The sequence below is a fragment of the Sabethes cyaneus genome, chromosome 3 (genome assembly GCF_943734655.1).
Source record: "Sabethes cyaneus chromosome 3, idSabCyanKW18_F2, whole genome shotgun sequence".
Taxonomy (NCBI): domain Eukaryota; kingdom Metazoa; phylum Arthropoda; class Insecta; order Diptera; family Culicidae; genus Sabethes; species Sabethes cyaneus.
In genome coordinates this window covers 149,055,640-149,185,632 of record NC_071355.1, presented here as the reverse complement: position 1 = coordinate 149,185,632, position 129,993 = coordinate 149,055,640, and the positions used below count along the sequence as shown (strand labels likewise).

The 129,993-nt window shown below is 40.3% G+C and overlaps 5 protein-coding genes across 7 annotated transcripts; 3 read left to right on the top strand and 2 right to left on the bottom strand.

Moving 5' to 3' along the window:
* Positions 1–9,506: 9,506 nt before the first annotated feature.
* Positions 9,507–11,547, bottom strand: LOC128742860 (cylicin-1). The gene is made up of 2 exons (XM_053839344.1): positions 11,064–11,547; positions 9,507–10,605 (listed from the first exon to the last, which is right to left on the bottom strand). The coding sequence occupies exons 1-2, from the start codon at positions 11,374–11,376 to the stop codon at positions 9,875–9,877; spliced, it is 1,044 nt and encodes a 347-aa protein (XP_053695319.1). The 5' UTR covers positions 11,377–11,547; the 3' UTR covers positions 9,507–9,874.
* An 8,948-nt stretch (positions 11,548–20,495) lies between these two features.
* On the top strand, positions 20,496–21,388 carry LOC128743229 (deoxyuridine 5'-triphosphate nucleotidohydrolase). Its single transcript, XM_053839769.1, has 2 exons — positions 20,496–20,904; positions 20,968–21,388. Exons 1-2 carry the CDS (start codon positions 20,801–20,803, stop codon positions 21,305–21,307), a joined length of 444 nt encoding a protein of 147 aa, XP_053695744.1. The 5' UTR covers positions 20,496–20,800; the 3' UTR covers positions 21,308–21,388.
* Positions 21,389–35,912: 14,524 nt separating this feature from the next.
* On the bottom strand, positions 35,913–70,757 carry LOC128739417 (unconventional myosin ID). Of its 3 annotated transcripts, none has more exons than XM_053834902.1 (9): positions 70,567–70,757; positions 64,000–64,697; positions 52,483–52,785; positions 42,585–42,804; positions 42,058–42,283; positions 39,204–39,667; positions 37,745–39,139; positions 37,527–37,684; positions 35,913–36,607 (listed from the first exon to the last, which is right to left on the bottom strand). In XM_053834902.1, exons 2-9 carry the CDS (start codon positions 64,095–64,097, stop codon positions 36,433–36,435), a joined length of 3,039 nt encoding a protein of 1,012 aa, XP_053690877.1. In that variant the 5' UTR covers positions 64,098–64,697; positions 70,567–70,757; the 3' UTR covers positions 35,913–36,432. The 3 variants fall into 3 exon arrangements, with proteins under 3 accessions (XP_053690877.1, XP_053690878.1, XP_053690879.1); XM_053834903.1 differs by having other exon boundaries at positions 70,578–70,757; XM_053834904.1 differs by lacking the exon at positions 70,567–70,757 and having other exon boundaries at positions 64,000–64,700.
* Positions 70,758–86,133: 15,376 nt separating this feature from the next.
* LOC128740254 (glutamine-rich protein 2-like) lies at positions 86,134–98,787 on the top strand. The gene is made up of 2 exons (XM_053835788.1): positions 86,134–86,771; positions 97,914–98,787. Exons 1-2 carry the CDS (start codon positions 86,134–86,136, stop codon positions 98,785–98,787), a joined length of 1,512 nt encoding a protein of 503 aa, XP_053691763.1.
* A 16,968-nt stretch (positions 98,788–115,755) lies between these two features.
* On the top strand, positions 115,756–121,059 carry LOC128740253 (uncharacterized). Its single transcript, XM_053835787.1, has one exon. The coding sequence runs from the start codon at positions 115,756–115,758 to the stop codon at positions 121,057–121,059; it is 5,304 nt and encodes a 1,767-aa protein (XP_053691762.1).
* Positions 121,060–129,993: the final 8,934 nt, after the last annotated feature.

Below are 129,993 nucleotides of genomic sequence, written 5' to 3'. Positions count from 1 at the left end.
ATCTGCAAAGCCTAGAGTTGGCTACTCTTGGTAAAAATCGTACCTCTCGTTTCGATGCCCGCTCGTCGGATCACCCCCTCAAGAGCGATGTTGAACAGCATGCAGGATAGACCGTCACCTTGTCTCAACCCTCGTCGCGTCTCGAAGGGACTCGAGAGTGTCCCAGAGATGCGTACGAAACACATCACTCGATCCAATGTAGCTCTGATCAGTCGCGTCAGTTTGTCCGGAAAACCGTATTCGTGCATTATCTGCCATAGCTTGTCTCGATCGACTGTATCGTATGCTGCTTTGAAATCGATAAAGATGTGATGCGTGGGCACGTTGTATTCCCGACATTTCTGCAAGATCTGTCGGATAGTAAACATTTGGTCCGTAGTTGCGCGAGCCCCCATGAAACCCGCCTGATAATTCCCTACGAAACCTTGTGCTATCGGTGACAGCCGGCGTAACAGGATCTGGGAGAGTACCTTGTAGGCGGCGTTTACCAGCGTAATACCACGATAGTTGCAGCAGTCTAGCCGATCACCCTTTTTGTAGATGGGACAAACCACTCCTTCCATCCATTCCTCCGGTAGCTTTTCCTCCTCCCAAATCCTCGAAATAACCCAGTGTAGAGCCTTTGCTAGCGTTTCCCCGCCATGTTTATAAAGCTCTGCCGGTAGGCGGTCCTTCCCAGCGACTTTATTGGTCTTCAGCAGCCTGATTTCTCGTTTGACTTCTTGGAGATCAGGTGCTAGGATATCACTATCTTCCATGGGCGCTCCTAGGTTAATTTCCGTTCCGCCTCCTTCTGCGACTTCGCCATTGAGGTGTTCATCGAAGAACTGCTTCCACCTGTCGACCACCTCGCGCTCGTTTGTAATTAGATTCCCTCCCTCGTCCCTACACATGTCAGGTTTCGGTGTGTAGCCCTTCCGAGTTTGGTTCACCTTCTCATAAAACTTGCGCGTGTCATTAGCTCGGAATAGTTGCTCTAATTCTTCACGATCTCTGTCCTCCTTTTGGCGCTTTTTTCTCCTCAGGATCGTGGTCAACTTGTTCCTAGCTCGTCGGTACTTGGCCAGGTTCTCTCTAGTGGCAATACTTAGATAATTTTTCCAAGCATTTTTTTTTCTCCTCCACCGCTTGTTGGCATTCCCCATCAAACCAATCATTTTGTGTACTCCGAGGCTCAATACCTAGTGCCGCGGTAGCGGCCTCTCCGATGGCCGAGCGTATTCTGCCCCAACCGTCTTCGAGGTTTAAAGCACCTAACTCCTCGGAAGAAGGCAGTGCCTCATTCAGTACTCGCGCGTAGTTCTCGGCAGCTTGTGGGTTATCTAGCTGCCTGATGTTCAGCCGAGGAGGGCGGCTTTGACGTGTCCGGTATACGGTGGACAGCTTTGAGCGCACATGTACTGCTACTAGGTAATGGTCAGAATCGATATCCGCACCCCGACGGGAGCGTACGTTCGTGATGTTAGAGAAGAACCGGCCCTCTATAAGAACGTGGTCAATTTGGTTCATTGTACGTTGGTCAGGTGATCTCCAGGTGGCTTTGTGGATATCCTTGCGCGGGAAAAAGGTGCTTCGGATCACCAGGCCTCGGGAAGCTGCGAAGTTTATACATCGTTGGCCGTTATCGTTTGTGTCGGTGTGCAGGCTATGGGGTCCTACCACCGGTCTATACATTTCTTCCCTACCGACCTGGGCGTTCATATCCCCGATGACGATCTTGATGTCCCGTGACGAGCAGCTGTCGTACGTTGCCTCCAGCCTCGCGTAGAACGCTTCTTTCTCATCGTCGGGTCTACCTTCGTGCGGGCAGTGCACGTTAATGATGCTATAATTGAAGAAACGACCCTTTATCCTCAATACACACATTCTCTCGTTGATCGCCTTCCAATCTATCACGCGATCCTGCATTCCGCCCAGCACTACAAAGCCCGTTCCCAGTTCGTTGGTAGCGTCACCGCTCTGGTAAAACTGGGCCTTTCCGCCACGTATCTTCCATACCTTCTCTCCTTTGCGACAGATTTCCTGCAGAGCTACGATGCCGAGTTTGCGGGGTTCCAGCTGTTCAATCAGCACCCGCTTGCAACCTGCGAAATTTAGCGATCTGCAGTTCCAAGTCCCGAGTCTCCATTCGTCGTCCTTATTCCGTCGCCTAGGTCGATGCCGAATATTCCGCTCCGAATATGTTTAAGTTTATTTAGGTGTGTAGCCGTACTGGGGCAACACTACCGAGTCTCGCGATGGGGCTGCCATCTTATAGTGCCGAGACTCACTACCTCCTTCCGGGTTAGTATACGACCTTAGTTTCCGCCGGGGTTGGTTACTCGATCTCCGCTAAGGTTGCTCGTATTCCGGCTGGTACCACGAGGAGGTCGGGATCGGAGTTGCTGGATAAGAGGCTAACGACCACTATGAGGTCTATATTCCGCATTATCCGGCCGTTTACCAACCTTAGGGGCACTTTTAGGGGGATTAATCAAAATTTAAATTGCACCAGACGATAGAACTTTTAATTTCAAGAAATTCTTCCGAAGGTTCCATAAACCTAAAACCAAGTTTTCCAAGTCAAAATTCTAGTGCGCATGACTTTTTGGCTTTGGGCCATTGTGCGCGCGAGTAACCGTATTACAAAAGTTGGCGCGAGTGTTGGAGGGTTAATATCTTTTGATCGGCAAAACAGATTCTTCTGAAATTTTGCAGATATATTTGCAGTATTAAAATCTCTAATTTGATGCCAAAATAATTCAAACTAGATAAATCAGCTTGGATGAAATCGTTATAAATTATTGTAAATTTTAATGTGTTGTATTGAATTGCTCATAACTTTCAAATTAAACGTCCAATAAAAAAAATCAATAGTGATCTATTCGGTTATGTTACCTTTCAAATGAGACTAATAGCACCTAAATCGGTTTAGTCATCTCTAAGAAACAGGCGATAATTATTACCTTGTCAAAACAGGTTTTTTAAGCACCCACTTGTTTGTTTTCAATAAAATTTAGCGTTAACAAGAGCTTTTATTTGATACCAAGATCGTTGAAATAGGTCATTAGGGTCCGGAGAAAATCGTGTCACGTAATTTTCACTTTTTTACTTATAACTTTTAAACGAAATGTCGGACCTCAAAACAATCAATAGTGATATACTAGGCAATAATACCTTTCAAACAAAAGTAATAGCGAACAAATCGGTTCAGCCATCTCCGAGAAACAGGCAATAGAAAAGTTGCGCCCCGCACATACACATACACACACACGCACACACGCACACACGCACACACGCACACACGCACACACGCACACGCACACGCACACGCACACGCACACGCACACGCGCACGCACACGCACACGCGCACGCACACACACACACACACACACACACACACACACACACACACACACACACACACACACACACACACACAGACACACACACACACACACACACACTGCTCAGTTCGTCGAACCCTGCCGATTGGTATATGTGGCTCGGCCCGCCGGGCCTCGGAACAATTTCGTGTTTTTCGACCAATTCCTAAACCTTTGTTATAGTATAACAAAGGTAATTATAGTAAAAGGTAAAGCATTTGTATAGCTGAATATAATCCACAATTCTGCTGAATAGAGTCATGCATTATTTTTCCATTTGTAATAGAAACGGCTTAAGCCTTGCTATATAAATAGAACGTTTGTTTGCGCTAAGGATAAAGTTACAATACTCTTACCGCGTAAATACAAAAAATAATGGAGTACTCAAATCAGAAAGATTGTAGATTGCATTCAGCTCTACAAATGTTTCATGCATGACTTTTATCGAATTTGCTTCTATAAGGCAATACAGTTGACTGAGCGCAATTGGGTGTATTTAAGCGCACCAAATCTGCTTTAAAACAATATTGTCCATAGTTTCTCCACAGACAAACAGACATAACACTCGTTTTCCATTCATCGTACCGATTAAACCGTCTTTTCAAATTTGGGCTTAGTAGGGAATGTCTCCGTTTTGGTCAAAGTGGCGCTTTTTGACGAAGGAGGGGGAATTCCCCATAAAAAATACTTGCTTCTTCGAGGGATACCCGTGTTGCTATTTGATATTTGGGAATGTCGATCATAGATGGTGCTAGTGTTCAGGCTAAATATGAGGTACGATAATTTTTGTTGATTTTTCTTCCAAGAGTTATGTCTGTTTGTCTGTGGTTTCTCCATCGTATCGATTTTCTTCCAAAACATGGAAGAGTTTACATTAATAAATACAATTCTGGTGTAAAAATTAATTGTTTAATGTAAATTATATCCGGGACATTCCTGCTGCTTAATATCTAAAACCAACTTTCAAGATTATTCAACGAGTATTGCGTGAAAACGTAACATGATGGACAATTTGTATTACCGTGAACGTACCATATTCTGCGCAGTTAAGACATTTTTATGATTCCTCCGCTATTATAAGTATTCTAGAGTTAAATTGATAACGTTGATAGCAGCAACATGTAGTGCTACGGTCTATAATATATGGTAAAAAACATGGGAATTAAAAGTCGACCAACAATTGAGTATATCTTTCGTTTTGTAAACTTATCCACGGTGCCTAATTCTGCGCACTCTCTTGCCCATGTTCCTAATTCTGCGCATGTTTGCTCCTAATTCTGCGCACCTAAAAAGTAACAATAAACATTCATACCATGTAGTTTATGTCTTTATACGCTGAAAGCACATCAAAAATCCGACATTAGCCATTACCATGATTAAATCCATGATCTGGCCTTCTTGTGCTGTCCAGGTGGCACAGGAACATTATTATCATTTGGATTGGCTTATTTTAAATATTTTATTGTCGATAACGTCAAGGGCGAGTTCATTCGGGTTTTCTCTATACTGAACATTATACTTTAGACTAATATTAACAATTGTGTTTTCATATAGAAACCACTTCCCCACTCCCTGACAGCTCAATGAAGTTCGACTGTCAAAAAAAATCAGAAGACATGGTTCCATGAATTGGCGTTCGTAGGTTCGGACCCCGAGCCGTAACGCAGGATTCCAATCAATGCAAGTTAAAGGTTCTACTTGAATTTCTATGCCTCTATACCTCAGCCATTTGGGAGAAGTTGCGTATTTTTTCGCGATTTCTTCATAGGATACATTACTGCGCAGAATTTGGAACATGAATAAAAAATCTGTGCCTAAATCTGCGCACTACTGCATCGCATTTTTCCAACGAAAACAAGGCATGCAATCACTCTTTTTGCCTAAAACATGACTAAAACTAATTATTCTTTCTAATTATGCTGGGTAATTTGATCATTGCAAAGAATTTCGATCATTATTTTGTTAATTTTCTAGAAGGACAGTTTTAGCGTTGGCGCTAACGACGTTGTTTTCTGATATATAAAATACTTTCAGTTTCACTTTAATTTATTTCGCTGTCAAATATTATGGCCCTTTTGTGAATAATGGCGTAATATTCAACAGAGATTTATAAAAAAATAACACAATGGCCATAGTTATGCACAATGTTGAAAAATACATATATAAAGAAAAATGCGCAGAATTAGGAGCTGCGCAGAATATGGTACGTTCACGGTACTTACTTTACTTACTTTAGTGGCAACGGTGCGTTACCGATCCTGCTCCGAACGAATTATGGTCCTCCAGTACCGTCGTTCCTGGGTTGCTGTTCTCCAATCGCCACGAATGTGCATCGTCTTCGACAACACACACCCACCGGGTGCGGAGTCTGCCTCGGAGTCTACGGCCTCTTCCTGGTTCTCTGCTGAAAATAGATTTGGCTACTCTCTCGTCGGGCATTCTGGCCATGTGTCCAGCCCACCGCAGCTTGCCACATTGCACTACCTTCACTATATCAGCATATTTGTATACTTGGTACAGCTCGTGATCCATGCGTCTGCGCCACACTCCATTTTCCATTTTGCCACCAAGTATAGATCGCACAATTTTACGCTCAAAAACCCCAAGCACTCGTCGATCAGCTTCCTTTAGCGCCCATGATTCGTGTCCGTAAAGGGCCACCAGGAGGATTATTATTCTGTAGAGCGCCAGTATTGTGCGAATTTGCGAACTACGGGACTTCAGCCGGCTACGTAATCCGTAGAAAGCCCGATTCGCAGCTGCAACTCGTCGTTTCACTTCGCGGCTTACATCGTTATCACATGTCACGAGTGTGTAGCTTAATAATAAGAAGTGATATAAGAAGGTATGTAGCTTAAACTTTATTGACCCGGAATTCTCTCTAAACTTACAATTTTACTACTAAAAACTGTCCGTAAAACGGAACGAACGAACAACTCCCCCTTTCTACATTTTGAATCTGAATCTCTCTTGCTCGTGGCGTTGCCGCCTGTATTTATAACAGCTTTTAATTGTTCGTAGTAAGAAGTACTAGAACAGCTGCTGAGAAAAACAGAGAGAGAGTAGAGCGGATCTTTACTTTAGTTCTATGAGAGTTTCAGGTGGCGCGCGAAATCTCTCACACATGTACTAAGCTAACTCACATCAAATTCAAATTCCTCCACTACTTCATATCGTTCCCCATCTAACTCCACCTCGGCACCAACACCACTTGGGCTCCCACGTTCCCTACCAGCAAGCTCCCTACTTCATTTTGGCGATGTTAATGGTAAGTCCCAATCTCGCCGCTTCCCTTTTAAAAGGCCTGAAGCCCTCTTCCACTGCTCTACGGTTGATTCCGATGATTTCGACGTCATCCGCAAGACCAAGAAGCATGTGAGATTTCGTGATGATAGTTCCATTTCTTTCCATGCTTGCCCTTCGTAATGTACCTTCCAAGGCAATATTGAATAGCAGGTTAGAGAGTGCATCCCCTTGCTTCAGTCCATCCAATGTCACGAAAGCAGCTGAGGCCTCACCCACTATTCTAACGCATGATTTGTATCCGTCTAGCGTCGCACGAATCAGCGTAACTAGTTTCGTCGGAAAACCATGTTCTAGCATTATCTGCCACAGCTCGTTTCATTTAACTGAATCGTACGCCGCTTTAAAGTCCACAAACATATGGTGTGTCTGCAAGTTCCACTCCTGGAACTTGTCTAGCAACTGACGCAGGGTAAAAATCTGATCCGTCGTGGAGCGACCCTCACGAAAACCAGCTTGGTACACGCCGACGAAGGATTCCGCTAACGGTCTCAGTCTGCAGAACAGGATACGGGAAAGCAATGTAATTCCTCGATAATTTTTACACTCCAGTCGATGTCCCGTTTTGAAAATTGGGCAAATGAAGCCATCCAACCACTCCTCCGGCATTTGTTCTTCCTCCCAGATCCTGACAATGATCCGGTGGATTGCTTCGTACAGCCGCTCGCTCCCCGCTTTTAGAAGTTCAGCCGGGATACCGTCCTTCCCAGCAGCCTTACCGTTTTTCAGCTCACTGAGTGCCTTTTTAACCTCCTCCTGTGTTGGTGGCTCCACAGCTTGACCATCGCTTACAATTCCAATCCTGTCCCTGTTGATCTCCGCGTTTACCTCTCCATTCAAAAGGCTCCTTCCACCTGGCTGCTACCGCCGTTTTGTCGGTGAACAGGTTACCAGCACTATCATTGCACATCACAGGCATGGCAAAATTCCTGCATCTCACCGTTTTATAGAAACTCCGTGTCATTACTGGCGTATCGCCGCGTCTTTTTAGACGATGGATTCTTTTTTCCGCAGCTCTAGTCTCTCAGTACTTCTCTCTGTTTTGACGCGTTGCCGAAGTGAGCATGCGACTCCTGGCCTGGTTCTTTTCATCTGTCACTCTCTGGTATTCGGCATCAAACCAGCTGTTACGCTGTCTTCCACGCGTCGTGCCTACCACCTCTCTCGCAGCTGTTTCGATGGCACCATGGATGTTCCTCCACAGTCCATTTATATCTTCTTCTTCTAGCTGCTGTTCTGCGATTCTTTGGTCAAGCTTCCTGGCGTACTCCGCTGCTACGCCGTCTACCGTTAATCGTTGGATGTTGAAACGTGGCGTCCTCTCAGTGCGAGCTTTCGCCGTGTTCGATAGCCTTGTGCGTTATCTTACTCACTACCCAGCTAGCATTTTCATATGTATAAAAAAGGTAAAAATCAGCATTACGTACAGATATACATGCTAAATAAATCGTATTTCATGCGCGAAATTGGCATATCCGTACTAATTTGGAGGCGATATACGTGATTACAAATAATTTTGAGCGTTACGACTATATAAGTATTTATATACGATAATATCCGATTAAGCGCGAGTCGCTCCGTACTACTCTACGATTTTGTGCTGAAAATCGTATGTATGTCAGTAATTATCATTATATACGACAGAAAATCAACTTGATCCCACTTTATCCAGCTTTAGTTACGATTTTGAGTTTGTTAGGAGATATTTACGATAGTTTTCGTACGTTGATATACGAGTTGGTGCTAGCTGGGTACGAGATGGTGGTCAGAGTCGATATTTGGTCCCCGAAAAGACCGTACATCGATGTTATTCAAGTTTTTAGTTTTGACCTTGAAATGCAGTCATACATATATATTAATTTTTTTTGAAACGATGGTTCTACAATTGATGAAGGGACGGTAGGGGAAAGAAATGAAAATTTTTGGTGAAGGAGGGGAAGATCGGAAAGGAAGGAGGGGATATTGGTAGCTACGCTTGACAAGTAGTCATTTTGACTCCTTCCTAGCTATAGCTATGAGTTCGAATCCGGTTATAATCTCAGATTATAGCTTGGTTCGACTCATGCACCTTCCAGCATTGGACAAAAGGTAGGAGTCAAAATGACTACTTGTCAAGCGTAGCTGCCAATATCCCCCCCCCCCCCCCCCTTCCTTTCCGCTCTTCCCCTCCTTCGCCAACAATTTTCATTTCTTTCCCCTACCGTCCCTTCATCAACCAACCAGAACCATCGTTACAAAAACAATATTAATATATATGTATGACCGCATTTCAAGGTCAAGACTAAAAACTTGAGATTAGTCTTTCACTTTTTCAAATTTTGCGTCGCTGAGGTGATATTGAAGATCAATAAGCAAAATCAACGCATTAAGAGCAGGACAGCCCTGGCACTAAGTTAAAATAAACGGAAGAGTTTATCTACGAAACATTTTTTAATGAAAATGTATCTACAAGCTAAAATGTATGGTAATATAGTATGCTTCAATTGTTACAATAAATTACTGTCAAAGGTCACCCAATAGAGAAAACTCGTTTGTAACCATGTTCAAAAATATGATTTTCTCTTAATGTATCATAATTTAAACATTCTACAAACGAATTCCGCGCTGAGCTGAAACATAAATGTATAATTGGCAAGGCTGACACAACCCGACCTAGCGGCGCATTACCTGCTATAAACATCATTACAGTAACATTCTATTTCACGGATCAGAAACTGCACAGCTAATTATTAAGTCGCTGAATCCGTGAGCAAAGAACTTTCCCATCGCTTTACCAGATGATGTCAACTTCGCTTTCTGAACCGATGAAAACATACCAAGTCATTCAGTTGCTTAGTTGTAGTGAAGTTTATTATAATTATAAGACTTATAATTATTACAAGTGTAGTGTTCACGCCAAATACATTGGTTTAATGTTTTCTTACTTCTTTATATTTTGTTTGATAGTTTCCTCTACTTGCTAAGCCAAACATTATATTGACGAAAATAAAATCAGAGACTTGAAAAATAAACAGAAGAGAATGGTCGTTTCTGTCAATCCTAAAACATTACGCATCTAGGAGATGAAATCAAATCCTCTTTTTGACTTGCGACGCAAAAAATCAAATTCGATTTGACTTTTTTGGCTATGTATCATTACATCAATAAAATGTACCATCGACGTGGTGTTCCTGCTACCATAGGTAATTCTTCGATCGCACTATTTTTACTCTCCATCGTAGTAAGTAACCCGGGTTCTGGCAGCATTGCGGCGTGAGTTTTTGCGGCCGCCCAGAGACAAAGCTAGCCGCTCAGTAGGTTTTCGTGAGACACGTAACTCCTTGACACTAGCGTTTTTAGATTTGTCCAATTTTTCGTTGAACTTCTCGATTAAATGAGCACAATTCAAATTGTCAGCTGGTTCCCAGGTATCGTCCTTTGAAGAAAAACCCTTCCATCTGACCAGATACTCACGTTTTCCATCTCTCTTAAAGTGGACGTCAATAATCTTCTCCACCTCATACTCTTTCCCGTCATCTTCTTCGTCATCTTCATCGTCGTCAGCCTTAGCCACTTTAGCAGGTTTCTTAGGAGTTGGCTTTTTGACACCCTTTTTTGCTGAGCCTTTCTTCGGAGCTGGCTTTGCCTTCTTTGCTGGAGTTGTTTCTTCCTTTCCCATCTTGGCTTTATATTTTTTGATTATATCTGGACAAGAAAGGGTATCTTCCGGTTCCCAAGTGTCGTCACTTTCGCCGTAGTTTTTCCAACGAATGCGATAAAGGATTTTTCCTCCGCGCTCCTTACGGTGATCGACGATGTCCTGCACTTCGTATTCCTCTTCTTCATCGTCATCTTTTTCATCTTCTTGCTTGTCGTTCTCTTCAGCTTTTGCTTTCTTGGCTGCCTTGGTCTTCACAGCGGTTTTGGCTGCCTTAGCCGGTTTTTTACCCCGTTTGCCTGTAAATAATTGAAGGTATTATACATTGGTTGAGCAAATTTTGAAATAAATTCTGGAAAATATTTTCGAGGACAAACCATGGACTTAACCGGTAAAAGCTGTCAGACGTTGGATTGATGCAAGCGAGATTTTTGCTTGCATCGGCCCGATGTATGATGTATAGGATGTACACTCAAATCGCTTTTTACGCGAGTGATTCGTTCCGCGTAAATCAAAACCGCCTAAAAAACCGCGTAAATTTCGAAATTTGCGTAATAGTCGCGTAAAAACAAACCGCGTAGAAAGCGACTTTAGTGTGCATAATTTATCGGAAGAATACTTTTAGAACAGTTCAAGGTCACAATGACATAAGTTTGGCGCTCCACACAATATAAACAGTGCAAACATTTTAAATTATTCTTAGGGACACCCTATTAAACAAGCTTTCATACTAGCGTTTGTGCTGAAAACTACTTACCAGAAGCATCGGACTTTTTAGATTTTTTAGCCAATGGTTCGGAATCAGCGTCCTCGTCCTTGTCCTCACCATTGTCATCACCATTTTCATTAGTATCGTCCTTTTGATTTTCGTCACCATCTTTATCGCCGGTTTCGGCATCTTCGAAGTCGTCATCAGAAGCAGACCCCTTTTTGGAGTCACCATTTTCTTTACCATTTGTGGTTGTCTCTTGCTCGTCGTCCTGTTTTTCCACATCTGTTGTCGACGCATCATTTTCTTCATTTTCGCCACCATTCTCGGTTCCCTTGCGTTTCAGATTTTCCTTTCTCATTTTCGACGAGTTTGTTTGCTTTGAGCTTGGGTAATTTTTCACTTGAACAAAAATTTGACCGGGAAAAACACTCGCAATGCAAATTGAACACGGATGCGAAAAAGGAGCGTCGCTTCGAAACTGTTTTTTCTTTTCTGTTTATGACAGACCGTATTTAAAACGGCGCTACTTCTTTGGGCGGAAGAGCTCAACGAGTGCGAAAAGAACAAAAGAAGCAACTCATAAAATTAACCGGGTTCAGACCGATGCACACTAGACGTCAAAACAAGGGGCTGGACGTGAGCAATTCTCGCGTGACTTTTCAAAAGGACCTAATTAACATTGAGAGACGACATAAATGAATTTCAATATTGTCAATTGCAAGGAAAATTGTACCATCCAAAGTGCGATATCGCTCATAAAAGTGCTATTTTGCATTAAATCGTTTCGGTATCTTCGGCGCACTTTTTCGTTATCTTCCAAGCAATAAGTGCGCCGAAGATACCGAAACGATTTAATGCAAAATAGCACTTTTATGAGCGATATCGCACTTTGGATGGTACAATTTTCCTTGCAATTGACAATAAAAGTTTTCTTGATGATTAGGTAGGTAGTGACACCAGCAACCGATTTATGCTAGGCTGATGATTTAAAGTGCATTTGCATCGGCGTCACAGAGAACAGACATTCATGTTGATCTCCCAGGGTGTGTAAAGATCAGCCGCCATTTTGAAAGTATGTGGTAATGCTTCCGTTGTGTGGCGCTCACATCACTGAAAGGCATTGCTGATCAAAGCACTCGTCACGTATTCTATAAAGCATTCAACAGTTGCTACAGCAACTAACATATTGTTTACTCAATCTATCAAATCAAACCTGAAATAAAAGTAAACAACATTTATCACATTGTTGATTGCTGAATGATTAAATGATTCCTTTTTAACCCTTTCGACAAACTTTTTTTTATGAATAAACGGTTTTCTGCATTTTCAGAAAATGAAGGTAGATGGAGGAAGCAAAATTGCTTGCACATGATTCTCGCCAATGAATCGAATTTAATACTGGTTCTTAGACCGAAAAATCAGAGGGGTTGTGTACAAGACACGACCGCATATATAGGTGACGCAGGACTACGTAAGTGTCTTTGTAGTGATAGTAGCATGTATTCATGCTTGTAATCATTCGATTCGTCATGTATACATGCTATATGCAACATATATACATGCTACATGCGTTGTATGTAACATTTATCAAAGTAGTAACATTGCATACGTTCAATTCTCAAAAGATTGTACATTTGAAAACAATTTAACAAAATCAAAAACACAAACTATTGCTTTCCTGCTACCTTACTGAAATTAAAGATTGTTTTTGTTACCCATGGTTCCCCACGTTGAAGGGATTTTACCAATTCAATCCTATTTTATCAACAGCACATCTTTTCACTACACTTCTAATGGAACGGCAAGCATGCGCATTCATACAGAGTCGTATTATAACCGAACATTACAGCTGTAGTACATTTTTCCAACACAGATATCAAATTCGCCGAGGTTTAATCGTCTCGCAGTAAAGAATTTGCGATCTCTTGGGACAATGAACTTCTGTCATTTTTTCTGGCACACTTCCCTAACACAGACATCAAATTGGACTAGGTTTAATCGCGTTCGTAAGAAATTTGTTGGTACGAGGCGGCTTTGTCACTCTTTCTGGCATACTTCCCAAGCAAGGACATCAAAATGGTCTAGGTTTAACCGCGGTGTGAAGAAATCTTGTTGAAATGAGGAAACTTTGTCACTTGTTTTGGCTTACTTCCCAAGCACAGATATCAAAATGGTATCCAGCTTTCCACGAGCGATAATGGCGGTTATTGAGCACAAGTGGGCACAATCTTTTGACATTCATTGGAGGAGCGTCGAGTTCGCCCTGACGGAGTTACTATGGAAACATCCATGATTGTTTGTTGTTCGAATCAAGGTTCGAATGTAAAAATGTAAACATTGTTCAATTTTGCAGATCAAAATTGATTTTGCTAAAGAGGAACATAATTGAACGGACAAGTTTTATGAATTGTGGCTTCGCAGTTTTCGGATATTTCAGGGAGAATGGCCAAATACGCAGCGGAAAGTTTCTATCAAAACGAGACGCTGTTCGAGAGCAAACTTGGCAACGGTTCGACTAATATGAAGTTCAATGTTCACGTTTGCCTCTGAGTGCATTCGAATGTTCAATTCGCACGATTGTAGAAAGTATCGTGAGCCGGTGCTTTCAGGAAATTGTGGCCACAAACCACTACAAAAGTTTGAATCCGTTCAATTATGTTCCACTTCAGCTGATCTGCAAAATGAAACAATGTTTATATTTTTACACTCGAACAACAAACAATCATGGATGTTTCCATAGTAACTCCGTCAGGGCGAACTCGACGCTCCTCCAATGAATGTCAAAAGATTGTGCCCATTTGTGCTCAATAACCGCCATTATCGCTCGTGGAAAGCTGGATAGGTTTAGATCATCGTAAAGAATCTTCCGACCAATCGCAAAACGAGAATTCTGGTAAAACATAGGTTCATTATTTTCAATTTTTCAATAGTTCAACATCAAGAATCCATACTTTTCTTCATTTGGGTCAATTCTTAGAAGATTTTCCGATCGATTGGTGTAAGAATATTGAAAATCGATCGGAAAACCGCTGAGCTATTAGCGCTCAAAACCTTTCATTTTTCGTGACGCTCGCATTTTTCGATTTTTTGGAATGACACCCTATCTCAAAACTTGCCGTAAGACGTAGTCCTACGTCAAAACAGCGTTAAATGGTAAATTCCATACCCGTTCGCCCTCGCCAAGGGTGATTGCGGTTACGAATTTTGCCTCAAGAGTCATTGCTGTACACTGTACAAACTGAGAAAATGCCGTGAATAAAGCGATTGCCAGCTCCGAGATATGAATGAATAAATCCAAAGGCTGCAGCACCGGACATCGACGAAGCAAAGTCATAAACTTTTCTGGAAGTTTTCTGGAAGGTGCTCAGAGAAAGCTACTGCAAGTGCTGCTTCGGGGGCGTTAGACGGTGTTAACAAAAGAATGGAACGATGCAATGCGGAATTATCACGTTCACGTTATCGGAATAAAAAAAAATTAAAACGCTATTTGGCTTTTTTTAACAATCTTTAGCCGAGTTCAACAAATAATAACATAAACAAAGTCGAGCAACGCAACAACCGTTACTACGGTAACTGACGTTAGAGTTGCTAGTATTTCGAATATGTAATATATAACAAGAAAATATATAAAATTTGGCAACGCGGATGTTGCACGACTGGTGCACCGTAAGAGAGATGTCGCTAGTGTCTTATTCAAAAGTTTACACACCATTTGAGCAAAATTTTATATGAGGATGAATGTCTGTTCTCTGTGTCGGCGTGGCAGCCGAAAGAGAAGAGGCACAAAGAGAATCTCTCATTGTTACTTAGGTCCTTTTGCGCGAGAATTCACTCACCGTTCCTTCACAAGCATTCATTTCTTTCACTCGTTGCTAGAGTTGTAAGTTCATCCTAAATAGCAACGAAAAACAGCAGCTTTTCGTTGTGACACAGCGAAAAAAATTTCGTATTGCTCTTTGCATTAAAAGTTGGATTTTGAACACACTTGTTCAGTCCAGGGGTGTGAAATTGTCAAAATTTTGTGGACTAAACATCCATGGACGGCGACAACTTGGAACCAGCCAGTAGTAGTAGTAGTAGTAGTAGTAGTAGTAGTAGTAGTAGTAGTAGTAGTAGTAGTAGTAGTAGTAGTAGTAGTAGGAGAAAGCCACCATCATTTCTAGGGCTTGCCATTGTATGTGGGTAGAATTACAGTAGATCCAAATTTGATTATCAAATGAATTTCACACTAATGCCGTTACAGAAGGGCCAAAAGGGATTGGGCGAACCCACAAGCAGAGGCACTTGTACGCATTCCGGGGTTATAAGAGTCGCCTTCCAGCATTAGGATCCTTCCATGTAATAATCAATTTCGCTGTACCAACTTTAACCCACGTGATGATTTGTTTGTTTTGAATTGAGTAGTACCATATTTGCTTCAGACCTTAAGGATTCAGGTTGGCAATCCACTCCATCATCCAGCCTTCCACATTTATGATTTCAATAATAATACTGTTAATAATATGATATTAAGATGAAATGTGGTATCTATAGGTAAAAATAGAACAATCTCACCAGCAGTCCTTCGTATGAAATAAAGTAGCGTCCTTTGAGGTTCCATAAGTGCTTCTAATAGTTAATTTAATTTTTCATTCTGGTATCCATGTGCAGTATTAAAACTCGTTTTGGCCAAAGCTTTACTGTATAGCAGTAGATGCTTCATTAGCTAAAACGAAAAAAATAATTAGAATAACTCATTAGGCTTACCAATTAGCTAGGCCGTGTGGTTCCGCCGTCTGCCCAAAACCTCGGTTTTGAAGTCAGGCAGCCGGAAAAGTATAATCAATATATATAGAATGCCAGTGTCGCTGCAGTGCGCGTGGTAAACATCACACATGTTCAGATAATGTATTTACATTATATATGCATATGTGTGTGTGCCTGAGATTCATCAAAAGGGGAATCTCATTGTCAAACTTTGACAACCAGCTTAAAATTTCAAGTATGGCTACCAAGTAATGTGATTGGATACTTCTCTTGCTTTAAATTTTTGAAAAAATTGGTGCAAAAGGGCGCACTTGTGGGATTCAATTCATCCGGACGAAAAGAAAATGAGCGTTTAAAAACAATTCACTGGCATGAAAGAACAGCGATGAGCGCTCTAACGACAGCACCAACCAGCGCACAGATAAATAACAATGAGCAACTTTGACAATGAAGTTCCCGATTCACAGACTTGATACAGATTGTTAGCATCATGTTTACCACAATAAGTCCTATAGAAAAACAGCGACACTGGCATTCTATACATCCAGCTTTTTACGCGCTATAATGGCGGACGCTATAAATTGTGTTCGTAATATGTGAACAATCTTTTTGACAACTCTGCATACATCAAAACTGGGCACTCTTCTCCTGTACGGCAGTGTTGCTCTTTCTTTCGTTTACGCAAAAGAAGGAAGGCAATAGTTTTGTTTACATTTCGCACAGTTTTGCTTTCCTTCTTTGACGTAAACGAAAGAAAGAGAACGGTAGTGTTGCAAGAGAAGAGTGCCAGATTTGATGTATGCAGAGTAGTCAAAAATATTGTTCGCATATTACGAACACTATTTATAGCGGCCACCATTATAGCGCGTAAAAAGCTGGATATATATTGCTTCTACTGCCGGAAACCACCCAGCATCGCACCTCCTAGCTTGGCTACTCAATAGAGCATTGCCAGGTATGGCCACGTGGAGGCGCTAGGTAGGGGCTTGGGATGGCTAGATTGCTAGGGGCTTGGGCTATATTGGACGCTCCTCATTTGCCTTCCCCATTTCATACCCTTTACAACTTGGAATCAGCCAGTATACCGAAAATAACAGCTAATATTAGCTAAAAGGCTGCGTTTGACTGCTTTCTAATTAGTTTCAGTAGTCTTAAAATGAATAAACCTTTAAGTAGGCACCAGAACCAAAAGTACCAAAACCAATGAGTGGGACATGGACAATGTATGTAGTTTGACAGCCACACCACCCCGCTGGTTCAGTCACATTTATAGGTGAGAAAAGTTGCCAAAATTTCGTGGGAAAAAACCCAAGAATCTTGGGTTAATTCCTATTTGAATTTTAATTCTTACATAGAGTTGTTATCGACGCTAAGAATAATATAAAAATAGTTTCTAATTACATACCCAAGTAACAATTTCAGGCTGATCAAACGCTTTTATAGCTGATTTTATTCAACCTGTGACTGAATTATGGTTTAGGTTTAGAAATAAAAACCTTTCTTCAGCCCCTAAACATCTAAATCTGGTGATTTTATCAAGCTTCAGACTTGTTAAAAGCCGCTTTCGAAGCTGCGATGAAGCTTAATAGAGTTTTTTGCGCGCTTTTAAATAGCCAATTTGCGCAATGCTGTCAATTCTATTTTTAGAACGAGAAATAGTTTTGCAACATGCTCTTCCAGCCGCTTAATCAACGTTTCATCAACTTTTATGCAGCCAAAAAAAAATCTATTTTTAAATTTAAAAAAATGGAACGCGTCATTTTTATTTTGCCGTGAACATTGTCGAGCGCGATATTTTTAATTTCGAATAACTTTAATTCGTTTAAGTAAGCTAACTAATTAAAAATGCATGTCTTTTTTCCGGGAATTGAACCCGCCATCTTTTGATCCATAAGCACTCACCGTATGATCCGCCCCATTTGCATCTGCAGAACAGACAGTGAAAATATCTTTACACCTGAAGCCTAGCCCGCCTAGCGTGGAGCAGTCGATAATGTCGATAACTGACAAACTTTTGCTGTCAGCCGAATTGCGAAATACTATGATCTGACAGTATGTGTGCTGTGAGCCGAAAGAAAACTTGGTAGAAGTTTATAAAGCCACTTTAACATCCTTAAGCAGCCTTCAAGTAGTTTGAAAGCTGCGAGTCTAATGAAAGCTCCCACTCTACACTTTAACACCTTTAAGCAGCCGTAAAACGGTTTGATGTTTATGGCTGTTTAGAAGCAGATTGTTTAGTAAAAAAAATCCGCTATTAAGCTTTTTTATCAGCTTTTGAGAGCGAACTGGTTTGAAAAACTTAAAGTAGCTTGCACATCGCTTATTTAAACACCATTTGAGCGCTTACTTTATGCAGCTTTGATCGCTTTAAACCAACCCGTAAACAGCCATTGCTCTTGCAATTCAGCTATCATTGTTACTTGGGTAACTCATAACTTGAACACATATGCAGCATATATGATATAAATGAAAAATTAAATACTATTTGCTTTTCCAACAACTGGTACCGGCGCCACTGCCAAATCAAATGTCAGCTCAGATGTGAGAGTTGTAATGATGGGAAATGCCGATCAAAATCTATAACGATTATTGATAAAGTTTTCTTATCGTTATTAATTAATAACGATAATATGACAGTATAAGCAAAAACAGAACAAAAATGTTAAGATAATATTGCGGAGTTTTCACCTATTTAGAGTCCCACACAAAAATTATTAGCGTGGTTATTTTCTGCGTTTACCACGCATGTTTGCTATTTAGCGATTTGAACTATCAGTTTTTTGTTATTGCCTCCCCACTGCATCCTCCTTGCTTGACAAGCATAATTTCAGTGTATTTAGTAAGTACAGGATAATTATTATTAAAAAACGAATTTACGTAGGACTCGTAAAATTGCTGCAAGGTACAATAACAAGACAAGAAAAAGATTTCACTTTAAACCTACAGTGACTATATACAGAGTGGCGACAAGTTATCCCAAATGTATGCAATGCGGTTTTCCCAACGTTTTTCTTTCTCTTTCCTGCATACGCGTTGGATACGTCGTCTGCTCGATTGGAATGACACTGACAGATAATTATCATTCCAATAGAGGTTTTCCGTCAAAAATTTTTTTTTCACTAAATGTTCGGTTTTGACTCTTAGAAATGATACCCATATAAAACTTTCTTTATTAAAGCCTCTAACTACTGTAAAAATGAAAAACTAAAATACGTATATTTCAACCGGTCACTTCACGGATGTCTTACATGCCTTTTTGTACCAGTGTCCTCTATTTTCACCACTTCGAAACCATTTGTGCCACTCTTTACTCTTGTGGCAAGCAACAAACGAAATGAAAAAGAAGGTAATCATTAGCTTTTCATTCGTTTTATCCTTTTCACTCTACCGCTGATACACATATGTCAAAAACTGTTATGCAATGCTGCCAGAAAATCTGAAAATTTTGATAAACAGTGCAGCCGAAACGAATTTTTTAAAACTCAACATTCGTGATTTGGTGAAAAGAAACTCAACATTCTTGCAATTTGCATTGTTTAAAAAATCGTAGTAAATTCTAGAGTCAACGAAAAAAATATATTTTTGCACCATTGTCACTCGTATTGGGAGTACTTTTGAGAAAAAATAAGAAAAGGAGGGGTATGATCTGACGGAAAACCTCTATTTTGACAATGTCGCCACTCTGTATATAGTCACTCTATTTAAACCCTCCTACACGGTAAAAAATTGTTACGTTGAAGCGAAGTGATTTACCGTTGGATTAGCACTACTTGCCAAACATTACGATTCGAAATGAAAATTTATTGAAAATGAATCAATACAAAGCATGATGAAATCAACAGAAAATCACTTTAATTTCGAGTGTGCTTTCTTTTCAACTTTTGAGCTGTCAATTGAATAGAAAAGATTGTTCGTAAAGATGCTTTATTTATTACTCATAATTATACAATTACATAAATAAACATAATATAAATAAAACCTCAATCGCTGATAGTGAAACCGGATTGCTGTTTTTAATACTGGGATATCTAAATAAGGTTGATCTCAGGTTGATTGCTGCTATCATATCGGGTGCCGTGTGTTCAATTTCATAGCCTGAAAACAGATAGCAATTTATTGATTACGATCACAGGTATAAATTCGCTATACTTACACTCTAGAATAGCAATAGTTTGGTGCGAAAACGTATTTTCTCCATTTGGGGTTGTATTTTTCTTCCGATTACAGCAAGCTGTCTCCATGTTTCGCGAGTTTTTGACACTTGTGAATTACGAAAAAAATTTAGTGCAAATTCTATAGATATGCACTACAACTCGATGGCGACATCCATTAAATAATTTTCAATAGATGGCATTTTCTTTAAAAAATGGAAACCCTTCAAAAATCAATACTAAATCACTTCAATTTATAGTGCTGCATAATAATTCGATTCAAGTGCAAGAACACTTGAGATGGACGTGATAATTTTTTACCGTGTAATGTTTGGCAAGTAGTGCTAATCCAACGGTAAATCACTTCGCTTCAACTAGAGTGACTATATACAGAGAGGCGCCAAATCATCCCAAATGTATGCAATGCGGTTTATCCTAGGTTTTTCTTTCTCTTTCCTGCATACGCGTTGGATAGGTCGTCTGCTCGATTGGAATGACACTGACAGATAATTATCATTCCAATTTTGACATTGTCGCCACTCTGTATATAGTCACTCTAGCTTCAACGTAACAATTTTTTACCGTGGTGTTTAGGGCTTTATTTTCCGATTTTCCTCGTTTTCTGGTAAAACTTAACAAAGGTACTTTTGTATGGCTTTGTAGTGTAACACTTTTTTGCAAAATCTGGCATCTCTGGAATAAAAATTAAAGTTTGGCGCGAGTTCGGAGTTGGATTTGGAGTTTTGACTTTTCAGTTTCATTCGTTGTGCGATTGCGTTTAATATAGTTACATTAGCTTGCAGATATTCGAAGCAGTTTTGTTTTTTGTCTTATCGCTAATAGGATTTAACTCTAAAAGTCGTCCGAGTTCGTTTAATATTAACCATGAAGCCCGAAACGAAATGCGTTCTACGTTTTGCTAAGCTATCTGCCAACGCCTTCGCGCCAACTAAAGGTTCAGAGAAGGCTGCTGGATTCGATCTTAAAAGGTAATTAACGTTTATTGTTCCTTCTAGTAACATTTATAATTCATTCCTACTATTTACTGATAGCGCTTACGACTGTGTTGTCCCGGCACGTGGAAAGGCACTTGTTATGACCGATATCCAAGTTCAACTACCGGAAGGATGTTACGGTCGGGTAGCGCCTCGTTCAGGGCTGGCGGTTAAAAATTTCATCGATGTCGGGGCGGGAGTGGTTGACGAAGACTACCGCGGTAATCTTGGTGTTGTGCTGTTCAACCACTCCGACGCAGAATTTAAGGTGACCCGTGGTGATCGCATTGCACAGTTCATCTGTGAAAGAATTTTCTATCCAGAACTGGAAGAGGTAACTAGCTTGACCGAAACCGAACGCGGAGCAGGTGGTTTCGGTTCAACCGGAACACAGTAAAAGGGAGCGTTTAAATGTAATGTTAGAATAAGTTCTTTTTTCCTTTATAAGATTTCCAGCCTTGGGCTGGTTCGTTTCAACTAGAATAAGTTTCTCAACGTTTGTTGTATTTGGTTTTGTTAATAAACATTCAGTTTAAAGATTAACATGTTTTAACATCAAATTAACTAATGTTTATTTGAGCGTCTTAGTAGAATACCTGAAGAAATGTTTTAACATTTCAAAAGCAAAACTAAAAGTGACCTAGGAACCAGAAGTTCGTTTTGTGAGAACGCAACTTTTAGACTACTAATTTTTGATTTCGAACGCCATTATGTTCGTTTGGTATCCTGACTCAGGTTAATAAACGAACAAAGCACGGATTTAGGCTGATTTAAAAGGATGAACGCTTATTTTTGCGAAAAAAATCCAAACAAATGCTCGCTCTCAGGATAGAATATTCTCTGCTTTATGGAGAATGACGTGCATAATTCTATTTCACAATTCCAGATACCTCCATGCCACAATTCGATTCCCAACTATTGAAGTATATCCACACTATACTGCCTTAGTAATGTATTGGAAAAATTGATCCACAACACTGCAAGGTACTGTACTTGGCCCTTTCATCTTAGTAATTTACTAGCTGATTATCCGATCTTATTCGGGGCCTCTTTGTCTCTCAGTTACTTGTACACCTTGTGCATCTATTGTAACAAAAATTCCTATAATGCAACAAACAAATACCCTTTTTCTGCGTTTGAATGTGTCTACTACCTTTTCAGTTCGTTCAGTTCCCCTTCTGTTGTTCCCCAGCCATTTGTAAATCTGTCTTCTCGGTAATCCCTAAAAATTGACACAAAGCTTTTTTACGTTTTCGAACCTCCCCCTTTGTTGTATCGGTGGTCAAGAGTAGGAATTTCGGTGGTGAAGACATAAAATACCCGAGAAACCGTAATTTACTTTACGACGTATATAGACGTATTTCTGGTCTGAATTTTGAATAGGTCATAACTGCAAATGAGAGATTCTCTTTGCGTCGCCTCTCTTACGTGTATTACGGGTGCATGAAAACTTTTCAATGCAATTTTTCTTAACGATTAGCTAGCATTATATAACGCCAAGAATCCTATCGTGCGTAAAAGAGGCCGTCAAGTGTATTTGCACCCTGCGCTAAGTCTTATGAGTCTTATGTTATATTCGACATTTGATGAAGGACCGTCCAGACGTTCTGGAGTTATGGCGGAACATCAGGCTTGGCATACACTTTTCGCTTTGATTTTGCTCTTTTGATAACTGCTCCTCAGCCAAGCAGAATTTCAGAAAGTGATATATGGGGCATTTGTAGAGCTAGTAATCTTTCTTATATATAAAAATGGAAGTGAAAAAGTTCGACCGCGCATCACTTGAGAACGGAGCGCCCGATTTGAGCCGTCTTTTCTTTATTGTGTTCGTTTCCACCACCGCTATGTTTTTACGGCGAGAAAAGTTGAAAAATTTACTCGGAAGATAGGAAAACTCGAAAAATTAGTTTTCCATATAAAACCCGCAACGCATTGTATGCGCCATGTCGTTGGCTGCTATGATCATCGTACGGTTTTTTGCAGCACCGTTGTCGTATTCAAACAAACACGTGGTTACCTTCATTGGAATCGCCACATCTAACAATGCTATTAAATATTTTGGGGGTTTACAATTTCAGAAAATAACCAATCAATAGGTCCAACTTATTAATCAACCTAAACTCAAGCCTAAAGTGTCAGCAATAAAATTCGTTAATTTCATTCATTCGTTCATTCATTTACCAAATTTATGATACAAACACGAATCATTTTTATTCCTTTTTACATCGGATGCGTATCCAGAAGATCCAGTGCAGGTTAACAAAAGGTTTAAGCACTAAATTCACTAAATTGCCACTTCCCAATCGTCAAATGAAGAATACATTTTGCATATGTTAACGGATTATGAGCATATTCGGTTTAACTGAATATCAAGCTAATAAATCAACAGTAAGAGCATATGATTTAGAATTTTTAAAAAAATAGTGAACGAAGCAACTATTATACAGCGTATTTAAGGGATCAGTCCCGGCGTAGTGGTTAGCATTCACGCCTTTCACGCCGAGGACCCGGGTTCAAATCCCAACCCCGCAGAAGCCACGAATGACCCAAGCTGGTTAAAGTGACTATAATCAAAACAAAAAACAATCGTATTTAACTTTCAGTCGATTTCATTTCGTATTAGACTCTTTAGAAGTGTAAAAAGGTTTATAAAATGACGCTTTTATGTTAAATTGTTTTAGTGCGTGAATTACCAAAGGAACAATACAGCGATCAATTGATTTTGTGGAATAATAAAATTTAGTTTGTTTTGAGAATTGAGAATAACAGTTATCGAGATTCAGCAATGCAATTCCTTTGGGTAATTAAAAAAAAATAAAAATCTGATGACTATTGATATTGAATACATATCAGAATATGAAATTGGCCCTTAAATTTTCGAGAAATTCCAAAGTTGCAGCAGACAATATTAGCAGTCGTACCAAATCTTACAACAAATATATTAACATCCAGTATTACTATTTTTAACCAGCAGAGTTTATAAAACAAGACTCAATCCAACTACCACAAACACGGCTGTTGATATTGCGGGGATTGGCAAACCAACTTTTATACCGATATGCATTTCTTGCTAATGACTTAATACAGTTGTTAAATTTAGACATTCTCTGAAATCCCAGCGTTTAATAAACCAAACGCAGAACTCCTTAGACAACGGCAAAACTTGACTTATACTTAGAAAATATCCCTTTTTCTAAAACGCAGCGGGAGTTCATCTGAAGCAGGGTGTCGATTACCTGGAAAATCAGGGAAAACCTGGAAATGTCAGGGAAATTCGTTTCAACCTGGAAAAGTCAGGGAATGTCAGGGAATTTCATTTGAAGTCAGGGATTTTTGACATGGGAAGAAAATATACCGGAAAAGTTAAGACTTCGCAAGAATAACATTTAGGTACTAAATATCTGGCACCTTTTCACTCAAGGCCTTCGCGTATATCTTAATCAAATATAATACGAGACGTTATTTCTACTCACGTGCTGTGTTCAAATTTGCGAGTTTCGAAATTTCGAATTTCATGAATGTGCGACCTGGTTTAAACCTCAACAACGGTTGAACCGATTTGATCGATTCTGGTTTCAAAGGGAAGTGCTCACAACCTAATCGATCATTATCAATATCTTTAGGATTCTTTGATATTAATTGGATATTTAGATCAACACTCAAAATAATTTTCACGTTGAAATTACGGGAAAAGTTATGTGAATTTTTTCCACCCTACTTTTCCCGTACTATTTACGTGAATTTAATTTAGTTTGCATTAGTATGCGTGCATTTACGTGGAAATCAGATACATAGATGTTATTGTATTTTCCTATAATGTTCAATTGAAAGTCACGTAACTCCCTGTAGAGAAATTTACGTGATTTTTCATATGGAAAGGACGTGTGGATTATTCTGCGTGAAAAATTCTGGATAGAAAATTTGCTTATTTTGTACGGAAAGTGGCATAAAAAGGCCATACCAGCAAATTTTGCGTCTAGATAATTCAAGACTTCCGCACCGAGATCGGACTGTTACTGGAACGAGGACTAATCAAACTGAACCAAGATCAGCCTTTGAAAATTTACTACGTTGTTCAACCTGAACGGGCCAGAACCCGGCCTTTAGTTTTTATTCTCATGTCGATCATTAGTGAAAACCTACGCTTAATGCGTATTCGAATGAAAGACCATATCAGCTTCAAAATTCTGATTTAGTCTAACAAATCAGTCATATCTTCGAAATTCCACTGCGAGCAGAGGATCGATAGAGTCGCAAACCCGAAGTTTTCTTGAATATCAGAAGCTGGCTGGAAGTAGGTCGAATAAAAGATCGAAGGTCAGGTTCTAAATAATACGATGATGCTGCGATGTTCGATGAGTCGTTTGGCCTCGAAAGTTTTTATATTTATGACGAAGTGTTTCCTCAAATTTTGATAACAAATCGAAATAGCTGCTCAGACAAATCGGACTTTGTGTCAGAAAATATCTTCAAATTATTTTCTAAACTAAAGACCAACCTTTATGTTTATTGTTTTGCATAGTTAAATGTTTGAAGCGGATATATACCCATTCATTACATGTAATCTAACAGGCAAGACGGCTCATCCCACATCCCTTTGGCAACCAGCCAAACCAGATAAACCAGCAGACTATTTCTTTTTTTTTCGAAAAGATATCTTGCAAATGTTATTTAGCTTGATTCTTTAATTTCGATGTGCGAAATTTTGCAAAAAAGGTGAATTTGAATCAAAAAGAAAAATTGAATTCATTAGGAAATGATAATTCAAGAGTAAACAACCAATTAAACCAAACAAACCCTTTGATACGTGAAATTAAGGAGATATTTTGCGTCTGGAATTTTTCGAAATACACCTGGAAAAACCTGGAAAAGTCAGGGAATTTTATTTTCGCTAGATAATCGACACCCTGTGAAGTTTACATATCGTATATTTAGCCCAATTTGTGGCAGTACGAAGTTTGCCGGGTCTTCTAGTTATCTATAATAATGCTGAAGAAAGTGAAGTTGTATCTTTAGTATTTACGGCGCTGTAAGGCAGCAATGCCGTTGGTAGCAAAAAGAGCGCTCTTTTTGCTACCAAGAGGGTAGCAGCCTTATAGCGCCATAAATACAAAATGCACAGTAATGCTTGCTTCAGCAATATTGAAGATAATAACAAATTCTACAAATGCCCCATACATCACTTTTTCAAATTTTGCTTGGCTGAGATGCAGTAATCAAAAGAGCAAAATCGAGGCGAAAAGTGTATGCCAAGCCTGGCGGAACATACTTCCCCCCTGTCGGCTCCTTTCCAGTCAGTTCTGCCCTCTGTTACGTAGCTAATTATACATCGGTTTGCTCTATGAAAATCCCTTTATGGAAACGAAACAGGTTTTTGACGTAGGACTACGTCTTTCAGGTAATTCCAAAAAATCTCGAAATGTGGTCAGGTTTGGAACGCTAATAGTTTAGTGGTTTCCCGATCGATTTTCAATATTTGAAATTGAACTTGTGGGCAAGCATGGAAAAATTCATTCACTCACATTATTTTTGGTGAATATATTGCTTGCTTCGAAGTATTGCTTCCAATCATTCTCCCTCGCATGCAAGCTCTCGAATAGAACCCTACAGAGTTAATTCACCGATGAATCGCCGACCTACAGCAGGAAGAATGCGAATGATTCAAACAAGATCGGAACTTTTGTATCGGGGTTCATTTAGAATCATTTGAATCAAAAGATTGTGTTGGAAAGAATCATCTGCGAACTATGATTGCGAATCCAAATGAATGCGTTCAACGATCTTCTTACTGAACGAAATAGAAGAATGTTTGCTGTTGGTAAAGCGCAAACCGCGCAATACGTAGCTATGCAAGGAACATTCAATGCAGTTTTTCAACTAAGGCACTAACTGAAACTTATATTTTAGCAGATTTTGTAATGGTATTGACGGAATAATCCTGCCATTTTTGTTTTATGTTTTAAGTATCGCTCATCATTAACAGGCTAAATAAAAATGAAATGATGCAAATTAGTCGTGCGGGCTTTGTGTGACCAATCTAAAAATTAAATTATTTTATTTCATGTTATCATATTATCGATCGATGTTTTTCACGTATGGCATCAAGTAAAACAATTTTAAAGTGATTTTTGCTGGATAGCTGTGACGGTTAGAGGTACAGTAGACTCTCGGTAAAGTTAATCGATTGGGGATCGGGTCGATAAACTTTTTCGAAACACAGTAGGATTTCGAATTCGGTATGGTTCGATTTTGACATCAAAAGTATCCGTTTTTGGCAACACAAAATATTTCCCTAACAAAATATGGTTAAATATTAGTCAGTTTTTACGTACATGCTTTAAATGACGCAAAAATGATACCCTCAGTGTGTTCATGAAAAAAAGTTAGCTGTTATAGTTATAGAATGTTTCGAACAATAATATTTATATTGCCGTAGGACTACGTCTTACCGCAGGTTATCAAAAACTTACTTACACCGAACGGATAGCTCTTGGCAGACTTTTCAAGCATAAAATGATTGCAATCGTTGATTAATAATATTCACTCAATTTCTAACGCATTTACATTCAATTTTTTCATATCAAAAAAGGGTCTCGATTTTGACACGGTTTCGATTTTGGCAACATAGGCGACAGACATTTGTTGCCAAATTTTAAATCCAACTGTATTAATTATTTTTAGCAGTACAATGTCCGAAAACCGGAAATAATACTGCCGGTGTAGATAAGATAACAGACTCTAAATAAAATTAGCGGTTGCAAAAATTCGACTTTAAGATGCACAGAATATTCAATACACTATTCTCCATGCCTTTGTAACAAAATTGCCAGACACCCAAAATCTTCTCTCTGAATCTATCATCGTAGGACAGACTGTACACAAGGTATCGTAAAGCATATAGTCAAATACTTGTTCTTCAAATCTTTGTTTCGAAGTACAGTAGGATTTCGAATTTGGCAACAAATGCGTGTTGCCTATGTTGCCAAAATTGAAACCGTGCCAAAATCGAGACCCTTTTTGACGAGAAAAAATTGAATGTAAATGCTTTAGAAATTGACAAAAAGTCCGCCAAGAGCTATCCGTCCGGTACAAATAAGTTATTGACACTCTGCGGTAAGACGTAGTTCTACGGCAATAAAAATTTTATTGTTATGTTTTTTTTTCATGAACATACTAAGGGCATCATTTTTCGTCATTTAAGGGATGTATGCGGAAACTGATTGATATTCAAGCATATTTTTGGAAGTGAAATATCTTGTATTGCCAAAAACGAATACTTTTGTTGCCAAAATCGAGGCATGCCAAAATCGAACCATGCCAAAATCAAAATCCAACTGTAAGTGAATTCATATGACCTATTTTTTTGGAATACGGGCCTAATCGAGTCCCTTCAAGCTGCCACTGCCTTGTGCTTCTGCAGGCCTTTCAAATTTTTCCTTCAGTTCTACTCGCATAACCAACGCTCGGCGGAGCCTTACCAACGATTTCGCCAATCTCGTTATATTGTTTTATTAAAACATTCCGCGCAGTTTCCAAAATTTGCAAAAATTATTACTCGTCTTTGGTTTTGTGGACGAATGTTAGAAAAATTGCATCATTGGTCGGTACCGAAACAACCTGTATTCTCCCGTGCCAGTACCGGTATTTCGGTATTGAAAAATCAGCCGATACTACCGGTTTTCCCGGTTCCGGTACGCCCGGTATCTCAACCCTATCCAGAACCGAATGACATATAATCACAATCTGTAGCGATTATGAAGAGAAAATTTCCAAATTTGGTGAAACAATATTGGAAAACACTAAAAATTACGATTATTTCATTTAATTTTGCGGGGCTTAAAAATGATGCCGACCGCATAGAGGGGTTAATAAATAACGAACGCACAAGAAACATTCGAACGATCGCGGAAGAAACATTCGAACGAATTTTTTTTGAACGATTCTTTGCGACTCAGTGAATGCATTCAAAAGTGAATCTTTTCCCAAGCGTTCGTAGTATAATGAACACACCACACGAAAGATCCATCGCGTGAACAAAACCACCAACGAACGCTGTCGCATATTTTCCTTTGCTTTGCTTGTTCTGCTTCGTTCGTATGAGTGCGTAATTTTGTACAGAGATGGTCAGTGCGATTGAAACCTTACGATGAGTAGGTTCGTCGATGATTTCAAAATGAATGCTGTTTGATGTGATTTTTTCCATGCTTGCTTGTGGGCCGCTGATCTTTCCTGCGATAAGAATCTTAAAGGAGATCTGCTCGATTCCTGGTTGAAACTTCGAGATACACTACCGCAAATGAGTGCAATGGCAATTCCTCGATGTGTTATTTTTTTAACCGTCATTGCTATGGAGATGCATGGATTTTCGGATGCCTCGATTTCCAGTTATGGACCGGTTTTATATGTTCGTGCCAGACCAACAAAGGTTAGCCAGCAAATGGGAAACCTACCTTCTTGTCGCATGACACCTGCTTATCCATTTGAAGTGACTGGAGTAGATTATACGGGCCCCGTATACGTCAAGAAAGGCCAACTAAAGCCAATTTTAGAGACGGCATACATTGCCGTATTCGTGTGCATGGTTACCCGAGCTGTGCACTTGGTACTTGTGTCGAACATGACCACTGATGCATTTATTGGTGCATTGCATCGATTTACCAGCAGAACAGGGCAGCCCCGTGAAATGCACTCTGATAATGGCTCCAATTTTCAGGGTGCTAAAGTGGAACTGAACGAGTTGTACAAAATGTTTCGAACTCAATATAGTGTTGATACAATCGAGGGGCTTTGTCAACCAAAGGAGATAGCTTGGTTTTTTATTCTGCCTGAGGCACCGAATTTTGGTGGCCTTTGGGAGGCGGCCGTAGTGAGTGCGAAATACCATCTAAAGCGCACTTTGAAAGACTCTCATTTGATTTTCGAGGAATATATGACAGTGTTGACACAGGTAGAGGCTGTGTTAAACTCTCGACCGCTTTATGCTACATCACCTGATGCTGATGACCCCGAAGTATTTACACCTGGGCACATTTTAATTGGACGAGCGATTACTGCCATCCCGGAACCAAGTTACCAGAATATTCCTGTCAACCGTCTCGGTCGTTGGCAGTTTCTGCAAAGATTACGAGACGAATTTTGGAAAAAAATGGAAGAATAACTATTTGCAAACTTTGCAACAACGTACCAAGGATCAAACACGTAAGAATAATCTACAGCCAGAAATGGTAGTGCTTCTGGAAGACCAAAACTTGCCACCAATGAGCTGGAAATTGGGAAGGATTATGCGAACCTATCCAGGATCAGATGGATTGTTTCATACAGTCGACGTCATGGTGGAAAAAACCTTTTACAAGCGATCAGCAATAAGGATTGCAGCGCTTCCCATCAAGGACAACATTCAACTATTCGAGCATTGTTCCGAGAATGCTTCTCAACCCGGGGGTTTCGTGTGAGACGAGCAGCAGCGGCAGCAACGAAGAAGAAGAAGATTTCATGCTATATAAGAAGCGCGCGCATTGCGCGATCATTCAGTGTTCCAGTGTTTTTCCACGTCTTAACTTAAGCTTGAAAAGCAAATAAATGGAGTAGTTTTTAGTTTGAATCTAGTGCTTCCGTCTCATCCTCTGAAGACGTCCTGGGAAGTAGCTGATGTATATACAGTCCACTCCACTGGCTGGCTTAGTGTTGCTGCAGCAGGCTCGCGGACCAAATCGACCTTATCTAAGGTTTTCTCTACACTGCACAGTGGTTCAAACAGCGAAATACGTGATCGTGTGTAATTGTGCCGAAACGTGAAGTTTTTCGTATGTAGTGTCTTTAGGAACATTTCTCGGTATAACAGGCCCCTTCTTGTGAGAGAAATCTTTGGGTGATTAATTCCCTTAAAAGTGAGATACGAAATTTATTTTCCCGTATATTCGAGATACAGGTGTGGTACTTTCGGCAAAGTTGTAGTAAATATTATTACAAACAACTTTGTCAAAGACACCATACTTGTATCTCTTCATGGAAATTATCTATTAAGCGTTATTCGTGGACAAACCCTTTAAAACAGTTTTTAATCCCCAACTTATTCTGGTCAATTTTTACGTGTTCATAGTGTTATAGAAAGTTGTTTATCTTGCTAAAATCAACGTTTCTGTAGAACATTATTATATGTTATTTTCCAAAGTTTCGGAGATTTTGAGCTTTTTTGGTGAAAAATAGCACTTCTTTGAGCTTAAATATTTCCCAAGGTGGCAAATGGTGGCAGATCAAACAACTCCTACCTAAAAGTACAACAAAAAACCTATAAAAGCAAGTGTCAACTGACTGTATCTGTTTGTATCCGAAAAAGTTATAGTTGTTTTAAAAATCCATCTCAGTCATGTTTACAGAACAATTAAACTGTACTTCGGATGCAATAAACGCCATTTTGTTTACGTTGACAATCTCTTTCTAACAAGTTAAGTTACCAGCAATTTTTTCGCCTATTTTCGAGTTGAAAATGAATGTAGACTTAAAATTGACGCAATTAATAAGAGAAAAGCTTCCAAATAACTAACTTAAGTCTATTTTGTTCAATTTTGCATTGCTCTCTCCTTCCGCATTTTTCCAAAACAACATTTGATGATGAGTTATCTCACCTACACCTTTATTTAACATAATTAACTATATATGACGTACTGCTTACTTAGTCATTCTGAGAAAAGTCGGTTTACTATATATGACGTACTGCTTACTTAGTCATTCTGAGAAAAGTTTGTTTACGTTGACAATCTCTTTCTAACAAGTTAAGTTACCAGCCATTTTTTCGCCTATTTTCGAGTCGAAAATGAATGTAGACTTAAAATTATTTAACGCAATTAATAAGAGAAAAGCTTCCAAATAACTTACTTATGCCTATTTTGTTTAATTCCTTCGATTGATGTCTTTTCAAAAGAACACACTCTGGCTGGTACCGAATGGCCGAAACATAAATGGTCGAATCACGAATGGCTGAAATCCAAATGACCAACTTTCAACAACAGTCAAGAAAGACTGTTGTTGAAAGTTGGTCATTTGGATTTCAGCCATTCGTGATTCGACCATTTATGTTTCGGCCATTCGGTACCAGCCAGAGTGTGTTCTTTTGAAAAGACATCAATCGAAGGAATTAAACAAAATAGGCATAAGTAAGTTATTTGGAAGCTTTTCTCTTATTAATTGCGTTAAATAATTTTAAGTCTACATTCATTTTCGACTCGAAAATAGGCGAAAAAATGGCTGGTAACTTAACTTGTTAGAAAGAGATTGTCAACGTAAACAAACTTTTCTCAGAATGACTAAGTAAGCAGTACGTCATATATAGTAAACCGACTTTTCTCAGAATGACTAAGTAAGCAGTACGTCATATATAGTTAATTATGTTAAATAAAGGTGTAGGTGAGATAACTCATCATCAAATGTTGTTTTGGAAAAATGCGGAAGGAGAGAGCAATGCAAAATTGAACAAAATAGACTTAAGTTAGTTATTTGGAAGCTTTTCTCTTATTAATTGCGTCAATTTTAAGTCTACATTCATTTTCAACTCGAAAATAGGCGAAAAAATTGCTGGTAACTTAACTTGTTAGAAAGAGATTGTCAACGTAAACAAAATGGCGTTTATTGCATCCGAAGTACAGTTTAATTGTTCTGTAAACATGACTGAGATGGATTTTTAAAACAACTATAACTTTTTCGGATACAAACAGATACAGTCAGTTGACACTTGCTTTTATAGGTTTTTTGTTGTACTTTTAGGTAGGAGTTGTTTGATCTGCCACCATTTGCCACCTTGGGAAATATTTAAGCTCAAAGAAGTGCTATTTTTCACCAAAAAAGCTCAAAATCTCCGAAACTTTGGAAAATAACATATAATAATGTTCTACAGAAACGTTGATTTTAGCAAGATAAACAACTTTCTATAACACTATGAACACGTAAAAATTGACCAGAATAAGTTGGGGATTAAAAACTGTTTTAAAGGGTTTGTCCACGAATAACGCTTAATAGATAATTTCCATGAAGAGATACAAGTATGGTGTCTTTGACAAAGTTGTTTGTAATAATATTTACTACAACTTTGCCGAAAGTACCACACCTGTATCTCGAATATACGGGAAAATAAATTTCGTATCTCACTTTTAAGGGAATTAATCACCCAAAGATTTCTCTCACAAGAAGGGGCCTGTTATACCGAGAAATGTTCCTAAAGACACTACATACGAAAAACTTCACGTTTCGGCACAATTACACACGATCACGTATTTCGCTGTTTGAACCACTGTGCACTGTTATCCGCCAGTGCCCAAGCACTGGTTGAGTGCTTGCTGTCGACGGACTTGCGGACCAAACCCGTCCTTTTAAAGTTTTGAATGAAGAGTGAAATTGTTATCCGCAAGTGCCTGAACAGAACACTCTTTTCCGATGGCTTCTAGCTTGAGCGGCACCATTCCTGTTCGGTCTTGTTAAGACATATTTGCTTATGCCGCAACAAGGCTAGGAAATTATTTCGTTCCACCCCGAGGAGTCTGGCACGGCTTCGACAGTACAGTACAGTCTCAACGACTCTTCAAAAATTGATAAGCGTTCAAGTGTGTCGCAAATACTGGGAAGCTTTGCGGAAATCGACAAGCCAATAATCAATTGTGTCACTAGTTCGAATTAAAAGTCTATACTAATTTTCTAGTGTCTACGTGTCTAAAATTAAACAGCAAAAAGTGCAAAGTATCCTGTAGCTGCTGCAATACTGTGTCGGATTGTCTGGAACGTGTCAAACACTATCCACGATTTAGGTTTTACAGTCGACTCCAAGCTGAACACTGCTTTAGATGAATAAAATACACGGTTTTAAACTAGAAGACCAGTTGATGGTCAGCGAAACTTAAATCAGTAAAAGTAATAGACCAAATCAAGGTGACGTCATCTGGCAAATACTGGCGCCCTTGTTTACAAACAGACCGTAGAATCCAAAAAAGTTTCAGCTGTTTAAACGGCAAGTTTGTTGTTTAAGTCGAGTTTAAACAGCATTGGGACTAAATTTAAAAGCCATTATGCCTGTAAAATGTTAAAATACACGCTACATTCCCTATAAACGGAAAAGAAAGTTTTCCAAAATGTAAACAAGGGCGCCACTATCTGTCAGTTGACGGTATGATGATTTGGTCTATAGACCAAATCAAGGTGACGTCATCTGGCAGATACTGGCGCCCTTGTTTACAAACAGACCGTAGAATCCAAAAAAGTTTCAGCTGTTTAAACGGTAAGTTTGTTGTTTAAGTCGAGTTTAAACAGCATTGGGACTAAATTTAAAAGCCATTATGCCTGTAAAATGTTAAAATACACGCTACATTCCCTATAAACGGAAAAGAAAGTTTTCCAAAATGTAAACAAGGGCGCCACTATCTGTCAATTGACGGTATGATGATTTGGTCTATAGACCAAATCATCATACCGTCAATTGACAGATACTGGCGCCCTTGTTTACATTTTGGAAAACTTTCTTTTCCGTTTATAGCGAATGTAGCTTGTGTTTTAACATTTTACAGGCATAATAGCTTTTAAATTTAGTCCTATTGCTGTTTAAACTCGGTTTAAACAACAAACTTGCCGTTTAAACAGCTGAAACTTTTTTGGACTCTGCGGTCTGTTTGTAAACAAGGGCGCCAGTATCTGCCAGATGACGTCACCTTGATTTGGTCTATAGACCAAATCATCATACCGTCAATTGACAGATACTGGCGCCCTTGTTTACGTTTTGGAAAATTTTCCTTTTCGTTTATAGCGAATGTAGCGTGTGTTTTAACAGTTTACAGGCATATTGGCTTTTAAATTTAGTCCTAATGCTGGTTAAACTCGGTTTAAACAACAAACTTGCCGTTTAAACAGGTGAAACTTTTTTGGACTCTGAGGTCTGTTTGTAAACAAGGGCGCCAGTATCTGCCAGATGACGTCACCTTGATTTGGTCTATACAATAAGCTAGCGGAAGGAGCTCTTCTAAAACTCGAACCACTCTCTCATGCTTCTCTACATCTCTCAAACATTTGAAAAGCGACTGGATGAATGGATAGGATAGGACTTTTGAACAAACACAAAGAAACAAAAGATGAAAGTACACCTAACGTGGAGGGTAATTACTAAGAAAAATCAGCTGTAATAGAAGTTCGTAAAAACATGGATATTAAGAGTATAATCAATATATATAGAATGCCAGTGTCGCTGGTGTTTCATGGATATTTTGGTGGCAAACATGTTGCTGGTTCGTGTCTTGGATACGGGAACTACATTGTCAAATTGCCCAATAGAAAATTTTCCTGCCGACGAAATACCCCAAAATGACCAAATCGGGTGATTTATCCTACGTGATTTACGGAAAAGCAGAAGGATTTTTTATTGGGTTGCCTTTTTAGTTTGACAATCAGATTCCCGTTTCGAATCGATCACTCACACATAAGCGCATACAGTGTAAATACGTAATTTTCAAATGTGTGATGTTTACCACGAGCACTGCAGCGACACTGGCATTCTATATATATTGATTCTACTATATTAAGACGAACTACTAAAGTAGTGATACGCGCTCATTTTGGTAAAAATATACTTTACAAACGACCATTTTAGCAAATATTGGAGCTTACAAAACAAACAGTTTAACGAAGATTACCAAAACAGCTGGGCGAATGAAGAAATTCTGTAAAATATTCTGCAAAATGTTTGTTTCCCTGAAGGATCATCTAATGAATTGGTAAGTAATTATGTATTCGATGGAGGAAGCTACGATTTCTTCGATCTGACAAACTTGTATTCTTCAAAGCACCGATCGAAGCGGAATTTCAATGACGGTATGGCATGATATAGCGAAGAATTAAACTACGTTGAAAGCTGTCACAAAATATATTTTCAGAAAAATATTGCTCAGCTTTCGTTATCTAACACTCGAAATCATACGTAGAATAAAATGAAAAGTTGTAATAGTGAATGTCAAATGATCGTAAAAGGCACAATCTGCAAATTTTTATTCACAAAAAATGTTTTATACATTATAAATGCTTTTATAACCTGAATATTTTATTTCTATAAAATCGATGAATAATAATTAATATGCATGTGTAAAAGCAAATTAAAAAAACTCGATGACTAACACTTTTTTCGTAGTACTCTGCCAATACGCTCTGGTTTAAAATTTATCACACCTGAAACATTACGGATCTTTTTTTTTGTCTCACGTTTTTATATACGAATTATAATACAATGGCACTCAGTACGAATCTAGTTGTTTGATTTTGATAAGTTACCTACATCTTACCAATAGTAAATACTAACCTGGCTTAAACAGAGTAAAAAATAAGGCGCACCGATAAATTGCATTTAATGGTCAATAAGATTAACTAACCTATTAAACTTTTTAAGCACTTCTGGTAAAATCAAGTGGATTGCATCCACAGAACAAAGTAAGTACAGTTTATGATGACGGCTTCTAGTACGTTTTCTGGCCAAACAGAACAAACACGCTAAAGTGCGCCCTAGATAGCGCTGCCGTAAGCGGATGGAACCTTCAGCACGATTACAGCGCGGGAATGTTCGAAGGCAGGCATCTCGACACCGGCCACTGCTTCGACGCTGAGAGTTCGCACTTTTTTACCCAGACACAGTTGAATGGTAGGCGATACGTTAACCGGCAGGTCCTGATTACATAAGCTGTAATTTAAACAAAAATTTAGGTGTCAGATGTATGATTTCAAATGAAAAATTAACTAAAGAGTTTAAATTATTGAAACAGTGAGCTGAACAATGGTTCGGAAGATGAATAATTTGGGTTTGATGGCGAGTCTGACTTTTAAGGTTTTGAGATAAACGAAGCTCCAGTCAAAGTTTGACGATCGGCAAGATCGAACGCAGGTGTTCCACCAGAAAGGTTCAAAAGTTCACAAATAATTGGCGTCGCTGCAGCAGCGGTTTGCGAACTCAGGAGTGCTAAGGGACATCACACCAAAAAAGGTAAGTAAGTCCACTGGTGATTAAAAGTAGCTACAACGGCCACTTAGTGCACCCGTTTGCAGATGTACTTGATAACCAACATGAAAAAATGAGCCATAATTTCCTTCACTCGTTAAAAGCATCCTTGCATTGGCAGTACAAGATTGACAATTGAGCAATAGAAAAAGTCCCAATTTTGAAATATCTAGGAATTTTGCTCACACAATTGTCGGGTAAGGAGCGTTACTCATACTTTAAATCAATGGCCAGGAACAGTTGCCAGATATAAGGTCTCACAAATGAGAACTTATGTATCTCCACTCCAAAATGCCAGGTATTCACAGACGTAAAAAGCAAAGCAAGGCCGAAGTGCTACGTTCCGTTTCAAAAAACTTGACCTGTTTTTTTATACGACAGACTTTGCAGCTAACTGTTAGCGCGCAGGACAATTGCAGGGCCAGTTGCTACGATCCTATTGACTCTAACAGCCTCTCCCAGCCGAGATTCGAACATACGACTACTGGCTTATTAGTCAAGCATCATACCTCGACGCCATGTACAATAAGTAAAAGTACACCCAATTCCATTAAAATTACTGTTATCCTGATAAAACAAATGCCAATAAAAAATAAAAACTTACTCATAGTAGCGCTTGCAGACGTGGGCCACAATTTCCCCAACGCGATCTTCTTTCAGTGGCTGGTGCTCTCCCTGCAGCACCACCACTAGATCGTTGTTGTGGTGAGAGTGAAAAACTACCAGCTGATCCCTTCCAGGACTCACACTGATCGATGTGATCTAAAACGAATACAATAGTTACCTAACTCATTCATTTAGCTAAGCCCATAAACCAGCTACCTCTCTGATGGATACAGTTCGCTTCATATTGCGAAATTTATTGTTAGCGCCGTCCAGCTTGTAAATGGCACCGTCGGTAACGATAATCGCCCGGTCAGCCGATTTGTTGCACTTGTTGAACTTTTTCACGAAAGCCGAAAACAGTACCGCCCGGAAGTTGTCGGCGTTCTTAATGTTATTAATACTGGCGTTGTACGAAGAGTAGTTGGAGTTTTCTGCTGTTATCGACAAGTAGTTACCCAACCAACGATGATCGTGGCCCCAAAATTTGCGCCGTTTGCGGAACGCACTGGCGGCGATAATCTGCAGCCGCAACTGAGGCCACTCTTCTCGGGGATATTTCCGCAGAATCATACTGGCACGCCATCGAGAAAATAGCATCCGCAGTTGCTTTTCCGCTTCTCGACCCACTAGTGGTGGCTGAGGCCATTGAATTCCTTTGCCATAGTCTCGTAGTTGACGAGCGTTTCGGAAGCGCACCGCTAAATCTTGCACGTAGCTCTTGAGTTTGTACTTTCGATAATGACGCATAATAATGATGGCAGCCTTCATCTTCTTGTACTGTTGTCGGCAAATCCAACCACGGACTTGTTTTTGAAGCAGAGTCACAATGTGCGGAATCATTTCATTACGTTGTTTCTCTAGTGAAAACAGGGTCTGCGGTGAACGGATAAAAATTTTCGTTTTGCCATACTTGACATCATGGCTAAAGTTCTTTTCGTTCAGCAGGACCTTAACGCCATCTCGATCGGAGCCCGCACGGAAGTTTGGCCATGTATACTGGGATATCATTTTGTACCGCAGCAGGAACTTATCGTAGCGTTGACGGTGGACGAAACCAGCACGACGAACTCTAACGTTTTCCAGCAGTCCCAAATAACGAACTTGATGTTCTACTCTAACGTCGTCGAATACGGAAGCACTCTTGATGTCGTTGGGCTTAATACATCGTACGTAGAACGGCTCCTTCTTCAGTAGCGTAGCTACTAGATCCGACATCGACCGCTGGAACAATGTGCCTGCAGTCAATGGTCGTTTTGTAGTCTTGGAAATGTCCTGAGCGCCCTCTGGCCACATAGAACTGATTAAACGATCATTGGAGTGGTACAGTAGTCGCTTGAAATCTTGGAAAAGCGTATCCCGGTTTTTCTCTATAAAACCATTGATGCAATAAATAACATCGCCTGCGTAGTGGGTAATTCTAAAGTCTTGTCGATGCTTCAGTTCCTTATCCATCGGCTTTAACTGGCGGCTACTGTAATGCGGATGATGTGACAGCTTCTTATCCATCGCATCCAGTAGCATTTCGTCAGTAATTTTACCCACGTTCAGGCAGGCTTCGTCCATGATGGAGATGACACCTTTGTGCTGCTGCTCCACTAATTCGCAAATTATCTGAAGAATAATGCATACATTATTATAGCGTTTTTCGAAAAACTGCTTGAAGGCTGTAACTTACCTGATTGTTAAAGTATTCTATATTCGTCCACTCGATACCCTCCCTCCGGTATTCCTCTTGCTCCTGTTTCAAGACCAGTTCGATAAACAATTGCTGCAGTTTCTCATTGCAATAGTTGATACAGAACTGTTCAAAACTGTTCTGATCGAATATCTCAAATCCGTAAATGTCCAACACTCCGATTACGCGATTGTAACGCTTCTGCGTGTTCGAACCAGGCACCAGAATAGCTTTATTGATACGATCGATAATCCAAGTGAACAGCCGATCGTAGATGGCCTTGGCCAGTGCATCCCGTCCGTATTCAGCTTGCACGATGTCATGTGTTTTGGTCATAATTTCTCCCCGAGCCGCAATCACACGCTCCGTCAGCGAACGAATCATCTCATCTTCGGTAACATGCAACAACTTAGCAACGGCGGAAAGCTGCTTGCGGTTCGCTATCTGGATTTGGTCATCTTGGGCTGAAAAGACAGATAAGTAACATCGGATTAGTGTGAGTTCGTTAGACATTCAATAAGGACTTTCGATATCAGTTTGTTTTCTTTTTTTTAAATAAATTGGGTATCTTAACTCGGAAAGGTTTCTGCTCCGAACTAGATTTTGGGACACAGACACAGATTTAAGTGAAGTTGCAAGTTCACCAAAATCGTAACCGACAAATTTTCTAATTGAACGAGGATATTTCTGCTCGAATTACTTGAATCTAGCTCATCGCTATTTTGGCTATTCCCGTCAAGTCCTACTCTACAGAGCTTATTATTAGCTTATAGGAGAGGAGCTCTCCTTAAAGTAAGTCCGATTCACTTCCACCGACTTTCCTGAGTTTCTATTGCTGTCGGCCATGACATCGACAATGGAGTTCCACGTTAGATATCCAGTGGTCAGGCTACCAGGTAAGCCACGGTGATTATATACCTGCAATTTTGCGTTATCGTGCATCGGAGGAGATGCACCACATTAATACAGATGCAAGCGTACATTAATACAAATTTATTATTTGAGTTGCAAAGGCACACCTGGTCTATCTGATCCGTGTGGATTTACAGTGTTAGTACCAGCATCTGGCGTTGTCTGGCTACCAACATATACGTCGTTATCGTCAACAGCCTAAAACCGTTATGGCTCGTGCTGTTTCGAGTAGTCGTCTCTATTCAATTCGATCTTGGGTTACTCGTCGCCAATTTCCCAGTCACTTTTGATCTGGCCGAGTCATCTTGCACGTTGAGTTCCTGTACCTAAGTGCAAGTGGCATTGCTGAAGAGAACTATTTTCATCGCACTGTCGTCCGGCATCCTTACGACGTGTCTGGCCCACCATAGCCTTCCGGCTTTCGCCAGACGTAAGCTGGGAATCTCTTCAAGCAATGCCTGTAGCTCATGGTTCATACGCCTTCGTCACTCTCCGCTTGTAGTTTGTATTCCACCAAATATCGTGCGCTGTACCTTCCGCTCGAACACGGCAAGGGTGCGCAAGTCCTCCGTGAGTAGCGTAACGCCTGCAAGTCTATAAAGAACTACCTGACCTGTTGGCACGCTGCTGTAAATTTGAATGGATTGGCAATGTTCACTACCAAATACTTACTATATTACCAGTAAACCCTATTGCTTGAAGGCCCTCAGAGAAGCCATCTAGTTTGCTTTGCATATCGACTCGGCCTTGAACGAGTAAGGCAAAGGGCCCTATTCTCACAGTCACCTCACTCATCTCATTCCTCTCATGGGCCTTATTCTTACACTCACCCTAACCTCACCTTACAGCTCCCCTTTAGGTGACTCTGAGGACCTCAGAACTCACAGGATTATAAATTGTGGTCTCACCTAAAGAATTTAGGCGAGGTGACTTTGAGACTTTGAGACCTACTGTAGAAACCACCGACCGAGAAGTTTAATCTAACTTTGTGTTTTACTGGCGGGACGACGACACTATGCAGGCCCTTGCTACTTACAAGGTACTGCGTGTGAACGCTGTTCGTCTGCCAGCGTGTTAGCCGCGGTTCTCAGCGCGAGGGTTCGGGGGAAGGCCCCGTTCCTGCGAAAATCGACCAAACCTCGTGATTTTAGTCAGGACCTTGAAATACAATGCAGTAGGTGGAGGAAGAGGCACAATTTGTGTCTAAAAATAGCCCAACCCATGTCTCGCTACATTAATAAGGGGGGTTGTGCAGACTCATTTTGTCCAGTGCCTCTATGGTTCAAAGATACACGGGTATCAGCGAGCCACATGCCCTGGCGGGTGTTGTGGGTTCGAATTCAGTTATAATCTCAAATTATAGCTTGGTTCGACCCATGCACCTTCCAGCATTGGACAAAAGGTAGGAGTCACAACGACAACTTGTTAAGCGTAGCTACCTATTACCCCCTTCCTTTCCCCTCTTTCTCATCCATTCCCAAAAAATCCTTCTTCATTATTTTTCCTTACCGTCCCTTCATCAATTGTAGAACCATCGTTTCATAAAAATATTAATGCTTGACCGCATTTCAAGGTCATGACTAAAATCACGAGGTTTGGTCCAGCTCCATCTTGTTGAAAGCACTAATAATCTTCACCATACATTCCCCGACCGTAAGGTATCACATTTTGTTCTAAAATTATTTCTAGATAGTATTTTGGAATAACTTTCACACCCTTGTCAATATATACAAGAGGAAGTTAGCCTTTCTTTAAAATGCCTCCCCATACCATGACCGCTGATGAACTTTGGTACCGTGATACATTCCGTTTGTGCTTTGAAACGTCGATGATCGAAACAGACCACAACCGATCATTTTAAGCATGATGCGGGCTTTGAAGAACGAACAACTTTTCATCCGAAAAGATCACTTCGGAATCCACTATTACCAAAAATACTCACTTTTAAAATCAATATTGCCGAGATGTAGCACCGAAGCTACGGTTCGCCAAACCATGGAAAGTTCGTCGCTGGAGAATCCAAGTGCCTTCAAACCACCGGAGGTCGCCCGGTAATCGGTCTTTTCGGACAGCACTTCAACGCTACCTTGGTTTGTGTAGTGATACTGGTTCGGATCTCGCTGCAGTTGATACTGTCTGAGTTCCGCGTCGGACGCACCGCGTAACAGCTGCCACAGAAACGGGAGGATAAATCGAAAATAATTTCATTAATGTTTCGCACTACATTTCCAAAATTATTTGCTAAATGTTTAATAAACTTTTGCTGCGATGAAAATTTATTTAGAAAAATGCATGCCAATTTCTAATTGTAATAGAGAAAAATTAGCTCTCGAAGACAAGAAAAATTTGAACTGGAACTGGTTTTGTCAGGTGTAGCAAACGAAGTTTCATTTTACGCAATGTGACTAATTGTAAAGTATGCAGAATTAGATAAAGTATGACGTTAGTAAAGGGACATCAAAAGCATACCTGATAGAAGCAGTGAAAATTGCGTTCTCCGGTTTGTTGCTGGATGACTCGGGATTTTTCCAGCAAATAGTTTGTTATGACACCACCCACTGGATCGCCTTTGTAGTCGAACTCAATGTCCATATATTTACCGAAACGGCTGCTGTTATCGTTGCGATTCGTTTTTGCATTACCGAAGCACTCCAGGATGGCATTACTCTGGATGAGAACATTTTTAACTCTGTTAACGGGAATAAAAAGAAATAAACGTATAAGAGTAGGGGAAATGTGTATAATGTGCCCCCCCTAAGAATAAATGGATATATCTCCGTTATCCTTCCCAAAATTAACGTTACAACTACGTGTATATGTTGGTATTTAAGCTGACAACCAATTACAATTGTTTATTTCATTTAGTATTGTGGAATAAACATGCTAGAAATTATTTAATAAAAGCACCTAAATGTTGTGTTTCTCGTCTGCGCGGGGTAAAATGCCCCACCTGCGGTATAATATGCCCAATGCGGTAATTTGAGTATTTCTACCAGTGACAGACCAACTCTATTTTGTAGAAAGTAAAACTATTTCCTTTGTTTTGCAAAATATCGTTATTTTATGTAAAATAAACCTAGTTTCGGCCTTCTGGTGCACTTTTCCTTTTCTGCATGGGGCACATTATACTGCAGCTGTGACGTTTTGTACCGGGTAGTTGAATTACCTAGAATTTGGACGTTGGTAATAAATTATTCCCACCACGGTTGCTCTACAATACTAATTGAATTAAATAATGGCAATTGGCTTCAACTTAGGTCTGTTTACCTATGTTTATAGCCACATTTGCAAGGGGGGCAAATTGCACCACCGCAAGTGGGGCATATTGGCCTGCTTTTACTTATTTGAAAAAATATTAAATGCTAAAGCAAATCAAGCGTTTCATACCGTTATTTTTGGCAGGGATGTCTTTTTGAAGTTCACTTTACGCAATCGAATCGCAACAACCGGTTATTTACAGATTTTGACAAGAAAATAGCTTACGGAAATGACGCCAAAAGTTACATCGGAAGCTGCTCAAAAACAAATTTATTTTTGTTTTGTTTTTACAGCATGTGACAACTGTCATACTTGCATAGTAGGCTAGTTCCATCAAATACTATGGTTTCTGGGTGGTTTTGCATTTTGATTTCGCTTGTTTAGCGAAAAACGAAGGGGGGGCACATTGGCCAGGGGGGGGCACGTTATACACAATTCCCCTATGTAAGGCTAAGGGTAAGTAAGGGAAGACTGCACTGAACGCACCAGCGGGGTAGAAAGGCCCGTGCTATTATTTGTTTAAAATCGCGATGACTATTTTATAAAATTATGAATACTCATTTATTTTTGGTGTAAAATAAGCTAATGGCTGCGATCATATTCCATAATATGCAAATTTTTTAAATTTATTTATTTATTTGATTAACTATTGACGTAAGACATTCGGGTATGAAACGGGGAAAGCAACTAGGAAAAAGCGCCCAACATAGCTTTAGCCATCCCAAGCTTCTGCCTATCGCCTCCTCGTGGTCATATCTGGAAATACTTTAATTTGTATTATTGAGTAGCCAAGCTGGGAAGTGCGGGGTCGTGTGATTTTCAGTTCCTAACCTTACAACTGTAGTTTTAGGCAACCATTGCACCACACGACTTTATTTTCAAGTTGTTATATTATTTAATCTGATATTTTTAGTTGACTAATCTACTTTCAGAGAGCGAAATAAGGTGCTATATCCTTGGCCAATTGCAGCCTGGCTTCTGGTCTAAATGCCATTAGTTCATCCCTAAGGGTCCGGAGTATCACTTAACCTTTATTAGCAAAGATACTCCTACTGACTGCAAATATATCATTATCTATATGGGAAGCGTTTAGTACGGGAGGTCCACGCTTTCTTCCTTCCTCTTGGTTTAAACGAGTTTAATGGAATTAGGTATTATTTCTGGTTCCACTTTATTCCTAGGAATTCTCTCTGCGGTACATGCTGCAGAGTTGACCTGGCCGTTTTTTTTCCTTGTTGGGGACCTTGGGCTGGCCCAGGGGCGGACTGGCCAGTAAAAATTTCGCCGTTACACAAAATGAGATTTTCCAAAATTTTTATTTCAGTTAAACTCTTTCTGCAACTCACGAATGTTTAATTGCTGGGGCCCCATGATTCATGAATTCATATAAGTTGAGCTGTTGGGGTCCAAGCTCCGAAAATATTACCAGCTTCAATTCTGAGTATTTAAAAGTAGAATTAGTATTTCATCCGCAGTTATTTGACTACTTATAAATATTGAACTGTCGGCTTGAGCTCCATACTCAGTTTACTTCAGTGACGAAGGTCCGTTATCGATCCTGCGCCGAATGAATTATGGTCCTACCTTTCTTCAAACCCCTCGAACACCAGTTGAACGTGCATCATCCTCGATAGAGCACATCTATCAGTGCGATGTCTACTCTGAAGTCTACGGCCTCTTCTTGATTGTCTGCTTAAAATAATTTTGGCTACTCTTCGTCGGGCATTCTTGACACGTGACCAGCCCTGCGCAGACTACCACACTGTACTATCTTCATTACAGCATATTTGCATTCTTAATACAGCTCGTGGTTCATGCGTCTGCGCTACACTCCATTTTGGAATTTGCAAAATTTTACGCTAAAACCCCAAGCATTCGTCGATCAGCTTCTTTTAGCGTCCATGATCCATGTGCGTAAAAGGCCACCGAGAGGATTTAGTGTTCTCTAGAGCGTCAGTTTTATGCGAATTTGCAAGCTACGTGACTTCACCTAAAAAATGTAATGCCTGCGTAAAGGCCAATTAGGTTCTTCTTCGACACCAACACCATTTGGATTTCCACGCCATGTACTTCGTTTTGGCGGTGTTAATGGTAAGTCCCCATTTCTCAATAAATGACCTAAAGGCTTCTTTCGCTGCTCTACTGTTGATTTCGGTGATATCGACGTCATCCGCAAAATCAAAAAGCACGTGAGGTCTCATCTGCTATTCTGACTCATAATTTTTACTCATCCAGCGTTACACAAATCAACGTAACTGGTTCTGTGGAAAAACCATGTCCTAGCGTTAACTGTCACTGCTCATTTCGTTTGACTGAATCGTATGCCGCCTTGAAATCCATAAAAATATGATGAGTCTGCAAGTTGTACTCCCGGAACTCGTCAGTTACTAGACGCAGGGTAAATATCTAATCCATAGTGAAGCGACCCTCATGAAAACCAGCATGATACTCGCCGACGTAGAACTCAGCTAACGGATTCAGTCCAAAACACAGGTTAGGGAGAGCACCTTATAGGCAAAATTGAGCAACGTAATACCTCGATAGTTTTTACTGTCAAGTCGATGTCCGTTTTTAAAATGATGGAAAATGAGGCCAGTCAACCACCCCTCCGATATTTATTTTCCTCCCATATTCTGTTCCTGACAATGAGGTGGCGAATTGTTTCGTACAGCTGCTCGCTCTCCGCTTTTAGGAGTTCAGCCAGGATACCAACCTTTACAGCAATCTTACCGTTTTTCAGCTCACTGATTGCTCTTTTGACCTCCTCCGGTATTGGTGGCTCCACAGTTTGGCCGTCGCTCAAAATTTTTATCCTGAGCCTGCTGATCTTCGTGTTTACTTCTCTATTCAACAGCGTCTGGAAATACTCTTCCACCTGGCTGCTACCGTCGTTTTGTCAGTAAGCAGGTTGCCAGCACTATCATTGCACATCACAGGCATGGCAAAATTCTTGCACCTGACCGTTTTGTAGAAACACCGTGTGTCGTTGCTGGCGAACCTCTCCTCTGGACTGGCGAGCACGTGGTCTTCGTACTGGCGTTTTTACACGGTGGGTTCTTTTTCCGCAGCTCTACCAGGACGAACCAAAAAGATTCGCACAGAGTCTCGGGCATTCCTCACATTGAAATCGTGTGAAGAAATTCTGCAGAGGATTCGCACAGAATACCTTGCTTATAGTAGCAGAATTCTTATAGGAGAATCCAAGAGTTTAATTCCAGGGATAGCTATAACTCGGCACGGGAATCACCTGCATTATGAACTGTTCTGTTCTGACGTGTAGACGCAGTAAGCTACTCATGTATATTGAACTGTTGACATCCTATCATTTATAAAATCAGCTTACCTATTTGATACTTGCCATTTTGCATATCATTAACCCTATAACTTAAAATCTGCAGAAATATAAATGGGTGATAGAGGAGGAAAACGGCGCATTGCTGGCAAAGATGCACAGTGGCACTCATCAGAATGTGGAAAGTTCCCTTCCGGATTCGCTGAAGGACGGTCAGTAAAGAATCAAATATTCACGCTGCGGCAGATCCTCCAAAAAGTCCATGAATACAGAATCCAACGCACAATTATTTCATTGATTTCAAAGTTGCGTATGTTACCATCGACCGTAAAATCATGGCCATTCTAACATCGCAGGGGACTTTATCAACGTGATGGTCCCTTATGTGGGCTGTTCAACATGCCGTTACAGGACGTTATGAAAGAAGCAACACACAGGCACAATCTTCAGCAAATCTAGTTAGTTGGTCTGCTTTGCCAATGAAATGGATATTGTCGATAGAACAACATCTGTGGTGGTGGCTGAACAAACTAAAATTCAAAGTAACGAAGATTGGATTGAAGAAAAATGCGTCCAAACTAAAGTACCGTGAACCGCTAAAATGACGCACACGCTAAAAGCTGGTAACTCGGCCCTAATAACGACTGAGTTTGTTTTGTTTCGAGCATCGAGTTGCTATACTGCCCGCTCTCCCAATACTCAACACTCGACAGTGCCTGAGTGAGTGCCTTTTGTGTTAATTTACTATCATGAGAATATTACAAACTGGGGCCCCTAATCTCAAAGGCCCGGTAGGCTCTTCGGCTCCCAGTCCGCCCCTGCGCTGGCCGTTGACAAGACAAGTAATTCAAGTAATCGTTATTTTCCAGGAAGCTTTCAAGAATTGGCTGCATTAGTGTTAGTGTTAGTGCCGGTGTACAATGGAATCGACCAGTTATAAGATATGTTTAATTTGCGATACTAATTATTTATTAAAATGTAGTAATATTATTTGTATAGAAATTGGAAATTAATCAAATATAATTGTACACTGATTAACTTACAATAATTCATCCTACATCAGTTGGAGAAAAATAAACGAATAAATTTTACTGCTAATTTTATGTTGACGTATGAACCCACTATCACACTCATTTAGCAAACACTTGGCTATTTTTGAAGAAATTATATATTATGGAATGGCAATTATCGCCGAAAATAGTTATCGATAACAATCAATATTTTCCGTCATTTTATCGATATTATCTATAAGTATCGATCTTTTTCAAAACAAACAATATATTGACAGGCGAGGCCAACCAAGGCATTGGCAGCGGTTCTTATACTCTATGTGTATGACAGTAACCAACATGAATATGTTGAGCTTGATTGATCAGGTTATTCGAGTTGAGCGCTGAGCCCCGCTTATGCGAAATCCACCCAAACGTCTAGCAGCGAAAACTTTTTGCTTCCAGACTTTCTGTCAGTTATCTTCCCGCTGTTACCCGTGAAATCACGCAGCAAGGCAACAACCGTATCTAGTAGAAAGTTTGCCTTACGCGGTTTTGTTCAGATTTTTCTGCCGAATTTTTGTTCGATTTCTGTCAGCCATGTCGAACATGTTAAACATGTTGGCAAAGCCTAAATTCATCGACATTCTTAGACAAAATTTTCTAAGTATGTGTTTCTATGTTTTCTAGTTTGTGAAGAAGTGAATGCGGGTGTTTAATAGGGGGGTATGTCATATAACCAAGAGTTTAAAAATAACGATAATTATCGTTAATCCGAAAATTTTATCGATATTTTCGATGGCTCGGAAATATCGACATTATTTATAAGTATCGATATGTTTTCCATCCCTAAATTATAATTATAAGAAAATGCCTGCTTGTCCAAATTTGGTGCGTTTTGTCCACGGGCTTTGGGGTTTTGCGCCACATAATGATTTTAGCACTCGCAAAAAAACCGTCAAAAATGACAAAAATACCTTTTTTTTATAATTTTTTTTAGGAAGATGTATAAAAAAGATCCCAAAGTCTTGTAAATGTTAATAAAAACGTGGAACACATACACACCCTTGTTCTGTACAAGGATGTTTTACTTACGGGGTGCGTTCTGCAGCCCTTTACCCTAGGGAAAGCTCATCAAAGATTTTTGTCGGTAATTTGCAAGTAATTTCGTTTAACATAGCTTCTAGGGATTTTTACATCAGTAATTCCCTGGGATTCAGACCTGAGGTAAAACGGTATAAAACTCTTAATTTTAAGCCAAAAACAATCATCATATCTCAGGAGCAATAGACTCTATGAATAGTCTAATCTATCGGGTCAATAAAATTGATTTTATGCAGGCTAATTCAACACGCCATCACCTTTAATCTCGTTCCAAGATAACGCAACAATTGCCACTATCTAGCTACAGTCTAAGTGATATAACGAACACACTAAGGTATTTCTTACTGTTCTGAATGCTTATCAAATTGTCTGAAATTGAATATTTGATTAGATTCAAATCGCAAAATTTGAAAAGTTTTAAACATTTTTGATTGATCTCAAGCTACGATGAAGGTCTAACAAGCCAGCAGTTGCCAACCTTGAAATTGCTACGTACACTAAAGGTATCTGTCAATTTGAACGAAGACTATTAGCGAATTCATAAATTAACTTCAGGTTCAGCTCAGGTCGATTAGCACTCAGTTTTAATCGAAGTGCTGTCAAAGCGTTCATAAATTAACCGAGATTGCTTCTCGGTTAAACTGACAGCATTCAGTTTGAAGCGCAGGTTAAAACTGTCTAGCATTACGGTTTACGGGTCGATCTGTCAAACTGTCCGTATCGTTCATAAATTTCGGGTTCGAGTTAGCACGAACCCAGGTTAATTTATGAATTCGCTATATGATTCAGTTTTTTTGGACAACAAAAGGGTCACTTCGATTCACTAATCGTCAATGATTTTCAAACATGTTTGTTGTTTATTGAAAGTGAAACGGCTAGCATGGAAAAAGCCATAGGTCCTGGATTGCTAAGAAAATTTACTAACATTTTCATAAAAATGTTTTGTCTACGAGTCTACGATTCAAGAGTAAAGAATTTTAGAAATAGTCGATGTCCGAGAAAATCGAAAAATTTGCCTGGGAAAATATGAGACCTTAATTTTTTAAATATTCTGTTCGGTCAATTAGTCTGCTAACTATGCCCGTGTAGCATTTCATGACATTCTGCAGCTTATCGACACATTTTGTATTGGTTTGGTTGGAAAAGAAAAAAAGGCGGATTCTGTCGGCTAGAGTAAATACACAAAACACATATATGCATTGATTTTACTAATGTAATACTCCAGAATTTATTGAACTTATAATTAAACTTTACATTTACAGTGATGCCCAATTAAAAAGACTCCCATTAAATTCTATTGAGTATCTGATACGAACAAAATCTATACCTATAAAGAAGGATTTCTGTCTGTCTGTCTGTCTGTCTGTCCGTATGTTCCTTATAGAATCGAAAACTACTGAACCAATCGGCATGAAAATATGCATGTAGAGGTTTTTTGGGGCCAGGAAAGGTTTTAGTGATGGTTAGAAACCCCTCCCCCCACTAAGAGGGGGGGGGGGGCTCCCATACAAATGAAACACAAATTTCTGCATAACTCGACAACTATCAAGCAAATAGAACAAAATTTGGCATGTGGGTGTTTTCGGTGACAATAATTTATTCTATGGTATTTTTGGAGACAAAAATTTTTTCTATGATGAATTAGGACCCCTCCCCGTTTTGGGAGGGGGATCCTATACACATGAAATACAAATTTCCTCATAACTGAAGAACTAATCAAGCAAATGGAACAAAATTTGGCATGTAAAAGTTTTCGAGGGCAAGAATATTTTCTATGGTAAATAAGGACCCCTCCCCACTTTAAGAGGGGGGGCTCCTATACAAACGAAATACAAATTTCCTCATAACTCGAGAACTAATCAAGCAAATGGAACAAAATTTGGCACGTGGGTGTTTTTGGAGACAAAATTTTTTTCTATGATGAATTGGGACTCCTCCCCACTTTAGGAAGGGGGGCTCCTATACAAATGAAATGCAAATTTCCTCATAACTCGAGAATTAATCAAGCAAATGGAACCAAATGTGGCATGTGAAAGTTTTCTAGGGCATGAATATTTTCTATGGTGAATTAGAACCCCTCCCCACTTTAAGAGGGGGGGCTCCTATACAAACGAAATACAAATTTCCTCATAACTCGAGAACTAATCAAGCAAATGGAACCAAATTTGACACGTGGGTGTTTTTGGAGACAAAAATTTTTTCTATGATGAAATGGGACCCCTCCTCACTTTAGGAGGGGGGAGGCTCCTATACAAATGAAATACAAATTTCCTCATAACTCGAGAGCTAATCAAGCAAATGAAACCAAATTTGGCATGTGAAAGTTTTCGAGGGCAAGAATATTTTCTATGGTGAATTAAGACCCCTCCCAACTTTAAGAGGGGGGGGCTCCTACACAAATGAAATTCAAATTTCCTCATAACTCGAGAACTAATCAAGCAAATAGAACCAAATTTGGCATGTGGAGGTTTCTGGAGGCAAAAATATTTTCTATGGTGAATTAGGACCCCTCCCAACTTTAAGAGGGGGTGCTTCTACACAAATGAAATACAAATTTCCTCATAATTCGAGAACTAATCAAGCAAATGGAACCATATTTGGCATGTGGGTGTTTTTGGAGGCAACCATTTTTTCTATGATGAATTACGACCCCTTACCTTTTTAAGAGGGGGGGCTCTCATACAAACGAAATACAAATTTCCTCATAACTCTAGAACTAATCAAGTAAATGGAACCAAATTTATCATGTGGGTGTTTTAGATGGCAGAAATTTTTTCTATGGTGAATTACAACCCCTTCCCCTTTTAAGAGAGGAGCTCCCATACAAATGAAATTCAAATTTCCTTATAACTTGAGAACTAATCAAACAAATGGAACCAAATTTGGCATGCGGGAGATTTTGGAGTCTTGAATTTATTTTACGATAGTTAGAGCCCTCTCACCTCTGTGTACTCTCATACAAATAAAACAGAAATTTTTGCGAAACTCAAAAACTAATCGAACTCGAGAAATTCGAGACTCTTCCATAAAACATTAGTCAATACAAGACCACAAAATCTACCTATAGTAACACTAGATCATTCAGGACGAGACGGTCGTGAGTGTTGCCGGTGACCCGCCGTCGGAAGCGCCGCCCACTGGGGGGCTTGCAAAACTCGAGATTGTGACAAAGATCATCCGAGATGTACAACACAGGTTAATTTGTGGCAATACGAAGTTTGTCGGGTCAGCTAGTGTAATCATAAAACTAAACGCTTACGATACATTTCAGTTGTAGAAGAAACCTCATCTTGAACAATACTAAACAATTCTACTCCATGACGCACTGATGTGCAATTCATTAATTCACTTTACGCGCTTGATGTTGTCAGTCAACTCATTTGTGTATATTTGCAATTGCAAGTGAAATGTGACTCATTGTTTAGTCATAAGCTATGGTGTCCTACAGTTTCAATTCCTTTCGATGGAAAATAAAATTATTCATAATTTCTCGCCCTAATTTTTGTTTGCTTCGCCAAGTATGCGCTTATATGCATTCCAGCTTTAAGTCCTGTTAATAATTAGCAAAAGCCCATAAAAAGGATGGAATTTGTTTTGTTTCAAAGATTTCACGCATTTGCAAATCGTTTGAGCTATGTGTGGCAATATAATGCTTCAATTTGTTCGTTAATAACCTTGTTAAGAAAAATCACGACAAAACCCCCTGCAACGCCTTCAAACTTACCGTTCAATGTCGTTCTGTTTGTTCTGGTTGGTCACAGCCGCGATGTACTTCATGATAATTTTGGACGCCTCCGTTTTGCCAGCTCCAGACTCGCCGGAAATCATAATACAGGTGTCTTGGTTGCGCTGCTTCAGCACCCGATAGGCCGCGTCGGCAATGGCGAATATGTGCGGTGAGTTTTCGAACAACTCTCGGCCCTTGTACCGGCTGACCTGCTCCGGACCGTAGATGTTCATCTCCCGGTAGGGGTTCATTGAAATGCATACTTCGCCGATGTATGTGTAGATTTTTCCCGCTTGAAATCTGGAAGGATATTCAAGAACAAAAAGAAATGTTAAAGGATAACGAATAATCTTAATCGGTAACTAAAATATGTGTGGCAGAACTTTTTATTTAAAGGAAATTTAATAAAAGAATATAATAAAAATCTAAAAATATATTGTTTATTCAGAAAAGCTCTTGAAAGAGCACTGAGAAACACATTTTTAACAACTATTAATCAGCTGGTGAAGTCCAACGGGGGTCAAAAACAATCAAATCAACTAAAATACAAAACTACTTTGCTTGTTTGGGGTGCTTAAGTTATTATAATTTCATATTTATTTCGTAGCAATATAAAAATATTTCTACGTACTCAAGGGTTCCAACAGCAATTACAAGGATTTGAGATTTGGCTTTATCAACGCGAATTTAAACTATTTGGCCATCAAATGATATACGGCCTCAAGAAATCCGAAATTCAGTATTAGTGTTAGGCAGGGCTGCGAATTTTCAATTTCAATATCAAAATTCTGATGAAAATGAATGCAACTACTAGTCAAAATCGGCATCATTGCACACTAATCGAAAAATAAAACAACGCACTGAACCCGAGTGAAGGTTTATTTCAGTTCAATCCGTCAAAATTATTTTGGTAGTGACGAGTTCATTCACTAGGTTCTATCACGTATTGAATGGTGCTGTCAATATCAATATCACTAAGACGCTAATGATATTGAATGCCTGAAATTAAAAAGTCAAATATTATCATTTTCATTGATATTATCTAACTCAATTATTGAATTATACAATAATTTTTCAGCATTTAATATAAAGAAACTGACTAAAGAAAAGACATTGGAGCTCAGTCACTCGCGGCCTCCTGTCATCATTAAACCTGATTTGCTCAACGATGATTGTTGTGCGTGACTCTTTTCAAAGTTGCTAGGAAAAGTTCGAACAAAATTTTTTCGAGTTCAACATTTAGGCGATTTTATGAACTGTACGATACAAATTTGATTGCCTGGTGTTTTCGTTAGGCAGCACGGATCGATTTCGTGATGATATGATGATATTTGTTGCCGTTTGCTGTCAGTCATTATTTTCTGCCGCGTTAATCGACTGATACTCCACAAGTTTTCGAGCAAAAGATTCAGAAGGTTTCATCGAGATTCATGCGCACTTGGTTTCGACGAACGGAAAATGAGTTACCTGTCACTTCTTTAGTCAGTTTCTTTAATTTAATATTAAACATTCATTATATTGACAGCATCTCAATGATATTGCTATTTCAATATCAACAGGATCTTAATGATATTGATATTGTATGTCAATCACTGCTCAATATGAATGACAGCTATGCTCATACAGCTTTGTGTGTAGGGGAAACTAGGGAGACTTGATCCCCATTTTGTTTTCTGTATATTTCTCAAAAGTCCACTAGAAAAAAAAACCTGGGTTTTCAATTTTTCGGCAGTTTACAATACAGCTTACTACCTACAATTTATCAGTTAGTGATACGTAGCGCTAAACAAAAGATATGGGATATTTTGGAAAGTACAGAAAATTGTATATATTCAAAATATGCGGGATACTTGATCCCCAGCTTAGGCACAATTGATCCATTTGCAAATATATATTTTTAAAGCTCAACTTTCATTTGGAAGTTTTATCAAAATAGACCTAGTTCATGTAATATCATTATTTAGTGTACAACAGTTCAATTCAAAAGTATAAAAAGTATTTTGAAATCGTTAAGTGCATCGATCTGTAAAAGTATAGCTTTGGACATCTTTTATAATTTGCGACGAGAACTTTTTCGTTGGGTTTTAATTTTTGAAGCATTATATTTTTCCTGTTTAATAATCAGAGCAGCCTCTAGCTTCAATTTCGTTGGTACATCTGTAAGGATGTGCATCTCCTCGTTTTCTTACTCTTCGCATATTTTTACGTGGTGATGCCTTTGGAAATGGTTTTATATCTACAGGTGTTTTGATAATTGTATTGTTCGGAATCATTGATTTTGGTACCTGTTTAATAGAGTTCTTCAAAGAAGATGAGTTGTTTTGTTCAGATGAATTCTTAGTCCGAGCAGTCTTTCTTCTTCCTTGGAAAATCCACGGGTTGCTCCTCCGTAGTCCGGTTGGTAAATAATCTTTTCAGGAGCATTTTTTCGTTTTCTCACATATCGCTTAAGTGTCATTACTTTCAAATTGAACATTTTTGCGGTCGTTCTGACCGGATCTCCGGACTATTCGTAATTTTTACATAACGAATGTTTACGATTTTGAGAATTGTTCATTTTATTATTTACGACATAACGGTCTCCAAGCTCTTCATTTCCTAACAAAAGGATCAAGTGCCCCTGAAATTATGTGGATCAAGTCTACCTGTCGTAGTAAGTTTTACTGAAAATTATTTTTGTAAAATATATACAAGTTTTATTGTAAAATGTATATATCATCAATGCATAAACATGTTTAGCTAATTTTTTGTTTTAAAAGCAATTCAAAAATTTCAAGACACTTCTGCGTAGCCAAAAAGTTAGAGTTGACTAAAAAAAGATAATTATTCCGTTGCAAATCTTATTACATTATATTTTCGTTGCAATGTAAAAATTTATTACATTTTTGTTTTGCAATTTTGTTAGTTGAATGAAATGTACAACTTTACTTTTTTCTGCAAAAAAAAACATTGTATTTACTGAGAAACAATTAATGGATCAAGTGTCCCAAGGGATCAAGTCTACCTGGTCTCCCCTAAGTGAAATAGATGCAAGCAGTCGAGAGGGAAAAAATATAAATGAGTGCGAAATAGCTTTCTGTCAAACGTAATCCTTTACATTGAGATTAAAATTTTTTCGGCGTTTAAATTTTCAGTCGAAAAATTGCAGCACTGGTGTTAGGTACGAACCTGGAGGACCAGAGCGAACCAACCAAGATAAAATATAACAATATGGGTATTAGAGTTCTTGTAATTCTGACGAGTCATTTTGATGTAGAACTACGTCTTATGGCAAGGTGCGGAATAGGGTGGCATTCCAAAAAATCAAAAAGTGCGAGCGTCACGAAAATATGAAAGATTTTAAACGCTAGTAGCTCTGGCCAATGATGAATGGATTTTCATGGTTTAGATACCGATCGACTCGTAAGAGATGTAACAATAATGTGATTTCTATTATAACATTTTTTTCAATCACTAATTATTCGAAATTAACGAAAAGTTCCAAGGTCAAATATCCTCATACATTTTCTTTGTGATGGCCTTGCTTCACAGGCAGGGACGACAGTTTGATACACCATCTGTGATTTCGATTGCTTTATGGTAAAAAAGCCACTAAACCTCCTCGTGCCAACAGGCCGAAGATTCTTTACGACGTTCAGACTTATACTATCCTATATGAAAAAGAAGGTTGACGGAATATTCATGCATGTGGCCTAAAGCAGTAATTTCCAAAGTGAGGAAGAATTAGCGACTGTTTGATCCGAAAATAGATTTTGGGTGTTTAATTATTTGTTGCTTTCCCAAGTAACATTGAAGATTTTATTATACTCTTATTGTGGTTTCAATGACCAAAATTGGTCATAAATACCATTATTATACCATTTGTCAAATTGTTACTTGGGTTACCATTGCATGCAATTCTTTTCATACTTTCGATTGCTCTCAGGTGTGAAATAATTGATAAACAGAGTATCTAAAAGAACTTTTAATGTGCAGAAAACTGTAGCTAATTGATGATATTTTAACTTTAAAGCAATAATATTTCAAAAATCAAACTGTCATAATAAATTCTGCCATATGTCAACTATTTTCGAGGAAATTGACGAATGTGAACCAGTGGTAAATACCTCAGATTATTTATATATTTTTTTCGTTCAACCGTGAGCTGTGCGTCCAATGACAAATATTTTACGTTTTGAGCAAGATCCACATGTTTCAAGCCAGTTATCTAGAATTGACAAAAGAGGTGCAATCTGGGCAATCTTTTGGCAACATATGTAGTATCTAACATGTTGCTAGTTGTTGCTAAATGTTGCTTCTGTTGCCACCTGAACATTTGTAATAAGTTGCCATGTAGCTTGGTAACATGAAGCAACAGTTTGAAAAGGTTGCATGCCACATGTTGTCAATCTAAACGCACCTTAATGCTACGCCGCACAAAAATTTCCAAAATACGATATTGCCAACAATCATCAGAAGAACTGTAATTGTGGCCTGACGAAAGTCTGAATGGTGGAACGGATAAAACTGATATACAGAGCACGGGCATTCAGGAAATTTAAACTTGTCTCCTAGTATTTTTGTTCAAAAGTATAGGAATGACTCTGGGCATTTATTACAATACAGTAAATTAAAAATTTGCGTGATTAACATTTGCACATGCATTCGTAGTCCTACGTGAGCCCCTCGTTTGTGCCCCTAGGTGCAGACCTTCATACTATTTTTGACATTTCGAATTGTTCTGATTGGTAAGCCAGATACATAAAATGTCAAAAGCTTTGGCTTATAAACGTCTTTAAGACTATGTCAACAAAACTGTATGAACACTTACCTAATTTAGATACTGTCAGGTGAAGACAGGATCCGAGATGCGATATGGGTAAAATTTATTAAAAACTAGCTGATCCGACAAACTTCATATTGCCACAAATTAAACTGTGTTGTACATAAATCGTGAATCTCGGATGACCTTTGTCACAAGTTTCTGAGGAGTTCATGGGTGGTTTAATATACAAATTTTCCTCACAGTAAAGTAGAAAACAACTCCCCCTTTACTTAGCCTGATAAAATAAAGCGGATAGCATTTAAATATTCGCCATGATTATATAACATTTCGTCGAATATCATTTTGCGGAACACCACTTCTCGGTTGACCATAACGCGGAATATAGTTTCGCAGAATACCATTTCGCGAAAAACCTTACGCGGGATGTGCCATTTCACGGAAAATGTTTTCGTGGAAAGTACCATTTCGCAGGGGTTATCCTCTCCTTACTCACTATCGTTCGTTCGGACCCAACTGAAGGAAAGTAATAGAGGTCAGTACACCTAGGAAAATAAATAAACCTAGATAAAAGTGATCTCTGCGGGGGGTTGCCCCCGCAGTGGCTGACGCTTCCGACAGCGGGTTGCCGGCAACACTAAAAAAATTTGCCTCCCAAAACCCTCACATGCCAAATTTAGTTCCATTTGCTTGATTAGTTATAGAGTTATGAGAAAATTTGTATTTCATTTCGATTCTATAAGGAACATACGGACAGACAGGTAGAAATTTGTATTTCATTTGTATGGTAGCCCCCCCACTTACGGGGGAAAGGTCTCTGACCATCATAAGAACCTTCCCCAGCCCCAAAAACCCCTACATGCAAATTTACATGCCGATCGGTTCAGTAGTTTTTGATTCTATAAGGAACATACGGGCAGACAGACAGAAATCCATGGCGAACATTCGCCATCCATTCGCCAAAAACTTCTTGATTAGGCATGCTATGGCCATCTGAAGGCTCGGCAAGTTGAGCCAGCCGTACATCACGAAAGATGTCATCAACCGGCAAATCTAATAGGACGAGTGGCTCTAGAAGCGTCAGCTGCCCTTTCTGCTCACGGAGGATGTCGCTATGTGCGACCGGTAGTAGATAACAAGAGGTTTTATTCCAAAAGACATCAAATCACCGAACTCAAGATGAGTGGTGTCAAGGGCAAACTGCAGTTAGTATGGTAAGGATCCTCCGTACCCAGGCCGGGAAAATACTCTCCAAGCTCGAAAAGGAACCGAGAATCCAGAGCTCGAAGTACAAGGAACTGGTGGAACAGTCCCTGGGTGAGGAGGGCTAGATCAAGGCTCTGTCGCAACGTACTCTCGTCGAGTGTAAAAATTTCGACGAGGTAACGACGGCAGTTGACCTGCAAAATGCTCTGGGAAACCAGATCAAATTCGAGGTGGCGCCTTCAGACGTTACGTTGCAAAAGGCATACAGTAATATGCAAATCGCAACCATTATTGTGCCAGAGGCCATCACCAACAATATGTTGGCATCTGGTAAAATTAAGATAGGTTCGTCCGTACGTGACTTACGACCAAGTAGCGCGTGGAGCGCTGTTTCAAATGCATGGGTTTCGGCCATCGGGCGAGGAACTGCAAAGCCCCCGATCGGTCTAAACTGTCTAGGCGATGTGGTGCGGAAGGCTACTTCGCGAAAGGGATCACTCAGATGCTTGCTCTGTACAGCAGAATCAGGTAATAAGCATGTAAAAGGTGGGTCATTATGTTCATTGTGGCCAAGACGAGGTGCGATATTGCCAATATCGCAGACCCCTACCGTGTCCCTCGGGGCATCGGTAATTGGGTGTCCGTGTCAGACAATCGGATCGCATGGCAGCGATTACTGTCATGGGAAGATACCCCATGCAAGAGGTGCTATCGTCCGACTAAGAAGAGTGCGTGATCACGATAGTTGGTGGCGTCTACATCTGTAGCTACTACGCTCCGCCGAATGCTAGATATTCTTACCGGTTGTCATTGGAGGTGACTTCAATGCCTGGGCAGTCGAGTGTGGTAGCGGGTATACTTCTCCTAGGGGACAGAGGTGGCATAAATCGCAGCGCAGACCAAAAGACACACATTCTTAAACAACACAACACTCGCCATGCGGTGTGTGTTCGTCCACAAATTCCCTTCAGTGTCTCTTTTGCTAAACACGCTCTTTCGTGTTTTACGCGCACCAGGAAAAGGCAGTCGCAAACGCAGAGTGATAAATTTGCTGTGTGCTTTACCACACCAAGAGCCGCACTCTGCGCGGCTGGATTGTACACCCTGCGCTGGGTCAGGTGAAGTGGTGTGATTGAAAAAAAAACATTTTTACTGTTGCGTCGCCTGATCCGTACTAACTTAACATAGACCATATTAGTTGTTCAGTGCAGCGTGTATTTTCACTTTCAAAAGGGCAGAAAATTCGTAATTACAAAACAATTTTTTTGCGTTAATTCCGCATGGAGTGTAGCAAAGGACAGCTCCAAGTGCTGTTTGGATGATCACTCACTGGGAGATTTTCACCGAGTGCTGTCGTTCGCTCCCACTCCGCTTTCGCTCGTACGCTGTGTGCATATTAGCTGTAGAGGTGTGTTGCCGAATCGCTCTGTGCGACAAGGCATAATATTGAAACATTGGACGCATAGTGTGAGCGAATGAGAGCCCTGCTAGGGGACAAATTTTGCTGGAAGCTAGATCCAAACTGGATATGAGTCTGGCAAACGTGGTTTCCGTTAGTACCTTTTGCAGGGGAGTACAACAATCGATCCTCAATATCACCTTCTGCAGCCCAACGTTATTAGCCAACATGAGCTAGAGGGTGTCCGATGAGTACACGCATAGCGGTCACCAAGTTATACGGTACAAGATTGAACGACGGATGCCACTGTCAAGGGTTGAGGCCGACCGGTCGGATGTGGAAAGTGAAAGCCTTCGATAAAGACCTATTCGTTGAAACACTCAGCGCAAACAGCACTCGCTCAAATCTGAGTGCCAATGAGCTGATTAACGTCCTAGCACGAGCATGTGATACAACTTTGCCTAGGACCGGTCATCCAACGAACGATCGCCGCTCGGTCGGTATACTGGTGGAACGAGACCACCGGTCTCCTCCACGCTCCAGATGCCACAGAACGAGAAAGAACACGCAGATGGCCCACACCGATGCGGATGTCAAAGCGCGTGGGGTTGAGCCTAGAGCGGCCAGGCTGGCGCTCAACAAAGAGGTTAGGCGTAGCAAGAAATCCTGCTTTGAGGATGCCTGCTATGCCGTGATGCGGAATGAAATCCCTCGGGCGATGCTTATCAGAAAAGCAACGCTGTGGGCTTAAACGTTTTTCTAAGACTGGACCCTTCTTTATCGACAGACTTCGCGGCCGGCTATTAGAGTAAGGAACATTTACGGGACTCGTCAAAAATCTTACTGACTCTATCTAGCAGCACCGTCTAGCCGAGATTCGAACATATCTGCTTAGCAGGTACTTATCACTTACTTACTTATTCAGCCGACAGCCGGGGTGGCTCTTACCGTATCAAGAATTCCTCTCCATTGTACTCGGTTTTGCGCTACTCGTCGCCAATTTGTGGCGTGTCTCGACACACGCAAGTCGGCTTCAACCTGGTCGAGCCATCTAGCACGTTGAGCTCCTCTATTCCTGGTTCCGGTGGGGTTCTTGAAGAGAACGGATCTCACTACACAGTCGTCCGGCATCCTTGCGACGTAGCCGGCCCACCGCAATCTCCCAACTTTCGCCAGGTGTTCGATGGGAATCTCTCTAAGCAGTGCCTGTAGCTCGTGATTCATACGTCTCCACCACTCTCCGTTTTCCGTTTGTACTCCGCCAAAAATAGTCCGCAACACCTTTCGTTCAAAAACGGTATTTCTTTTCAATGCATTAGTATCGCCGTAAACAGCAGAAGAGAGGAGACACGAAGAGAATCTCTCATTTGCAGATACGTCGAAATGAAAAAGTACCCCAGTAGAGTAACCAACCTATTTTGGACCCCATCAGCAGCTGTACATAATTTGGACACTTGCATTTGATTTTACTGTAAGCACTGACGAACTGACAGGACACTTAGAAGAAAATCTTTTAAAAACCATCGTCCTACACATTTTGCTTGCACACTAGCACCCTCTGTTATGCATGTTGCGGAGTAGCTTGCATTTGCAGGGTTTTATGCTGTAGGGTTTTTACATTTGTATGGTTTCATAGTGAAAACTCGAAGCAACACTCGCGCGCCGCGGTGTGGCTATGTTGCGAAACATGCTTTTTTGAAAAATAAGTGGTTTTCGATTGGACGATGGAATTAACGCGAGTGTCTCGTCTGTTTGTCTGTGCTGTAAGTGTCCAAATTATGTACAGCTGCTGAGGGGGTCCAAAATACGTTGGTTACCCTATTGTATTGTTGCACACCAAGGGTTTCCAGTAAGCCATACAAGTGCGTAGTAATCAAAGATTACTTTTATAATCATTTACGAAATCATCAGTGATGAATCATGATAAACTTAAGTAATCATTATTAATTTTTAATAATTACAAGGGCATGATTACAAATAATTAATAGAAAACAGAGGTAATCAGTGAAGTAATCAAAGGTAGGTAACTGTTTTCAAAGGTGCGTAGTAATCATCGTAGTAAACCCCTTGTTGCGTACTTTCCTAAACCGGTTTAGTTTCAGCACATCATATTCTAGATTTTAGCAACATTAATCCTGGCACGGGGAAAGTTAATGGAAATAATTAAAATTCCAGTAGCTAGGATGTATTAATATTTTTTGAAACGATGGTTCTACAATTGATGAAGGGACGGTAGGGGAAAGAAATGAAAATTTTTGGTGAAGGGGGGGGGGAAGAGCGGAAAGGAAGGGGGGGGTATTGGTAGCTATGCTTGACAAGTAGTCATTTTGACTCCTACCTTTTGTCCAATGCTGGAAGGTGCATGAGTCGAACCAAGCTGTAATCTGAGATTATAACCGGATTCGAACCCACAACACCCTCCAGGGCATGTGGTTCGCTGGTACTTGTACCTTTGAACCATAGAGGCGCTGGACCTGGATTAGGATGTATGCCTAATTGTCGTCTGGGTATCATGCACAAATCAAAACCAATGCATTACGCAACATGAATACGTAAAAATAACGTTTTCACAAAGTGCTACCCAGTCCCAGATAGTAAACAAAGACGTAGTCCTACGTCAAAACTTCAAAAAATTTATTGTTCTGGCTGTATTTTAGAAATAAACTTGTTGTAAGGAATTTCTGTAAAAAAGAACGATGTACATAGTCTACTCTTAATTGATAGGAAAAAATAAATAATTTTAGCGTCAATGCCTACATATTCTTTCTATTTAGTTCCAATCTTGTACTAATTCTGTTTCGATTCCTTTGCTAATTTAGACTTCATTGTTTTGTGTCAAGATTCAATAATTGTGTTTCAAACTTGTTTTCTTAGTTGTTTTCAGAATGCAATTTTTGTATGTTTTTACTTGATCATAACTGATCCTTAGTTTAAGGTGATTATTTTGCTGATTTTTTTACAATTACAAATAGTTTTGACCTAGTGCGTTTACGGTTTGTCTAAATAGTATTATATGTTTTTAAACTTTGCCTACGAAAAAGGTACTATCAAAAGATTAGCCACAAGATCAAACCAAGACATTGTGAAAATTTGCTTCATTAAGTTAATTACGCATACCTACTTCATTTTGAATCAACCTATCATATTTGAAAATCGAAAAAACAGCTTCACCATTGTGCTCAATTGTTTACAATCATCGTAGTTGGAATTGGGGTTTCTAGTGGCTGTTGCGTTAGCACCACTTGACCACCCCGCCGTATCTTATCGGGGTTTGTTTGTTCGAAGAGCTAATGACATGGCAATGATGAGTTGACTCGCACCTATATTCCATGCATTATGCTATAGCTATCCAAGACCGGAGCACTGAATTCGCAAAGTGATGGCGGCACAAACCGCCGTCGATATGCCATCTTATGAAAACAAAATCAACCTGTTTTCAGGAAGAGCCTTCAATATCATCATACATAGATTATGCTAATCAAAAAGAGTGTTACATACTCACAGTAAAATTAGAGCAAGGAGTGCATGGGAAAATGAATTTATGATTCATTATCTGACGACATTTTTTTTAATCGGAGGGGCATCACGGTTACTCATATATACTACCCTCAATAAATGGGAATGTAGTAAAATAGCACAAAAGTAATACTTGTTGTATTTGCATTGAGTATATTGGCGTCCATTTATCGCATTCAGTGTCTCGATAGAATAGACATTGAAGATTGCGTGAATGAGAAGGGTGTATGCAAGCCCCGATAAGGACTTGAAAGACACACGCGCGGTTTAGCCGGCTGTTGCTAATAAGTCATTCAAGGTTCTGAGAAAACGTATGATGTCATACAGTCGGGGGAATTGTTTTATACTGAGTTGAATCGTTCGAGGTGGCTCATCTTCAAAGAAAATTGCGATTTACTTTGTAACGCGTATCATAATTAGAGCTTTTCTGAAGAATTAATTTAAATCAATTATTTTTTATTGGATGAATAATGTTAAAACTTCAGTGTTAACAACTGAACCAAAAATCTTGCATATTGCTTCTTCCAACCCCTAATTAAGACCATTCATTTAAATGCAATGCAGTGTAAAACTAGGTGGCAACAAGTTAAGCCGGATCGTCAACATAGAAAAAAATATAAGCTCAACTCACCTTTTCCTCAAGTTGTCCATGAAATTATCCATGGTAACCACATCGAGCAGTACAAAATCTTGCACGCCGACTTCATGGCTATTCTGATGCAGTGCCATCGCGATGTTGTTATTTACTCCTTTTATGCCGCACACTCACTACTGCTGTTGTCGATGACCGTCACCGATGACGTTATTTTTTTTTTCGCTCTTCCGAATTGGCCGTTCTTTATTTTTAGGTTATGGATACTTTACATTTACACTATACGCTGCACTGCGCCTGTCTGCCATTGACTGAGACTATATGAATCACTTTTCCTCCCCGCACAGATATAATACACAACGCCTCACGCCTGATTCACTAATTCGGCCGTGTTCCGCTAATTCCCACACATAAATGCACTCTCTATCGCCGGGGAAATGGTGTGTGGAAGTAAAATTAAAACCGTATTGTGTTGTTTCTGTTTCGTAGTTTCACTTGCCAATGTGAAGCCCAATTCATTCAGTATCGGCTGGTTACTACACTTGTTGAATTTAATGTGACAGCGCGAAAGTTCAACTCAAACTCTCTGCTTCTCACTTCGTACCATAATACATCCAACAGACCACGGGTCGTCTCGTCACGGCGGCAGTGATCATGGACGGCTGAACGATAACTGAAACACTTTGAACTCCCAGTGTAACAGGCTCACGTTTGTCTCCTCGGACGTGCGCTGCGCTCTGCTGGAAACCAATGATAGGGGAAATTCAAGGATGATATTGTATCATACATATTCAATTATATTTTTATTTTTTTATCACAACAGTGAAGTTCTAACGTTAACGTTAAAAGATATTAGGGTCCAAAAATAATATTTTTATAATACGAAATTCTATTTAACTTCAAGGTTCGAACACACGTCATTAATTTCTGGGATTTTAAAAGCATTTTTTATGCTCAAAACAAAAGATATGTTCACAAATTTATCATTGTGTTCTTCGCATCAGTCAGAATCAATGACGCATGTTTGAACCTTTAAGTTAAATCAAATTTCGTATTATAAAAATTTGATTTTTGGATCATAAATGTATTTTAACTTTCACGCTGGAAAGCGCGCGATTCTTACGCCTAGGCTATTCTCTGTTTTCCATTCGTATTCCGCTAAAAATAGTTCGCCATACTTGTCGTTCGAATACGACAAGTGCACGTATGTCGTCTGTAAATAAGGTTTTTTATAACCTAAGTTTGAGAAAACCATCTAAAGACAACACCTGTACGGCGTTGCGAAAGATTCACAAGGTGCATTTCTACTTTACTTTTCCTCTAGCCCTCCCGTTAGGTATTACTTCAAGAGGGAAGATTTCTGAGTCCTAACTATTGCACCCAACACCCTAATTCCCATAAGCCCTAAGCTGCCTACACCTGGACTGCCCTAGCTAAAACTAGGTCAACTCCATCGTTGCACCGGTTCTAACCGTTGCAACTCAGTCATCACGTCCGTCACCATCTTATCGACGGCGCTCCACGCGTTCTGCTCTGCTCATGTTCTATATACGATGTGGTCGGTGTTGGTGTCTACTCCAACGACAGCGAGCATCTTGCATCACAAAGTGGTCTTGAAATGTGGGCAGTGGAACATTACTTTCGCTGAGTTTCCTCGGCTACAGTTTACCTCCCCACGCCTTCTGCCGATCCAAGGTGAGTTGTTTCGGATCCATAAGCTGGGATCTATCTGCCGTACTCGGCATTGTTCCGTTCTTGCTGCCACTTACTTATAGAGTTCGGCCTAACTCTTTCTCGAATACTTCCCACATCTCTACATCTAGTGATATGGTACGATTCAGACATGGTTGATAGCGCTCACGGCCCAGCGCTGAAGCCCAAACCGGTGCGCCATACTTCAGCACCTACATGGCTACGCTGATCATCAGACCTTTCTTACTGCTGCTATGTTCATAGCCATTTGGCATGATTTTGGACAGCGCAGTAATCGTCGTTGACGCCTTGCCACAAGCATACTCGACGTGGCTGATGAAGTTCAGCCTATTGTCTGTCATGACACCCAAGTACTTCACATTACGTTTAGAGACAATCACTTGTCCTCCTACCGTATTATTGGCCTCTAGGATCGCCCTGCGGATGCTAATCATCACCGCTTCCGTATTATGATATGCCAAGCGTAGATTGACGCCAGCCATCCAACCCTCTTATGGCTTATGGCGTCTGATGCCAGCATTTCCACCTCTTCGAGGAACTTGCTTACCACTGTTAGTACAATAACGTCGGCAAAGCCGTTGATCTCGACTTCATTAGGCAACCTAAGTTTTAGCACCTCAACGTACAGGATGTTCCGGAGCGTAGGACCCTGGAATGCTGCCTACAAGAGCCTACATGGAGCCCTGCTGAACACTTGCCGTCACTTTGCAGTTCTTCGCACCATCAGTCGCGTCATACACCAGCGTCCGCTTCTCGAAATAACTTTTAAGAAATCTACATAGATGGTCCGGTGCCCTCATCTTATGCAGCGCTAGAGTGATGGCTCCCCAATTAACGCTGTTAATGGCGTTTTTGACGTCAATCGTGACTATGGCACAATACCTGTCTTTTGCCTCATTGGTTTTTCGGCTCTCTCAAAGACTGACTTGATGGCATCGGCGGTGGACTTCCCTTTACGGAATCCATACTGATTCCTTGTCAGCCCGGCCTCGTTGTCTATAAAGGACGTTTGCCTGTTTAGGATTAGCCACTCTAATAACCCTCCTGTCCTAACATGTCGAGTAAGGTTACAGTCGTACAGGGTGTTGTAAGGTTACAATCTCAAGTTCGTAGAGGACTACCGGTGTAGTTTTATACACCGTTAACTTTGTGCTCCTCGACCGAAGCGTCTATCTCAAGTCTTCCACCTCGAATACATCGCAGAGTCCCCTTACTCGTGTTCTTGTCAGCAGTGACCAGATATCCTAAATATATGAACTTACCAACCATTTCTCAAGTTCATTCTATCAATAAATACTGTCCGCGGGTTGGTTAGCAGATGTGGTTGGTTAGCAGATCGCCAATCAGCATAGCACGGGAAAGCTCTCGTCTCACTTGCAGTGAGTCAAGTCCTATAAGCTGTGCACGACTTTCGTAACTTGGCAGCTGGTGTGGATTATTCCAGGGTAACCGTCGAAGAGCATATCGAACAAATCTTCGTTGGGCAGCTTCGATCCTGTGTACTTCGTTGAGATAATGAGGAAACTACCGAGCAATATTAAAGAACTGAACGAACAAGCGAACAGTAGAGAGATTTCAGGCAGTAAATGTCCGAAAAATTCCTATACACTCCCATTATGAATCCCAAGCAACGAGATGCTTTGGCTACTACATATGAAGTATGCTGTTTAAAAGATAATTGCTCGTCGAGGTGTATACCGAGATCCTTAACACATGTTTCCCTATTGATTGCGTTACCTGCTAGGTGATAGTCGAATCGAATTGGCATTTTCCTTCGTGTGAAAGTGATGACTGAGCACTTATTGGAGTTTAAGCTCATACGGTTAGTGTGGCACCACTCAGCAAAAACGGTTAGTTGACGTTGAAGAAAGAGAGCATCGTCGGTGGTCCGAATTACAAAGAATATTTTAAAGTCATCGGCAAAAGATAACCGCGGGCATTCAAGAGAGAAGTTCACATCGTTGAAATAAAGTATTACCCTGCGAAATTCCGGAAGTGGCAGAGAACTCTTTGGATATACAGTCGCCTATCTTGACTGACAAACGCCGATCTCTTAGGTACGACTGGAACCAACGTAAAACGTTAGGTCCAAAACCCAGTCTGTCTAACTTTGCTATCGCGATGGCATGGTTAATTTTGTCGAAAGCAGCTGATAAGTCCGTGTAAATGGCGTCAGTCTGAAAGCCATTGGACATTGCGTCAGTAGCATATGTTGTGAATGCTAAGAGGTTCGTAACGGTAGAACGTTTTGGTAAAAATCCACAGGCTGTGGACCACAGCTAAATATAAAATACAAATACAAATAAAATAAAATGTAAAAATACAGCTTGCTGTGATTGAAGACAGGTTCCAATATGACAATTTCAAAAAGTTTAGCAACGGCACACAGAGACGTAATCCCACAGTAGTTATCAACTTAATTTTTATCTCCTTTTTGTAAACTGGGAACATAAAGGAAGATTTCCAAGAGGAGCTACTAAGGCAGCGCAGCAATGTTTCAGGACTGATGGTATCCCATCCGGACCCGCAGACGTCGATGTTTTCATTCGGCCTATAGCTGATTGTATCATGCATTCAATGATGTCGATACAATCTAACGACTGGCTTGATGTGGAAACGTTACGCGCCGCGAGCAATATATCAGACATTGACAACGTCTCACTTGAAAAAATGCGGGCGAACTTTCTAGCGAACAGCTGGCAAATTTCCTGTGGTCGCGAGCCCGTCTGCGCTTCATAGTGCATCGTTGAGGGTAGCCCATGTTCCTTCTTCTGCTCATTTACGTATTTCCAAAATGATTTTGGGACTGGCTTGAGCCTGCGTTGGACGTTCTGCAACTAATGTGTATGACAGCGTCTAGCTGTCCTCTTGTAGACTTTGTTGATTAGTACGTAACCCTGACGCAGTATGTAACCACCATGCTTTGTGTATTTCCTCAGTGCAGCCCTTTTACTTGTTTTTAAACGTCTTAACTCCGTAGTATACCACAACGGTAGTCTAGAATGCTGAGTGGTAATCCTTTTGGGTACATGGCGATCAATGGCGTAATTCAAAATATTGGTAAAAGTATTTACAGCTTGGTTGACATCGTCATTGTCAAGAATTTCGTCATACAATCTTCCACACATTCTCGCCTCACTTTGCACAAGATTTTCTGCAGTGCGTCGATGCCCAAGTAACAATTCTAAGTTTTATTACGTTCCTATAGTGGTTTTCATGACCAATTTCATTAAACCACTAATAAAACTATGAGCTCCATCACAACTTTCTGATGACCGCTATAAAACTGCCTTCAGATCAAGTGGCCCACTCCTCAGAAGGTTTCCATACCCTCTATAAGAATCACGTTATAAGCTCAAGTAGTCGTATTACGTTCTGCTGAAAGCAGCAATAAAACCGATTAAGCTTTCGCTGCTTGACAGCCACCGCCATAATTTAATAAAGCTTCTCACTTTTCGCTCTGACAAAAGCTAAATCAGTTTACCAGCTTTGTCAACTTGAAAATATATCCGTGAGCAGAAAAGTTAAAGTTTTACTAGCAGATTTTCTGATCGATTTGATTTAATGCGATCATAATAATAAATAAATTTTGAGCAATCTTAGTTCGTTTGCGACATATGCGCTTTAAATTCGTGTGTGAAATAAATCTGCTTGGTCAGGGTGTTACCGTCTATAAAACTAACAGATTTCTGGTGGTTTGACAAGTAACCGCGATAAAATCAATTTTGATTGGTGCGCTATCTTGTATTGCTACACCACACTTATAGTAAGTTTATAAGAGACGTGGTGCAGCCAACTAGTTTTATCGTAGTAATATGAGCAACCACAATAAATTTACTTAATTAACAGTTTTATTGTGGTTTTATAGCCAGCTATAAGTGTGATTTGACTCGTATCCTGTTGGTATTGCGTAATACCATAATAAAACCAGAGGTAATGATTAATACCGCAATAAAACCTTTATAAAATTCAAGTAAAACCAACTGGCTTTAGAATTGTTACTTGGATGGCGAACTTTCGGAGCTCTGATTTGTAGTAAAGATACCAAGCCTTCATTCCATGTAAGGATATATTATCTCTCTAAATCATAAGTCATAAATTCGTTGAAATTTCTGCGAAATAAATTATTTTCCAAGGCATTTTAATGCCGTAGTTTTTCTTTTTTTTTTAGGTCCTCAAAACGATGTTTGCTGTTTCAAAACGAAAACATAATTTTGTGGATATTCGTTCTATCAGAAGGATGGTTACAGGCGTTATTAAACCGTTAACACAATTTACATTTCACGGCAAGATATGCACATATGTATTACTACCCTCCTTTGTTCACACATAGAAATCAACAGATATACTTTATTACCCAGCATGTCTTTATGTATGAACCCCTAAAATATTATAAAACTTGCACGAAATGGATTAGGAGGCATAATTTTATCGGCGGAAGGCGTACACCAGGCCTTCCGTCGATAAAATTGCAAAAAAACACATGTCCAGAGTAGCGCCGTCAAGCCAAGGGAAATTCATATGACAAACGAAAACAAAATAAAAAAAAAACTTTCAGCCGTTGGCCAGTGCGAAACAAAAGAGACATTCCAGCACGCCAATTCGTGCCACAAGCGACGTTCGATTGTTGTGTTGTATTATCACTTTACATCGGGCAACGGTAAATATTCACATTTTCAACCACATAGTCAGGTACGAACACCGAGGATTTGCACACTTCGCTGGAAGAAGAGCGCACTGCGATTACGGCCTGATTGACCCGAAGCCTCAATTTGATTTGATTGATTTTCGATCCATCGGAAAAAACAACGGCTCGAACCGCGGATGACATAAGCACACCTCAATAATTCCTTCGCATTACACTGCCCGTCGTCACCGCGGCTTGTGACTCACCGGTTGGTTACCTTGGAGCACCATAAAAAGTACTAGACAGAAAGAAAAGAGTTCACATCACATTGAAATTTCACCGAAACGAAAACCGATCCCGAAAAAAAACACAACTTCTAATTTCAGCTACACTCGATAGATTAACCTCAGTAAACGATCGTTGTAGAATAAATTGCAATGGTTTATCTGTTTGTCTGTCAATGGATATTAAATTTGCTTCTCTTTCGATGAAGTCACCACGAAAACTAACAGCTGGCCGCGTCGTTGTGCTACCCACAGCCTAGCGTCATGCGATGCGATGCAGGAAGAAGTCGCGAATTACAGAATAAACGCCACCAATACACGACGACCTCCGTTACCGGATTCAGCTGCAGCATAGAAGCATTAACACACAAGACGAGTTTGTTGCGCTACATTTTTCGGCAATGGAGAAAATGGGGTGGTTCTTTGAATATATGCTAAACTTATCAATAGTTTACAAAGTCTCAGTTAAATGCAATGACAAAGAAGCTTTTGACAAATATTTATGCACTAATAATCTCGTATGATTATTAAACCATAGAAGTTGAAGTTGAAATACAATTCTTGAGCGGCATAATCCTATTCCAACATTTTTGCTTGTATGATTTACTCAACACATGATACTTGTCGCGCAGTAAAAGCTTGCGTGCAAGTTTTATGCTGCCGAGTGCGGTCGTATATGTGGCTTGGTTTCATGTTTACCGCAGAGTCAGCATAATCAAAGAAGTGCACAGGTCTGTGTTAATGAAGCATCCCTCCTGACACCGGCGGCAATAATTGGTATGTGTCTCTGGTGTGCATTTCTATCCATTGCATTAAGATTGCAACATGACGTAATAACGCCATGCGGTAGACGATGTCCCGGGTAAAAATGAACATTTAGTAAAATTGCATTTAGTAGAGGAGTCAAAACAGATTTTTGAACTTGATTAAAACTACTTATTGAGAAATTATTTTGGCCATTTTTCAACCGTGTTGTACATTTTGAACCGAAGGATTTCAGAGTTTCATGAAATTTTATGCGCCGGCACACACTAACGACTAGCGATCGCACATGATCGATGAGTCTTCTGCCATATTCAAGAGCAGAAACTAATACTATCTGTTGGACCCCTTGGAATACCAGCAGTGGGTACAACCTACATCAAATATAGCGCTGTTGTCTGGCAGTTGCTAACCGGAAACCGTCCACTAAACATATCTTTTATCTGTTTTGTTCTGTTAGAATTAGTAGTCTGTGAATAAATATGTTAGAAGTATTGGCGTCTTTATTGGACAGACCGATCCAACATTTTGGCGACGAGGAGTGTGGATTAAGCTCATCATCTTATAAAAGAGCCACGCGCACGTAAATTCATCAGTCAGCAACCGCATCATGAACGAGGACTTCAAAAAAATGTTCATTAGTTTGATGGAGGGTCAGCAGAAACTCCTCACTCAATTGTCGATGTCGCAGACAGCTACTACAGCCGCAGCAAGAACGGTTCCGACGGATGCTCGGATGGAATCGTTAGCTAACTCAATTACAGAGTTCCACCATGATCCAGAGGCTAACCTCACTTTCGATCATTGGTTCAGTCGTCACGAAGCTGCTTTTCGGGTAGATGCAGCCAGCTTAGACGATCCGGCGAAGGTTCGGTTACTCCTACGTAAGCTCAGTGACAAAACTCACGCTGGTGGACCCCAAGCTGCAGGAGCTTGGGGCCAATGTAGTGAAGACCCGCCGAACCCAGGTCGGGGATATACTCTTCGAGCTCAAAAAGGACCCAACGGTCCAGAGTTCGAATTACAGGAAACTGGTTGAGCAGTCCCTGGGCGAAGCGGGCCAAGTAAAGGCGCTGTCGCAGCGTGTTCTTGTCGAGTGCAAAAACCTCGACGAGATTACGACGGCAGTTGATCTGAGTGATGCTCTGCGGGATCAGCTTAAGGTTGATGTGGCACCCGCAGACATCGGGTTGCGGAAGGCATACGGAGATATGCAAACCGCAACCTTAAACGTGCCGGAGGAAATCGCCAACAAGATGTTAGCGTCCGGCAAAATTAAGGTGGGGTGGTCAGTATGTACACTGGTGTCGAAACGGCGTATCGAACGCTGTTTCAGGTGTATGGGCTTTGGCCATCGGGCGGCCAAGTGTAAGGCCCCCGATCGGTCTAAGCTGTGCAGGCGGTGCGGCGAAGATGGCCACTTCGCCAGGGGATGTAGCAAACCCCCCAGTTGCTTGCTCAGCACAGCCGAAGCGGGAAATAAGCATGCCACAGGTGGCCCACTGTGTGCGGCTTATAGGCAGGCCTTGCAACGATAATGGTGCAGGTTATACAGATTAACCTAAACCACTGTGAAACGGCACAGGAGTTGCTTTGGCAAACGGCAGCCGAAACGGGGTGCGATATTGCCATTATCGCGGATCCCTACTGGGTCCCCCAGGGCGGCGCTAACTGGGTAATCGACAAGGGTCGGATGGCAGCGAACGCCGTGATGGGTAGATACCCGATCCAGGAGGTCGTGTCATCCGACAAAGAGCGGTTCGTGATTGTTGTGGTCGAAGGCGTCTGCATCTGCAGCTGCTACGCTCCACCTAGGTGGTCGCCGGAGCAGTTTGACCGGATGCTAGACGTGCTCACCGACGAACTCACGGGCCGCAAGCCCGTTGTCATTGGAGGAGACTTCAATGCTTGGGCTGTGGAATGGGGTAGCAGGTGCACTACCCCGAGGGGACAAAGCTTGCTGGAAGCTCTGTCCAAGCTGGATGTAAGTCTGGCTAACGTGGGATCCGTCAGTACCTTTTGTAGGGGGGTACAACAATTGATCATCGACATCACCTTCTGCAGCCCAACGTTACTTGCCAACATAAGCTGGAGGGTGTCAGATGAGTACACGCATAGCAAGCTATACGGTACACGATTGAACGACGAACGCTACGGCCACGCGGGGTGAAGTCGACAGGGAGGAGGTGGAAAGTGAAGTCCTTCGACAAAGACCTGTTCGTTGAAGCACTCAGAGTAGAGAGCATCCGCTCGAACCTGAGTGCTCGTGAGCTGACCAACGTCCTAGTACGGGCGTGTGATACCACTATGCCCAGGACGGGGCAGCCAATGAACGGTCGACGCTCGGTATACTGGTGGAGTGATACCATTGCCCAGCTCCGTTCCAGGTGCCACAGAGCGAGAAGGCTAGCGCAGAGGGCCCGGACCGATGCAGATGCTGAAGCTCGGGGAGTCGAACTTAGAGCGGCCAGGTCGGCGCTTAAGAAGGAGGTTAGGCGTAGCAAGAAATTCTGTTTCCAGGAGCTATGCCGCGATGCGGACTCAAACCCCTGGGGCGGTGCATACCAGGTGGTGATGAAAAAGATTAAGGGTACATCTGCGCCGCAGGAAACCTGCCCCCAAAAGCTGAAAGTCATCGTGGAAGGGCTCTTTCCGCAACACGGTCCAGTTTGGTGGCCTCCGACCCCGTACGGTCAATCGAATGATGTCCTCACTCCGGTCACGAATGAGGAACTCATCGTAATTGCCAGGGGTTTGAAAACGAAGAAAGCGCCCGGTCCTGACGGGATTCCGAACGAGGCACTCAAAGTGGCGATCTAAGCATATCCCGATATGTTTAGAGAGACGCTTCAGAATTGCCTAGAGGTATGCGAATTTCCAGACAAATGGAAAGTCCAAAGATTGGTACTGCTGCCAAAGCCGGGGAAACCGCCTGGTGATCCCTCGTCGTACACGCCAATTGGCCTATTGGACACGCTAGGCAAATTGCTAGAGCGGGTAATCCTAAACAGGCTAACGCCTGTGGTGGAAAGTGATGTCGGACTGGCAAACACGCAGTTTGGCTTCCGTAAGGGGAAGTCCACTGTAAATGCCATAAAGTCCGTGGTGGAGAGGGCCGAGAAGCCTATGAAACGGAAAAGGCGAGGCGACAGGTATTGTGCCATAGTCACAATCGATGTCAAAAACGCCTTTAACAGCGCTAACTGGGGTGCAACTGCGTTAGCGCTGCATAGGATGAGGGTACCGGATCATCTATGCAGGTTACTTAAAAGATACTTTGAGAACCGGACGCTAGTGTACGACACAGCGGATGGGGCCCACGCTTTGGAATGCCATGTACGATGGGGTGCTGAGGCTCGAACTACCCACTGGGGTCGATATCACTGGCTTCGCCGATGATATCGTCGTTACAGTGATACGCGAGTTTCTAGAGGAGGTGGAAATGCTGGCATCAGACGCCATAAGCATAATAGAGGGTTGGATGCTTCAAGAAGTATCTACATACGCGCGGGCGGGTAGATTCACCCTTTTGCCCCGTTTGCACGGTAGCCGAGGAAACGGCGGAGCATGTGATTTTTCACTGCCAGCGGTTTACGTCCACTCGGCGTGTGATGCTTACGGTCGTTGGGGAAGACACCAACGCCGACAACATTGTGCAGAGAATGTGCGCTGAGCAGCGCGCATAGGGTGCCGTCGATAGAGCGGCAACGGTGGTAATAACGGAGTTGCAACGGCTAGAACGTTTGCAACGACAGAGCCTGACATAGCTTGCTAGGGTCAGTAATGGGCTGATTGGGCAGCCCAGGCCCTAGGTGAAGGGTAGTGGCGGTTTGAAATGGCAAGGGTGTTGCGTGAACCCACACACGCTACGGACAAGTCGGAGTGCTTAGGCACGTCCTCTCTCCTGAAGTAAAACCTAACGGTAGTTCCGGGAGGGGTTCAGGAACGGGCAGCAGGATAGTTTCTAGTAGGTAGGCGGATGTTGGCACCATGTGAGTTCTATTCGGCACCGTGAAGGTGCTGTCTATGAAGATTTTCTCGCTGCATAAAAAATACAAAAAAAACGTGTTTACCGATACACTGGGCTGCTGCAACAAACGGAAGCCAAGCTGTATCTTATGCCAGATGTTCAGCCAGTTTTCAGAGCAAAAAGGCCAGTGCCATTTGCCGCACTACAGCCAATTGAAGCTGAACTGAAACGGTTAGAGACATTGGGGATTATTTCACCGGTCGAATTTTCTGATTGGGCTGCGCCTATAGTTGCTGTAAAGATAAAATCAAATAATAACGAGCCGTGCAAAGTGCGAGTATATGGCGATTATTCCACTGGGTTAAATAAGGTCATTCAACCCAATCATCAACCTTTGCCCTTACCAGAAGAGATTTTTGGTAAACAGTCAGGGAGCAAAATTTTTTCTCACATTGATTTGTCGGATGCATACTTACAAGTGCCAATCGAACGAGAGTCTAGACGTTTTCTCACCATTAACACACACCGTGGACTGTTTGAATTCAATCGTCTGCCACCAGGTGTAAAATCGGCTCCCGGTACCTTTCAAACAATTATCGACGCAATGGTAGCAGGATTAGAGGGCACCGAAACATACCTTGATGACGTACTAGTACATGGCAGGACACCAGAGGAACACAGATCTCGTCTCATCAAACTCCTGGAACGTATTCAAGAGTGGGGATTCACATTACGTATTCAGAAGTGTTCATGTCAGAGATACACTATCTTGGTGTTATTATCAATGAGCGTGGTATTAAACCAGATCCTGCCAAAACGGAAGCAATCTGCAATATGCCACCTCCACATGATGTAACCAGTCTCCGCTCATTTATTGGAGCCATAAACTTCTACGGGAAATTTATACAGAACATGCACGATCTTCGTCCCTCACTTGATGCCCTTCTGAGAAAAGACACAAAGTGGGATTGGATTGAAAATTGTCAAAATTCGTTTCAACAGTTTAAGAATCTGCTACGTTCTGATATGCTACTAGGTCATTACGATCCTACAGTCGAAATGATAGAGGCAGCTGATGCTTCTAACTATGGTGTAGGAGCTTGTCTAATGCACAGATATCAAGATGGTTCCATCAAGGTCATATGTCACGCATCTCTCACCAAGGCTGACCAAGGATATGGACAGGTAGAAAAAGAAGCGTTGGCATTAATATTTGGAGTAACAAAATTTCACAAATTTATCTACGGTAGACGCTTCATTTTGCAAACCGATCATAAGCCTTTGATCGCCGTATTTGGTTCTAAAAAGGGTATACCTGTCCATACAACTAATCGTCTACAACGATGGGCACTTATTCTCCTATCATACGACTTTGAAATCGAGCATATTTCTACAGAAAATTTTGGATACGCTGATGTTTTGTCAAGATTGATGGACTGTCGGGTGAAACCAGAAGAGGATTTTGTCATCGCGTCGATTCAACTAGAAAGTGATATTTCTGCTACAAGTGATGCTGTACTTGATAATCTACCGATATCATTTAAGCATCTTCAGGCGGCAACAAACAAAGACAAAACTTTGCAAGCGGTCATTCAGTACGTTAATTCAAGTTGGTCTAAGGCAATGAAAAACGTGGATGGTGCTCTCCGTGCGTTTTATGCGCGCAAAGATGCGCTCTTTGTGGTCCAAGGCTGTCTCATGTTAGCCGATCGTGTCGTGGTACCCCAAGAATATCAAAAACAAGTGCTAAAATCGCTTCACCAGGGTCATCCACCAGGTCAAGATAGGATGAAATCAATTATGCGCAGTTACGTGTATTGGCCAGGTGTGGATAAGGACGTCGAAAATTTTGTACAATCCTGCCATGCTTGTGCAGCAGTGGACAAAGCTCCTACAAAAACACTATTGTCCTCAAAGCCACAAGCAAGTCGTGCATGGGAACGAATCTATATAGATTTCGCTGGCCCAATCAATGGTCAATATTTCCTCATAATCGTTGACTCATATAGCAAGTGGCCAGAAATCTTGAGAACATCGATAATTACTTCGCAGGTGACTGTCGAATTGCTTGATGAAACTTTCGCACGATATGGGCTACCAGAAACTATCGTCAGTGATAATGGGACACAATTCTCTAGTGCCCTCTTCAAAGAATTCTGTGATGCACGTGGCATTATACACATCAGAACTACTCCGTATCATCCCCAATCAAACGGACAGGCAGAGCGGTTCGTTGACACCCTAAAACGAAGTCTCAGAAAAATTATGCCTGGAACTCAAAATTGTGTCGCCCATTCCTTGCAAATATTTTTAGCTACTTACCGTGCTACACCCAATAAATCAGCACCAAATGGCTTGTCTCCTGCCGAAAATTTGATGATAAGAAAACTTCGAATTAGACTTGCTCAAACCGCCTCAAAACCCTTATATTTCACCACAGAAGAATCGGAAGCAAGAAGAACATTTTAACAAAAGGCATGGGGCGAGAAAATGTGAATTCCAGAGAGGTGACCTGGTATACGCTAGCACAATGAAGCAGAAGTTGATCTGGCTCACTGGAATTGTAATTGAACGTGTCGATGCAGTAAATTACAATATCTGGCTGGAAAACAACAAGCTTCTCATAAAGTTACATACAAACCAACTTCGTGCTCGGGGTGATTCAACAGTCGAGGCTTGTCCGGAAGAAGCAGTACCCCAGTTCGAAATACCACTGCACATATTACTCTAAAATTTCCGGCTTTGCGAGGAGCAAATAGACCAGCTAGATGTTACACAAGCTACGCCGCCCCGACTTGAGAGGACACGACCACCATGCTTACTTCGGCGATCAACCCGTATTCGTTGGTTGCCGGAAAGATATAACCCGTATTTCTACAATTAGGAGGGGAGGTGTTCTGCAAAAGTGTGTCATATGCAAAAGTGACGTAAACGCCAATTGGTCAAAAATGGTTTTATTTTGCCAAATGGTGCTTTATGCAATGCTTTTGCTTCTGCTGTTGAGAACTCGATGCATTTTCATCGAAAACTATATAAAAAATAGAAAAAACAAAGTGACGTAACCGCCATTTCGCTGCAAAAGTGACGTTATAGTGTTAACTGCGGTATAAACCACTTTGTTGCACATTAATTCAATTGAATATGTCACATCAGATGTTTTTATTGAAAAAGTGGCTCAATTCACCTAAAAGTGCATTCTTGATTTTCACATATTTAAAAATTAAAAAAAAATTAAAAGATTTAGATAATGCAATGTTTACCCAGGTTAACCCACATCTGAAACGCATCCAAATCATTCCAATATGGCCAGAAATGCATGCGATGGCCAATGCATGGTTTACCAATAAGTAAGTTAAAACAACAAATTTGATACCCTGCATAACAGGGTTCCAGATCGGAAATTAGTCATTCCCCTCCAGCAATAAGCAAAACGTCTAAAACTATTGCAAAACGCTGAATTGATTATCTCGAAAACACAGAATTGTGAAAAAGTGGTATGTGCTGAAAAAATTCTTGAACATTAAAATAAGCGCTTTATATTTGACATAAATTATATATGATCAATCTCCATGGAAGTCAGTTTTAGAGTTACTTTTTAAAAAAAGCTTCAATATGGTAGATGTCCTCGGCAACCTTTTAAATAATATTATTAATGTAAGATACAAAGAACATTCGCATATGAGTGGTTTTGGGGGTTCAGCCTCAGATGCATCCTAGCGATAAGTCGTCAGAAAAAGTATGTATTTTAATATAACGAATAACTCGCTAGAAGATTTGAAAGCACAGAAAAAAGCATCTGCAAAGTTATTGGTATACAATGATTTTAGAGGATTTTTTTTCTGAATCATTATATGTTATAAAAGAGTTGAGGTATTCATCAAAGCTGCTTATTTTAATGTGTTCCAAATTGTGTATGAAGATGTCATATTTTTGTATCGATTTACAGGAAACAAATTTTTTATCACCCTGATAGGTGGATATATGATCACCACGATGAATTAAAAAGGTGGACCATATTTTTTTAAATAACTTCTCCAAAGACACCATTCATGATAAATTTCGCATTTGCATGCTATCCCTGCCGTTTTGTTCGCCGACGTCACTTTTGCAGCGAAACGTAAAAATTGAATTTGTATTTATACACAAAAGTGACGTTAGCGCTTGGATTTCGCGTAATCAACAAAACAATTAACGAAACACCAATAATTAGTTAAAATACATCAAAATAAGCAATTTGTACAGAAACAAATTCCGAAATTGGGCTTTACTGAGAAATTGCCTCGAATTTTCGTTTTTTGCTTGTACTGAAAAATGTGCAAAATGGATTAACGTCACTTTTGCATATGACGGCAGTGTTGGACCCCTTGGAATACGAGCAGTGGGTACAACCTACATCAAATATAGCGCTGTTGTCTGGCAGTCGCTAACCGGAAACCGTCCACTAAACATATCTTTTATCTGTTCTGTTCTGTTAGACTTAGTAGCCTGTTAATAAATACATTAGAAGTGTTGGCGTCTTTATTGGATCAGTCTGCAACACTATCATGAAATTTTCACCATTAAATGACTAAAAAGCGGTTAATAAGAAAAAATACTTTTTTTCATGATTTTTTCCACCACTATGGAAAATTTTGTGAAAAATTTTTACCAAATAATATTTTTCCTGCACTCTTAAATGATTCTAGCCGTAAATAGGCCGGATTTAGCTAAAGCTAGGTTGAAACTTCTCAAAATGTTCATAAAGTGTACAAACTCAAATTTTGGGTAAAAAATTCAACCAATTTTGGCTACTTGCTACCGATAATTGAATTATTCTCTGTGACAAATAACGCACTTTCAAGTTCCTACTACCAATTTTTTGGCTGAAGAACTACTCAAAATCTGAGTTTGTACACTTTAAGGGCATTTTGAGTAGTTTTAACTAAGTTTTAGGTAAATTCAACCAATTTACGGGTAAACTCATTTAAGAGTGTGGATTGATGAGACAATTTACTTGCAATTTCACGACAAAACATTTATTCTACTTTGCTTAGCGCTGTCCCCAATTATAGCCATCCTTGGCATAGCTAACCAGTGCATTTAACTATAAGGGTCTCATTTTTGCACTGTCAATAGGCCTTATCGGGATAGTATAGAATTCAGCATGAAGGAAGGGTGATGAGGGGTCTGAGAATAAACCCATGCTAAAGTCACTTTGACATCGAATAGCACCACTAAGATTCGAACCCTTTCGCTTGTCAAAGCAGACTCGGTAACTTTGCGGCTACAGAGCCCCTCCTCTACTTTGCTTGGTTTCCTGAAATAAAGGGTGTCCACGTTAAAAGTGCAACACACAAAATTAATTCGCATAATTCGAGTTTTTATTCGATTGCTATCAAACTTTCAGGGCATCAAATAAAACAATTAAACTTAGTTTTAGCGTCTTTATTTTATCAAATTTTGCCTCCGTATCCGAATGCCCGTACTTTGGACATCCATGAAATTTTGCACAACCTCAAAATCGACATGTTTTACATATTTAGCCATACTTTCTTCATTCCTTAAACTGTTTTGACTACTTCAGGATGTTTCAGGAGATTATGCTTCATATTAGTCCAGTATTTCTCGATTAGCCGCAGTACCGGTGTATTTGAGGGGTTATTATTATTATTTATTACCATCATCCGGGGATACTTGCAACACCGGGGTCACTTGCAACACTTTTGCGCATCACGCTTTTGACAGCTCTAACGAATTTGTTTGTTAACATAACCATTTGTAGTCAATGGGGTTTTAAAGAAAGGACGTTTACCTATTGTTTAGTTAAGTTTAATCCATTATATCATTGATTTGCTTGTTTTTAAACGACTGAGTAGGAAAAATGGATGCGCAAAGTTGCGTCAGTGCATTGGCATGAAATTATTTTTTATCGTTTGGTTCCTGTACACAATTAGTGAATCTTATAAGCTAACAAATAGCAACTTTGAGCTTTATTTATATTTTGAACTTGGGGAAGTAACGATGAATTCGTGTTGTTATTTCCAATATGGCGCGGCTTGCAGCACTTGTAAAATAGATAATTATAGCAATAGACAGCATGTGAACAGTATGTTAGCATCTGTACGATGTTATTTTGTCTACTGCCATCTCCAGAAAAATTTGAATTGTGAAAAATTCCACGTGCCTTGAAACGGCAATTTGAAGTTCGTCGACATTCTGCATTTTCACCGAATATCTTTGAAAAAGCGATAGACAAAATTGGGAAACAAGACATGCCTCCAGTATCACTTGTTTTACTAGAAATATACTTAAAATATCTGAAAATACCCATTCGCGGTTTGAAATCAAATTTAAAATCATAAGAAACGTAAAATCAGAAAAGTGTTGCACTTTACTTACTTAATCAGCTCCAGGCCGTGGTTTCCTCTGCTGTACGAAGAATTCGTCTCCATTCTACTCGGTCCATGGCCGCAATTCGCCAGCCACGTAGTCTACGTAGGGTCCGCAGGTCGCCTTCCACTTGATCGATCCATCTTGCTCGCTGCGCGCCCCGCCGTCTCGTTCCAGTCGGATCGTTATTGAGAACTTTTTTAACCGGGCAGTCGTCCGACATCCTCACGACATGCCCAGCCCATCGCAGGCGACCGATTTTTGCGGTGGCAGCGATGGGTGGTTCCCTAAGCAGCTGATGCAATTCATGGTTCATTCGCCTCCTCCACGTTCCGTCTTCCATCTGCACTCCGCCGTAGATGGTGCGCAACACCTTCCGTTCGAAAACACTAAGGGCGCGTTGGTCCTCCACGAGCATAGTCCATGTCTCATGGCCGTAAAGGACTACCGGTCTAATCAGCGTCTTGTAGATTGTTAACTTCGTGCGGTGGCGAATTTTGTTCGATCGCAGCTTCCTACGGAGTTCAAAGTAGGCACGATTTCCTGCCATAATGCGTCTTTGTATTTCTCTGCTGGTGTCGTTGTCTGCGGTAACCAGTGAGCCCAGATACACGAACTCTTCTACCACCTCGATTTCATCACCGTCTAAATGAATCCGGGGAAGGAGGTCAGCATTCACTTCTTTAGAACCTCTTCCTTTCATGTATTTTGTTTTCGATACATTAATGACGAGTCCTATCCATTTGGCTTCAGCTTTCAGTCCGATGTACGTTTCCGCCATCCTCTCAAAGGTACGTGTAATGATGTTAACGTCATCAGCGAAACCAAGAAGCTGGACGGACTTCGTGAATATCGTGCCACTCGTGTCTATACCCGCTCTTCTTATCACACTCTCCAAAGCGATGTTAAACAGCAAACATGAAAGCCCATCACCTTGCCGTAACCCTCTTCGAGATACAAAGGGACTCGAGACTGCCCCTGATACTCGAACAACACACATTACTCGATCCATCGTCGCCTTGACCAATCGCGTTAGTTTATCCGGAAATCCGTAGTAGTGCATAATCTGCCATAGCTGCTCTCGATCGATCGCCGATCTCTCGTGTCGTACGCCGATTTGAAGTCGATGAATAAATGATGCGTGGGCACGTTGTATTCGCGACATTTCTGCAACACTTGCCGAAGCGCGAAAATCTGGTCCGTGGTGGCACGGGCACCCATGAATCCCGCTTGATATTGCCCCACGAACTCCTTTGCAAATGGTGATAGTCGACGACATAAAAGTTGGGAGAGTACCTTGTAGGCGGCGTTCAACAGTGTGATTGCGCGGTAATTGCAACAATCCAACTTGTCGCCCTTTTTGTAGATCGGACACACGATGCCTTCCGTCCACTCCTCCGGTAGTAGGTCATCCTCCCAAATCTTGACAATGACCCAGTGCAGCGCTCTAGCCAGTGCGTCACCACCGTATTTCAGCAGCTCGCCGGGTAGCTGATCAGCCCCAGCCGCTTTATTGTTCTTCAGCCGACCGATCTCTTCTGCTACCTCCTGGAGGTCAGGGGCTGGTATTCTGTCGTCTTCTGCACGTGCTCCAAGATCTATTGCCATATCGTCACCTCCATGTTCAGCTACATCGCTGTTAAGGTGCTCGTCATAATACTGCTTCCACCTTGGTTACTTGGTGTTGCAAGTAACCCCGTTTACTGGGTAACTTGCAACACCCCTATTTTCGGTTCATTCTACTGGCTCATTTAGTTGATAATTTTTCTCATAATCATAAATCAAAAGTACTGACCACTATACAAGTTTTGGATACTTACACTTGCATCTAAACGGTACACTTCAAAAGTTATACCAAGTAAAAGTTTTTTTTTTTTCCTGTTGAGTATATTTATACATACATTTGCTTCTTTCGGAGTTTCTGACAAGAAGCGTAGCTAAAGCCCTTCCCGATTTAGGTGTGGGATGATATCAGAATCACACAGAGGTGATGTAGCGTATTTTCTTAAACACAGTCTGGTGTTTTATCAAGGAACGTGTAGAACGTGTTGTTCCATGATTTTGTTGCTAAACTGACCCGACCTGAAATTTTAGTCCGCAAATTTAGGTTCTAACTTTAAGAATTTAGTAGAACTAGCTTTAGACATTTACTGTAAAGTATTATTTCAAGTATATTAAAAGAATTCTAATTTTTTAAAGAACTAGGTCGCAAAAAAGCCGTCGAAATCTCCAATATCCAAAGATTTTGTATTGCACTGACTCAATTTCAAGCAAATAACTAATCCAATAGTTAGTATGTCCGGTTTACTAAAACGAAGGTTGTTTATGTAGTTGTGGTCCAACGAGTGATAGCGGATTGGACAGCAAGCGTCTGCCCGGTATAATTCAATCGATATTTTCTACAATCATAATTTTGGCGAGACCGAATCGTGACACAGTTTTTAAATTGAGTACTTTTTCAAAATGTACTCCCTCAAAACGTTCCACGCGATTGACAGATTTTTGCCCTTTTTCTAAGCCCCATTTGCTTCCTTTGTGTTTTAATTGATAGAAGGTTGCCAATTGGAGAGCTGTTTAACTAATAAATTTTACGTGCTACTGAACTGTAAACCATATTACATTTGCAAAGGTTTTGGTATCGTGGTTAGCCACTACGGCTCAACCTAGTACTTTACTAATGATACACATAGAGCTTTCGACGTTGTGACATGGTTGCTGTTAACATCAGGATTGTTTACTATATATTTTCGTTACCAACATATGCATACTCCCTTTTACTCCTAGCCAGTCTATCCTTTGGAACCACTCGTCTCAGCAGACTCCAAAAATAAATGTGTCTCGAAATCATTGTAAAATAATTTACATTGCTAATATATTTTTTTATCGCTGAGCCTTATGTTTGGCTTACCTATATGTTTGGTGTTTGGTTCACTTGATAGTTCAAGGCTGGTTCTATGGAATGAATTTCCCTTGGTGCATCGGTCAATAACCGACCCAGTAACCAAGTATCCAGCAGAGCTAGTCGTTAGTTAGATCATGCAGGAATAAACGCGGTACAATGTTGACAGTTACGGAAGCAGGAAATGCAAATTCTCGCATTGACGGAGCTAGCGCTGAATACTAAGAAGGGCTATTTAGCCACCGGTGTTTTTCCAACCATTTTTCGTCGTTACCTAAATGTACATTAATGCATTTGCTGTAAAAGTGATGCAAATAACAATAAAGGGTTCTTAACCCCTCCCTAGCCCCTTCTAGTTCCGCCAATGAATTCCCGGTAGAAGAACGGACTTCAAAAGCTCGAACAACTGCACCGCTGTTAAGAAACACGTTTATTCTATCAGAAATTCAATACATCCGTCCTGATTAAGAACCAAACCACAAGCGAGCCCAGGCTGGGGCATGTGCCCCACCACCATTCAATGTAAAAAATGTTTCGGTGTAGTCAAAGATTTTAATTTAATAGCCCGGCATTTTTAATTGGTTACTAGTTAAATAGCTAACTAGTTTATTAAAGTATTCAGTGGGTTGCTTTTCGATGCGGGCGATGTTGGAGAAGCGCCGCTTCCGACAATAGGTGAGGATGCCATAAAATGTGAATGGATGAGATGGAACCAGAATCATAATGAGTTCAGCTTCCGGTCAAAATTACCAAATGTTTACGCCGACTTAATGTGCAGATTTGGGAGCAGAGCAGCTACCCAAGCAGTGGCAGTGTGAGGTAATCTGCCCGATTTACAAAACAAGGCGACAAGCAATCCGCTTTTCCTATGCCGCCTACAGAATATTCCTGGAAATCATCGCCGCTAGCAAACAGATTTGTGTAAAGTTGCCAGGCCGACTTCATTAAAGGATTAGTATCTGAATGGTCAATTAATTGGGCTTATCAAGTTAAAAAGTTGTGAAAACATTACCGTATAGGCAACAGCAACGTCTTATGTATATTATAACCAACAAGCAAATCTAGCTTTCCATAAGGGGCAATCAGGTACTGCTAGCTGTAGACTACTAGGCGATTTTAACATTTTACACAGGGGGTGCAACTATATAATCTGGTGCGTTGGTGTCTGGATTCAATAATAGCCAATAAAATACTAGAGAGCTTTATGTTTCAAACCGTTCAAAGCTCATATCGGAACAGTATGTATTATACATTTCTCAGGACAGGCCATCCTATTTTCAGTCTTACTTTATCTGCATTATCACGTGGTTCAAACGAAGTTTCAACATTTAAGACTGTCACATTTATAACTATGGTAGCGTATAAAGTCGGACTTAATAAATCAGGTAATATAAATTATCCTTTCGAAGCCGTTGGAAAGTTACGCCATACAAGATTGGATTATTCCTAGTCTCGAGTCTAAGCCCCACCATTATTTCCGAAGCCCGTCTGGTTTTCAATTCGCAGTAGGCCGTCAACCTATTAAAGTAACAATCATTTGTCAGCCGCTATGTCATCCAAGCGTATAAGTTTATTGAAATTAATTGATCTGGCCATTGGCTTCCCCGTTCCCGGCTCCGTTAGTTTTAATTTGTTGCATAAAGTTTTATACTTGCTAGCCCTCCGGGATGGTTTTGTGTCTGCCGAATTGGATGAAATTGAGCTAACCGCTGGGAGTGGTATCGTTGACTTAGTATCCAAAGGACAAAATATAACACCGGAAAACATTAGCCAGACACGGTTGACGGTACAGCGTATCCTAAATGGAGCCAGCGACGAGCACACGCTCAAGATTACAGGGTCAAGGATTATCCTTGCCAACAACGTAAGGGAAAAACCATCGGCAGCAGGCAACGACGCCAAACAAATGGAGTCGCGCATCAGTGCAATGTCCTCTGTTGTTTCCGAGCTAGAAGAAAAACTACAGGAAATGTCACATCAAAAGCTTGGCGATGAATGTGCCAAGACATTGGAACAGCTTCAGAAACGGATAGAAATTCTGGAAGGTTTAGTCGAACAGCAGACCTCGAAAGTTACCATTGATGAAGCGCTACAAACGGAAGAGCACTCACCTGAAGTAAAAGCCGTCGACGATCATGGAAATGATGCGCCTGATGATTCTAATGGTTTGAAAAGTATGGAAAACATGTAAGTGAGACAAATTTAAATTGTTTTATATTTCATTTTTTTTGAAATTGAATACATATAGGTAACATAGTTGCGATCTTTGTACTATAATATTTCGTTCGGGTCTCATGGAATAATTGGCTTTATCAGCTAGTCCTCTGCTGCCTTTCCAGAACTTAGTAAATTTTAGCAGCATCTTGTTATTTCTAGCTTGCTGAAATTTTTGGATCTGTGATTACAATTTTCTCCTTAAGCTTTTACGCAGAAACCATTAATTGAAAAAGACATAGTTATCATAATACACTCGAATCTCGTTTTAAATCCACTACTAGTGGGACGTAAAAAAATCGGTCGTAAAATGATAACGCCGTAAAATGAAATTTCGGACGTAAAAAAGTGGACGTGAAACGAAATCAAGTTAAATGAATGGACGTAAAAAGGGATTCTACATAGTCTAATATATTTTTTCTCCGTAAACCGATTATAACTTGTTCACTGGCGATTTATGATTTATTCATTGGCAGTATTGTTTTTTATTCGATTGATGTTTCAACTTTCAACAAGAACGTTGCCTTGATTGTACAACATTATTTAAATTATATCATCAACACGCAAAGTCAATATTTTTATCAATCATTGTGTTCCTTTTCCGCTTTTATCGCCAATATATTGATGCACATATTCATATTCATGCGTCACTTCCAGATTTGGTCACTTCCCGAGCAGGAGCGAAGAGCAAAATAATATAATGAGGTATTTTTAAAAGGATTGTGGTATTTTTAGGGATATATACATATATAGATTGAATTTTTGATACTCGTCGCTTCTGCGACCAAATTAGGAATGTTTATTAAAAACCAAATCCCTAATGGAGAAGGCTCTACTTTTTAATTATTACATCGTAAGCGGGGGAAGCCTGAACGTTCTAAAATTCATTAACCAATCAGATCGCTTTAGTACGATCGGCGAACAGCCAATCAAAACAAACAAAGAAATATTCACCCCAACACCAATGCACCGAACGCATCGACTTGGGTGACATAATAATTTAATGACGTCGTCACTCGCTCGCAGCGCATTCATGCCCGCATGTGGAAATGCTATCGACGCACATTGAGCGCATTGAACGGGCGCCGATCATGCATCGAACAATCGTTCACATTGAAAATACTTATTGCTGTTAATGCAATTTCGGGTATGGGAAAGTTTATGAGTTGGAAGTGTGGGAAAGGAATTTGGGTATATTTTAATTGGAATGTCAACTCGAAATTCGAGACGCGATCAGCACGATCAGCGTCTATCGAATAATGGAATACTTGTGTGACAAAGTTGTTTGTTCACTTGGAGGTTTTATGATTTTAGGGTTTTATGATATGGCCTGAAACTTTGTAGCCCTTTTGAGATAAGTTATGGGTGATTATTAAATTTAATTATTGTTCATACTACATCACCCCCCTTAGAAAAGCACGGAGTGTGTAGAAATTTCGAAGCATGGTTATATTTTAACATTAATTGTTGTCAACATTTGTATGATAAATTGAAAAAATTTCAACATTCAGACTCCCTTACATAACTAATGGATATTACAATGAGTGCTTAGTGATAAACTAACCGAATTTGACAGTCTCCCAAGAGAAGCTTGGAAAACTTCACCCACTCTCGTAGCAATGATTTTTTGACTTTTTCTTATGTTTTTTTTTTTTTTTTTTTTTTTTTGAGAGTTGGGCTCGGTGGAGCACTGCTTACTTGCAAAAATTAATCGTTAATTATTAATAAAATGTATTCGTGATAAATGATAAAATTTTGAATGTTGTTATATATTATGGTAAAATATCATATGTTAATATTTTGTGTCAAAAGATAAAAGGAATATAATCTTATATTTTTATGATTCTGTTCTTGTGTATTATTAAACTGTGGTTTGAATTAATGTCTTTGATTTCGCAATTTGGGTTTGAAATACTTGTAATTTTAAATGGTCCTATATAAAATGGTTCTAGCTTTCGTCTATTTTCGTTTGTGATATAAACCAAGTCATTTACTTTAATATCTATTGGGTTCGCTGTATTCATTGAAGCTTCAACTCTTTGTTGTTTATGTTTATTTAAATTTTGTGACGCAACCTCATTTGATTTTTGAAGTCTATATTTTAGCTCTTTACTGTATAAATCAAAGTTGTATATTGGGTCTATTGCACTAGGGTAGTTTTCTTGTGGCAAATTGGCTTTAACTCCAAATACTAGTTCATATGGCGTATAGCCATGATCAGTATGAGGTGTTGTATTATAGGTAAAAGCATAATATTGAAGCCATTCGTCCCAGTCTGTTTGGTGATCGTTGATGAAAGCTCGCAGATACTCATTCAAGCACCTGTGATTTCTTTCCAACGAGCCAATCGTCTGTGGATGATAAGCTGTTGAGAATGTTTGCTTAACTTGTAAGTATTTGCAAATCTGGTCAAGTACTTCATTTTTATATTCAGTTCCTTGATCGGATTTTAACTCTAAGAATTTTCCGTAAATTAAAATAAATTTTTCTACCAAGGCTTTTGCGATTACATTAGATTCTTTGGTAGTAATTGGTATTAGTACTATATATTTGGTAAGTTCACACTGTATGGTTACAGCGTATCTATTATGGTTATTAGTTCTCGTCAGTGGACCTACGGTGTCAATTGAAATGACTTCGAACGGTTTTGATGGTGTTTTTGTAACTATCATTTGTTCTTTTGTATGTTTAAATACTTTGTTAACTTTGCAAGGTTCACAAGCTTTTACAAATTGAGCTATTGAACTTTTCATATTTTTCCATACGTAATTTTCTCTTAGTTTCAAGTATAATCTGTGTTGTCCTACATGTCCTCCTGTAGGTAATACATGATAGTTATGTAAAATTTGTTTAATTTTACCTGGTTCACTAATGAATTTAGGTAAATTGTATATTATTATTTGTAAATATTTTAATTTTTCATTTGCTTTCTGCTTTACTATATTTATGGGTACCCAGTGTAGTAGCATATCTTGACTACATAGCGCAATTTTGTTAATTTTCATAATTTTCATTTGTCTTTCTAATTCTAAAAGTACAATTTCAAGAAATTGACTTTCACTTTCGTGTATTGCGAACTGACTAATCAGTTGCTTAACCTTTGTATACTGTGCGCTTTTAAAAATTGTAATTATGAAGTAGTGGTTCTCTAATTCTACTTTAAATTTAATCAGTTGTTTCGTCTCTGTCGGGTTATTAGTCGTATAGATAGCTAGATGATCAGTCTTGCTATCGTCTGTTTGCTGTTTTTGTAGCGGTCTTTTTCCAAGGTTAGTTTCATTAGTCTTATTTCTTGTCATAGATCTAGTGTTAACTACGAATGCGTTCATTGACTTAAGTTCATCAGACGTAACTTGGGCTCTAGATAGAGCATCCGCTGCTACGTTTGACTTTCCTGCTATATATTCAACTACAAAGTCGAATTCTTCCAAATCCAATCTCATTCTGGTTAATTTCGAAGATGGATTTCTCATATTGAACAAAAATACTAATGGTCTGTGATCTGTCCGAACTATGAATTTTTTTCCGTACAAATAAGGCTTAAAGTAGTTTATCGCCCAATGAATTGCAGTCAACTCTTTTAATATTGTTGATTTATTACGTTCGCCTTGAGTAAAACTTTTGCTGGCGTATGCTATTGGTAAATCGTTACCATTTATAACTTGTGACAATATTGCACCTGAACCGACATCTGATGCGTCAGTTGTTAAAATAAATGTTTCGTTAAAATCTGGGTATTGCAATATTTTGGGTGACATTAAATAATTCTTCAGTAGTTCAAACGCTTTTTGACATTTCTCTGTCCATAAAAATTGTTGTTTTTTCTTTAACAATTGGTTCAATGGGTATGCAATTGTTGCAAAATTAGGTACGAACTTTCGATAGTAATTACAAAATGCGACGAATCGTCTTACTTCGTCTGCATTTTTTGGTAATGGATAATTTCTGATTGTCTCATATTTTGTTTTATCTGGCAATATACCCTTATCTGTTATTAAATGACCAAGGTACGTTACTTCCGTATTAAAGAAAGTGCATTTTTCCAAGTTTAATTTTAAATTGTATTTTCTCAATCGTTCAAAGGTTTTTGCTAAATTAGACAAATGATGCTGTACTGAGCATCCTATTACAATTATATCATCAATATACACAAAAGCATTTTCCGGTGTTAAACCTGCCAATGCGATTGTCATCATTCTTTGGAAACTGTTTGGGCTTATATTTAAACCAAACGGTAATCTTGTAAATTGATAGTGTCCAGACTGTGTTGAAAATGCTGTACACTTCCTAGAATTATTGTCCAAAGGTATCTGATGAAAACCAGACATCAGATCCAATGTGCTAAAGTATTTTGCTCTGCCGAGTTGATCTAATATCATATCTATCCTCGGGAGCGGGAACTTGTCCGCTAAAATTTTTTTGTTTAATTGTCTAAAATCGACAACCAAGCGCCATTTCTTTGAGCCACTTGTTGATTTCTTTGGAACGAGCAAAATTGGATTATTGAATGGAGAAACAGATGGTTCTATTATCCCATCTTTCAACATCTTAGAAATTTGGCTTTCAATTTCACCATGTTGTGAATATATTGATTTGTAATTTGGTACATAGACAGGCACACTATCAGTAGTGTTAATGGTCTGTGTATAAAAATTATTAACCGTAAGCGGTTCATCTTCCAAACAAAGAATATCTGCGTAATTCAATATTAATTCTTCAAGGTCATTCTTTACATAATGTGGTATATTTGTCATGTTAATTTTGCTTAATATGTTTGTATTTCTAGTTTTATTCTTTCGTGTAGTTAGGTTCAGTATCATAAAATTTTGTAAAGGCTCCATTGTCGGTTTCAATTCATTTGTTCGAACTGATACAGGTTGTGTGGTTGTGTTGATAATTTTCACATAAGGGTTGTTTTTCGATATAATAGTGTTTCCAAGGAAAACTCCCGGTTTGATCTCCTGTGAAAACAGTACCATATCTTCTGAAATATTCAGTTGATGAATTTTTCTAATTACTTCGCTTCTTTGCGGAATTAAGAAATTTTCATCCACCGAATCTTGTATGGGTAATACTATTGGTTGATTATTTGCTGTGAGATTCAGGGTCCAGCAGTCATAGTCGATGGTACATTTAAAGGAAGTGAAAAAGTCTCTTCCCAAAATGCCATCAGTCTGAATGGGGAACTCTGAATCGACAAGATGAAATATGTGTTTAATTGTGTTTCCGTTTTCAAATATTAGATTTGTTTCTGTTGTTGCTAAAGTTTCTATTTCACCAGTTGTAATACCGGTTAATCTAATTTTGGTTTTTGCATCTATTTGTTGGTTCAATACGATTGCGTTAAGTTTAAATATCGAAATATCTGCACCCGAGTCAATCAACAAAGTGCATTTCCTCTGTGCCATGAGCACGTTGATCTTGATGAAATTTGTCATGGTTACATCCATTGTTAACACCCGTTTCCTAAAAAATTTTGTTGGAGTCTGTGATTATCTGTAAGGAGTTCTGATGTAATTGGTTGTGAGTGTATTATGTTTCCTGTAGGTTGAATAATGCCAGTATTAAAGGGAATTTGCTGTTGTTGCTGTACATTACTCAGCATAATTCTGTTACCTGGGGCATTATTTGGTATGAACGGTCTGTTAGGATTATTTTGTCTGTAAAAATTTCTATATGGTCTTACAAATTCAGGTCGATTACCTGTATATGGTTGATTATAATTATTAAATCGGTTTCTGTAATTGTTAAAATTTGAGTACCGAGGATTAAAGTTTTGATTTCTAGGTCCATCATTCATATTTCTATAGTTTTCACGATTATTGTTCATTCTCCAGTTTCTATTCCTGTTCTGGTCATAATTATAATTACTATTGTTAGTATTATTATTATTATTATTATTGTTATTATTATTATTATTATTATGATTATTCTGAGAATTGAAGTTTCTACGAGCTAACATTATGTTTGCTGTATTGTTGCTCTCAGGTGCATTTTGTTGCACTTTGTTAACAGCTTCTTTTATATTACCAAAATTTCCTGATTTCAAAATTAGTTTCAGTTCATTATTGTTTACATTCTTTATTAAGGATTTTACTCCTTCGTCTGTGGTCATAGACTTAGCAACGTCAATCGGGACCATCTGCGATACATAAGCATTTTGCAATGCATCGCACAAACTCTCGATCTCATCGCAAAACTTATTTAAGTCGCCCTTTTGCTTTGTGGCGTTTAACTTGGAAATGATATTTGCCGGGGTGGTGCCATCCTTACATTTGGATTTTACCTCTCTGACAATATCGTCGATTTCATTAATTGTTTCAGGTAAAGCACTCCTAGCTTTACCCGAAAGTCGTGTTTTGATAAATTTAATAGCCAATTCCTTATGGCTGTTTGGTGTCAACTCTTTAAGGAGCTCTACTGAATCAACAAAGGCGTTGAGTCCAGCAGGCTCGCCGTTGTACGGTTGCACTATTGAACATGCTTGACGCACGTCAAAATTTGCTTCCGCTGTAGTAGTCATTACGAACAACGATTTTTTGGAAATTCGTTTTGAATTTAAAGTAGTTTTAATATTGTTATTGATTTTGTGTAATTTTTTAATTTTTGTATGAATTATAAATTCAATCTCTGATATCCATTTTTTTCCTTTGCTTAAATCTGATTCTTGATCAGATGAAATTGCGTCACCGTTTGTATCGTGATAATTTAAAATTGAGCTATATGCTTTTCGTGCTTCACTTAATTTTCTACTTAGTAGATTTTCAGATACTTTTGTGTTAATTGCCTTTTTAATATATGAATGAATTGTTTTTAGCGCTGCTAGTTGCTTTTGCGCTTCATTCATTTACTATTTTGTTTCTTATTTGATATTTCAAATTAATAATTCTTTATAGTATATGTAAAAAAATTTGTTATGTATATATATAAGGAAAAATTATTATATAAAAATATAAAAAAATATTTAAAACATATAATAACATATAATAATAAAATTTTGTCTCACGTGCCGCACTGGATGTGCGGTTCCTTTTCCGTTGCAATCACGCTTTGCCCCCGCGTGATTGCGCAGTTGCTGCTTGTGCCACACCGGTGGCTTTCGTTTATCCCGTTGTAGTTGTGCTTGTGCCACGCCGGTGGCTTTCGTCAATTTTGTTTTACTCGTTCTTCCCGCTGCCGTTCATTTGGCGCGACTATTAGATCTCCGTTGATGACGATTTTGTAGATTATTATTTATTGATTACACTTGCTCTAGCGAGGCAACTGACATTCTTGCCTTTTTCATTGCCTTTCGTCTAATTTTGTTAACATGTAGCCAGTATATAGTGATGGCTAATTGTGTCAATGTTATTGCCAAAATTAATAACAGGACCCAATCCATGTTATTTGGTGAGTTCGATACTGTTTCTAAATCATTCACGATGTTCACCTGGGGGTCTCCATTATTAAAATTTTGCTTGGAGGTATTTCCACCCATCTTATTCACTGTAGTCTTTTATTTTATGGACATTACAATACAATCTTTATTCTGTTTACCGTCTCCCATGCGTTATGCTGGTGTTTTATATCATCCGAGCATACGGTGTGAACTTTTTCTATATTAATAAAACGTACGTATAGTTCTCCTTTATGGAAGAACGTAATTGGTACACGTCTTGTGCACTTTTCTTCGCCATATGTAAATTTTTCAGGGATAATTTGTTTGTCTCTTTTTAAGGCGTCGTCCCAAGCTTGGAAATAAGCGAGGTCGTCCTCAAAATTTTCCCCTGTAGTGCTCATTCTGCATGAGTCCTTTAATCCACTATTTCCTACGACTAGTCCAAATAATCGTCAATCTTCTTTGTTCATGCATTCTTCGGCTACACTCACTTTTTAAACCTAGCAAGACACTAGTAGCAGTATACGGGATATTTACCGGATTTCTCTTGTTTTCTTCGGTGGTCTGCTCTTAACTTTTAATGTTGCGATACACTGTTTTCTTATTGCTTGCATTTTGCGAACCGTACTCTGGTGGACGTATAACGACTGGTTTCATTAACTGTCATGTCATTGCTTTGTTCAAGTTGTAGTAGGATGTCCTTAATTTCTCTTCTTCACACTACTTCGTGGCACTTCACTTGTCATTGCTTTGTTCAAGTTGTAGGAGGATGTCCTTAATTTCTCTTCTTCACACTACTTCGTGGCACTTCACGTCAACGTAAACACCTTGCCCAGTCGCAAACAACCAAAATTTGACGATTTTTTTCTCAATTTTTAGAAGGTTGTTTCCGAAGTCGAACACACGAATAAAAGCGAAGCACAAGTTTACCGTGCGACCGAATGAAAGTCACTTTTCTCACGCGTCGCCATGAGGTATTTTTAAAAGGATTGTGGTATTTTTAGGGATATATACATATATAGATTGAATTTTTGATACTCGTCGCTTCTGCGACCAAATTAGGAATGTTTATTAAAAACCAAATCCCTAATGGAGAAGGCTCTACTTTTTAATTATTACATCGTAAGCGGGGGAAGCCTGAACGTTCTAAAATTCATTAACCAATCAGATCGCTTTAGTACGATCGGCGAACAGCCAATCAAAACAAACAAAGAAATATTCACCCCAACACCAATGCACCGAACGCATCGACTTGGGTGACATAATAATTTAATGACGTCGTCACTCGCTCGCAGCGCATTCATGCCCGCATGTGGAAATGCTATCGACGCACATTGAGCGCATTGAACGGGCGCCGATCATGCATCGAACAATCGTTCACATTGAAAATACTTATTGCTGTTAATGCAATTTCGGGTATGGGAAAGTTTATGAGTTGGAAGTGTGGGAAAGGAATTTGGGTATATTTTAATTGGAATGTCAACTCGAAATTCGAGACGCGATCAGCACGATCAGCGTCTATCGAATAATGGAATACTTGTGTGACAAAGTTGTTTGTTCACTTGGAGGTTTTATGATTTTAGGGTTTTATGATATGGCCTGAAACTTTGTAGCCCTTTTGAGATAAGTTATGGGTGATTATTAAATTTAATTATTGTTCATACTACAATAAAAACAGTATCAAACTGTGTTATAATGGTATATTTTGTTATTGAATAGATATTGAGAATATTGAGATACATAGATAACACATTTTGTTATTGAGTAGATATTTAAAACAGTGGTTGTAAGACGAGTTTAATAACTGATTTTGTTATCATATCTTATTTTGGCCTTAAAATGACATTCGATATATTTCATAAATTTTATTTAATCGATTAAAGAGATTTTAGACTATAATTATTTTATAAAATAATTTTTTTAATATCTCATATACTACTGCATTTGTTATTCAAAACCTTAATAATACTAAAATATGTTGTTCTAAACTCTGAATACAGTCATGTTATTGCTTTGTTATTCAAATAACACAAGTAATTACTCTTTTGGCCTTAAAGGAGTAAAATTTTGATATTATTTTTTGTTATTTTACCAACTATGTCAGCCAAAACAAGACCAAATTTTGATATGAGTTATTCGATTTCCAATAACACATTTTGATATTATTTTGCTCTTCGCTCCTGCTCGGGTTACTTTGTGACACATAGGCTCAAAACAATGGCCTTGCCATCAACCTTGAATATTCGAATAATCGAAATCAGCCAAGCAGCCCAGTATTTAAATGAAACAAATTATGTTTTGATAGACTACGCATCCAAATGGATTTACACAAGTTACAAGGAGGAGATGTTTTGTTGTCTTCTATTAATATAAAACAAGCAACGTTTATTCATGACAAAGAGTTCAGTTTACGCCTTGCAATCTTTATTAAGGGGACATGGCCGACTAAAATTTAAATAATCGCTTTTTTAGTTCAGTTTTCCTTTCTCTAGGCTTTTCCTCTTACTTTAACGTATTTATCGGTATTATAGGGCACGGGAGAGTATTTTCGGCCCACTTAGCGATTGCATAAATTATTCTGCGCAGACCTTGTTGTAAGACGTTAGGCCAATTAAGTAAGTAAGTAAGTAAGCAGCTGCAGCTTCATCTGTACGGAAATCCCCTTTTTCTTCATGTTTTCCTCAGACTTGACCTCCTTGAGATGCTTCCGTAGTGCCTGCTTCATAATAGCCTAGTATTTTTCGATGGACCTTAGTTCCGGTGTGTTGGAGGCGTGCATGTCCGTGGGTACGAAAGTGACTCCGTTGGTTTTGTACCACTCCAATAGATCCTTTGAATGTTGGCACGAAGATAGGTCCAGCCAGAAGACCGTAGGCTCTCGTGTTGCTTTGACAGAGAAGACATATGCTTCTGTCAACACTCCTTGAGGTGGATCTGCCCGTTTACAGTCCCGGTAATCACGAACGGCGGACTCCGTTTGCCACATGATGCATTTCTTGGCCAAATCATGTATTTCTTGGTAAACTATATAATTTTCTGCATCCTTACTTCCTCCGGTACATCAAACTTGTACTGGGCGGTGAAATACAGTAGTCCTGGAAGCTGCCGGAAGTCTGCCTTGACGTAGGTCTCATCATTCATGATGAGAGAATTGAGGATATTCCAGGTGCTTGCGCAAAATAAATTCGTGACGTTGCTTTTCGGGTGACCCATTTTTTCCAATTTTTGAAAAACTGATCGTGATGAAAATAGAGTGTAAACAATACACTCTAAACTACTTTTATACAAGTTTTCAATAAAAAATACCCAATGGGTAATTTTCTACAGCGTTTCTTCCGTGGTGCAATTTGATGTGGGACCCTTTATACCTGGCCCTGCGGGCGTTGTTTCTATTTAGCGTTTTTCGACCAATTTCCAATAGCTAAACTATAGAATTAAAATCTAAAAATAGCGATGAGTTTTAAAAAATTTTAGTCGGCCATGTCCTCTTGTAGTTGATATAATTGAATTTCATTTTTAGTCCTAAAAAGAATACTAGCTGGTACAAAAATAACTCACTGAAGTCACTTTCACGCGGTTATTTTTACGTGAATTTAGGAATTCAAGCGATTTTCCCAATTGACGCGATTTATTTTTACCGCGTTTTGATTTACGCGGAACGTATCTTTCGCGTAAAAAGCGACTTGAGTGTACTTTCAATAATAAACATTCTTAACGTTTTACATTTATTTTCACAGATCAGTACAACCAAGTACAGACAACTTTTCGGATGAAATGTCAAAAATAATGGAATATCTACGAGATATCCAGCAGAAACACGTGCAGCTCGAAGAGGACTTTCAGAATTTTAAAAATCGTCATTCGCGGATAGATCTGCAACGGACGCCTCAAGCAGATGTCGACTTCAACAACGCTTCCTTAGAGCCAATTATAAAACGTCTTCAATCCGTCGAGCAAGTGACCACCTCTCGCTTTTCGAAAATGGAAAATTTAATTAATCGTCTCTTCCAAGAGAAGGCGAACGACATTGACATTGAATCTCGCGTGCGACAGTCTGTGCAAATAGCAACGAAGAGCTCTAGTTTGCTTACTGCCACAGAATGTATTGAAAAAGAAATGATTGAGCAAACTAATCAATTCCTGCAAAATCAGCTATCACAGCTGTCGGAATTGTTACAAGATTCCCAGAATGAAATTGCCGCTCTTCGCAACGCTTTAGACACAAAAGTGAACATAGACTCTTTGCTTCCGGTCACGACGGCTATCAATGATGAATTGCGACAATTAACGCTCGAGATGAAATCTCTGCCGCGGGGAATTCGAGCTGAAACAGAAAATAACAGCGCTGCCGGAACCAAGGTTAATACGATTCAGAATGTCTGCTGCATATCCTGCGACCGACCGGCGCAAATGGTTAGATGCACTGAGGTACTTCCGATGCCTCCGCAAGCTCCGGGTGTGAGCCGTGCCGTGAAACCAACTCTTCGTTACCGTCTGGAAGAAATTCGACGTGGGTTTAAACAGCAACCAGGAAACTCTGTTCGTAATTTAGAGCGGTTCGAAGATATATACCGGCAACTTGCGAATGCAAAACATGGCTCTACCAAGTGAGCCATGTATATGTATATTTCAAATTTATGATTAGTGATATAATTTGGCAATAATTTCGTTATTTTAAAAGGCACCCCAGTAAAGCCACAAATTTTAGCGACTATCTTATATTTTCCTAGTATATTTGCACAAATTGTGTTAGCTTACTTTAGCAAGAGCAAGCTTTATTTTTGTCTCTAGTCAAACACGGAATGCAACTACGGACAGTCGGTCTACCCTGACAACAACATTATCATCGGCGTCTAAGTGCAAAATGCAAAAACATGTTCCTAAAATTCATAAGCGGAATCAGTTGAAATGAAATACTTTGTGCTGGTTACGGTTTTGTCATCATTAGTTAATTGGTTTTGAAAAGCTTACAAAAAGCTAAAGAAATAGTTATGTATAAACATTGCTTTATTGACATTATTTTTATCCCCAAACATTTGCTACAAATAATCGACTCTTCCGGGTAGGGGCAGGCGTGGTAGTTGTGGTAGTCGTTGTCACCGGTTTTCTATCTCTCACTGAATCAACCCTGTCTGCCCTATTCCAGTAGTTCCAGTAGCCCGGTACCATGTTTTGCATGTAATCCTGCCTAGATGATTGAGAAAATTAGTTTTTTTTTCGTTAGTGAAGTAAATTGCAATTCCTCGCGCGAGGTTCTATTAGCGATTGCGGTGCTCATTGCTGAATATTTATTACTTGCGAACTAGCTTGAAATAAGATTCACGGATACTAAACTTGACAATTTTCATACATTTGCAACTAGAACTTTTAATCTATTCCAAAAATTTCAGTCAGTGAATGACATTAGAGTTGTAGTAAACTTTTCCTTATTGGCACAGAATTATTTGCGAGCTGTTGTGCAGTTTAACGTATGTATGGAACGGGAGAGTATTTTCAGCCCATTCAGCGGTAGCCTGAACAATATTCAGGAATTACGTTAAAACTATATCTACTCGAGACATAATATTTTTTTTTTTTTTTTTTTGAAACGATGGTTCTACAATTAATGAAGGGACGGTAGGGGAAAGAAACCTTCCAGCATTGGACAAAAGGTTGAAGTCAAAATGACTACTTGTCAAGCATAGCTACCAATACCCCCCCCCCCCCCCTTTCCTTTCCGCTCTTCCCCCTCCTCCTTCACCAAAAAATTTTCCATTTCTTTCCCCTACCGTCCCTTCATCAATTGTAGAACCATCGTTTCAAAAAAAAAAATAATAATAATAATATATGTATGACCTCATTCCAAGGTCAAGACTAAAAACTAAAAACTAAAACTAAAAAACTAAAAAGATTAGTCCATAATTTTTATACCAATTGATAGAATAACATTTTCTGAATATCGGAGTGCATTTTGGTCTTAATGAAACGCTACTGAATTTGAGTTATAGTCGCGAGAAATGATGAAGTTGCTGCGGCTATTTCAGACCCATTTTCTAAAGTGCACTCGAAATATTCTACACATAGCTAATAGTAAATTTCCATATAAATTTCCATATGGTTATCATGAGCCGCATATAAACACAAACCTCCCTGAAATACCCAGAAATTATACGCGTATGAATAGTATGTGTAATCTATACCTATAAAGAAGGATTTCTGTCTGTCTGTCTGTCTGTCTGTCTGTCTGTCTGTCTGTCTGTCTGTCTGTCTGTCCGTATGTTCCTTATAGAATCGAAAACTACTGAACCAATCGGCATGAAAATATGCATGTAGAGGTTTTTTGGGGCCAGGAAAGGTTTTAGTGATGGTTAGAAACCCCTCCCCCCACTAAGAGGGGGGGCTCCCATACAAATGAAACACAAATTTCTGCATAACTCGACAACTAATCAAGCAAATAGAACAAAATTTGACATGTGGGTGTTTTCGGTGACAAGAATTTATTCTATGGTAAATTGAGACCCCTCCCCTCTTTATATGGGGAATTATAACTCCTCTCCTCTTTAAAAGGGGGGGCTTCCATACAAATTTCCTCATAACTCGAGAACTAATCAAGCAAATGGAACCAAATTTGGTATGTGGGTGTTTTTGGAGACAAAAATTTTTTCTATGATGAATTGGGACCCCTCCCCGTTTTAGGAGGGGGGGATCCTATACACATGAAATACAAATTTCCTCATAACTGAAGAACTAATCAAGCAAATGGAACAAAATTTGGCATGTGAAAGTTTTCGAGGGCAAGAATATTTTCTATGGTAAATAAGGACCCCTCCCCACTTTAAGAGGGGGGGCTCCTATATAAACGAAATACAAATTTCCTCATAACTCGAAAACTAATCAAGCAAATGGAACAAAATTTGGCACGTGGGTGTTTTTGGAGACAAAATTTTTTTCTATGATGAATATTTTTCTCCCTACTTTAGGAAGGGGGGCTCCTATACAAATGAAATGCAAATTTCCTCATAACTCGAGAATTAATCAAGCGAATGGAACCAAATTTGGCATGTGAAAGTTTTCTAGGGCATGAATATTTTCTATGGTGAATTAGAACCCCTCCCCACTTTAAGAGGGGGGGCTCCTATACAAACGAAATACAAATTTCCTCATAACTCGAGAACTAATCAAGCAAATGGAACCAAATTTGACACGTGGGTTATTTTGGAGACAATAATTTTTTCTATGATGAACTGGGACCCCTCCTCACTTTAGGAGGGGGGGCTCCTATACAAATGAAATACAAATTTCCTCATAACTCGAGAGCTAATCAAGCAAATGAAACCAAATTTGGCATGTGAAAGTTTTCGAGGGCAAGAATATTTTCTATGGTGAATTAGGACCCCTCCCAACCTTAAGAGGGGGGCTCCTATACAAACGAAATGCAAATTTCCTCATAACTCGAGAACTAATCAAGCAAATGGAACCAAATTTGGCATGTGGAGGTTTCTGGAGGCAAAAATATTGTCTATGGTGAATTAGGACCCCTCCCAACTTTAAGAGGGGGTGCTTCTACACAAATGAAATACAAATTTCCTCATAATTCGAGAACTAATCAAGCAAATGGAACCATATTTGGCATGTGGATGTTTTTGAAGGCAACCATTTTTTCTATGATGAATTAGGATCCCTTACCTTTTTAAGAGGGGGGGCTCTCATACAAACGAAATACGAATTTCCTCATAACTCTAGAACTAATCAAGCAAATGGAACCAAATTTGGCATGTGGGAGATTTTGGAGTCTTGAATTTATTTTACGATAGTTAGATACCTCTCACCCCTGTGGTAGGGGGATGGACTCTCATACAAATAAAACAGAAATTTTTGCGAAACTCAAAAACTAATCGAACTCGAGAAATTCGAGACTCTTCCATAAAACATTAGTCAATACAAGACCACAAAAACTATCTATAGTAACACTAGATCATTCAGGACGAGACGGTCGCGAGTGTTGCCGGTGACCCGCCGTCGGAAGCGCCGTCCACTGGGGGGCTTGCAAAACTCGAGATTGTGACAAAGATCATCCGAGATTCATGATTATGTACAACACAGGTTAATTTGTGGCAATACGAAGTTTGTCGGGTCAGCTAGTTATACACATAAAAATTATACGCATATGAATAGTATGTGCAAATTTTTCGCGTGCTCATAAATGATTTAATGATAATTTGGCACATAAAAATCATTTACTGTGCACATTGCAAAAATCTATATACGGGAAACATAGAACCTACACGAAAGTGTGGTGTGTGTGTTGTTTAAATCCGGCAGAACGAAAAAGCCTGCATGGTACAAACCATTACAGTTATAAAGCAATCCACCGAATAACTCAATAGGCGGTACTGCACGTGCGCCAACCAACCACCATAATTTCTTAGTTGCGCAATTACCCATAAAGCTGATTTTGGGCATATTATTGGGGCTAATCAAAGGCTTATTGTCCATCAAAAACCAGCTGTATCTATTTGAAGACACCTGAGAAATAACAGTGAGCAAATAATACCACCCAGCGGCCTATTCGGTGGATTACTGTCCTTCAAAAGCAGATCAAAAGAGAAACAGATGGATAACGTGATAATGCGTCGGTATTGCTTACATACCGACTCATTGCAGATAACTAGTTTTGCAGTGACAACAGCTTGCTTCTGGTGCTAGTGTACATTAAATCACAGACTAACAGACATAACACTTCGAGCAAATTTTCCAACAAAACATCGTTTCAATGACACCCCTAAAACTTGGAAAAGCACTAGCATCACCGGGTGCGGTCTTCTCGCCACGCAGAGTTGGTTGCCATAAATTTATTTGTATATTATCTGACGATAGCGGTAGCGCAGGCGAGCGGCGTTCTTGCGCAGCGACTGTTGTTTGAGTCTTGGCTTAAGCACAGACAAACAGACATAACTTTTGGAAGAAAAATCAACAAAAATTATCGTACCACACATTTAGCCTGAACACTAGCACCATCTATGATCGACATTCCCAAATATTAAATAGCAACATGGGTATCCCTCGAAGTAGCAAGTATTTTTTATGGGGAATTCCCCTTCTTTCGTCAAAAAGCGCCACTTTGACCAAAACGGAGACATTCCCAACTAAGAACCAATTTGAAATGACGGTTTAATCGGTACGATGAATGGAAAATGAGTGTTATGTCTGTTTGTCTGTGGCTTAAGTGAACATTTAAAATGATCGTTTTTATTGGAGCTGGAACTAGGCTTCAGTGTTCCGTCTGTTAGTCTGTGATTAAATTGTTCATGTACACTAGCACCAGAAGCAAGTGGTTGTCACTCAAAAACTAGCTATGTCAACACGACAGAAGAGTTTCAGGCGCATCTGCCTCATATATTTGTAGTAGTGTAAATAGAGCACCATAGACTGAAATTAAAACTAAAACGCTGCACCTACACACACCCACACACACTTATTCAGCCGAGAGCCGGGTGGCTTGCCGTATCAAGAATTCCTCTGCATAGTACTCGGTCCTGGGCTACTCGTTGCCAATTCGTTGCGCGTCTCGACACACGCAAGTTGGCTTCAACCTAGTTGAGCCATCCAGTACGTTGAGCCCCTCTATTCCTGGTGTCGGTGGGGTTCTTGAAGAGAACGGATTTCACGCACAGTCGTCCGGCATCCTTGCGACGTGGCCGACCCACCGCAGTCTCCTAACTTTCGCCAGGTGTACGATGGGAATCTCTCCAAGTAGTGCCTGCAGCTCGTGATTCATACGCCTCCGCCACTCTCCGCTTTCCGTTTGTACCCCGCCAAAAATAGTCTGCAACACCTTTCGTTCATATACGGCAAGTGCATATACGTCTTCCGTAAGCAAAGTAACTGCCTCAAGTCCGTAGAGGACTACCGGTCTGACTAACGTTTTGTACATCGTTAGCTTTGTGCGGCGGCGTGTGCTCCTTGATCAAAGCGTCTTGTGGAGGGAAAAGAAGGCTCCATTTCCAGCTTGAATGCGTTGTTGGACCTCCTTACTCGTATTATTATCGGCGGTGACCAGAGATACCAAATATACGAACTCATCAACCCCTTCCAGTTCATCGCCGTCAATAGTCACTGTACGTGGGAGGCAAACGTTCCCTCCTCTGGAGCCTCTTCCTACCTTATATTTGGTTTTCGACGCATTGATTTGTAACCCTATCCTCCTAATCTCCGTTTTTAGTCTGGCCTAGGTAGATTACCTCCGCGCTGTCGCACGGTTTCTAGTAGTGATGTCGAGGTCGTCTGCAGAGGCTAGGAGTTGGCTACTCTTGCTGAAGATCGTTCCTCTCGTTTCATTGCCCGCTCGCCGAATGACACCTTCAAAAGCGTTATTGAATAACATACAGGACAGTCCATCCCCTTGCCGCAACCCCTTGCGCGATTCGAAAGGACTCGAGTATGTCCCCGAAACGCGCTCGTAGCAAATCACTCGCTCCAGAGTAGCTTTGATCAGCCGCTCGTTAGTCGCTCCACAGCTCTGGAAAAACTGAGCTTTGCGCCGCGGATCTTCTACATCCTCTCGCCTTTGCGACAGATCTCCTGCAGTGCCACGATGCCAAACTTTCGGAGTTTTAACTGATCGAGTAGCACCCTGTCGCTACCAACGAAATTTAGCGATCTGCAGTTCCAGTTACCAAGACTCCATTCCATGTCCTTATTTCGTCGCCTTTTTCCATGCCGAATGTTCCGAGTAGAATATTGTTGACTCCTTTTAGTGGTCCTGTTTTTAGATACGTAGCCGTACTAGGGCTTACGCTACCGAGTCTCGTGATGGGGCTGCCATCTTAAAGTGTCTAGACAACACTGTACCTCCTTCCCTCTTGGTATACGACCTTAGTTTGCACCGGGGTTGGGTACCAGATCTCTATTAAAGTTGCTCGTATTCCGTCCGCCTGGTAGCACGTGGAGGTAACGATAGGAGTTACCGGATAAGAGGCTAAGGTCTGTTTTACGCATTATCCAACCATTTACCAAACACGTAAATTAGCATCCAAAATTATATTCAAAGTCTTCATGTCAGTAATCAGCGGCAAATAAGCATTGTCAGTAATATAAGAAGGTTAGCAGTAAAGTAGCCAAATATTTTACCATAATAGCATTTAAGTTAAGTAGCGAAGATTCCATTACTAACAAGACTGGCATCTCTGTTATTTTTTCATATAAACATCGAGCGTCACTATCAGCAGTTCGCTTCTTTTAGCGAAAGTGGTAAATTTTTCATGAGTGTTAGTAAGTTCTCTAAAATTTTGTATTGGTGTTTGTTCGGCTATGTTGCATGGCGGTATGAATACTAGCACTCCCTTACACAGACGCATCCAGGGACCACCTTGGCCGCTAGAGCGAGCTACCATCAGTGTCTCCCGAATATTGGCAGAGCTGCCAGTCTTCTTGTTACAAGAGTCTCCGATTTAAGGTAACTTAAAAACTCATTCGCTATGTAAGCACAAATCGATCTCTTGTACTCTCATGGAACTGCCATATGGAAAGTTTGTGAAATTTGGTGCAAAGTTTTGTCTACCCTTTTCACTCTTTAACAAACCTGTGCACAGACTTCATAAATAGAACAAACTTGGGAAGGTGGCAGCACCGTTTCTCGCACATAGCAAATTGGCTTGCATTTGAATAGTATTGGTGATGCATGTTGGTTACATTGGTAGTTTCTCTTGTATAACACCAGCTACTCTAGTGTGATCTTCTTTATCCTGAAAATTTTTATTTTGAACCCCGGTAATATGAATGCGTTCACATTAAAAAATGTCAAATGTTATTCACAATTGACGACTAGGTTGACCTGGCAAATTGGAAAAAAGCAATAAAACTCAACACGTTTCCTCTTGCTTCTTGTTTCCTCAGCATCAGCAATATAGCTCATATGCAACTTACCTCTCTCCAGTACCAAAAATAGACCATTTTAGTTGGAACTGTCCAGCAAATTTTCTATCTTCTACAATCCGGACGTTGAATATTTGCACACATTTGATATGTTTTCAAAACATTTGTTTTCGTCAAATCAAAACAACAACTGCATAGGGTACACACCTTACGCGCATATCAAAATGAATAGTTACCAAAAATTACGATTAAAAATTAACTCGCTTAATCTGAACGATTTGTCAATCATATTAGCGGAGGTTCACGGTACTGCCAACACACTCAAAAAAAATTATAACGGTAGTTTTTTTCAATCGACGGAAAGAAAGTAGTTAAACAAAGGTGTTGATGGTGTCTAAATAAAACAGGACAAGGCGTAAAGGCAAAAGTAAAATTGGATAAAATCCGAATCACTGCGAAATTTCGAAAGTCAAAGTTCAAAAGTGTAGCAAGTAACTCCGGAAAACGGTACAAACACGCTTATATTCGAGATGCGATTTTCTGCTGCGAACCGATTCATCACGCAAAGAATAAAAAAAGGATCTTATATTCGACTCACCCTAAAATGCATATAAATTAGTAAACACGTAACAAAAATCATATATATGTGTCCATTAAATAACACGTAGGCACCTTTATACTAAATCGTTTTAAAAGATATATTCTTACATCAATCAAGCCAAATGAATTAAATAAGCCTACATGTGTGCTACTTCACTACGATGTTTTATATTGTATGTACTATAACACATAATAAGACTTAATTTTACAGTGTGTGATTCACGGCTCATTTGTTCCATGAACCACTAGGTAAACTACCGTTCGCGAATCAAAGTTCGTGTTACCTTCGGTACATAACTATTGAACGCATAGTGGAAATGTCAAGAAATCTGCTGTGAACATATTTTTCATATTGTAAATTCAAAATAAATTTCGTGTGTGTCTCTGAAGCGCCAAAAGTTAAGGCGCCAAAATAAAGTTACCCGTTAGACAGTTAAACCTGTCACCTAATGAAAATCATTCTTGGAAATATTCATTGCCGTGGTAAATTTTGAAAGGGAACCGTCAAAACAAAATAAAGCCACATGTAACGTCCTGTTTTAGATGTTCACTAGTGATACCAATTTGCAATCGATAGGTCAGTTTTAACCGTAACAACAACATGATTCGCATCGCATTTCACTAGTCACGTGCACGTCGCTTCCCACTATCAAGCCGTTCAAGAATGAGTTGCTATTGTAAAATCACCGCATATTTTGGTTTTGGCATCGTTTGCATATCTCTCAAATATTCATTGGTACCTGTCTAACTGAAACTTTATTACCGCCTACAGCGTGTATGCAACATCTATCAGTGTAAACATCGTAGATGGTGTAATGTTCAAACTAAACATGATCGTGGACATGCTAACGAGTAGCATCCTACACCTTATTCTAATTTTGCTTGGCTGACACGGTACTGTCAAATGAATCAAAATTGAGCAAAGTGATCGAAACATCCCTGCCTAGAACAATGAATTTTTGATTTCTGCCCGTACCTGATGCCTTATTCTGTATTCCGATAGATCATAATTTGCGACTTATTTCGAGCCTGTTATTTCACCCATTTGACTTGACTAGTACCAGCGGAGTGTAAAACACCACATAATTTCACCACAACAGACCAATTCGGAAGAATCTATACCTATAAAAAAGGATTTCTGTCTGTCTGTCTGTCTGTCCATATGTTCATTATAGAATCGAAAACTACTGAACCAATCGGCGTGAAAATTTGCATGGAGAGGTTTTTGGGGTCAGGAAAGGTTTTACTGATGGTTAGAGACCCCTCCTACCACTTAGAGGGGGGGGGGGGGGCTCCCATACAAATGAAACACAAATTTCCTCATAACTCGAGAGCTAATCAAGTAAATAGAACAAAATTTGGCATGTGGGTGTTTTCGGTGACAAGAATTTATTCTATGGTAAATTGAGACCCCTCCCCTCTTTATAAGGGGAATTATAACTTCTCTCCCCTTTAAGAGGGGGGCTTCCAAACAAATTTCCTCATAACTCGAGAACTAATCAAGCAAATGGAACCAAATTTGGCATGTGGAGGTTTTCGAGGGCAAGGACGTTTTCTATGGTGAATTAGGACCCCTCCCCACTTTAAGAGGCGGGCTCCTGTACAAATTAAATACAAATTTCCTCATAACTCGAGAACTAATCAAGCAAATCGAACCAAATTTGGCATGTAGGTGTTTTTCGAGGCAAGATTTTTTTCTATGATGAATTAGGACCTCTCCCCACTTTAGGAGGGAGGGGGCTTCTATACAAATAAAATACAAATTTCCTCATAACTCGAGAACTAATCAAGCAAATAGAACCAAATTTGGCATGTGGAGGTTTTTGGAGGCAAAAATATTTTCTATGGTGAATTAGGACCCCTCCCCACTTTAAGAGGGGGGGCTTCTGCACAAATGAAATACAAATTTCCTCATAATTCGAGAACTAATCAAGCAAATGGAACCATATTTAGCATGTGGGTGTTTTTGGAGGCAACCATTTTTTCCATGATGAATTAGGACTTCTTACCTTTTTAGGAGGGGGGGGCTCCCATGCAAACGAAATACAAATTTCCTTATAACTCTAGAACTAATCAATCAAATGGAACCAAATTTAGCATGTGGGTGTTTTTGTAGGCAAGAATATTTTCTATGGTGAATTAGGACCCCTCCCCACTTTAGGAGGGGGGGCTCCTATACAAATGAAAAACAAATTTCCTCATAACTCGAGAACTAAACAAGCAAATGGAACCAAATTTGACATGTAAGTGGTTTTGGAGGCAAGTTTTTTTCTATGGTGAATTGAGACCCCTCTCCTCTTTAGAAAGCGAGTGATGACCCATCTCCCTTTTAAGAGGGGGGCTCCCATACGAATGAAATACAAATTTCCTTATAATTTGAGTACTAATCATGCTAATGGAACCAAATTTGGCATGTGGGAGTTTTAGATGGCAGATTTTTTTTCTGTGGTGTATTACGACCCCTTCCCCTTTTAAGAGGGGGGTCTCCCATTCAAATGAAATACAAATTTCCTTATAATTTGAGTAATAATTAAGCCAAAATGGAATCAAATTTAGCATGTAGGAGATTTTTGAGTGTTGAATTTATTTTATGATAGTTAGAGACCTCTCAGCCCTGTGGTAGGGGGATATGGACTCTCATACAAATAAAACAGAAATAGACTCTTCCATAAAAAATTAGTCAATAACAAGACCACAAAAACTATCTAGAGTAACACTAGATCATTCAGGACGAGACGGCCGCGGGTGTTGCCGGCGACCAGCCGTCGGAAGCGCCGCCCACTGTGGGGAGGCAACTCCCCGCAGAAATCACTACTGTCTAGGTTTATTTATTTTCCTAGGTCTACCTGGGTTTACTGGAACGAGCGACAGTGAGTAAGGAGAGGATCGCGAAATGGTACTTTCCATAAAAAAAAAATCCGTGAAATGGTACATTCCGCTTAAGGTTTATCGCAAAATGATATTCGGCGAAATGTTGTACAATCATGGCGAATATTACTATCCGCTTTCTGGCTATGCATAGAGGGGACAGGGGAGTTGTTTTCTACTTTACTGTGAGGGAAAATTGCAAATTTGTATATTAAACTACCCATTCCAGGTAACTAATAAGCCTTAACGTAAGCAGCAAATCAGCGTATCTGGCGTTTTAGACTGCACGTTATTGTATATTAATATTGATATTTATTGAATAATTTCAACCGACTTATTGGTCTAAATGAAATGCTGGCTGGGAAAAGCCGCCTTGAGAATGCCTAAATCAAGCATCCTCAAAGAGGCATAAAAACCCAGCATCTTTTCTTAACCTTAAATACATATTATGACAATAGCAAATAGCATATTACAATACATATTTTTTTTTTTTTAAGTACATTTATTTGTCGTGCGTCTTAGTATATGTAAAATTGAATTTAACTTATTTATATGTCGATTTCGAAATTAAATTTCAGCTCATCTACATCTATCACTTCATTACATCTATCAATGAACGTAATATAAATACATAGTATTTTCAATAAAAGTGTTCTTCTAGCCGCTGGCAACCTCTCCAGTGAGGGCCGAAGTAGATCCTCAGCACGCAGACGAACACCAATTGCTAAAAGCAGCTTTTGCTGGAGTATATTAAGAGCAGCCACCACTCTAGTGCAGCCGAAAAACTTGTGCTGTATTGTTTCCGTCGTCAAGTTGCAGAAAGTACACTGGTCACCATCCACTCGTCTCATTCTGCTCATCAGCCGCCGATGCGATATTTTTTGGTTGACCCAAAAATACAAAATGCTGCGCTGTGATGGTACTAGATCACGTGTTGCAATGTTTTTCCATACGCGCGCCCAGTTGGTTGTAGGATTTTCGGTTTCCACTTTCGGTCTCTCTGTTTGTTCTATGTAGAACTGGTGGATGAGATTGGCGGATGGGTATTGCCGTATTTGGAAGGGGAGATTTGAAAATTCATTGAGGATTTGTTTAAGGCAAGGAAGGTCCGATATGGAATTTGTTTGGCGGGAATTTATTTGGGTAAGGTAGGATTTATAGTAAGGAATGGAATCTATCTCATTCAGATGACGGTTTATCAGCAGCGCCTTACATTTGAGTGCTGGTAGATGCAGATTAAGCCCGCCGTTTACTTTACTGCGCGCCAGCTGCTGCATTGGTATTGTCGCACATGCTCCACGAAAGAGATAATTCCGCATAGTGGCCGTCAGCTTTGCTACGTGTATTGCTTTCGGCTGTAGATTTGCCGCAATGTACCACATTTTCGATGAGAGGAACGTGTTGAGCAGAGTCACTTTTTGATGGAGAGTCAAATTGCGCAGTGAGTGTAGCCCGACTAGCCGAGCGAAATTAGTTACAAGAATGTCCCAGTTAAGTGTCACCATCAAACGCACTGAATTTGCGAAGACCACCCCTAGTATTTTAATGGTGCTTTCCGTTCGCAGCCACGGTACGGTTAACGGAGAGTTATCAACGAGGCCGACGTCGATTGCTGTGGTTTTGTTTTCATTCAAGCGCGCTCCAGATATATGTTCAAAGCGCCTGAATAGGTCCTTCAATTCGTCCAATTTGGCCACACTGGTAACGATCGCGCTGATATCGTCTGCGTAAGCAACTAGCAGGTCTTCTCCACACACTTGCTCTAGGCGCCGCAAGAGCGGGTGCAGGTAGAGTACGAATAAATGCATGGAGAGAGGGTCGCCTTGCCGGACCGAACGTTGTATTGGAAATGGTTGAGAGAGGTGCCCATTGATCAGTAATCGAGACGATGACACTGCTGCAATATTGGCTAGCAAATCCACGAGAGCCGTGTTGAAGCCAAGCGCTCGCATCGTTTTATACAAATATCTCTGATTGACACGATCGAATGCGTGATCTAGATCAAAAGAGATCAGTTTGCCCTTTTGCTGGGACGCTTTTAATTTAGCAATTTTGTCTTTAAGTGCTAACGTAGCCTGGAAGATATTTCTTCCATCGTTAGAGCATTTTTGTGAGCCACTCAAAACACTATGCGTACGAAGCACATTTTCGAGGCGCTGCTTGAGAATGCGAGAGAGAATTTTGTAGTCCACATTGATCAAGCTGATTGGTCTATATGAGCGTGCGTATTCCCCCGCACCACGCTTTTTGACCAACACAATCACTCCGTCGACGAACTGGGGCGGTAAATTTGACCTGAGTGCTTCGTTCATAATCAGGTTCAGTTCGCGGTGAATTATACCAAAAGTACGCATGAAGAATTCTTTCGGCAGGCCATCAGGGCCTGGCGATTTTCTCGATGCGCTTGTACGGATAGCGTTGAAGATTTCAGTTGTTGTAATCTCGTTCATAGTTGCTGTGTTTACATTGTCGTTTTCGGGGATAATTCTCTCGCAGAGAAAGGGGCTGTTGTCTTCTTCATCGTCCACATGACCACGTGCGTAGAGGTTAGTGAAATATTGCACCATGTGATCCTGTATTGCTGCAGAATCATCGATGATCTCGTCTCTCTCGTTTCTCAGTTTTTCGATGGTAGTTTTTCGACGTCTTCGTTCGCCCAGCTGGAAGGTTGACAACGGTTCGCCAGCAACGTAAGTTTCGTTTATACGCACGAACATTGCAGTGGAATTACGTTGATGTGCGAGCATTTCGGCTTTTATACGGTTGATATTGGTCAGCATGGCAGGATTGTTTTGGTAGCCATCGTAAGCTTGCCGTAGTAATACGTAAAGGCGCTGCTGTTCACGATGGAAATCATCAAACGCAATTTTAGATTTCCAACAAAAGAATGATTTTATTTTGGGCTTTGCGTACGATAGCCACCGTTCCATCCACGATGGATAGTTTCGGCGTTGATGGGTCCAGTATTGCCATCTTTCTTGAAACTCTTCAATATTTTCTGCGGTCAGAAGATGGGGGCGGAGGGACCAAAAGCCGCGACCATGTTCTCTATCGGGAAGAGGGAGACAAATTCTGAGAGTGACGGCTTTGTGATCAGTGAAGCAACACACATGGGTAGCGGTTGATCTCAGCTGTTCTCGGAGATCGGCGCTAACATATAGTCGGTCGAGCCTGGACGAGGAATTGTGCGTGATGTATGTGTATTCCATCTCACGTGGATGGAGCTGCTGCCACACATCTTGCAGATGTAGCTGTTGGACGATAGTTTGGAGAGCGGGGCTCAAATTTTGTCCTGTCGCATCGCATTGTCGAGTAACGCAGTTGAAGTCGCCACCGAGTATTACATGGTCAGTTTGATGGCGAAGATAGTAGGCGATAGTGCTGTTGAAGAACCGCTCTCGTTCGGCACGAAATGCGGAACCTGATGGGGCATACACATTGCATAGCGTAGTATTGTGAATACGCAAAGCAAGCAGTCTCCCGTCCAGGCTTCTTTCTACATGGGAGAATTTGATGTGTTTTTTTAGAGCAATTGCCGTACCTCTCCTCGAGTGGTCGACATTGCAGACTACGTTGTAGCCAGGCAAGGTAAGCTGTTCGTTTTCAACCTCCTGTAGGAAAACAATATCTAGCTCCGTGGTGCGGAGGAACGTGCGAAGGGCGTTGATCTTGGTTTGATTAGTGATGGTGTTTATATTGAGGGTTCCGATATTACAGCTCACGAAATCCATTTATAGCTGCATCTCTACATCAGAAGCTCTGTCGTGTTCTTGCTCAATAGCGACGGTGTCTTCTCCAGCGTGTTTCATCTTCTTGCCTGGCGGTTGTCTACGTGAGCAACGGGTGCCGACGGAAGCTTGTGAAGCTTGAGAGCTGTCGGTGTCGTGACCATCGGTCCTCCGATGAGATAGTCCGGTGCCGATTAGGGCTGATGCCGGCGAGAGATTAGTGACAGCATGAGTTGCGTGGAGTGTTGTTGTTGCAGTTACCGCGGGGGGCGGCATCGGGTTTTTTTGTAGCGTTGTATAGTTTAATTTCGTACCTGATGTACCTTGTTGCCCGACCACAGACTGGCTGTTAGCGATTCGCATAGCCGGACTTAATGGTGGTTTAGGCGGACCTGATTGTTTGCTCGGTTGAGGCTTCGATGGTTTTCTTTTCGTCACGTTTGCGTATGACAGATCTGCTTCGAACTTCTGCACTAGCAGCTTTTTGTTTTGTACACACGGGATACCGATATGCGCAAATTCATGGCAATGTAAACAAGTTTGCCGCTGCCCCTTGTAGTTCACCGCTGTTTCTTCGCCCTGGATCGTCACAAGAGAGGGAATGTTCTTCGTTACTCTCATTCGAGCAACACGTACCCCGGTTTTAACACCACTAAAGTCACTGTATCGGTCATCCCATAGTAGGTCACGAACACTTATCACTTCACCGTAATCGGCTAGAAAACCCGCAATCTGCTCGTTAGTTACGTCTTCGGGAAGCTCGAGTATCTTCACATCCACAGCTCCGTCTTCCATCGCAATTCGTATTTTGTGGGATTTCCCATCAAAACTGAACTCGTGCTTGCCGTCGTGTTGTTTCACAATCTTCTCGGCTAGTTCGAGGCTATTGACCTTTACAAAGGTACACCCGAGCCGTCTGCTAGGCTGGAGTTGAAGAACATTTTCTCGCGTAAGACCGAGCTCCTTCCCGATGAATTTATGGATCTCATCATGGGAGAGAGGCTTCGGAAATTGCGAATAATCAACGCGAAATGTATTTTCGCGACGCGGCATAACGGAATATGACTTCGCGACAAGCGCGAACTCAATATTTGCTGCGGGGGTTCGAGATAAATCGACAAAAGTGTACCAATAGTCTGTGAACGACTTCCGAATCTCATTCGTCTAAAAAACATCGACTGATCAGCTCGGAAGTTGAGCGCTAACTGTCATATCACACTAGGTTCCATATGTACACATACAATTACAATTGGTCAAGTATTAAAAGTCAAAAAGTAGTCTACTACGATTATATTCTACTGCCAAATGTCGAATTGGCTCATGCAGGCCATAGTTGGTACGGTGTGTTCCTATACGTAAAAGCTGTTGATGTCGTTGAGGGCGCAAAGGGCAATACAGTTGGAGCGAGGAAAGTACAGCAGGGCTATCGTATATCCCCCCCATTTTCATATGTATAAAAAAGGTAAAAATCAGTGTTGGTGAACCACCCTATTCCAGCGACGCTTATCCCCTCGGTGCGGCAAAAGTAGCTCAGTCTCAACATGAGAGCTACCTTACTTGCTGACAGAAGTACATACTACACATTAACAAATCATTATCATTGTGAAATATATATATAGAACTAATTGTTCACTTTTGTCCGTGGTAAAATTAAGCCTCTGTTCCAAGTCTATAAAAGGACAACTTTCTGACTAGTTTTTACCTTTGTTAAGTCGAGTAGCATAAGTAGTGTTAATAAATGTTTAATGAAGTAAAGTGTTGGTTTAAGTAAAAACCAAGTGAACTTATTGCTACCCGTGTGATCACATCCCAAGCGAGCGGAGGATTTATTTCGGACGGCGGAATTCCCATTGGCCTTCCTTTGGCGGCCTTGTCATCCCACATCAAACCCATCCGGACCCTATAGAGCTATCGTACAACTGGTCCTTCGAACCGGATGCGGTTTGAGGAACCCATTACATCCAATCCGAAGGACATCAGAAGGCGCCATTGGACCCGGCCTACCCAATCTACAAGAAACCCCTAATAGGATACGCCATCTTGCTAAGTGGCGTCGGTTTGCGGAATTAAATAAATATATTCAAGGCCTTATTCCTCTGGAAAAATCGGTGAGTGCGATTCCAAAGTTCTACAACCCAAATCCCAGTGCTCGCGGTCTTTCGTTTGTGGACCCACAGGTTGTCACTCGACGGTAGCGGATTGTCCGCATTTTTCCCATGGTGGTAAATCACATACGAAATTGGATTCACACTGCTGATCACATTACGCTCGCAATTGGCTTACTACGCTTACCTGGGAGGAACAATTGTGATTGGATTTATACGAGACGCTATCATTATCAACGGTTGCTGCTGGCGCAACCGGTCCAATTTGTTTGATCTGCACTACGGATTCTACAGGGTGAAAGTTCGAGGAGCATCTTTAATAAAACAAAAGGCTCATATTCATGAGCCATCAGGTAATTGGCTCTCCAAGCACTTTAGTTTCCCCACGCTTTGCTACTTTGGTCTCATTTTTTGAGGAACACACCATGCCTGCCGCTAAATCCAAACCTCCGTCACTGAAGTCACTGCAAACGAAGCTGCGCGGATTACAAACGTCGTTCGACAATATGTGTCGATTTATGGAGCAGTACCGGGAAGATACGAAATCGACAGAGGTCAACGTACGACTGGAGCAGCTGGATCGATTGTGGGATAAAATGAACGAGGCCATCGATGACGTCGAATCCCACGAAGAATCGATAGAAGAAGCAGATAGTTTCGTCAAAAATCGGATCGATTTCGAGAACCGTTTTTACGAGCTGAAAGCTTTTCTTGTTGGTAAGCAAAGAGAAGATTGTGACCAAACCGTACTTAACCAGACTACTCGCTCTCTCGATAATCCCCCCGGGCCCACCCCTCATGTGCGATTACCACAAATTACTCTTCCTAAATTTAGTGGTAAGATAGATGAATGGCTTACCTTTCGTGATCTCTTTACCTCACTGATACATAGGCAGACCGACCTTCCCGAGATCGAAAAGTTTCACTATTTGCGAAGTCAGCTGGAAGGAGAAGCTTTATCGATTATCGATTCACTTCCCCTTATCAAGGCAAATTACACTGTTGCATGGGAACTACTAACGAAGCGTTACTCAAACACGAAGGTTCTCCGTAAACGTCAGGTTCAGGCACTCTTTGAGTTACCAACGATTCGGAGAGAATCGGCTTCTGAGTTAAATTCTCTACTGGATAATTTCGAGAAGATAGTTAAGTCATTGGATCAGGTCACTCCCCAGCAGACGGACTATAAGGATACGCTACTGGTGCATCTACTTTGTTCGCGTTTGGATCACACTACTAGAAGGGGATGGGAGGAATTTTCCTCCACCAAAGAATCGGATACCATAAAGGATCTTACTGAATTCTTACAGCGTCGGGCCAGAATTTTGGAAACTGTGCCTACCAAGCCCAGCGAAATTAAAGCAGAGTACACACAGCCTAAGCGTCCAAACAAAATTGCCACGGTCAAAGCATACAATGCATCGGTTCAACGACCTTCGACGATGGGTACATGTGTCAGCTGTTCCGATAATCATCTCCTCTACCAATGTCCATCATTTCAAAGACTATCTGTTTCGGAGAGAGATGCACTTCTGCGTAGCCATTCCCTGTGTCGAAATTGTTTCCGGCGGGGTCATCATGCGAAAGAATGCAATTCGAAATTCACTTGCAGGCAATGTAAAGGGAAACACCATACGCTCGTGTGCTTCAGGAGTAAAGCAACCGAAGAAAAACCAAAACCCAATGGCGAACCAACTTCGGCGGTGATGGCTGCAACCGAAGAAGCAATCGAACCAAAGGTGGTCAACTTGGCGACCACCAGCAAGGTGGTTTGCAACACGGTATCTAGTTCATCGACTGGAGTGTTTTTACTCACTGCTATTGTTACTCTGGTGGACGACCGAGGTCAACAGGTTCATGCTCGAGCATTATTAGATAGTGCGGCGGAGTGTAATTTAATAAGCGATCGAGTGCGAAAATCTCTTACGGTTAAAGAGCAACCATGTACGGTCGAGGTGGTAGGCATCCAAGGTTTATCTTCTAAGGTACAGAGGAAAATCACTGTCATGGTACAATCCAGGTTTTCAGAGTTTTCGCAACCAATGGAAATGTACATTCTACCCAAAATCGCAGCACAAGTGGCAGTCATATCGGTCGACGTCAACCAATGGAATTTACCGAGTGGGATCGAACTGGCGGATCCGACATTCTTCAAAGGTGGCTCAGTTGACTTGGTATTGGGAGCTGAGGCCTTTTTCGATTTTTTCACAACTGGCCGTAAAATCCGACTTGGAAACAACTTACCCTCGTTGGTGGACTCTGTGTTTGGATGGGTGGTCACGGGCAAATGTTCGGTGGCTGCTTCCGTTAAATCTGTCGTTTGCGACCTTGCAATAAACTACAATTTAGATAGCCTACTGGAGAAGTTCTGGGAATCTGAAGACATTGGACAAAGGCACAACTACTCTCCCGAGGAATCAAGATGTATGGAGTATTTCACCAAAACTACCCGACGGCAGCCTTCGGGTCGGTATACTGTGTCCTATCCGAGAAATGATGAGTTACTTGCCAAGCTAGGTGATTCGAAGGAGATAGCTGAGCGTAGATTCTTACAAATAGAGAAGCGATTGGGGCGAGATGAGAAGCTGCGAGAACAATATGCCGACTTCATGAAAGTGTATGAATCCATGGGCCACATGAAATTAATCGACGATGAACACGATACGGACGTTAAGCGATGTTTTCTCCCACACCATCCAGTGGTGAAAGAAGACAGCACAACCACTAAGGTGCGGGTGGTATTTGATGCCTCCGCAAAAACATCTAGCAACGTTTCCTTGAATGATAGCTTGCTGGTCGGTCCGGTCATCCAAGAAGATTTGCGTTCGATAATTCTTCGTAGCCGCACACGCCAGGTGATGGTGGTCGCCGATATTGAAAAGATGTTTCGGCAAATTGAAATTCATCCCGAAGACCGACAATTTCAGTGCATTCTGTGGCGTACCTCTCCCAACGTCCCTCTGTCTACATATGAACTATCGACAGTCACATATGGTACCAAGCCAGCACCGTTTCTTGCAACAAAGGTACTTATGCAGCTGGCCACTGATGAGGAGAAGCGGTTTCCGTTGGCTTCGACTGCTGTTAGAGAGGACTTTTATATGGACGACGTGTTAACAGGTGCTGACGATCCAATTACAGCTACAGAACTTCGCATCCAACTGCAGGAGATGCTACGCAGCGGTGGATTTTGGCTACGAAAGTTTGCTTCTAATTGTGAAACCGTACTGGCAGGATTACCGGAGGAAGAACTCGCAATTCAAGCAGATGATGGGATTAATCTGGACCCTGATCCCATGGTTAAAACTTTAGGTTTAGTTTGGATACCCAAAACAGACGTCTTACGATTTCGTTTTCGCATACCCGCTTTGTCGTCAGATGTTTCCCTGTCGAAAAGAAAGGTTCTTTCGATAATAGCCACTTTATTCGATCCGTTAGGACTTATTGGAGCAGTAATCACTCGCGCTAAAATATTTATGCAACTGTTGTGGCGTCTAGAGGATCAAGAGGGAAATAAACTAGGATGGGATTCTCCTTTACCTAGAAAGGTTGAAGATGAGTGGCGAGTCTTTCACGAGCAAATTCCGCTTCTGAACAATTTGCGTATTGAGCGTTATATCATGATATGTAGTACGGTGTGCGTACAAATCCATATGTTTTCCGATGCTTCTGAGAGGGCTTTTGGAGCCTGCGCGTACATGCGTACCAAGGACTCGTCCGGTAAAATTAAGGTTGCTATTTTGTCATCGAGGTCAAGAGTTTCACCGTTGAAAACACAATCAATCCCCAGACTTGAACTTCGCGGCGCATTAATGGCAGCTGAACTATATTTGAAGGTGAAAGAGTCAATCAGGTGTTCTATGGAAGCTTTCTTTTGGACGGACTCATCTACAGTACTACGGTGGCTATTGGCAACGCCGTCAACTTGGACAACATTTGTGGCGAATCGTGTATCCAAGATCCAGTCGCTGACTGAGAACTGTCACTGGAATCATGTTCCTGGGGAACAAAATCCGGCCGATCTTATTTCAAGAGGAGTTGCACCGGAAAATATTATTAACAATGAATTGTGGTGGAAAGGACCTGAATGGCTATCCAAGAATCCGACGTATTGGCCTAAGCAACATAATCTGTCATCTGAAGGTATGGAAGAAGAGAAAAGGCGTGTTGTACTGGCGGTGGTTCCGGAAAATCCCAGCTTCATCCAATGGTATCTAGCTCGTTTCCCTAATTTCAATTCTGTTATCCGAAGAACGGCGTACTGGCTTCGTTATCTGAACAATCTGTGGTCCCATAAGGGAGGAAAGCGACAAGGTGGTCCGTTAACAACAATAGAACTTCAACGAGCTGAATATAAGGTCATACAATTGGTGCAGGCAGAAGGTTTCCCAAATGAACTAAAAGCACTGGCACGGGGAGAGTGGGTACCGCGTTCATCACCATTACGCTGGTACAACCCATTTATAGCGGAAGATGGATTATTGAGGGTCGGGGGGAGGTTAGGGCATTCTAGAGAGTCTGATGATGCAAAGCACCCCATTGTGCTTCCTGCGAAACACTTGCTTACCGAATTGCTTTTCAAACACTATCATCTTAAACTCTTGCACGCTGGTCCACAATTATTGTTGAGTACGGTTCGGCTTCGATACTGGCCCTTAGGCGGAAGGAATATTGCAAGAACGGTGTGTCATCAATGTTTGCGATGCTACCGTATGAGACCGACGCTGATTCAACAGTTTATGGCTGATTTACCGGCATCGAGAGTTACGGCGGCGAGACCATTTTCGACTACAGGCGTCGATTATTTTGGGCCGGTGTACGTTAGATCAGGATACCGGCGGACCGCAGTAAAAGCATACGTATCGGTGTTTGTCTGCTTTGTGACGAAGGCGACACACCTAGAATTGGTCACTGATCTTTCGACGGCACGGTTTATTCAGGCTTTGCGGAGATTCACGTCACGTCGGGGAAATTGTGCTACATTGTGGTCCGATAATGGCACTAACTTCGTTGGAGCTAAAAACCAGATGCGAGAGTTGCTGAAAATCCTGAACACCAAAGAACATCACCAGAAGGTTGCCAAGGAGTGTGCAGACGATGGAATGCAGTGGAAGTTTATACCCCCTGGAGCTCCCCATTTCGGTGGCCTCTGGGAGGCTGCTGTGCGATCGGCGAAAAAACATCTTTTGAAGGTGCTAGCGGACACGCCAGTCTCCTACGAGGATATGACGACTCTTCTAACACAAGTCGAGTGCTGTCTGAACTCGCGGCCTCTGACGCAGCTTTCGGATGATCCTGATGACTTGCGGCCACTCACACCAGGTCATTTCCTGGTTGGTTCTGCTCTCCAATCCATACCATCAGCAGACTACACCGACACAGCTTACGGGAGACTAAAGACGTGGGAAGCTGTACAGAAGAGGTTGCAAGACTTTTGGCGGCGATGGAAAACCGAGTACCTCAATCAACTACAAGGGCGCGTTAAGTGGTGGAAACCACCAGTTGGAATAAGGCAAGGCAGCTTAGCAGTGATTCGTGATGACAACCTACCGCCAACGAAATGGAGAATGGCGCGAATCATTTCGACCCACCCGGGACCAGATGGGGTGGTCCGAGTAGTCACTCTACGAACAGCGAACGGGACAGTGGAGAGACCGGTTGACAAAATTTGCATCTTACCGGTTGCAACGGATGACGGAGATCTCAATGCGAACGAAACGATCAACTGACTGAAACATGGGTTGTTTCAGGGGGGAGAGGATGTTGGTGAACCACCCTATTCCAGCGACGCTTATCCCCTCGGTGCGGCAAAAGTAGCTCAGTCTCAACATGAGAGCTACCTTACTTGCTGACAGAAGTACATACTACACATTAACAAATCATTATCATTGTGAAATATATATATAGAACTAATTGTTCACTTTTGTCCGTGGTAAAATTAAGCCTCTGTTCCAAGTCTATAAAAGGACAACTTTCTGACTAGTTTTTACCTTTGTTAAGTCGAGTAGCATAAGTAGTGTTAATAAATGTTTAATGAAGTAAAGTGTTGGTTTAAGTAAAAACCACGTGAACTTATTGCTACCCGTGTGATCACATCCCAAGCGAGCGGAGGATTTATTTCGGACGGCGGAATTCCCATTGGCCTTCCTTTGGCGGCCTTGTCATCCCACATCAAACCCATCCGGACCCTATAGAGCTATCGTACAATCAGCATTACGTACAGATATACATGCTAAATAAATCGTATTTCATGCGCAAAATTGGCATATCCGTACTATTTTGAAGGCGATATACGTGATTACGAATAATTTTGAGCGTTACCATTATATAAGTATTTATATACGATAATATCCGATTAAGCGCGAGTCGCTCCGTTCTACGCTACGATTTTGTGCTGAAAATCGTATGTATGTCAGCCATTATCATTATATACGACAGAAAATCAACTTGATCTCACTTTATCCAGCTTTAATTACGATTTCGAGTTTGTTAGGAGATATTTACGATAGTTTTCGTACATTGATATACGAGTTGGTGCTAGCTGGGGTTATTTGCTCATCCAAAATAACTCCGATATCAGTAACCCTGTCACCACGTTGCAAGACTTGATCATTGATGCGGTAGTCGTTTACCAATGTATGTTTTTTCCGGGAGAAACTGATGACGGTACATTTTGGGATGCTTATAGTCATGCAGTTGCAAGTGCACCATTCAGAAAACCGGTCAATCAGTTTTTGAAGTCTCAGACAACCGTCGGAGTTGCGAACGATCATGTAGATTTTGGCATCTTCCGCATAAAGCTATCTACTGCCGCACGGTAATAGACGAGATATATCGTTTATAAACAGAGAAAACAGTAGTGGTCCTAACGTGCTACCCTGAGGTACTCCTGAATTGTTTTGGAACCAACAAGATAGAGACGCACCAAGTTTTATTGCCATCCTGCGGTCTCGTAGATAAGAATGTACCCAGGCTCTTAAACCAGCAGACACACCCAGTTTATCAAGGTTAGCCAGCAGAATTTCATGGTCCACGATCAAATGCAGCCTTCAAGTCAGTGTAGACTGCATCAACTTGAAAACGCTGGTCCATTGCGCGCAAGCATAGAGAGGTGAACTCTAGCAGGTTAGTTGAAACAGATCTTCCAAGAAAAAAACCATGCTGTGACGTAGATATGTAGTTCTTAACATGAAACCAGAGATGCTTATAAACAATTGCCTCGAAAACTTTTGAGCAAGCGCATAGCGAAGTAATTCCTCGGTAGTGTTCCACATTCCGTTTGTCACCTTTCTTGAACACATGAAACATAAAGGAGGACTTCCAAATACGTGGAAATTGCTGACATTGCATGGAGAGGTTGAATAATAAAGCGATTGGCGATTTCAAACGTATGTTAGCTTTTTGACTGCATAGGTTTTGTAAATTGGCATCCAAAATTGTATTCAAATTCTTCGTGTCGGTAATTAGCTGTAAATTAGCATTGTCAGCACTATAAGAAGGTTATCAGTAAAGTAGCTGTATATTTTGCCAAAATAGCGTTTAAGTAGCATTTAAGGCGACTTAAATGCTTATTGGCCTATATTTGAATAGCCTTGCAAAACTCGAGATTGTGACAAAGATCATCCGAGATTCATGATTTATGTACAACACAGGTTAATTTGTGGCAATACGAGGTTTGTCGGGTCAGCTAGTATATAATAAAGCTGAAAATTGTTATGTTATTACGGGGCTAGTCCAAAGATCCTAGCAGCACCGCCCACTAGAGATTCGAACTGATAAACAAAATGATGAGATCAAAAAAATTTTATAGCAATAGGTATTATGCTCGCGAAACAATAGTAAAATCTGATAATAAACTTATTCAGTTGAAAATATAACAATCGCACAAAATTCAATAAAATGGCAAGCAAAGGCGAAAATTGCGTTAGTGAATTTCCACGGAGGTATCGGGTAGAAAATTTTTACAATAAGGCAATCAACCTTTTTTAGACCCCACACAGCAAAACAAATGTGTCCAAATCACATATATGTGCACCGGCAGACGGAGTCCAAAGTAGGCTGATTACCCTATTGTGAAAGTTATTCTTTATTTCTTTGCATTACGGTATTTGCTCAAATTACCTTCGGCTTTCTCCTGTGCAACACCCCATGCGGCCGTTCCATGGAAAGCCATTATAAGGCAATCGACTGCCAGCGGTGTATAGCAAATCATCGTATCGGTGGTCGGCCGGAAAATCCATCAGCGTTGACGGACGGGGACCAGGGTAGTAACGGTAACCTGCTACATCCCCGTAACTGTAACCAAGTGGAACCGAGTTGGGCGCATTGTATTTCCAACCGTAATCCCAGCCAACGCCAGGGAGTCCGTTTAACTGTTGACCCATTCCGGACTTGAATGGCCCATTCAAATAGCGACGGATGTTTTGCCTTTGAAGCCAGTCATGAAAGTACAAACGACAGATAAAAGCATTTGATCGACAATTAATAAGAGTGATAATAGGGAAAACATAATTGAATATTTCTGAACCATGGCAGGAAATGGAAACCCACACCGATTTATATAATAAAAATCATCTTTTCATACGAGGCCAATTCCTGGTTGTTAATGAACGGATATGTTAATGAAAAAAACAAAGTATTGGTGTAATTCGAATCTAAGAGTGGTTCATTAATTAATCAACCGAATGGTATCTGAAACCCATTGCAAGTGGTCGTTTCTTGAACTATTTGCCAGTGCATCCCATACATCAGAAAATAAACATGACAATCAACTTTATCAATAGACGTAACGTAATTTATAGCATTCCATATAATGGTTGCAAATCACAATACATAGGTATGACATCAAACAAATTAAAAACCCGAATTAAGGTGAAATTAGCAGTCATCGCTTCAGACAATTTCAAAAGCAGTTTTTTTGTTTGAAACAAAAATTCTGTTTATGAAAATATATTCGCTATGTTCAGATTGGCAAAAAGAATGCAGTTTTTACATTTTTACAAACAGAACCCCGCTTCTGGGCCCAAAAACTGCTTCCGAAATTGGGCTCTCCAACGAAAAGTCAATGATTGCTAATTTCCCGTTAATGGCTACAAATCAAACATAAACGCGCCACAAAAGTTGATTGATTGCAATACCAACTTTGATGACCCACAATTTATAGCACTCAGTGAGAAAACCGCACTACTGGCACATAGTATTTTTAAAAACAAAACACACATGTAATCTAGAAATACTCACAGTAAGAGATACGCGGAAACTAAAGCCAACAATTTGGCATCAGTGTACAAAAACTGCCAGCAGTTGCTCACAAAGCTTTATACACACTGTGTCCGAGTATAATATTCAGAGTGCGTGACAATAGCTTAAGTAGACTTCATAACTATTTCAATACTTGGTAATCAAACATTTCAGCAAACAGTATGCGTGTTCGATTGGCTCCCTTTTGACAATTCTCGTTGCTCGATTGGCTCCCAAGATGGCTGCTTCCGCGTATCTCTCACCTCTAAGTATTTCTAATTTAACCTACCCGACACAACAATACTCGACAAACACTACAATATGGCAACAATGCCGCTTCTTGAAATGTGCCACATAGCAACAAACATTAAGGTGAAATTAGTCGTCATCGATTCTGACAATTTCAAAAGCAGAGGTCTTTTGCCATCGAGATAACCCTCCCTGACCCCAAAATCCCCTACATGCAAATTTTCACGACTATCGGTTCAGTAGTTTTCGATTCTATAGGGAAAATAGGGACAGAAAGATGGACAGAAATCCATTTTTATAGGTATAGATGACTGATGAGCCGAGAAATCTATATCCAAATAATACGTTACAGTCGATAGCAACTCAAATATCTTATAAGGTTGGTTCATTAATTACGAGAACATCCAGGAATCAGTTTGTTGTGGTTTATCGAAACTTGGACAGTTATGATGCACCAGTGCAAATAAAACCTTGAAAATCATTTGTGCAAATAGCATATTTAAGGTGAAATTAGCAGTCATCGCTTCAGACAATTTCAAAAGCAGTTTTTTTGTTTGAAACAAAAATTCTGTTTATGAAAATATATTCGCTATGTTCAGATTGGCAAAAAGAATGCAGTTTTTACATTTTTACAAACAGAACCCCGCTTCTGGGCCCAAAAACTGCTTCCGAAATTGGGCTCTCCAACGAAAAGTCAATGATTGCTAATTTCCCGTTAAATCTAAGAAGGGATGAAATTTAGCACCATAGAAAGCCAATCCGCACGAAAATTGTTCAAATTTCCTAGCTCTGAAGGCTCTGAAATCAACATCCATAGAAAGGCTCTCAATGTTACTTACGTGTTACAAAGGACCTTATCCTTTTGAAAGCATTTATATGACTGAAAGGTTTGAAATGGAGAGTGTTAGCCCCTACCTTAAGCCCTCGAGTCCCTGACATGCGCCAAGTCGCAGATCAAAGTCAAACGATGACCATGGGTAGCCATATCTGGCAATCCTTCATACTTACATACTGGAGGAGCTAAGTTAGTAGGTGCAAACTTGAATACCTATACCCCGGCGAAGGGCGGCTCAAACAGCGTCTGTTCCGGAGCGAGCGGCTCTAGTTGTTTACAACATTTAAGTAGTCTGATTAGAGTAAAATGCAGCTTAGAAATCTCTTAATCGTTTAAATTTTGCAACTTGATTCAGTCTGATTTAATATCGACCAGCTATATGTTCGAATCTCGGCTGAGAGACTGTTAGAGTCCATAGGATCAAGCTCTTCAATCTTCAATGCTTTTCAACATCGCTTTTGAGGGGGAAACGAGAGGTTTGATTGCCAGTAAAGGTAGGAGGTACCCGAGCAGGAGCGAAGAGCAAAATAATATCAAAATGTGTTATTGGAAATCGAATAACTCATATCAAAATTTGGTCTTACTTTGACTGACATAGTTGGTAAAATAACAAAAAATGCAATGTTACATTGTAATGTAACAATGTAATGTAAAAAAGTGGGAAATTTCAACCATCCTGTTACTCTCAGGTTACGTAACTTCAACGTCACATCATAACACAGTTACGTAACAATCTGGTTAATATTATGTAACAATGTTGACCGGGTAGTTCCTAAATGTGTATACTGAGCTAAAGAGCAAAAATATATGCTTTTTGGCACAATCTCGCCCCGGATGACGGTACTTTACGTCCCCAACCAAGAAAATAAGCGATGACGTCAAAAGAAGATACTTCTGACGATTAGTGAGAAGATAATGTTCAAGCTGCTGTTGTTTCATTCGGGGTTTACGGTGAACGATGAGATACGAAGATACAATACGAAGTCCAGTACGATACTTCATCAAGAAGTATTGCACAAATGATGTGCAAGTCTTTTGGCCCATCATGCCACGAGATAAACGTTCTACAGGCGATCACCAACTCTTCCAACATTCCCCAATATTGCTACCAATAAAAAATGCTAAGGTGAAGCTCAAACGGACCATTTACTCCTGGAGCTGATCGCCAAGGCCGCGAAAGAGTTGAATACTATGCCAACGTATTCCTTTTAATCGGCCATCGCGAAAGTTCTGGTGATTCGCTATAAAGCCATCTGGCAGGACATTTTGTAGAAGGCTTAATAAACGTGGGATTTAAGGATATTGGGTTTCATTGCATTATCTTTTGTATTTTTTTTCTGCGCCATCCGCAATTAGTCCATTTTTAAATTTCTTAAATGCAGCGAAGTTGGTATTGGATAACGGGCGAATACGAATAAACCTGGAAGGAACACTGATTTAGTAAACAAGGGGGCGCTAAATTTGGTTTCCGCCAAGGGCGCCACAATGTCTCGCTACGGCTCTGCTCCTAGTGGAAAATTTGCCTATAATAATGGAATTTTGTTTACCGCCCTTAGTAACGCTTGCAGCGAGCATGGCAGCAGGTGGATAACAGCGTAGGCTTACTAAAATGCTACGAATTGTTACGAATTTAGCCAATTGCACCTTATTGGTCTGTTCGAAAAGAATTTGTAATTTCTGTACCAACATCCTAAATTTTAACTACATGTACCTTAGATAAAACTGTTAACAAATATATATTTAATTACAAAAGAAAACAAAGCCGTGGGATTAAACGTCCTTTCTAATACTTGACCCTTCTTTATCGACAGACTTCGCATCCGGCTATTAGAGTACATGACAGTTACGGAGCTAGTGCAATAATCCTACTGACTCTATCTAGCAGCCTCGCCTAGCCGAGATTCGAACATACGACGACTGGCTTGTTAGACCAGCATCGTACCTCGAAACCAACTAAGCGAATATTTAATAACAAAAGAAAATTGAAATTCTCCTGAAATTATTCTAAAATCCACCAAAATTATGAAATGTTTCGGGTTTGCATTATTACTGGTACATCCACTATTACTGGTACATCTACCCTATGCGCAAAAAAAATTTTATATTTTTATTTAAATTTAAATATTTTTATTTTAAATTTTGTAAAACACTTTTACAGTCTTCTGACTGTATATGTATTTGTGTTCCAAGTTTTAAATGTGAGTTCTGTTTATACCCGGAAATTTTTTCACATATAATCAGGTACAAATATTTAACAATTATGTACATTAAACTTAGATGATTGCTCCATACCTTGCAAAGTAGGAATAGTACACTGAAGTCTTTTTTTCGCAAGGGGTATGTTCCATGTTTTCTGTAAAACCACGAAAAGAGCAACTCCAGCATGCAATTCAATTTTTATGAAAACCCACTTTAATAAGACTAGCTCTTGTTTGATTGTTTGATGTTTGATGATAAAAAAGAATTCAGTATATAATTGGGGCGGTAGCTAACTTGAAATTTTATGTAGCACAGTATATAAATCTAAACTGGAAAATCGCATTCTGGTCACAATGAAATCGGGCTCGTTTCAATTAACACATGACTTCGTTTCGTGACCAACTACTACGATTTAGATCATGCTGAGTGATTCTAACGGATTCCATCATTCCTGGCACACTTCGTCATGCATGCAAGATATATCCGCCTATTTTTTATGCTTGTTGGCAATTTAAATTTTTGAAAAAAAAAGTACTCCAATAATAAACTTTTGACACCACCTTATGCTTCTCACTGAATTTGAATTGTTGATGTCAACACTCGAAACAAAATGTAAGATCTTTAACGAATATATCTGATCACAATTAATGGATTAAGGGGAAAAATAGTTGGCCAGCTCCGAAAACCGACATTTTTTAATCAGCTTCAGAGAAAACAACCAAATCTTTAAACACACGTTCCTTCTCTAATTTTAGGAGACTGCAGAATCATGAAACTTATTCACAGTAAAAGTAGCGGCCACCTTTCTAAGGTAGAATTTTATATTTTAGAGAACAACACAATTCAATGAAAATTTACTCAAGTCGTAAAATTCTCCGCATACTCGATAGTAAATTTAACAACTTTTAAACCAAAGATTTTTTTAGTGTCATATGTCTAAAAGAGTTTCATAAAATATTACTGATATGAATACGGATATGAAAAACAAATTACCAATCCCACCCGGATCCGTACAGATTTGGTTGAACATTTCCATAGTAATTGTAAGCATATCCCGTTTCTGACAACTGCACGCGAAGCACTAGCTGCAATAACAGGACGACGACACAACGATGCACGATGATACACATAATGCTGGCAAGTCGCATTTGTTTCTGCTTACACTTTATAAGAAACCTTTACGATGCAACAATCACACGAGTATTCTCTAGAAGGCATTCGTGGATACTGATTGAAAATAAGCCAAGATTTATCGACAGAACCATTCAAAAAGGTAATAGTGTTAGCACAGATATACGTTTCGCACTGTCAAGATCATCATTCGGGAAAGTCTCACCTTTCGATTTTCATCTTCCGGCTCTTATGTTAAAGATGTAGATCCACACTGTTTACAATACTGATATATCATAATACACATCAGCATTGAAACTTTTTCAACTAGTTGACACCTAAATTTATAGCAAGTGTTTTGAACATACCTTTTCAATTTAGCATCAACACTGCATTGTATTGGCCAATGTTAATCTGCTTAAATTTGCATCTTTTTGAAGCGAAAGGCTCCCTTTCTGTAGTCGAATATTAGTAATATTAATAAATAGTGGATCCATAATCTAAATTCACAATTTCTCAGTTTTGTGAACCAGTGTTAGAATTATAAAAATAGTAAACTGAGTTATTATTTACTTCAAACAATTAGCACCTAAACCCCTGCGTTTCTCTACAGATTCAAGGGGGAATTTAAGTAAAATCAATTAGCATTGAAGGTATATTCCAACTGAGAATATGTCTTGATTTAAACTTGCACATAACCGCGAAATTGAATATTTTTCCAAAAGTTGTTTACTATATTAGATTTATCGAAGATTTATTTTTCCCCATGCTCCCCCAAAGAGTGTTAATTTTAAAGTACTCGAACTGCCAACTACGTATCAGATTAGCACAGAGAACAGATTTCCCTTCCAGAACGAACATCTTAGAGTGCCTTGCCTACAGAGTGCACGCGACTTGATTACATTTATTTAAATACGTAGCTCTTTTCCGCCGGAAGCAGGGCTACGCATTTAAAACAATGTGAGTGCTTCACAAAACTGAGAAATTGTGAATTAAGATTATGGATCCACTATTTATTAATATTACTAAT

Coding starts and splice junctions, on each gene's coding strand:
- LOC128740254 (XM_053835788.1), top strand. CDS start 86,134: ATGTCATCCAAGCGTATAAGTTTATTGAAATTAATTGATCTGGCCATT. Junction 86,772..97,913: donor TTGAAAAGTATGGAAAACAT/GTAAGTGAGACA, acceptor TTATTTTCACAG/ATCAGTACAACCAAGTACAG.
- LOC128742860 (XM_053839344.1), bottom strand. CDS start 11,376: ATGAGAAAGGAAAATCTGAAACGCAAGGGAACCGAGAATGGTGGCGAA. Junction 10,606..11,063: donor TAAAAAGTCCGATGCTTCTG/GTAAGTAGTTTT, acceptor AATTATTTACAG/GCAAACGGGGTAAAAAACCG.
- LOC128740253 (XM_053835787.1), top strand. CDS start 115,756: ATGCCTGCCGCTAAATCCAAACCTCCGTCACTGAAGTCACTGCAAACG.
- LOC128743229 (XM_053839769.1), top strand. CDS start 20,801: ATGAAGCCCGAAACGAAATGCGTTCTACGTTTTGCTAAGCTATCTGCC. Junction 20,905..20,967: donor GCTGGATTCGATCTTAAAAG/GTAATTAACGTT, acceptor ATTTACTGATAG/CGCTTACGACTGTGTTGTCC.
- LOC128739417 (XM_053834902.1), bottom strand. CDS start 64,097: ATGGCACTGCATCAGAATAGCCATGAAGTCGGCGTGCAAGATTTTGTA. Junction 39,140..39,203: donor TAGAATACTTTAACAATCAG/GTAAGTTACAGC, acceptor ATTATTCTTCAG/ATAATTTGCGAATTAGTGGA. Junction 36,608..37,526: donor GTCTGCAAGCGCTACTATGA/GTAAGTTTTTAT, acceptor TTTAAATTACAG/CTTATGTAATCAGGACCTGC.